Consider the following 144179-nt stretch of genomic DNA (forward strand, 5'->3'; position numbering starts at 1 on the left):
GTTGTATATGTACTCCTGTTCAGTCCAGAACCATACATGACCAACCCCTGGTCCTAGAATAATGGAGGCAAAGACTTAAAATAAAAGACTGAAGGGAATAATGTCAAATTATTTGAAACTTATAAAAAATACAAATAAATGCACTTTAATGTTAAACATATATTTAAAGAAAATATAATTCATAGTGTATTATAAAGTAGGCCCATAACTTTTTAAATGTAAACATAAATGCAGTGTTAATTTTTTAAAATATTAACATTAATTTAAATTAATTTTATACATAACTTTAAATATATTACAGCATTTTAAATAAATATAGATCTTATACTTTAGATGGGATTTTTTTTATTTGAAGCTGAAGAAAAATATGTTTTATTTAATTTGATATATTCCACATAATTAAATATTTAATTAAACATTACATTTAGTATAAATATTTTAAATCAATTTACATTAATATGCAATATTATAATATTTTTACATTTGTTTTAGTTTGATAAACTTTTAAATGTTTTCCTACAGTTTACCATAGTGAGTTCTCCACCCCAGTGGTGAAGACTTCGAACTAAGTGTTAAAAGATAAAAGCAGTAAAGGTACACTTGTAAGCTCCACATACATTCACGGGGTGAGGATATGTAGGTCTACACTTTGGAGTAACTTTACACTCATAAATGGTAAATAGCAAAAGTAGTAAAGTTACTCAACAGCGTAAGAGTTAACTTACACATGCAGATTTACTCACTTATAGCTTTATCTTTGTGAATAGCCCCCAATACATTTCAAATCTAAGGTTGAAGCATAGACTATATTCACTAAAATATTTACGTAAAAGCCATTGCAACAAATGAATTTTCCGTATGCAAGACTGTGATTCAGTATGAAGGCTTACCTCAATTTCCCAAAATTATGGAGCCAGGATTTTTGTGGATTTGTATGTGCCAATGTTTGTGCTAGCCGAGGTTACTTTTATAGGGGTGACACTTCCTAGAAACACATCTTCGTACAGCACTTATCCTTCCTGAGAAGGAGAATGTTTTCCTTTTTTCAAGGTATCAATTTCCGACAAAGGGCTTTCGGAGGCAGAAGTTACCAAAGTAAAATGGTATGCTGTAAGCACTTGTAATGACCCAGATAGAACTGGAAGCACAATTGCATACACTATAAGCTTATTAATTAAATACCAATTAGGAGATAATTACAAATTAAAAATAACACCTCTGTGGGCTCTTATTCGACTCACTACTGAGGGAAACTAATAGAACCCCCACATTGTAAAACGAGAAAGCAAAAACATAAATATTGGAACATGCTTGAACGAGAGCCTGATTACGAGTTTGGTGGTCAGACCACCATGTTGGTGGTCCTAAAAAGAACGCTGCACCAGTGGTCCCTAGCCAGCCATATTTTGATGCAAATAGGCAGAACCGCCACCCACCAAGCAAAAATGCAGACCACCAGCAGCATGGCAGTCTTGAATCTAGACGGTCCAGTTTCCAGCGCCATCAGTGCCACGGCCAACCACTGAGCCTATTACAAACACACAGTTACTGTGGCAGTCTCCTTGCAACGGTTAGCCAATGGCGCTCGACCACCATGTTATGCGTCCAGCAAAGTAACAGACAAATGCACATTCAATTAATTAAAAACAATGCTGCTGACACACATTGGTCCAGTGGACACATCTGCAAATCACACTATAAAACAAACCCCTTCACAGACCACAATACTTTGCATTTCCACTGGATGCCAAAGAATCCCAAACATTGTTTTTTGATTTCTTCAAACAGTAGGCACCCCTTTCTTCACCTTCCCATATAACACTTTTTTGTCCATTCACTCCCTATTGCCCTTTCCCTATTAATTAAGTCACTGTCACCAACTTTAGTTGTCCACCATGTCACATCCCAAAACAACACATCTTTCAGAAGATGAGTTGAGAGTCATGGTGGATGAAATCATAAGAGTAGAGCCACAATTGTGTGGAGCACAAGTCCAGTAAACTCCTCTAAGTTGGAAAATGGATCTGTGGCAAAGGAGTGCGAACAGCGTGGCCGCAAGGCAACAGATGGAGGCCAACAAGATTGGCGATCACCCTGTCAGTGCCCCATTAAGACTCTTTCCCCCTTTCCTAAGGGCTTGACAGGAATACCTGGGGGAGTGGAGTCTGGTAAGTTACGACACAAAAACTGTCACAAAAATGCAATATCCTGCATGCCCACAGCTCAGCTGTTATGAGTGCTTCTGCATCTGGTGGCATGACACAAACAAATATCAGTGATGTGGCACAGACACTTTGACCTACAATGATGAAACTCATCAACAGCTGCATACAGGCCATATAAAAAGAGTGTTTAGCCAATGTGAAAATTAACTAACATGCTTTTGGCATACAACTACATAATTTCTGACCACATGATGGAACACATGATGCATCAGGGCCACCACACGACAAGCAAGAGTCTTCTAAACTTCATCCTGTCACTGTGCAAGCAGTCTTGGCACAGGTCTCCTACACCCAAAGTCTCTGACCTACATTCCTTGAAACAATCCATGTCCACTTCGTATATCAGAACATTATATATCTGCCAATGTCACAACTCTGAAATGTCCACATGAAGATATCATGGTGAAGGTACCTGAACAAAGAATGAAACAAGGAGTATAGGTATGAAACCATACATATGACACAAGTCACAAAGAAAGCATCTGGAAAACAAAGTACATTGCAATAAATCTAACACAAACAAAGCAACATTATCAAGGTGTGAATGTGTCAAAAGCTATCTCATCAAACAGCCTTTGGCTAATTTTGAGTGAGTATCAGCTCCCTAACGATTTCCCAAAATTTAGTACACACATTATCACAAGTACAGTTCATTTTACAGTCAAAGTCATGACATCACAACACACACTTATGAGAAGAATCTGTTTATGAGATCTTGTTGCAAGTCAGCTTCTTCCTCTTCACCGCTGACATCTTAATTCAGCATTTCAGGATTCTCACCCAGTGGCACTGCAGGATCCACCTCCTCTGGGATGTAAGGGATATTCCTCCGCAGGGCAATTTTGTGGAGCACACAGCATGCCACAGTGATCTGACAGACTTTTGAGCGTGAGTAGAGGAGAGCTCCACTGGTCCTGTCCAGACAGACAAATCTGGCCTTCAGGAGCCCAAAAGCCCGTTTCACTGTCTGTTGTGTTCTTCCATGGGCCTCATTGAAGCGGACTTTCCATGGCGTAGTTGGATTCCTCAGTCAACTCCAGCAGATGGTTGCATACCTGGAAGGCATTCATAGTGTCATGTCTGACCTGCAGGGATCTTTTCAGGCTTCGGCCTCCTTACTGACTGCAGCCATCAACCCCCCACAATCCTCCTCTCCACCACCTACCTCTTCCAAATCCATATTTCCTATTCCCCCACCTGTCTCAAGCACACAGACACACCTGCACGCACCCACCTCAACACACACAAGCAGCACACATAAACACAAGCACCACAAGACACACCAGCACTCAACAGTCCCTCACACAGACCACGACAACCACCATTCCCAAAAACACCACCCCCACCGACCCACACACCACATCCACTAACCCACAGACAGGCCCACAACACTCAGTGACACATCCACCACACCCAAAATACCCCCAGACACCACCTCAACACCCACAGACACCATACCCCCAGACAACACCCCAACACACACAAACATAGAAACTACATCCACCATACCCAAGGCACCACCCCAACACCCCAAAACACAGCAACCACTCCCACATTACCCAGCACCTCCACCTCATAGCCCCCCAAGAAACACAAACACCCACACTCACAAACACAACAGATACCACCCAAACCTAAGCATGCTTCAGAGAGGCAGACACCAGCAGCCACAGGCAAGACAACCACTACCTCAACCTCCAAAGCCCCTATCCCTTCTGACGACCCTACCTGTTTTCCCAAGGAAATGTTCTATTTGACCTTGCCCTTTCCCCTGTGACCTCCACCACCTCCCAAACCCAAGAGGACCCCACCCACATCCTAACCCATCCCTTCCACATCCATGCGCTCCCCTGTCACACCTTTCCCCCTGCAAGCTCACATACTCCTCCCACCCGAAGAATAAGCCCATCCCTACTAAGGAGAAGTCCACCCCTCCTAAGAATAAGCCCACCCTTCCCAAACCCACCCATCCCAAATCTGACCCTTCCGCACCCAAAAATGATCCCTGAGGTGCCTGCATGCCCATGTGATGCCCCTTCCTGTGGAGGTTCTCTGGCAGTAATTGGAGACAAGCTGGAGCACAGCACTGTGCATGGACTAATATAGACTGGCTAATGGCCTTTGATCTAAATCATTTGCTTTCAATAAACCAAAGTTGTTGTTTTTTGGGTACAGATTTGTCCTGTCATTACATTGTGTTTTGTTTGATATGGTAAGTATTTCTTCTTGGGTTGGCCAATGTCAGCATGTATTGTGATGGAATTTGTCCCCCTGATGTCGATTGGACATTCGTCTCATGTGTGCAAGCTAAAGGTTTGCTAGTCCACACATGGAGGGTGTTCAATTGGGCTACCATCCTTTACATTTGACTAACCATGTGTCCATTTTTATGTGTTTCCCTTCCAGCTACTACATCTCAATGTGTGACCCATGCTATTACTGTTGTATTTGCTTTCTTGACTTGCACTTACACATCGTGAAGAATTGCATGTCACTTGGCACTAATATTGCTTGTCCCTTAGATACAAGAAGGGCCAGTTCCTGTGCAAAATATGTTTTAGGGGCATGTGCAAAGTGAAATATGTCCCAGGGCAGCATCCTTCCGGGGGCCACTCCCATCCCTATTCTGTAGGTATGTTTATATTGTGAGCTTTAGATATTTGTCTCATAAAATATTGAGTATCCCATTGACCTTCCATTGCATTGCCATGTGGGTGACATGGGTGGGTCCATCACAGGGATGTTTCATGGAGGGTGTGTTTGGGTAAATGACACTTCCATAAATATGTGTTTTCAATGTCACAACAGTCCTTGGCACGTGAGCAATGTGAGGGTGTCAGTTTGATTATGTGTGGTTGATGTGGTGTTGCTGTTATGTGACACGATGTTCTTTACCCTTTTCTGTCCCTGAAACTGGAATGGGCAGACGTGGTTTTGTGGAGTGTGGCGGGGCAGTGTCAGTGCACATCATATTATGTGGCTGTGTATGGGTCATTTGGTGTTATCAAGTCTGACTCGAGACACATGAAAAGTGTACTTGGTCCACGTAGCGAAACCCAAATACCAGTTTAATGGTGGTGCGATGATCTATTGTGGAGTTTATGGTCAGGGGTAGGTGTGTGATCTTACGTTAGTTGCGCCCAAAGTGTAGTGTATTTGGCCTCCATCTATGAGCAGCAACAGCGGCATGATGTGTGTGATTGGCTCCATGGGAGCACAGGATGTGTGACGCTGCCTGCAGGTGAGTTCCTGCCTTTTATTCCTCCGTTTCTATCAGCTGGGACATGGCGGTTGGACCGCCACAGTCACATTGGCGGAAGGCAACATCATAATCTGTCCGGTGGAAACACTGGCTCCGACAGCCTCATTGGCCTATCTCACCACCATGAAAGTCTGCGCTGCCTGGTGGTGCCGGCGGGACCCGGGCGGTCTTTGGACTATGGAACCACATGCATTGTAATACAGTGGTCCAACTGGACCACCGGTCATACCACTGCCATGGCAGTCCATGGACCGCCAAACTCATAAATAGGCCCTTAGCTCTTGAGGAAGTTTGAGGAAGTTTAAAAATCCACAGTATGACACAGCTGGAAAAACGGTCACAGCTCTAAGTCAGAGCTGAGACTGCAATCTATTTCTCTCTCTCAGATGCCTAGTTCAGACAGTCATTTTCTCACTCTCTTCTTTCTCCTGACAGATACACGAGAGTCTGCTGTGAGCAGGATAACCAATACCAATCTTCCATCCCTTAACCAAGCTCACATATTGAATATGTGAGCGTATTGAAACAAAGCAAAACAAGGATTAAAAGCAGACAATGTGTAATGTTGAATCCACACTCAAACACACGTTGAATCATCACACACACGTTGAATTTTCACACTCAGACACACACATACCGGCTTGTGTCTGTTGACAATTTGGTAGAGCCCTGCCGACCATGACCTATTGGAAAACGAAAACCTTGCCAGTGGGGGAGCACATCACATCTGCTTACAAACTGACAAAAAATAAAAATACACTCTTGCACATTAACCATTTCTCACAGTTGTCACCACTAGGTGTTGATGGCACTAATAAATCATGAATTCACTCCAAAAGACTGAAAAAATCTCACGATAATCTTTAATAAATACTGAAAAGCATGATCTGAAAATAACTTGAGGTGCACTACGGACATACCCTTCTCACGTTCCCTTACAAAGGGCTGTTGCAGCTCCAAACGTTGGCTACATTGGTGTAACAAAACCTAACGGGACATCCCTGCAAAGTAACATGCAGCCCCTCCTCCGTCGACCAAGTCAGGAGCTCTTAGGCCAGGGGCTCACCTTCCATGCACAATGTACTGTGCTGAGGAGGCCTCTTGGAGCTCGGGGGTCCACCCGTAATACGGGGTGGGGGGGGGCTACTGTTTCCCCACTGGTTGGCTACTCAGAGTATCCCCTTGAAAAATACGTGTATTTCTCCATCTACCTTTCATAAAATACTTATACACTAATCAAAAGAGATAGCGTTCCCCCACTACAAACTGCATTACACCTTTCATGTGTTTATTTATATATTCAATTGTTTATTTATTAATGGAAATTATTTTTTTCCTATTTTCTAAATGGGAAAATTATTTCCCTAGATTTTATTTTTATCAATTTGGCTGAACCCGTGTTTTTCATGAAACTCCTTCATTCCAGCATGCACCTCAGGCTTTTTGCAGCTTCTAAAATGACTGCCTTTGATCAGAATGTTCCTGTGAATCGCAATTACCAAGATTTTAACCTGTTTTTGGGTGCGTTCAAATGGCAATTTTCTTCCTTGGGGTGCCTCCCAGCAGACTCCCCTGGGGCACATCTCATGGTACCCGCACGTGGCTGTGGACATGTTTTTCCATGACACAAAATATGCAAGTCATTGCTACCTCTTGCGGTTAAATATGGCTGAAAAAAAGAAGAACATTTTGGGGGTCATTCTGACCCTGGCGGTCCATGACCGCCATGGCGGAGGTCGGCGGAAGCACCGCCAACAGGCTGGCGGTGCTTCCTGGGCTATTCTGACCGCGGCGGTAAAGCCGCGGTCAGAAAAGGGGAACCGGCGGTTTCCCGCCGGTTTTCCCCTGGCCCAGGGAATCTGCCATGGCGGCGCAGCTTGCAGCACCGCCATGGGGATTCCGACCCCCTTCCCGCCAGCCTGTTTCTGGCGGTGGATGGCGGGAACGGGTGCCGTGGGGCCGCTGGGGGCCCCTGCACTGCCCATGCCACTGGCATGGGCAGTGCAGGGGCCCCCTAACAGGGCCCCATAAAGATTTTCAGTGTCTGCTCTGCAGACACTGAAAATCGCGATGGGTGCCACTGCACCCGTCGCACCCTTTCAACTCCGCCGGCTCATCATTTTTGAAGGGGCTTTCCCGCTGGGCCGGCCGGCGGTCTTCTGGCGGTCGCCCGCCGGCCCAGCGGGAAAGCCGGAATGGCCGCCGCGGTCTTTCGCCGGGAACCGCTTGGCGGGCGGCGACCGCCGACCGCCGCGGTCAGAATGACCGCCTTTGTGTCCCTATCCAGCTAGAAAGTTCTTTGAAATGTTAGATATAAAAAAAACACGTCAACTGATTTACACTAAGGGCCTGATTACAACTTTGGAGGAGGTGTTAATCCGTCCCAAAAGTGACGGTAAAGTGACGGATATACCACCAGCCGTATTACGAGTCCATTATATCCTATGGAACTCGTAATACGGCTAGTGGTATATCCGTCACTTTACCGTCACTTTTGGGACGGATTAACACCTCCTCCAAAGTTGTAATCAGGCCCTAAAACACTTAAGGCACTCTTACTGAGTAAAGTTTTACTTTCATATCAAATTTGTTGTATATCCTTTCACCAGTTTGAACTGTGTGCATGACCAAAATTTCTTATGAAAGCCAAAATGGGAAAGCCCTTCTTTGTTCATCTCTCTTTACTTTTTTTCTCCATGGACGGATGTTCATAAAACTTGGCGTGTCCGACGTCATTTGGCTGAGTTAGTAGACTGAAAAATTTCATACAATTTGATCTTCTGGGAAAAAAGTTATGCAAAAATCTATGCTTTTTCGCCGGAAGCTGTGCAACTGGCGGTTGCCATCGTGTAGTTATAATTAGAACAGAGTGTGAATGGGAAAAGTATGTTTTGTTTTGTTAATAACTTTGTCGTTATTTTACAAATCTGCACAAAACTTTTCCAGACAAATGTCCACCCACCTCTGCTCCACTTTTTTGTTTTGGGGTGAGGGGGAGCGGGGGGGGGGGGGTCACAAAACTTTGATTTTCCAGGTCCATTTCCATAGGAAACTTTACACTCTGATACAAACAAATTGGCTCAACCAAATTTGATGAAGAGTTCGAACTTTACTCAAAAAAGGGTGTTTTTTGTGATTCAACCATTTTTTAGAAATTCTTCTCTAAAGAGGTGCTGCTGGGGATCATTAAGGCATTAAAATGTTAGGTATAGCTGGACTGTTGGTCCAGCTAGTCCTGCAGCAGTCACACACTACCAAACATTCAGAAAATAGGGACCTCTGATTGGCCAAGGGAGCTTTTTTCTCCCATCGGTACTTTCAGTATGGTCCCAAGCAATCTGAGTGGCTTGTTGCATCCCAGAGAAAAATGTCGCACCCACCATTACTTGGTCCCCATGTCCCGAACTTGTAAAAAACACAAAAGAGGGTATGGTAGGGATAACCTGATCCTCAGGGAGTTGTGGGAGTGACCCCGCCCAGGGGTAAAAAATGTACAAAAATTAATATGTCTGCGGGACCCAGCACAGCCCTCCGTTTTGGTATTGCGAACTCCCATGGAAGTCGCTGCACAAGCTTTACCCTAATGGAACTATGGCACTGTGCAGGCATCACCAGGGTCACTATTTGACTGACCTAACTATAACATGCACCTTGCCATGTACTGTTTATGACCTCACATGATGGATGGTGAGTGGACCAATACACCTGGTGTGTAAGGGATAGGACTGAAACACATGGTGTACGAGACAGAGAGGTTGGAAGCAGAGGATGGATGATACACTACATCAAGGCAGAGGATAATAAAAGGGGGAGTAAGGCACCTGCCAATTGAGAGAAAGAACCATGGTACACAATGAATGAGTGATGGAAATGATAGATAAGATTGGTGAAAGAGTGGAGCAAGGCATGCAAACGATGTACTAGCCAAAATAGTGATTTATGGGTTTTAATTGCTATAAGGTAAGAGGAAATACTGCTAAAGAGTGCACGAGTTGACCTGTTTGAATACTGTTAGGTTTAGAATGAGACTTGCCATTGATCACATGTTGGTGAGTATTATATAATGACTTCCTACCACAAATTCCTCAGAACAAAGCTGAGCTTAGAAGAGACCAGAAGAATCGGAAGAGAACTGTTGGTCATGTCTGGTTTGGGTAGATTGACATGTGGGCCTACTTTTAGTTTGACTCCTGCCTTGGAAGTGCTCTCAATGGTCAGACCAGCTGGATTCCTGTTATCCTCAGAACTAAAAGCTAAAGAATTTCCTTCCTTCACCATGTGGAAAGATCATCTGACCTGCTGGAAGAGGACATGACTGGACCTTGCTTGAACCCCAGTTGGAATTAATCTGTCTCCACTACTGAACTGCTGTCTAGATTATAGAAGTGTCCTTCAGTTGACCGGAAGCTTTAGGAAGAAACCAGGATGTTCTCCAGATTCTGAAGAAATTGAGACTCTTGGAATTAGCTGGAAGCAGGAGCAGACAAGTTCATCTCCTCATTGGAGGAGCTGTGGCTGGTGTCTCTAACATGAACAGAAGGAAGATTGGAAACATTTGAATGTACTAGCCTGAAATGTTATTGACCCTTTTCCTATATCTCATGTCTCCATGCGATTGAACTGTTCAATTGTAATTTTTTTGTTCTTGTGGTTGTGCTGCAAGACTGACCGCAGTGACTGCTTTCATTAATACATGGACTAACATTGACTTATACAACCCCACTTTTTCCATATAGATGTTTTCTGGCATTTGTCTCTAAACATTCATATCGCTGATCCCATTAATCTTTATGATAAGTATTTCTGTGTGATGTTTATGAAGTGCTATATGTTTTTTAATTAATTGGTTTGAGAATTTTATTGGTTTGTTTCTTGCCCTTAAAATTGTTTTGGTCCTGCAAGGCATTTCTGTGTCGCTGATGTCTGCCAAGTTATGCCTTAGCTACCAAGGGTTAAGCCATGTTTCCTCATTAAAACATTGTTTTAATGTCAAAAGACTCCTGCTTACTATTTGGAATCCTTCCCCTACATCAATAATCCAGAATCTCACAGCCTTGTTTTGAAAGGAATCTTGCCTAGGAGTAAGAAGCAGAAATGTCTTTAGATTATCATGGGCGCACAGGGTTTGAAAATGTAGGGTTATGTTATATTGCGCAACATGCCCGAGTTATATTTGTACCGAGGACAATAAAAAAGTGATGGATGGATTGCTTGAGTTCATCTCAGCCATTGGTAGCTTCTCTGGGACTCAATAAAGTCCATCACATTTTTCCCACCATGCTACCTCAGACAGAAAAAAAGCTTTGAAGGAGTGGAAGAAGCATCTCTTTAAAGAATGGTATATCACATTGCATTAACCGTCCACAACACAGTTTCCTCTCCTATTACGCATTGACTTTATACTTGTATTTAACCATGTACAGCGATCCACCACCTTTTGGCTAGGTTCACACTATGGAAATACCATATACATTCTTACATACATACATAAGAGTCAAATGTAAATCAGCCATCGCCCTGCTCCAATACGAACAGTTGTCCATCTGTAAGTGTCAGGCCAGGTCTTCTCTGGACAGGAACACATGCAACTCCCAAACAGCCTCGGCCTATGTGGGCCTCATCAATAGGGTGCAGTTTGATACCTGTGGTACAATGAGCAAGGGACCCACATATGGGTAGGTCCATCACACCTAGAGCATTCCACTGAGGACAACAAAAAGTGATGGGTAGATGGTGAAAATTAATTTGAACCACTGGTAATTAATTACTATGGGCTACCATGTATTATATTGGTTTGCTGCTCATCGTGCACCTCAGACAGAAATCAGCAATCTGCAAATAAGCCTTGGTTCTGCTCCAATATGAACAGTCCTGCCAGAATTGCCTTACATGCTAACTGGTGATTGAGTTGTATTTGCAGTCCCTGTTTGAGACTAACTTACAATGACTTTCCGATGAAAATTAACTAAGAAATTCTCAACAAAACTAGGCCTGCTGTTGTTGAAGTGTACTAGCCTGGCACCTCTACACACAAGGATCTTGTGGAAATAAAGGGGCCAGATGCAGGAAACGTTCAGCGAGTCGCAAACGGCAAAAATTGCCGTTTGCGACTCGCTAAACGCATTTCCCAATGCAGAAATGCATATTGCGAGTCAGTACCGACTCGCAATATGCATTTCAGAATCGCAAATAGGAAGGGGTGTTCCCTTCCTATTTGCGAGTCTGAGTGGTATGCAATACCATTTGCGACCGCATATGCGGATGGTAACCCACTCGCAAATGGGGACCCCTTCCACTTTGTGAATGGACCCACAAATATTTTTTCAGGGTAGGTAGTGGTCCAAGGGACCACTACCTGCCCTGAAAAAAACCCGAAACTAAAGGTTTCGGATTTTTTTTTAAGTGCAGCTCGTTTTCCTTTAAGGAAAACGGGCTACCCTTAAAAAAAAAAAACTGCTTTATTTAAAGCAGTCACGAACATGGAGGTCTGCTGACTACAGCAGGCCTCCATGTTTGCGAGTGCCTAGACTCGCTATGGGGCCGCAATTTGCGACCCACCTCATGAGTATTGATGAGGTGGGTCATTGCGACCCCATAGCGAGTCGCAGACGGTGTCTGAGACACCGTACTGCATACCAATTTGCGACTTGCAAATTGCGAGTCGCAGGGATTCGCAATTTGCAAGTCGCAAATTGGTTATTTGCTACATCTGGCCCTCAATATCTTCCTGAATCTCCTCTAGTAACATATTTCTGTGTGAGACAGTTAGAGCTATATAGTCAATAAACATAATTTAATTCCTTATCTGTGCCCAGAGATGTGTAAGGATTAATAGTAACAGATTTTGGATAGCAGTCCATATTGCAGTTCTTCTGTCAGTAAATGCAACATTTGTTAAATAAATCCCTACTCTAATAGTACTCAATTGCCTCACCTAAGAAAGCTGTAGGAAAGAATTAATCGGCCAGCAAATCATAGAACTATGAATAAGCATTTAAATTAATGATCCATTCTTTCAAATTTATAGTGTTGTTATTCCCGGATGTGTCTTCTTTCTGAAACATATCTCCATCAGAATACGTTTTAATGGGGGCAGGTTCAAGAAGGCTAGTTATTAAGACACTCTCAGAATTCAAGGCACAGGGTTCAAATGCACGGAAGGGGACATGGATCTATATCTAACCAGTCTGAGGTTACTTTTTGTCCCTTCCGGAAAGAGACTCCCCTAGCAGTTTGGGATGGATTGTTTCCATAAGGAGCAGGGTCGGTACAGATTTGCATGATACATGCCTTTCTCTAGAGTGGCCTGGTGGCCGTAAAAGGATGGACTGGAGAGGGGCCTCAAGCGACTGCCAGGGGCTGAGATCAATTTAAGCATTCCATCCATCACATTCTTGTTGTTCCAATAGATCTATATTTTGGCATCAGTTCCTTGTGCATGGATATTTCTTAAGTTTTTGAATACCTAGATGGGATGCACTAACTTCAAAACGATTAAATGAGCATTACATGAATAAGGCCAATGCATAGAATGCAACAATTAAGATGTTAAGGCTTATTCCATGCATTCACAGGATAGAAAAAATAGGTATGTGGTCAGTTGTCACTTGTATCACAACTGTTACCATTTCACAGCTGGCACTGGCTTCAAACTTTTTAGAGACATAGCTGGTCATTATGACACTGGCGGTCAGGTTCCCGCCACGCCGGTGAGAGCGGTAGTACCGCCGCTAGGTCGGCGGGAATGACCGCCAAATTATGACCATGGTGGCGATCCCCCCCATAGACAGCCAATGTACCACCCCAACCGCCAGTGGGTTACGACCACTGAACACAGCGGTAGCAATCTCCAGGAAGGCAGAAGACAAGGATCCACTCACCATATTATGACATAGGCACCGCCAGGATTTCCGGGGCGATAGCAACGCCACCAAAAGCCTGGCGGAAACACATCAAATAAAAGGAGACACTCACCTCCGGGGACACAGAGGAGTACGCGGCTGCCATGGAACCAGAACTGGAAGTCTTCCCGATGCTGTACCACGGCATGGCCGTCCAGGAGCACCAAAGCCGACGAAGACGACGAAGACGACGAAGGATGAGTACAGCCGCCTACCACACAAGGAAGGGAGGGGAGAGTGACACACACACACACAACATACACCATACACACACACCACACACCCAGAAGTATCTGCAGAGTATATCGACAGCAACAGAACTCAGGAGCAAAGAAAGCTAGGACACATACCTCTGGTCCAACCACTGTAATCATGTTGGATGAAGAGCTCATATCAAAATAAATAAAATATACATTTTTACAGGCAGGGCCATTGGCCATTCCAAAGTTTGCAAATGGCCACAGGGCAATGTCCAAGGCCCAACTTGGCTCCTGACAACATCAGGACTCCACTGGGCAGGGGCATCATGTCGTAAATAGGCAGGCAACTCAGGGGTGACGGCTGTGGAGGGGGCTTCTTTTTGGGAGGGGGGTCCTTGGGCTTGGGTTTGGGAGGGGAGACGTCTTCACCTCCTTGGGGGTGGAGATGTGGGCTTGGGGCAGGTGGCAGGGGGCTGGAGTGCCACCCTTGTGCCCTTTAGTGGCAGCTGAAGTTTTAGGCAGAGGGACATGGCTCTATTTGGTGCTGGAGGTACTGGGCTGGGGGGATGGCACTTTTCTCTTATGGGCAGGACGTGGGGTTGGGGAGATAGGTCAAGGCAGGAAAGTAAAAGCTTCTTAGGACCAATGGGGCAGAGTGTGGGAGGAGGTATGGGAGTGGAGGTAGGCGGAGTGGTTATAGGAGGTGTGCTGGACTTGGATACAGGTGCATGGACAGTGTGCGTGTGTGAGGTGGATGGCCTTTGGGGGTCTGAGTGGGAGCTTTTGTGTGTCTTTGGAGGGTGGGGCAGACAGGGTGGAGGAGGTCAAACAGAACGTGTGGATGGATGTTGTGTGTGTTGGTGGTGTCTGCAAGTGAGGTGGGTGTGCAGGAGGTGGTGATGGTGATGACTGCGTATGTGGTATGTGCTGTGAATGTTTTCGGTTGTGGTGACTGTGGGCAAAGCTGTGCAGGTGGAATGATCTGGGACTGTTGATGCTGTGCATGCAGGTGTGAGTGCTGATGTGACTGTCAGGGAGGAGGAGGGGGGACAGTGGAGGCAGTGGCTCATGTTGTGTGTCATCTGTGTGTTGGCTGTGTGTGTGCTTGTGGACTGAAGTGTGCTGCCTCTGTTGGTCTGTGCAGGTCTTGTCAGTTGTCTTGTCTGCATGCTTGTCAGAATGTGTGCATGGGATGGGTTGGGGAGAGGAGACTGGGACTGGGAAGAGGTAGACGGAGGGGGGAGGGAAGAAACAGGGACACTGGCTGCCGTCAGAGAGGAGGCCAGAGTATGAAACGATCTCTGTAGGGCCACCAAGCCACCATGAATGCCCTCCAGGAAGGCATTGCATTGTTGCATTTGGGATGCCAGACCCTGGATGACATTTACAATGGTTGACTGCCCTACAGAGATGGATCTCAGGAGGACAATAGCCTCCTCACTGAGGGAAGCAGGGCTGACTGAGGCAGGGCCTGGGAGGTGCCAGGGGCGAAGGAGACGCCCACCCTCTTGGGTGAGCAGGAATGGGAAACAGGGTGGGGTGCTACTGGGAGGATGGTGCTGGTACGGGGTGGCAGAAGATCCTGTAGCTTGGGTGGTCCCAGAGGGGTCTGCCACCACCAGGGAGCTCACATCGGAGGAGGAATCAGAGTCAGTTGTATCAGCTCCTGTCCCCCCGTGGTGCTCCCCTCGCCCTGCATTCCACTAGTCCCCTCGGCGTCGATGTACTCTACCTTCTGGGTCTCAGGGGATGCAGCTCCCCCACTCGCCAGTGCCCCTGCTCCTTCGCCAGATGATGCTAATGCACACATAGACAGGATGACAAAAGGAGGGGGGAGAAAGAAAGGGAGCACAGGGTCAATCACGGCACCAACAGCACAGATGGCATACACATTACTATCACTCACTGGGACTAAGAATGGGCAGTATGGACCACACTGGCATGCCATTGGCTAGGTACTACAGCAGGTAGGCGCCAAACACTGCCATCTGCACACCTACTGGGACCAACTAAGCTCTGTCTGCCATGGAAAGCCATCTACCTAGCAATTCAAAATATGCATACCACCCTACATACCTAAGGTGGACCACGCAGTAATGTCTAAACTGGCATATTCGGCATCCACTGATTTGAACCCTGCACTCAAATCCCATGCCAGGCAACAAATGATGAATGTCACACACACTGCACTCACCCCCTTGAGGCTGCTGTGCTGCCCTCATGCGCTCATCCAACTCTGGGTAGGCCACCGCCGGTATGCGGGCCATTAGGGGAGTCAAGCTCAGACAGGCGCCCCTACCTCGTTGGTACGCCATCCCCAGCTGGGCCTACACGGTCTTTCGGGCCCAGCATCTCAGGTCCTCCCACCGATTCCTGCAGTGGATGCTCTGCCAGCTATGGACCTACCAGGTCTGCACATCCTTGGTGATGGCACACCACAACCCCTTCCTCTGATGGGCGCTGACCTGCAGAGGAAACACAGACAAAAGGACATCATGAACCATACAATCCAGGCTGTCACACATGAACCATACCTCTTCATTCACATTGCCTGCAGCCATACCCCCACCCAAATGACCCACACACATACATCTACAAGCAACCATATTGCATGCAACATACCCATGATGTACTCACCTGTTGGTCTGGAGGCCCATACAACTGCCCATACAGGGGTAGGACCCCATCCACGAGCCTCCCTAACTTCTCCAACGTGAAGGCTGGGGCCCTTTCCCCTGTAGCATTGGTCATGGCAGGTACCAGACACAGGTCACAGCAGCACAAGCGGTGGAGGTTTACTCCAGTGGAAAGTCAGGAATCAATTGAAGAAGTAGGAAGAAAATGGTGGTCACGTCCGATGCTGTGAACACCGTCACCGCTGGTGTTGATCATTATTGGTTCCTGTTCTCCATAGAGCCCCATGTTAGCGAATGAGGAATTGCACGGCGGTGCAGACAGCCTTCTACCATGACGCCTAATGCCGATGGAGTGAGGTCACTTCCACCTGTCCCTGCATACAGGATAGGCGGTTGCAATTTCTTACTGCTAGTACACATGTATTGATTTAAAAGTGTGTCATTGGTGTTGACTGTACACACCTAGACAATTCTACTGTCCAACATACATACATGCTCTGTGTACTCTGATGTTGTGTGTCCATAGTTTCTGTTGTCACTCCCTTTTTACTTTTGGGTCACTTAGGTACCAACCACTGTGGAGGAATAGGAGGAGGAGGCAAGCACCCGTGTACAGACCCCTTGTGCACTTGGCTACATTGGAGGACAGGCATATCATACTCACCTATTGTCTGAACAGAGCCACAATCACAGAGCTGTGTGCACAATTGGAGTCTGATCTGCTACCTGCTATCCGTTGCACAACAGTAATACCCCCTCTTGTGCGGGTACTATCAGTACTCCATTTCCTGATAACAGCCTCTTTTCAGGTGACAGTGGGCTTGGCTGCAGGAATGTCACAGCCAATGTTCTTGATTGTGCTTGCAAGGGTTTTGGCTGCCTTGCTCAAACATATGTGCAGCTACATCGCATTCCCCCAGGTTGATGATTTGTCCACTATAAATGCTGGATTCTATGCAATGCCACACATATCACATGTGTTTGGGGCCATTGACGGCACCCATATTGCCTTAGTTTCCCCCAGGGCCAATGAACAGGTGTACAGAAATAGGAAGAGTTTCCACTCACTCAGAGTTCAGATGGTGTGCCTTGCTGACGAGTACATCTCCACGTCCCTGCCAAGTATCCTGGGTCTGTGCATGATGCCTTTGTCCTGAGGAATAGCAGCATCCCACAGCTGATGGCATGACTACAAGGCATAGAGTGTGGCTTATAGGTGAGTCTGAGTCCCCAACCAATGTATGTCAGTGTATGCCTACAGGAGTCATACCCCATGCCGTTGTGCAAGGCTAATGTGTGTCCCTCACTTCTTACAGGTGACTCTGGCTACCCAAACCTGTCCTGGCTGTTGTCTCCTGTTAGGAATCCGAGAACAGGGGCTGAGAGTGGGTATAATGATGCTCATGGGCGTACCAGGAGGATTGTTGAACAGACCTTCGGTCTCCTGAAGACCAGGTTCTGGTGCCTCTATCTGGCAGGTGGATCCCTATGCTACTCTCCTGAGAAGGTATGCAAGATGTTGTTGTGTGCTGCATGCTGCACAATTTGACCCTCAGACGCCATGTGCCCTATCTGCAGGAGGAGGGGGGATGACAATGCACCTGTGGCAGCAGTGGACAGTGAGGAAGAGGATGAGGAGGAGGATGTGGACAACAGGACACATATCATACAGTAGTACATCCAATGACACTGAGGTAAGACTGTTGAATTATACATTTCTCCATTTACGTGTTGTGCTGTGTGGCTATAGTATAATGCCAGTCACTACCTTTGCATCCCAAATGACCGTCACCTATGCCTTCCCTTATTGCAGATGTTGGTGTGGTCACAACAGTGTAATGTTGTGATGTGTACAGTCTGCTGAGACAGGACATTTGCACAGGATCATGCACTTCAATACATTTCAATACATTATACATTTCCTTCAGATAAGCACTATTACTCAAGTTGTTTCCAAGGGTGTTTGTTACTAAATTAGGTATACAATGCAAAGTGCAATAGGGTGGGGTGACAGTTGGGAAAAGTCCAGTGTAGTGGGCCAGTCTGTTTGTAGGACAGGTCCAGTGTCCAAGGAGCCATAGGAAGAGGAGCAATGGCAGTTCAAAATGGACATGGTGACACAGGGTAACACCAGAGTGACATTTTGGAGGGGCTCAAGTCCTGGTGGTGGTCTCGGTCTTTGCAACTGTCTCTGGTGTCTGTCTGGGTCGCAAGGAACATTTACGGGGTGGTTCACTTACTGCAGGGGGAGGGGTGCTGATGGTCTGTGGGTCCTGTGGTAGGGCCTCCTGTCCACTAGATGCAGCAGAAGTGGATGGCTGGTCAGTACACTGGCTAGTGATAGGGGCCCACTGGTGTGTTGTGTACTCCCTCATGATGTTGGCCATGTCACCCAGCACCCCTGCAATGGAGGCCATGGTGGTACTGAAGGCCTGCGATTGTTTAATGACCTCCTGGTGGTGTTCCCCCTGCAGGTTTTGGCTCTCCTGCATGATGTTGAGCACCTGACCCATCTTGTCCTGGGATTGTGGATATGCCACCAGGACATTTGTGAGTGCCTCCTGGGCAGTCGGTTCCGTGGCACTTCCTCACCGCTGACATTGGCTGGGGCACCTGTGGGGATGTAAGTGATGTGTTAGAGTACTTGTCTGTGACACTTTCCACATTTCTAGCTTTCGCAATGATAATGATGTTGTCCTCCCACCTTTGGTAGTGTGTGGTGATGGATCGTGGGATTGGTAAGTCTACATGCTGTGCATGCATTGGTGGTGGGTGTGCATGCAGGGCTGGAAGGGATGTGCTTGTAGTGGGTATGGCATGCAGGGGTTGCCATTTAGGTGAGGTAATTGGGGTGGTGCACTGTGTGAGATGGAGTGGGGTGAAGGACGTCAGGGTGAGGGGTTGAGATGGCATGCAGGTATTGGGGGGGGTGATAGGTTGTAAATGGTGACTCACTAGTGTCCAGTCCTCCGGCTACTCCAGTGAGACCCCCAGGATGCACTATTGCCAAGACTTGCTCCTCCCATGCTGTCAGCTCTGGGGAAGGAGGTGGGGGTCCACATCAGTCCTCCTGATGTCGAGCTGGTGCCTTGCTGCAACGTAACGCATCTTCCCCCGAAGGTCGTTCCACCTCTTCCTAATGTCATCCCTTGCGCATGGATGTTGCCCCATGGCATTGACCCTGTCCACGATTCTCCACCATAGCTTCATCTTCCTGGCAATGGAGATCTGCTGTACCTGTGCCCCAATCAGCTGTGGCTCTACCCTGACTATATCTTCCACCATGACCCGCAACTCCTCAGCAGTGAAAAGGGAGTGCCTTTGTGGGGACATGGGTGTTGTGTGGTGTGTATGTTGTGCAGAGGGTGATGTGTGAAGTGGTGGGGGTGTGGTGTGGTGTGTGGTGCGTGACAGATGAATGGGTAGTTGTGGTATGTGTGCAGTTCTCTTTGGGATTGGCGTGGCAAGGTGTAGCAGTCTTCTTGTGTTTTCAATGGTTTGTGGGTGTTGTGGGGGTGTTTTATATTGCTGTTGGTGGGTGTGTGGGGTGTGTGTATTTGTGTCAGGTGTGGGTTTTTGATTCTGGCTAATGTTGGCATGCTTTGTTTTTGGGTAGCCATACCCCCCTTGGTGGTGTGCACTGCCAATCGTTGACTGTCCACTGTGGTGATTCATGGGTCATTATTTGGAGGGTGTTGTATTGGTGGCGCAACAGTATGGGTGGTAGATCCGACAGTTTATCGCATTCAGTGGGTCTGGCGGATTTGTGGTTGTGGCTGGTTTCTGTTGGTTTTGTATGTATGCGTCATAATCTGGCAGACGGATGTTCGCCTCCGTGGCGGTATGTTGGCGGCAGTCACCGGAGCAGTTTTCTGTCTTTTCTGCCAATGTCATAATGAGGGCCATAATCTCCAAATCTTTTTCAGAGTGAGTAAACCGGATAAGAAGGAACCGGATAACTATGATGTGGCTGAGGGGTAATCAAGCAAACATATTATGCGATCTTCTGGTCTTCCCTCTCAACACTACATGGAATGATTACAAACATCCAAGAACTCTGATGTGGGCTGCCGGGAGCATTTGTTACCTTGACGTTTGCAGTTTGCCACAATTTTCATCCCATCTTGAGATTTATTTTCTAACTGAACTAATTTGGAAAGGAAAAGTTGCACAAAGGGGCAAGACGTTCTACTCAATTCCCTCATTAGTAGTGGCCTCTTAGTTTTGAGGGGCTCGTAACAAAAGTTACAGGTTCCACTGGAATTATGAGATCAGCAGGAACACCACGTCTCTTAACTTTTATCCAGAGTTTTTGGCTTCTAAAACCAGACTCAGTGAAAGCCCGGCCCAAAATGAGAAACTACCTGGGAATTCAGACCCAGAATTACAGATGCTCCTGGTAATTCCTCATTTCCCTCAGAGTTACTGGTACCAGCGGTATCAGTAAACCCATGTGTTTGGAACATCCGACCCATGTACTCATAATGAGGATCACAGTAGCTCCTCTACTGAGCCTGGAGTGGTGGAAGCTCCTAATTATTAGGATTAGGTATTTGGCAGCCTAATGTTGGTGATGAGCCTGGAGCGCTACTGAGATTTAGATGAATAGTCATACCACCGATGCTAGTTGTGCACTGCTGTTGGTGCACTTGGCACAGGTGAATGAGAGGCAGCTGATGTGAGGAATGGGGCTGAGAGCTGTGGAAGGCAGAGGTTAGACTCTACCCTCACATTAAGACAGAACAGTAAAACTATCTGCAGTCCTTTCAGCAGGTGTATGAAGAGGAAACCAGTGAAGGTCAGAAGTAGCCCTGTAAAAGGTGAGAGAGCTTCCACTTGTGGTAACACTCGGGAAACAAAGGTAAATGGCACAGACTAAAGGATGGTCAGCTTCCTTCATAACCTAGACTTGAAGGAGTCCAGCAAGATCTGCAGAACACAGAGATGAATCATCAGGTGACATCAGTGCAGAAGCATAGCAGCTTCCAGTATTCCGTCCGAGGCTTTGTTACAGAATGTTGAACAAAGTCAGCTATCGTTTTGCCCTTTGCAAATACATGTATGACATGTCATCCTCGTACTCAAGAGACCTGTAGGAGTCAAAACATAGGACCACTTTCTCCACTGACATGTTTGTCTTTGGGGAAGCTAAAAAGGAAATGACACTTGAAAAAAATGTTTCACAAATGCCCCTGTTCTGAAAGCTCTATGGATCTGCACATCAAGCCATAAAAGATGTTTCCTCTACCAAAAAATGCCTTCTTTTGCCTAGAACTAGTAATGAAATAGTCTTTGGAATGCCTTTGGTTTTGCGGTAGGTATGTACCATTCAACAAACACTGCATCAGTATTGTAGTCCACCTTAGGCCCAAATAGATGCTGCCCATCAAAAGAAAGAACAAACAATTTCTGCTGAACCTCGGGGTTAAACCTGATATGCTTAGCCATGCATGGTGTCTGAGAAGGGGTCTTGAGTTGATGATCCAAGCAGCAGTGTCAGCTGCGTCAAGGGTGCTTCTCATGGTGGTGTTGGAAATTAATTTTTCTTAGACCCTAACTCATGCCCTCTTTTTCTGTGTTCCTCAGGGAGTTACTAGAGTTCCTCCATTTCATCCCGTGGAGCTCTGACATATCTACTCAGGAGACCTATGGAATTAGCAATATGCCAGAGGTTAGTGGAATGCGCAGCTACTGTCGTCCCGGCAGCGTCTAATCTCTTACTCTCCTTGTCAGGTGGAGGGGCTTCTCCAGTTGTTTGAGAGGTAGCCCTCTTGATAGCTGTATGGACAACAAGAGTTTTGAGGGGAAGCTGACCTCAAATGCAAGGAGGATCAGAAGGGGAAGCCTTATATTTTTTATCTATGTGTGGCGTTATCACTCAAGCATGCACAAGGTCCTGGGAATTATCTCTGTGTGATACAACATACCTTTAAGATAGGAAGATATTGTGTAGTGCATGGTGTGGATGACAAGGTCTATAATAAGAAATCCCCCTCTATAGGGTCAGAATGGATTGGAGCTTTATGGTAAGCTGCCGCTCAGGCAAGGAACACTTGATATGTTGCGGAATCTTCTGGGAGGATGGAAGAGCTGGGTAAAGATCAGGGTTGGTGTCTGCTGGGGACTCTGCATTATAAGTGTCCCAGGGGTCTGGTGGTGGTGAAATAAGGGCTGGGGCTCCACTCTCTAAGTCCCCATGGTATGGATGTGGTGACTCCTGTGGCGTGTAGGAATGAGGGTCCTCATGTGAGGAATGCGGGGAGGGTGGGTCCTGCATAGCTTGTGTTGAGGATGGTGGCCTTGTCCGCTTTCTTCCTAGATTTAGGAACTGGAACTTCATCCAGTGCTTCCTGGAAAAAAAAACTGCCCTTTTGGTGGATGTGAGGCAGCTCCAGGTGGTCGGGCAATGATTTTGCCCGTTTGAGGGTGAATTGCCAAATGTCTTTGTCGAGCATCGATCTCTTCTTGGAGCCGATGGACAAGTGGCTTGATTGCTTCTTTACTGACTGTGGTGACAGTCGATTTTGGCACCGATGCTGGTTTCGGTCCCGAAGTTTTGGTGCCAACAGTTTTGGCACTGATAATTTGCTTGATGTTGAGCCAGTTGTGGTTGGTGCTGAGCCAGCCGACTTGCTGTGCTTTTTGGCACTGAGCCAGACCTACCATGGCCCGAAGGCAGTTGTAACCCAATAGCCCGCTGCTGATGTTCATGGGTTCTCAGAGCTGTCGCTGTCCTCTGGTGAGGACACCTTTTCGTGAGCAGCGAAAGCCTCGGCGACTTCAGTGCCGAAGAGGTCTGCCGTTTTTTCACCTCTCTTCTGGACATCTCTAAGCGTCTGGCCTGACGGTCACAGAGGGTCTTCTTTGATCTGAAAGAGTGGCAAACATCGCTAGCCCGAGGTCCGATTTTAAAATCACCCTGCGGAGATGGAGTCTAAAACCAGATACGGAATGAAGAAAGAGATTTGCATTCAAATAACAATACCGATGGTTAGGGGTTACCGTGGGAACCAAAAAAATATAGACAGTGGTCCTAAACTGGAGCATGGGATCACATGTCTGAACCCGACAGAGGAAAAACACAATCTAACAATGGAGTCAATACCTATGCGCATTACCAACAAGAGGAGGAGTAATCGAACCTTGTGACTCGGAAGACTTTGAAGAAAAACAATTTGCACACATCCGGATTATGCACAGCATGTGTATATCGAGCCACACATGCCTCAAACACATTGTGCCTGCCACACAAGCAGACACACACATATTTCACACATGCACGTACACACTGATGCATGCCAGTGAGGCTCAGACGCGAAACTCAGTTCTGGGTCCAGCTCTGATTCTCTTCAGCTTCTGGTTGACCATGCCCTACATACACTTTTTCTCTGGCTCCTCCCAGCCCACAACAAAAAAATCAACTGTGGCTACAGAGTTGTCAACTGCTGGCACTTATTTTTCCTGGCTCATTGGTAACACACATAGTGATTGATAAAATGGAGCCAATAAAACGTTTACTCTCCTGTGTATACATGTGGTCATGTTGTTGGCACAGTAGGCCAAACAGTTGGTGTTTGTGTCTTAGCATGAGGCCCTTCCATTGGTTTGGATGGCTGCCACTTCAAGGGTTTTGAGATGAGCAGTGTTGTCTTCTTTCATGTGCATAAAACCTCAGAATGTTAAACTTATCTGAGCACCACTTTTGTGAGCTACTTCAAATGTGTTGGCAAGATACCAGTAACTCCAGAGCTAGTGTTGGAGACTCATGGACTAGTTTAATCGAATCAGCAATGTGGGGACTTGTTATGAAATATGCTTGGGGTTTACCTAATGTTCATTTTGTTTTAAATTATGACTTCTGAGACTAACATAATGCTTACCATCATAATGACACACAAGATGTACTGTACAACAAAAGTAACTCCATGTTGTAAAATAAAAATAAATGTCAAGTACACTGTTTCTAGGCCAGTGGGGAGGCTCCATATCTCTATACAATACCCCTTCCCTCGCAGATGAATCTTACTCTGACACTCATTTTATGCCATCGTAGCAATCAGTGATAGACACTTGCCAGCAGGAGTGGCTACCCTTCGTATTATTCTGCTTGTGACTTAGGAGATCTGCCCGGGTGTGCCCACACCCAAAGATGTGGGGTTCACACCAACTTGTTTCACAAAATGTGCTTTATGCATGTTTACATTATCTTTTATTTATTGTTCAAAGACTGGCATCCACCATCTTGGAACAGTAAATAAAAAATGAGCAAAATGATTACTACATCACACCAAATGCAAGTGCAGGCATTGTGACACCTGACCAAGCATATGTCATCATGTTGCGCTGCCATTGCGATGCATAAGTATGCTTGCGTTTGAGTACATCATTGTGGTTTTTTTTGCCTTTGCCACACGGCATTGGCAAAAAGTTTTAGAAAAGTCAATAGGTCTGAATTTGTAGGCAAAAAGCCAGACTTATTGGCGTTGCCAATGCTTGTTTGTTTCCTGGCAACTAGAGTTATTTAGGCATGATAAAATATCGCCTGTGCTTTGTGACCATCCAGTGTTTCAAGACCTGTCATCATGATGTATGACATGACATGACTTTTTGAAAATACGCCATACTGTAACATATTACAATTATAAGTACACCAGTATCTGTACATCCAGAAATACCTTTGCCGATTTCACTAAATTCAGCACAGAACCGGGTTTTTAGAGAGTCGACTGAACATACAAGGAGGAAGGGTTTTATGTTTTCTAGTGCAGGATTAGTTTACCAGCCTTTTCAGACATCAATCTATTTAACACAGATAATCTGTGGAATGGTTGTTTTTAATATATTACCCTTATTGCCTCGTTGCCTGGGCTTTCTGTGTCGGGGAGTACTTCCTTTTACGTCATTTTTGGCGATGTGAGATTGTAGACCATCTTCTATCTTTGAAAAAGTCACAATTTCTGGTTTCAAAATCTGGTCACCCTAGCCAGAAACCTGGTAGCAATGTCTAACCAGTAAGGCACACTATTACTAAGTCTAAAATCCCACTGAGGGATTCGGTGCAAATGTGAGAATAAATAATGTGGCGAAAATAACACACATTGGGTAACGTTTCGCCAATCCACACTTCGCTGGAAACCATCTGGTGAAATATTAATGCGGGGATTTGGTCTTAGAGGCAGGACATGAAGTTGTCAGTGAGAGACTCAAATGCAGCATTTTTTTCCTCTTAAAACTGTTCTCAATAAGTCAGACACATTAGTCATGTGCAAACAAACCTGCTCATTAGATGGTTGCTGTGCCCAGTGGTGACAATGGGTGCACAGCAGCGGGCATTGCCCGGGAAAATAGCAACGAAATAAATCATCATGATGCATCAGAAATGTGGGTTATGGCAGATGCTTTTGGAGCACACATATTACGCACTGTTACCGCTATGCCAAGAGCTCTAACAAGGTTCCAAAAATCCGTGCCCAATTGAAATTATTCCAATATTGTCAAACAAGCCACTGCTGAAAACTGCCTTTCTGAAAACACTGCCTAGATTAGGTAGTATCCTCCTAAAAAGTATGACAAGAGGGAATCCACATCCTTTAATGTAACAATGCACGTTTTGCTGAGAAAATATCACCAAAGAGAATTAGTGTGTCGAGTATTATGTCCATTATAATTACATAATATGCCACCAGATGCAAGGTGCTCTATCGAATGTACATCATTTCACGTGTCAAAGAATATACCAGCACCTTCAATGTGTCAGAGGATATTCATTCTAGTTGTTTGCGACACAGACAATTGGATGAGAACAGCGTAAGAAAATGCCTTCCTGAACCTGGACTGGTGTGGGTCCCTCTTATCAGTAGGGAATATCGGTATACCTTAATATTGCAGCCACATTATCAGGAACAAAATTATTGATAAGTACGAATGTATAAATGCATTGTCTATGTTTAACGCCACATATATTTACCTTAACTATGTGTGCGCTTATATATATATATATATATATATATATATATATATATATATATATATATATATATTCATGGTACGTAGATGTGGAGTTAAGAATAGTACACCTTTTGGCTATATGCACTTACCTTTTGATATTTTGTTCTTGATACTTTGGCTATGGCATTAAGGTATAATAAAGTTCCCTACTCAATATTCTATTCTACAACCTTTTGATGCCTCCCGTGATTTGCTGTGCTGAAGACAATTCTCATTAAAATCTGTATGCCCTGATGTCTGACCTTGCTAGGACTTTCTGTCACAATACTGCTTCACTTAAATCATCAACCATAGATGAGGTAGGTAAGACTCATGTGGATGTAAACCAGAAGACCACACAGTCTATGTATGCAAAGACCATCTTCATAATCTATGGTGGTGGGTTTTCAAGGAAGAAGATGGCCGCCACTGCAAGAACTGGCGTGTGTTATATGATTCTTTGGAGTTCAAGAATTGCTGGGAGTAAACAGTGAAAAAGTATCGTTTTGAATTATAAGTGAAAGTTTAGAGAAACGGTTTAATATAGCATAAACACTTGAGATGGAATGAGAAAAAGATCAAAGTTGGTTGGGGAAACAAACAGAAGAACCTCATGCAATTCTGCAAAGAATAAAAAGATGAACACAGGAAAAATTACTGTTTTGTCCCCAAAGCGTGTCATAATCATCCCTTGACCAGCTGCTGTAATTCGCTGCTTCACTGCTGAAACTTGAGGGACAAGTATGTTGATGTTCTTGGCCTTCTCAATGTATTGTTCAATTATTTTATGGCCATTGACACTATCGACAGAACCCCTTTCAAAATAAACATGTTATCCTTAATATTCAGGCGTGGCATGGATTGATCGCTCAAGTGCGAGAACAGCTGCAAATCTGGAGGCAGACTCCTACTGCTAATCACAAAGCAAATAGGAAAGCTGTGCACCACCACCGTAGACTAATTTAAAATGGTAAAGATACTTTAGATAACCAATGGCTTAAGAGGACTGATCCACAGGAACCAATCGAAAAATGGTGATAACCCAGAGCAACCAATGGCTGAAGGGAGCTAATCCAAAGGCCGTTTTCTTCATGCTGATGACAAAAGGAGCTAGTTGTCACCAGAACCAACCATATTGATTATATTTAAAAAAGGTAGCAATAATGGGAGGCTTAATTGGCCAACACAGTACATCATCCTAAGACACAACATATGCATTAGTTCTCTCCCGCTGTGATATTTGTCTATTTAAACAATGGTTATGACAATCTACTGACAAACCGTGTCTCTGAGCCAAGCTACATTTTTCACTTCCACTGGGAAACCAATACCAGGAAATTCTGTCGATCCAGTCAGGCTTAATTCTATTGTATTCAACATGGTATTTACAAATCTAAAATTACTGTCAGCTCGTCCAGGAGGCTTATATCTCATTTGCATTCTTTTTCTGGGTGGCTGCTCCTTTAATTGCTGAGTCGCTAACTCTGATGAGACCTTCCACAATGTGTTTCATGATCGTATCCAGGTGTGTCCAGCTTATCCGGTGAGCTCTGTTTCATCATCTGTCAGTTTCCAAACAGGTGAAACAGAGGTCACACCATTTCTTTCTCTGGATTTATTTATAGTTGGCAACAAAGACTAATGTGCAATGGTTGCGTCCTTGCCTGACAGGGAAACTCTTTGTTTTAAACTGTATGTACATGCTACATTATTCTCATTTTAAGAACAAAATGGCCACAAAGCAACACAGATTGTTGGAAGGCTCCATGGAAAGTACAGTGTTAATATTGAAACCAAAATGGAAAATTTTGAGAATACAAAGACAACAACCAAAATGATTTTATAAATGGAGATCTTGAACAAAAGCTTAGGTTTCACACTGAAATGTATTGGCACACTGCTACTTGGACATTGTGAACACTGCTTTAGATTGAAGTCTGAGTTATTTTTCAGTGATACTGTTGGGAAGCTTTTTTTAATAAGATATATCTCCTGATTTCACCTAGTCAAGCAGTAGAATGCAATAGTAACAAAGACAATAGATTTCTCATTTGCCACTGAGGCATACATTTGCTGGATTCCCAATTTATTTTCCCCGGATGGCCACCCAAGTGGGACCTTAGGGAGAGCAAAATTATAAGTAAAGAGAGAGATTTAGAAATGGGAGGGGGCTAAGTGAGGGAGCTAGTGAAAATAGTCCTTCATGAACCGAAATTCAAGATTCTTACATTAACAGTGGATTGACAAAACCTATCCAATCAAACCAAAGTGAGGGGGGATGCACCTGTGATGGGACGAATACAAGAATAGGAAGGAAACCATTTAACGAAGAACATGGTACTAAGATATAAAGGAAAGGCATTAAATCATGAGCAGAGGATGGGCCCAATGTGAGCAAAGTCTACATTGGGCACAATAGGTATGTTGCTAAGAGACAGCTATAGCTTTAGACATAAAATGTATATATCTTCTAAATTACTTTTGTGCCAACTATATTTTTCTGTGAAAAGGCGGTGAAAATTGAAATGTTTATATTTAAAATGCGACTCATTGATAAGTTTTTCGAACTGAATTGAACAGTAATCAGCCCCATCTTCTCGAACCCAGCCAAACAGTGCATGTCAGCAGACAAAAAAAAACTTACAACAAAGCTTTTTTTTAGAACATGAATATTTACTAACATAAATAAAACACTGTTTTATTAACAAAAGGCACACATTAAACGTTAAAACAAAGGAAAATGTATTTACAATATGCACACATTAGAAAAGTGCACCATTGGTCATTGTTAAACTATCATATTGTACAAGCAACAATTTGTTAGATGAAGCGCCGCAGGTATCAAACGCCGAATCCACATTCATGAAGCCGTTTTCAACCAATAATTCAGCAGAATCAACCATTTTTCAAATAGAAACAGTGTTACCAACTTCTTCATACTGAATGACAAAATAAGGAAAAGTCTGGTCGTCATTGAATATGACAAAAATCTGAGGCTCAAAGAAATTGTCCACACACGAGTCATAGAGGTCGCTAGTTGTTATGCCTGGATTAAGCGGGGGAGGCCTCCTCATTGTATGATTCCCAATTGTGTACCTTCCAGTCAGTACTTTAGCCAGAAACATGTAATGGGTGCCCTTGGAGGAGCGCCTGGAAAAGTTGTGGGAGTAACTCGCTTTTTTAGCAAAGTAACTGCCTTGTCCTAACATGGTGGCGTGTTTACCACACACGCGAGGATCAAAGTTGTGCTTGCAGATGCTGTCCACTGCGTCCTGGGATGTCCCATGGAACAAATGCCTTTCGTTCTGAGTCTTAACCAGTCCCGTCATTTTCCTAGACATGTATTCTTTTTTCCTAAGAATGGGAAACGAGAAATTAATTCACTCAGACATACAAGTGTTTTCACTTACTTACGTTAAAAGTAAACAGAAAAAATACAGAATTCTGGAAACAGCTGTTAATTCAAATCCATGAATATTATCGATTTTTTTCATAAAACTTCTGGATATGGAATTTCTAATAGACTCAAATTTTAAAAAGTCGGGAATATTATGGCCTGTTGTCTTTTGATAAGTAGAAGTTATAGACAACAGAATTTGACCAGAATAAGATCCACACAAAATATCGCGAGATAGCGGATTTAAATATGCCTTGTGAGTATGAGTTTAGAAGTAGTCTTAAGATGGTCTTAGTTGGTCAGCACAATGCTAATCACAGTTATTTTTCCCTTGTACTGGAGTAATTCATGTCTTACAGCAAGAGTATTAATTACATTTTTTCCAACAGCAAGATTCATAGTATAGCATTAAAGTTATTTCTACTGGCAAGGCGTTGAATAAATACTACATACCTACATAAATCAAGCTGCTGTGTTTTAGTGCGCCATATGTACAACGGAGATGGAACTTTGTTGAAACATATCTTTAATATTGGTATTGAATTTTTTGCAGTGACATTACTGCACCCTTTCTGTATCCATCATTAGAATGTAATTTAGGAGGAAGTGCCTTATTCAGACGAAGCTTCTGTAATGGTCGTTTTAAGTGACTACTTGACGGTTATAAAAGGGCTTCAATTGTGTGACATTCCAAAGGAATTTTATATTGTCTCTCGAAAAATAATGATTGCAAAATATTGTGCAGAGGTTGCAGACCAATCTTTGCGACGCTGCCTATATTCTACAGATTATTAATAGAGCTTTAATTTGAAAATTACTAGTAACTCCTTAGCGGTGCTTGTTTCAACAGGCTGTTAGACATTGTGTATCCACAAAACCACACTAACCTGTTAGGTAATTTTCCTTAAATTTTTTTTTTTTTTTCTTTTTTTTAAAGAAAAGCACTTCTTACAGTAATTAATAAAAAACCTTCAACGATAGTGGGTATCCCAATGCATAATTAAACTGCCCACTCTTGCCAATTGGTCCTTGTTCACAGTGCAGGCTCGACAACAGGGAACACAGCCGGTCTATCCACCCTCTGGGATAGCACTATTAAGTCAATTCAGAATTCAGTGTTAATGGCTGGAATAATGATCCTGTTGTAGTTGTACAATGTTGGTGTTAAAGGAGATATGGGTCTATGGAATTTAATCTTCCCAGATACCAGAATTTGACTAAGTATGCAGAGGTGAGACATAAGCATGTTACAAAGGTTCACTACAACCTTTACTAATTTCCTAGCAAAAAGAAGTCATGTTTAAGAGGGGCCATCCAGGATAAATGAAACACACCGTTCTCTTTACCCCTTCCAGCATCGTTATCAGTTATGAATCTTTCTTTGATGAAGCCTGCTTGAATTTTTAGGCCAATTTTTCTATCTAAAAAATGGACTGACTATTTCTGATATTCTATTAACGATTACAGGCTGTGCTAAAAAACACTGATGAAGGCCACAACCTTTACTGCTCAATGAGATGAGTTTTCCCTGTAACTGTTTACCTTATAAACAACCACATAAGTTGCACTCACTCACCTCTTATACTTCTCCCAAAGGAACAGGTTTTGCACTCGCAGAATTTTCAGAATGCGAAACTTGGTCTCTGGTATAGTCTTGTGGAACAGATTGTAAACTGTCCTGAAGCTCTTATCTTCCTTGGGAACAGGCACTTGAAGAAAATCCAGATGGGGATCTACCATCGGGATCCAGGTTTCAGGGTAAACATTTGGTGTTGTGATGGCAGTGGGTGCTACGGCTTGCAAAGGGGAGGCTTCCACAGTGGGCGGGGCGAGAGGCGGGAGTGCACCAAGGGTCCTATGTTGGGAAAAAGGAAATAACGAGAGATTTGAGACGTGTCCATAACCATAGGACAGTGCATCACAATGCATTATAACCACATGTCGGCAATGTTCTAAAATAAACCATGAGATTAGCAAATGTGAGTTTAACTTATTTACAATGTACATTTTTAGGTCTTGCTTCCTACATGTGGTTGTATGGCAGAATACTAAACACAAAAATACTGTGCCACAAAACTATCAACATGGAGATAGGACTAATTTACTGTGATCAAGACCAGTAGGTCGAAACGCGTCGGTGGTGAAGGATGGTGATTTAATCTTGACGGCAATAAAAAGAAATAACTTCCTCCTGGAATGCGGTGGTGAAGTTGCTTGCAACTGTTTGTTTTTGGATATATATATATATATATATATATATATATATATATATATATATATATATATATATACACATACACACACACACACACACAAATATAACCTAGTGGCGGTCGCCACTAGGTAGTTATAGTTAAAACCTAGTTTCTATAGAAAAAACATTTATTGTTTTGCTAATAACGTTTGCACCACTTGATGAATATTTAAGAAATTTTCAAAACTTATACTTTGATAAGTTTAGCTATTATCTTGAAAGTTTGGGGATGATCTGTCAAGTGGAGGCCAAGGAAAAGGCGGGGTGTCCCAAAATGGGTTTTCCCCATTCATTTTTGACATAGGACCCTTAGACACGCCTCTAGCCCGAACTGCTGAACAGAATTATACCAAATTTGCCACTAAAATAGATTCTGTTCAGCAGATCACACTTGTCATATTTTGGTATAATCTGTTCAGTAGTTTTTTTTGTAATTTAAGGACAAAAAATATAGATATATAGATAGATATAGATATCCAAGCGCCACAAAAAGAATCTGAATTGCTGGCACAACCTCACAGAAAAGTTGTGGCCGTCATTTTGTTTGTTGCATCGGCTTGGGGGGTGGGAAAAGAAAAGAGAAAAAACACATAAGGGGCTCAGGATACAGGTATCCTAACCCCATAGGACACAAAGAGGAGTCCCTTGCAGGAGGGTTGGCTGTCAGGCCTGGCCATAGGCCAAGCCCTCTGGCCAAACCCCGTCATGCACAGACTTTGACTGTGTGCAAAGCTGCTTATATTCACGTCTGTGCATGCTTAAAAAAACATAGAAATTCACTGAAAAAACAAAGGTTACAGGGAGATTATAGTTAGGTTCTGAATTTACTTGCATAAAACCTTAAAAATTCAGCAGTTATATTTATTTCAAGTAACTATAACTCGCGCATTAAGGTAACTATAATTTGCACCTTCACCATGCGCATCTAATTACTCCACATTTTGTATCACCGATGACACCTTCTATGGCAGCTTTGATATTATCACTGCAATATTTGCAATAAAATTATTGATCTGAAAACCCTGCATGGCGATGGTGCTAGTTATAATTAATTGAATTAACTATAACTGCTGAATATCTAATGTTTTATGCAAGTAAACTCACAACCTAACTATAACATCACTTCAAACTTTGTTTTTTGTTTACTGTATATATATATATATATATATATATATATATCATATCAACATTCCTTGAAGTGGAGTTTGGTGTAGTAACATCGATACTTAACTATAAATATAGTTGCCTTCAAAAAAATTATTTTCCTTATATTATGGGTAAGAAATATTTAAAACTCGATATTATATATACAACACAGTGCTGATATATATTTTCTCTTCAAACAAACATAACAGCAATGATTTTTGCTATTTAGGAAAAAACTGGATGTTAATTCCCACAAAACCCCACTATGTGGTGCAGACACAGGGGACTGTCACTAAAAATAGCATCAAGGAAGTAAAACATTTGGAAGCAGAGATAATTACTCCGCACCTTTTTCCACCTCTCCTTCTATCCTGCCGCCTTGCGGAAATTTTCCACTGCGAGCACATGGTTTCCGGGGATTATCTATAATTGTGCAGCGCGCGGGTGGGGTGATCCGGATGGGCAGAAGGGAGACCCGGCATCCTTTAAATATCCACATTACGCCAAGCCTGCCCTGCCGCAGTTCCTCCAATGCCACATAACATATAATTTGACAATAAAACACACAGAGCATATATCCAGGCTCAGGGGAGGCGGCGGACGGGCAGTCAAACTGCAAGAGCTGAGGCTCTCGAAGTCTTGCGTTTTGTGTGTTTTTTTTAACATGAGCTGAGGCTCTCGAAGTCTTGCGTTTTGTGTGTTTTTTTTAACACTGCGCCATTGTGTTTTCAGTCACGCGCAGCCCTTTCCGCGCCCGCGCGCTCCTGGAGCATTTCAAGTGTGCTGGGTCAGGCTAACACGTCCACAGCCTGTGGGCGCGTTGCTACGTCCCTGAAAATGGAAGAAGAAATAACTGACGCTGTGTGCAGGAGATTGTTTGGCTGAAGTGTACCCGGCAAATTATCGAAGGTCATTTGAAAATTGGACTCGGCGATTGAGCTTCATAAATATAAATTTAAAAAGCTTAAGAAAGAAAATCAGGCGCTCGACAAGTGCCGGCAGGGCCTTGGTGACGACTGTGCCAAAAAAAGCATGGGGTCTCTTAAGCGCCTTGAGACCCTCACAGGTGAGTAGTGCGCTTTACAAATTCCTGATTGATTGAATTATTGATTCAGGGGCATGGCCAAAGAAGAGTATAGGAATGCTTCACAAAAGGAATGACCTATGAAATTATGAGTGAGGCATAAAGCATGTGAATTAGAGTCAGAGTGCCACATTAACAGCACTTGGGTGCCTACTTTTGTGTTTTCTGTTAGTCCATCCAAATACGTTACACAACCACAAGCACATACACCAGGCCTATTCACTTCACCAATTCTTATAAGCTTTGATTTGTATTCAGTATCAGATGAATGTATAACAACTACTATTTTTCCCTTCACATCATTTTCCATTGCAATCTCGCAATCTCTGCTTTAACCCGCTGCACTCTTTTTCTACACACTTCTTACCTCTCTGAAATCCCTCCATCACCATCTCACAACTTCTTCTCCTTCCACTCAACTGCTGACTTTTCACTGCAAGTATTTCCTTTCATCTCTTCCACCTCAGTATCGACACACACATCCGCACTCACTCCATTCTCCTGTACTTTGGCCCCGCCAGTAGCTCGACATCTGCATACCTTCTTCACCTGCCTATAGACTCGTACTTATAATGGGCACATATGTGCCCATGGCTCTGTGTGCTGAGCAGAGAGGCCAATGATTGAATGGGCATGTAGTCTGGACATCTTTATGACACAGTGAAGGACTGGGTGAAAATCCGTTCACGCTGTGAACTCACCCAGACACCTAGAGGTGGCTCAGTCTGCAGTATGTGCTACGTAATATAAACAAGCACTAAGTCACTGACTTCATTACCTTAAGCGTTCTCACACACATTGCTGATACAGTTCTCATTGATGTAAGCTTTTATAGTTCCAACCTTAGTCATAGGCAGGTTAGTCAGCAAAGCACAACACAAAACCACTCAGGACTGTGCTAAGAACCGTACCACAATCTTAGGGCCAAGGCGGCAATCTCCACCTGCCTTGCAATAGTGTTTCCCCAATGGGTAGAACAAAATAAGCTGCCACTCACCCCAAGGCAAGATCACTTGTCGGTTAATTCCTGACAAGGTAACTGCATCCACGCAGTGCTACTACACTTGTGCAAGAGTACTGCTTTGGATACAGCTGCAGTGTGACTACACTCGTGCAAGAGTACTGCTTTGGATACAGCTGCAGTGTGACTGCAGTGTGACTACACTCGTGCAAGTGTGCTGCTTTGGATACAGCTGCAGTGCGACTGCACTCGTGCAAGTGTGCTGCTTTGGATACAGCTGCAGTGCGGCTGCACTTGTGCAAGTGTGCTGCTTTGGATACAGCTGCAGTGCGGCTGCACTCGTGCAAGTGTGCTGCTTTGGATACAGCTGTGTGCTGCTATGGATATAGCTGGAGTGCAACTACACTTGTGCTAGTCCAACTCACAGAAGTGTGGTGCTTTGGATACAGCTGCATTGCTGCTGCACTCATGCAAGGGTGCTGCTTTGGCTACAGCTGAAGTGCGGCTACACTTGTGTAAGTGTGCTGTTTTGGATGCACCTGCAGTGCTGCTGCACTCATGCAAGTGTGCTGCTTTGAATACAGCAACAGTGCTGCAACACTCGTGCAAGTGTAGTGCACTGGATACAGCTGCAGTGTGCAAGTGTGCTGCTTAAGAACCGGATAAGCATAAAAGGCTACCACTTTGAAGCATTTTAGGCCATTATATAATAATTTAATCCAGTATCAATTATTTACTCACTAGTGTGCTTAGTTCAGACTGATGACAGTCTCAGGACATAATTAAACAGCATGCGGCATTAATCAGATTACACATTCCAATTCGCCTGAGTAAGCCACAGCAGGTCTCTTGGGAAGGGCAGTCGCGCTGTTGGGGCGCGGCGTGGGGAGGACGGTTCGAAGGTGGGCAGATGGAGGGAGGTTCGCGACGGTCATTGTTTACAGTCGGCATCACTGCAGGTAGGGGCTCGGGGAGGGTGCACAGTCAGTGTTGCTCGAGGGGAGGGGTCTGGCCAGGATGCAGAGTGGGCGTCATTACATTTGTGGGACCTGGTTAGGATTCAAATTGACTGGTCCTGATATGAGTCTACATGGAGGATCATCATGACTTAAAGGTAGGTCAGGGCTGAAAGAAACATTTAAGACACATTATCAGTAAACCCACTGCTAGAGGACTGCTGCGGCAGCAATGGTGCTGCTACGCGAGCAGCTCTGATTCGGGATTATGACAATATGTAACATGGCAGACTGGTGGCAGCCAGATTGTGTCAGCACTTGGCCGGTCACACTTCTCATTTTTCAGTCCAGGGCTACCGCTGTGGCACATATGAAGGGCAGCCATCTCCAAAATCTAGGCAGAGAAATTAAGACTCAAAATAGATGCAAATGCAAAGTCTCATACATTGAATGGTTTGGTCACTGATTGTTAATCTTGTATGTTCAAAATGCCGGACCCACTAGACGCGCTGTGTTCCCTCCATGAAGACCGCGTTCAGAGGCTCATGGACTACGTAATGAGGATGTAGTCAGATGCCTCCATGATCTACATGGTGGCAGTTGAACTATGCGTTGATCTGTAGGCCACAAGCATGAATCCCAAAAAGGCTGACTCAACCTTCCAGGCTACAAGTGTTAACAATTTGTGTATCATTTAACTTGGTAATGATACCCAAAGTTATTTTCACCATTTACAAATCGCAGAAGAGTGGCATGAAGCAATGTATTAAAAACAAGCTATTTTTAGTTCCACAATTCTAAACTGAGTCAGAGGCTGAAACCTGGTAACTCCAACCCATTGGCCAAAATGTAAAAAGAACATATTTAGAAGTACCACTAAAATGTCAAATAATATGACTTCCTGATGTTACCATGGTGAATACAGACAACTAGGCATTTGTCTGTTTTTCTGAGCCCACATAACCATTGCTTACAGCAAGCACAAAAAAACAGTGTGACACGGCCAATGGCAAATCTACCCATGCTTTGTGTACATCGTTCACATTCTTTATAGAAAAAAGGGCCAAATTATTTTTTTCACGCAACACATCATATCTAGTAAGATTGGCCTGCTGCTACGGTCATCCTCTGGATCGGAGCTCCAATAAGGCTCCCATCTTCGAGGCACAGACTCGCCTCACGGTGCAGAGGCCAGTGTGGTCCATCGTCCATGGAACCATACCTTGCCAGCATAAAATCCAATGCCCGTTGTGCACTTCAGCACTGATGCAATGCACAGGGTTTCTTTGTTTTTTTAATAGAAATGTACACAGTTCCCCTTGTTCACACTTGCATTAAAGATGCGTTATATTCCGAAGCAAAGCCTGGTCCGGTCATCTTAGTAGAGCGCATGATTAGTACTTGTAATCGAGCGGGGAAGAAATTCAATGAAAAATGTGTGGAAGGAGTCCCAAGGCAAGCCTAAAAAGACACTAGCTGGTAGGAACCATAATTCCTGTACATATTTATTATCATCCCCATAATATAATTTACAATGTAGCAAACAAAAACACCACTGAAAGTGTATTTCCGCAGTGCTCGCTTTCCCAGGCCCCCTTCCACACTTCGCGGGTACTCCGCGGTCAGGCCCGGGAGCCCCTTGTGAACTCGCTTTTGATTGGCCCAGCATGCCGGCCTGCCAATCACACTAATGACTTCCACCCTTCTTCCTAGGGGGACAATGTGTTCCTAACTACTGGACTCCCACAATAACGCTTCCAGCTGCGCCGTGGGATCACAGAAATGGCATTCTTATTGGTTCTAATCAGAAAGGCCTCAAAAGCTGCACGTCGCTCACGCGGCCTTTGATGAGCCAGCAGGCCGAGGCCTGACCCGGATCACGGCGAAACCTGGAGAGGCTGCTTTCAGATGGTTCACGGTAACGAAGGAAATGTTTTTGAACTTTCCCTTCATGGTTAATTGGAAACTTCTGGCTGGCATGAAACATCAACGAAAACTTCAAGAGCCCACCAGCTCGATGAAAGGGGAATGGAGGGTCTACTTCTGAAACATCCCGTGCTTAATTTGTAAAAGATAAGTGCCGGTGCCCAAGGCTTTGCTTGCACGCGTGCGGCTACATAGTCTTGATTCTACCTAGTGCCTCGTTAATCCACCAACATATACTCCCTGTGCCCTCAGGCAGGCTCTTGCAGGCTCTTTTTCATCCCTTCATTCTCTGTTTTCGTTCTTAGCGTCTCCCTCTTCCTCCTTGCGTGTTTTCACTGTCTTGCTCTGGGTCAAAGTCTGATGGCAAAATGAGTGCGTGGGGGGCCCACCTGCTCAAATGAAGCAGAGGAAATATCATTCTTTCACGCTTTGGCTGCCACCCGGGATCAGGGCATTGGTTACTTTTCACTTACAATCCGGTGTCTCATTGCTGGAGCCCGTTTCCAAATTTAATAATTCAAGCGATGTTACGCTCTGCTGATTCCAGAACATGATCTTCAGTGTCCAACAGATGTGCATGGGGAGGATTGATGGGTCTGAGGGTTTATTCCGTCATGAAGATATTGCTGCCTTCCCGCATTTCGCCTGCGAAGCCTACAGAGCGTGCCAGGCTCTCCAGGCAAATAGGATGTGTCTTCTTGCACTGGCATCCTCTTGCCTCCCACCCTTCACTATCCCCCCCTCGGGGAAATGAGCTGGAGGGTGACAAAAGTTGAAGAACACGCAGTCCTTCTTCTGCCTGGCATCGAGCTTTTAAAACCATCAAATTAGTGAACTATGACCACGGCCACTAGAAATATGTGATTTTGCAGCCGTGGTATTTTCCTTATAATTATGAATTTGCCACATAGTACACAATCATTTTCATGTGGTATGTTCCTCATAATTATGGATTTGCACATAATACACAATCTTTTGCATAATCTTCAAATTTCGCAAAATAAAAGCTTCTACATTAAAACTTACTCAAAACGCAGCATCACATGTTGCCAAGCAGTGCATGGCTCTTCGTAATCGTTCACTGGTCAGCTTTCGATTTGTTATTGCTGTTTTTTCGGTGTTAAACTAGTACTATTGAAATGTGTGCTGTTTTATGCTGCATAATTGGTCTTCAGCTGCCACATAAGTCCCAGACTAAGACTCAATCTTAACTTGCTATCCTTCTGGAAAGAGTTAAAGAATTGCATCTGTTCAGTTTGCACACCCCCCCCCCCACCCACTCCTGAGCACCTTCATCAAGGTGGCTTCTTGTACATTATTTCTGTTTTATGTGGAGTGCTCTGGTGCCCTTGTGGCTAGGCCTGTAGTTTATGAAAGCCGTAAATAAATAAGAAGAGGCTGCAAGAGCAGAAATGCACCTCAAAGGGATTAAGAGGAAGCACATTTTGGAGCAGCACTAATCCCTAAAAGCTCATCAGTTTGTGATTAAGGCAGGGCTGTTCTCCTTGGCATCACGGAGCTGATCAATCCCACAGCTGTGCAAAAGCACTCCGCATTAACTTGCACGCAAACCTCTAGCTGCCAGTGCCCCGCCTTCACACAAATGGACAGACCGCAGGAGGAAAAAATTAAAGGAGGGAAAAGAGATGACCCACCAAGCCAGAACGTTCATCAAGAAACAAATAAACCTCAATCTCACCTTTAACCCTTCCCTGTGCTCACTTAAAACGTTAGTTCGAGTTTTTATGCTCCGAGGTACAAAATGGCTGCTACTTCTTGCCACTGGCCTCCACTGATGCTTTTCTTGGTTAGTCAAAGTGGCATGCTGGTAAGACGCGAGGTCGTGAGATAGAGGTGAACGTTCTACTACTAGGCTGAGACAGCCTTGGATGGCCGAACTTAGGCCACCATCTTTTAAGTTACAGATCTGCTCCACAATGGAGTCCCAAAGAGAAAAAAAAGTTGATGAATGTTTTTATATACTTAAGCTTCAAAATAAAGGATGACCAAATTTTGCTTACTTCTTGACCATGTGGTTACTGCGTTAATGTTTGGTGACTCAAATAATTTCCACCAAGTAATGAACTAGTTCATAGACGTTGCCAAAGCCAACTCTCAGGCAGCCATTAGTTACGTCACGGCACAGGTGCCTACTTACTGTAAATGGGGTGTCAGCGTTACGGAAGAGCGGAAGAGGGGCCTCCTCTTAATCTCTCGTCGGAAGCAGGCGTTCTGCTGGAAGCCGTCCTTGATGTTCAGGAGGTACTGGTTGTGCCACGTCACAAAGCGGACCTCGTTCAACCCCCGGCAATTGGCCTCCTCGATCAGTCTCACAACGGGCTGTTTTGGATACAACGAATGTAGAGATTAAATCATGACGTAATAAGGAAATGTTTCACCAACAAGATAAAGGCCCTGGTAAAAGCACCACTAAAATAAGTAAGTCCTTTGTGCTGTTTATCACATAGAAGGCACTGACTTAGTTTACTAATGCTCTTGCCCTTGTAGTTTGTTAATGATGTTGTTGGATGTGGTGTGATAATGGTGTGGTTGGCTGTGGTTTATTAATGGTGTTGTTAGTTGTGTTTTTTAATGGTGTTTGTTGTGGTTTTCTAATGCTGTTGTTGGTTGCGGTTTATTAATGGTGCCGTTGGTTGAATGTTTGGGGACTAAATTAATTAAGTTCTAATGTCAGTGGGTAGCTTACATCCGTGGTATTCACAGGTAGTCTGCCCAGAAATACAGTATAACACAAAAACACACTGGAAGGAACCGCCTGCTCCTGTCACAGTTTTTTCTCTCTATTTTTTGGGCCACATCAGAACTATCACGGAAAACTTACAATAATTCAAACAATTGGAGTTAGACAAAGTGTAGCAGAGTCTTGAATAAATGTTACAGATTAATATGTGCTCCTTTCACTGTTTTGTCAAATGCATGTTTCGTCAACTTCAGAATATGTTGGTTTTATAAGCATGATTTGTGTTCCCTCTTTGGAGTTACATTTAAGAAAGCATTAAAAAAACTACACGTTCAGTTCTCTGGTTTTGACACATCAATCACACAAAGGCACAGCTAGTACCTAGAATGCATGACTTCGCAGTCAGTGCTCCAGGAAAGAAAACATTGATGCTTTGCTCCTATCTAGCCAAGTACTGGAATTAGTACCACAGTACTCATATACATACTCTTACATTTCTTTGTGCATTGCCTGAAAAGTCCAAATCACTTAGGGCCTGATTCAGATCTCGGTGGAGGAGTTACTCCGTTGCAATGGCAACGGATATCCCGTTGGCCAAAATCTAAATCACAGTATTTTCTATAATATTTCGATTTCGGCAGATGGGATTTCCGTCACCGCTGTGATGGAGTAACTCATCCGCCAAGATCTACATAGGCCCTTAGTAAGTGAAAAAAGGGCACACACCTTTTTATTTCTACTAATTGTTTAGGAATATTCACTCAATATTCCTACTGTATTCCTACTTAAGAAGTTTTGGGAACAATTCAGAAAGGCATGTAAGAGTACATAAAACAGCACTGAGTGAGGACTACTTTATGTACTCCAAAATGATTTGTGAATAGTCCCAAATGTCACCTATAGGTGGGCTCTGGCAGTTCATGTTTTAAAGTATTCCTCTGAATCTAGATCCATCCCAATGTCTCCAGTTCGCATGAGGTGAAAAACTTCGCAAGATTATAACTATTTTCCTTACTTTTTATGGAAGGGAGAGTTTATCTGCAGTGTGAGCTACATGAAGCCCTCACTGAGAATTTTTTTCCAAAACAGAGACAAATTTAAAGCCATAGTCATATAAATAAAAAAGGAATGAAGAGTCCAACTAGTACAATTTTTATCCAATCAAATAGCTTGTAGACTGTGCAGGTGGGCAGGAGACATATGGTGCGAACAATAATAGCCATTGTTAAGTTTCTTATCAACCGTCTCAGGCATATGGCATATGGTAGTTGTGTCACATGGCAATCAACTATCTAGGGCAGAGTTTGCTGAATCCCTACAGCCTCACAGGACCGTAGGGAGAGCTCAGTGGTAGAGGCAGTGTATTGCATATTCAATGTGAAAACTTCCATGTCCTAAGACAAAACAGAAAAAATGGCAATCAGGAGTGGCCTAGTGGCTCTTATCTGCTGCAAAGTTCTAAATATTAGATTCTATTTGTTTGAACGGATTGGGAAAACCTGGGACTCCCAATACCTCCAAGAACATATTTTTGCTGTCTTCCACAGTAAAACAGTCCATGTTTTTGGAAAAGTTGTAAAAGATAAAATCTGTCATGTTGTCTTCTGCAGTTTTTGAAATAATGAAAGTAAAAACATATTCTTTGCTGCCGAAATTGGGACATTCTTTAATAAAAGATTTTGTTTTATGTATATCTGGACATGTATGGATGTGTTACGGAATTTAGAAGCATATTTACAAATTCCGGACTTTTTTTAGAGAAGTGCCTACAATTTGGTCTTGCAGAATTCATATTGACTAATGTGAAGCAAGAATGTAGATTTGTTGGTGGCATACACATCTGTAAGATGTAGAATTCCACAAAAGCACAACTCCTGAGAAAGCATGCACATGTTTTTAGCCATAATCCACAACTGTGGTGTTTTGCCTCCCAGTATGCAGAATACGCATTGAAGTATTAACAATAAATAACGAACTGGCGTACCTCTGAATATTCTCTCCAACCAAAGTGGTCCCTGCAGAAGTACTTCCAAACAGTGTGGTAAGGGGTGCTGGCACTGGAAGGGGTTGCCAGCCGCCGGATTTGGTCGAACTCATCAGAATTGTAGATGGTCATAAAATTCAGGTCTGCCGAAAGGTCATGTCCCCTGAAAGGAAAGACAAAACAAGAAAAATGCTCTGTTAATGTGTTGTTACATTGAAGGCCAAGGTGAAAATGAAACAGTGGCTACCCTTTGCTTACTTGCATCATTTGATAGAAGGGAGACTGAAATTCAAAATACTAAGAGGATGCTGGAAGGTTTCCTACTGCAATGTATTCAAATTATTTGAAGGTGAGGGAAAGTGTGGGCTGGGAATACTGAAGCCAGAATATCGATGGGTCACAAAACTGCGACCAAAATACCGACGGACAGAACAGGTGAGTTTTTATAGATGTTCTATACCTAACTCCCCCTATACGAACTTGGTGATGTATATCTTCAAGGTACACAGATGTGTAGCTAAGAATAGTAGATTCATACCACACTCTGTGCGCTTAACCTCTTTGATGTTTTGTCCCTCGATATTCTGACCGACCGAGACTTTTGCTTCAATATTCCCACACACAGTCGTGAGGGAACGTTGAATTTTAAATAATGAGGGAGTGTGGTCAAACAAAGTTTCAATTTGCTGGTAGTTTGATGGTGCCTGCGATCTTGTGAGGGAGTTTTTGCCTGGCGTTTTATTAAAAGAGATCCAGCGCACCAATAACACATGCAATTTAAGACTTGAAAAGTTAAAAAACAATAACATCGATCCAAAAACACTGCGAGTGTTTTTCTGAGGTACATTTTCACTCAAAATGAGCTTGAATTAACAAGAAATGTTCTAAATTATGACTTCCAAGTTGAGCTGCATTTGGGAGTAAGAGGAGTGGAGGGGAAGAATATTTGCTGAAACAGCTTAATAAGTTGAAATGTCACTGCTGTAACAAAGCAGAGATGGGCAGGTCATGAGTTTGCACCCCACTTGCCTTCTCAGGTTCCCATCGTACTGAAGTTAATAGGTTAATTGAGTTCCATGAAAGAGTAATAGTAATAATCCTTACAGCACTTCGAAATGGCAGAAGTGTGGTCTGAAGCTCTATATAAAAAAATGAATTACTACAGCTTCATTAACATACAAACAAGTAACAAAGGGCACGGCTGACAGAACAAGCAATAGAAAGGGCAAATTGATAAAGCATCTTCCCAAGGCAAGGGAGCAAGAGGTGTCAATGGTGGGTGGTAGGGCCCCTTTGTGATGATACGCAGAAGAATGCAAGTAAGAAGCACTCCTTCGTATATCTCACATATCTATGGGAAAAGGGAATAAAATATGACACTGTTTTTCAAGATCAATATTTTACAGAAATATTTTCATTGAAACCTGACATAAAAACTGTAACCATGTACACATGTAGGAAAATACCAGAATATTCAAACAATGCATGCACTGCAAATAGGAACTATTCAGTTCAGATGGCTCTCTCTGACTCTTTCAACTGTCAGGGCTACACATCACAAGTCACTATTTTAGCCGAAGTCGGTGTTATACAACAAAGTGCAGCGATAAGATGGTACGGAACAGACCATGTATTTTACACACACATTCTTCTTGGAGACATCTTGGCTTTTATTGTTACCCAGCACAATGATACTTATTGCATTGGCCTTGAAAAGATGAAAGGCTTAGCATTCACTCTCCTGTGATTAGAACCTGTGTCCATGAGGTCAAAAACAGATGTCTGGAACAGATGCATTGATTCCCTGGACCTCAAGACTAGTAGGTGGGGGCTTGGGAAGGGATAATTGCTTTGTAGGATCCTTAAAAAACCATGCCCTTGCTCATTCCCAGTCCCAAAACCATCGGGCTCAACTTTTGTGAACCTAAAGGATGCGCTTGTTGCCCTTGGGTGTCCAATGTCTGATCCAGGAGGTCCAGATTCATGCCATATTTTCAGGATTTCAACACAAGATAATTACATCTAAAGAATCAGGCTCATTTAGACAATGATTATCCTGAAAATCTGTCATGGATCCAAGCTGCCTTTCGAACCAACACTGACAATGGTGTGTGTCAAAAGGGGATTTTTTTTTTTTTAAATGGATCCAGAATCAGTGGGCAAGTGGAAAACTTCCAAAATGTGCCCCTTTATGCCATAGGCTTTTCAGTCATTCACTTGAAACTTAGTCCATCAAGTCTTGGCTGAGTGCAGTGGTGTATTCATCTCTCACATAAAACCCTGGCTGCTTGGATGTATCCTTCCACCTCCATTTAAGTGCTTGGTTTGAACTGCATGGGGTGCTACTTTACAAACAAGAGGCTTCTCTGCTCGCTCCATCTTGCTCTGGTTGCTGTCAACTTATGTTGGCACATTAAAGCCAGATCTATAAGCTTTGCCAGTGCTCGTTTGCATTTACTCTGTGATCGACCCACTCAGTAACGCAACTGCAGGTGCGGTAGGTCATTTTATCCCTAGTTCGAGGACATGTTGACTTGCATTACCCACGAGAAGCTCACCAAAGCAGGCAACATGTTCATATCCCTCCGCTCAATATTCCCAATCAAGCTACCCAGCAGATGCAAAAATGAACAATTCCTCCTGATGATCAGAGGATATTTTCGGGGAAGGAGTGTCAAGGATCAAGATGTGGCCTCGTCATTAGTCACCTGCCGCTCCTCTGCTGGAGAGGCGATTTATCACATCACGAATCTGCATTCGCAGAAAGGGGTAAAAAACTGGCAGAATATGAAAGGAAAACTGATTTTACCATTCTGAGCTTTACAGCTCACAATGTTTTATAGTCTTTACCTGAACATTTACCGCTGTCAAATTAGCACCCTCAGGTGCAGCCTTTCACTGAAGCACTTTCAAACAATATGGAGGCCTGACGATTGAAACGGAGGTGGCGTTGGTGAAAAGATGAAATGAACGTGCACAAAGAAGACGAAATAGATAATGCAATCACTGTTCACATTTTTTCAAATACACAAAGTTCCTAGACACCTTTTACAACTGGGTGTCATAACTAAATGTCAAGTTATCAAAGACAGGTGCTTTGTTGGCAGTTTTAAGGCACATGACTCAACTATTTGTCCCTTCTAACCTTGGAGCATCCTTTGAGTCTTTTATTTTTTATTTCAAGTGACAGATTAGGACTGCTTACCACTTAAAAGAGCATTGGCAAAGCCAATAAATCTCGCCATTTGGCTTTGCCAAAGCAGACCAACTGGATTTAGGTAAGCAGGCAAAAATAAAAAAATAAAATGTATTGCTGATGCTCAAATGCATTGGCAAAAAGGCAGGAAAGATGAAGTGTAATGATGTGTACACATTTGTCATCAAGGCAGCATACGTAGGCATCATGAAGCCACAGCTTAGCTTCAATGAAGTATACGCATGCATTCATCACCACGCATGCATGCACAGTCGCCTTGACACAACGGCTGTTTTGTCTGTTTTTTATTTATTTACCATCCCAAGAGGGCTGATGCCAATGTTGGAGCTATAAATAAAATAAAAATGAAATGTACATGAAAGCAAGATTTTAGCAAGCATTTGCAATGTAATGGGTCTTGCATTTGCTCGAGTTAGTGCTATTAGCCTTGTAAATTCCTAACTGGACTTTTCTTGCCACACAAACTGAAAATAAAAAGTAAAACAGTTGACATAAGCAAGCAGAGTCAAAGCAACACAGCCGCTATGAGCGTGAGCGCGAAGGTGAGACACAAAAAGGAAAAAGAAGTTCGCTTGTAGTCAAAGTTATCGGCAAAAGTGCAATTATCCATGTTACAGGGTTCATGGCCAAGGTGGGAGCAAAAGCGCCTCAAGGAGGAACAAGGGTAAAGCATTTACCAATGATAACAAGGATTTTTTTAAAGGCAAGCCCATGAACAAGTGATAGTGATGGGCGTGGTTAAACGCCCAGATACATACCAACACGTCGGAAAAGGAGCGCTTGCGCGCTGCTATGCTCTGCCTAGAAAGGAGTTACTGAGCAGTCAATTCCACCTGTCAGCCCTTTCATAAAAAGAAAACAAATATTCTATGGGAAGGATCAGGGGAACAACATTAGAGCGTGCAGGGGTTTAGGAGTTAGTACATGCTACTGTGTGGTGAAGAAATGGTAAACAGGGTGGGGGCGGGGGCAGTAGATGAGCTGGGCAGGTTACATCAATAAAAAATGTCAGAGAAGCTAAGTGGGGAACGAGGGGGAAACAACTGACGAATTTTCAACATCTATAGCGTAGTGGGGTATTTGTATGGGAAGGGTAGAGAATTCGAAAACATTTGCACTTCCATGGTGTGCTAAGGGTCAAAGACAAAAGGAATTTCCTGAATGTGACTTGTTGCAAGATACAAATAATCAAATCAGAAGGATTGTAAAACGTTGTGCACACTGTACACAATCAGTCACCAAAAACAGAGAACAAGAAGCTGTCTGGAGGCGAGAACTAAAAATATCTCTTTAAGTGAAAGTTACTTAGTCTGCTGTTTCAAACTAGTATTAAAATATCTGACTCAGGCAAAAGTGCGTTTGTGCTCTCATTTCAGCATCCTTTCTCTATTGAGGGCAAAATCAGGGTGATCTGACTGTAGTAAAGGGGGTCGTTTCACCATTATTACCAATATGTTCCATGTTCATTCTGGGCGCTTCTTGGCAGAATCCCACAAATTACACTTTCCCAACTCCCCTACCACCTCCTGATTGAACATATCACCTTAGTGAAAGAATGCTTAAACTGTTTTGAACACTCCTTGTTTTGGCCAATCCATTAGTCAATAGCTGCAAAGCATGCTGCACAAAACACTGCTTGTTTGCCCCCATCTAGGTAGGCCAGGTATAAAAAGCACAAAAGGCATCTTGACTGTGTTCCTCTCTAAGCAGACAGTGGCAGAATAGTGGGGTCCCATGGGTGTGTGTGTCCTTATATCTGCAAGAAGAAACTCCCTTGCAGTGAGGAATTGAGGTTATGTGGCTTGGTATACTGTGAGTCCACTACAACCTGCGACTGGCTGCTAACTGCAAATTGTGGAATATCTACACTCGCACCGTGCTCTGACCCTAAAGGCATAGATATTCACCCAATGTCAACCATGCAATCACACAATGGCAACACAAATGTTCATTACCCTGAACAACGTGACTCTTTTCTGGATTCACCTGCTGTGCATTATTTCACTATCTAGTGGATGGGTCTGGAATACTTTTCTTAATCCTCTTTTTCTCCCTTTTTAGGATCGAGCCTGCGAGTGAATGCGTTTATGCATGCTTCTCATATTCAAGACACTGTAGTGCTCAATAAAGGACTTGGAGCCCGCCTGCTGCTCACCATTTGTTGGTTTGCATAGCACTCTTCTTTACAGCCTCATGATTCGTCAAGGCATGTCTGGCATCATTTCCGTTCCTCTGAGTGGAGCAGGGATCAAGCACTAATTGATTTCTACTTAATTAGTGCCCATCCGCTGCTCTCGAAATGATCGAGTTATTATTTTGTTCTAACTTCCAGTGTCCCACAAACAGAAGGCTTGTGACTGGCAAAAACGTGCCCCATAGGAGAAACAAAATTGCAAAGTTTTTTGTAAAGCTAACTTTATTATATTTTGTTGAGTCGTCTTTTCCCAGTTTCCACTCAGCCTTTTTTTGTTTTTGCTTGTTTCTTTTGCTGTTGGGACCAGTCTATTTCCAATTGGTGGTAAGCCTGCCCCTCTGTGACATCAGATGTGAGTCCTGGAAGTATATGTTTGCATTGCGTGCCTTTCCTGCAAGGGGCACAGTTCGATCAGTAAGATTAGTAGGGGAACGGGTGGTGGGCTTCATATTCCTTCTTAATTACGCTGACATATAATGCTAAAATACATTATACAACAACCATAATGCTTGAGAAGGGCATAAGTGGCAGAGTAAAGGGAAAAGAATGCGGATTTGTAGGGGTAATAATTGATAAAAAGCACATTATTTTGTGGAATAACAAACATGTTTTAAGTCTTTCCAACAGAGAGAAGGGGAGTGTGTGTGGGTGTGTTTTTTCTGTATGTGCAAAAATTCTTGGTGAAAACTGACAGACACCTCACCATACCTGGCTAAAAGCACCTGTGCCCATTTATTTAGCCCAAAATATATTTATTAGGGTGGTGTACCACCCCAATATCCTCCCGCCCGAGAAGCTACACCCCCACTGTTCTAATTTTCTTTGCAACCAGATGTATCTTAGTTACAGTAGTTTGTAAGGTGCCTCGCTGCCCTCGTGGCTAGTCTGAGCCACAGAAATACCAAAAGAGCATCTGAAAATCAGTGCCATATATAACCTAGTGGCGATCTCCACTAGATAGTTATAGTTACAACCATGTTTCAATGGAAAAATTGTTTTTTCACTTGCCTATATATTTGGCACCATTTAATGAATTGTCACAAAATGTTCCACAAAAATGAATCAAGAAACAAAAAGGGGGGACTGGGAGGTTAGTGGTCCAGTGCAGAGTCTCCCAATCAAAGTTCCAAGAAAATAAAGGAACACTGTTCCAATAATTAGGACAACAGGGAGACCTAATTCAACAGGAGCTAGATCGCACTGGATGACTGGCTTCATCATTGGGACAGCTCCTCGTTAGGCCGGTGCTGCAATGCCTAACGGGCTCCCCGAGGGGGGCTCTTAACCGTATTGCTCTAATAGTAGCGGATGGAATCAAATCATGCAGAAGGAATACCAAATTTCTAGTATCCGCGCAATAAGGGAGAGAGAGGAAATATTAAAATTGGTTATCCAATACAAATACAAAAACACCCACCTGACAGTTTATGGGGACGCTGTCGGGCGGGTAGGTAAAAGAGCCTACGAACGACTTAAATAATATTGTCAGTTCCAGTTCCTGACAGTTGAATCCTAGGAGCCTTATCCTGTTACCGGGGATGGGCGACCTTTTTTGACATAGCATAAACATATAAAAGTAAGTGACTGTTTTTGTATTCCTTTCCCTAGTAGGGCTTATAGATAATATATATTTTTTTGGAGAAGTTAAAAATTCTTGTTGGTCCTGATGAAGCGTCATTGGATCCGGCTGGACCATCAGACGCGAAACATGTAGACCTGACTAGAGGCACCATAAAGGGTTTAATCCTCTTGTGTAATTGTTGGGAGTACGTGAGCATTTCAACTCACTTTTTGACTCTCACTCCGTTTTTAATCTTGGTCTCTATCTTACTAATTCTGATTAAAATGTATGATTAATATACCTTGATGGATAACCAATTTTAATATTGCCACTCTCTCCTTTATTGCTCGGATACTGGAAATTTGGTATTCCTTCTGCATGATTTGATTCCATCCGCTACTATTAGAGCAATACGGTTAAGAGCCCCCCTCGGGGAGCCCGTTAGGCATTGCAGCACCGGCCTAACGAGGAGCTGTCCCAATGATGAAGCCAGTCATCCAGTGCGATGCTTGAGGGTTCTAGCTCCTGTTGAATTAGGTCTCCCTGTTGTCCTATTTATTGGAACAATCCACAAAAATGAATGCCTGTGATTCATGGGACCTTTTGGAGTGATCCGTCAAGCGGGGGCGACAAATACTGATGGGGGTCAAATGAGGGGTCAATCCTCATAGGAGTTTTGAACAAGACTACTGCCCAAACTGCTGAATGGAATTACACAAAATTTGGAAGCAAGGAAGTTTTTGGTGAACAGATTACATTTTCAGTTATTTATTGTAAATCATTTCAATAGTTTTTGAGACATTAAAGTGCAAATAAATTTGTATATCTAGGAACGCGGATTCTCCTCAACGACTTTACGAATAATAAGAGCTTGTGCACAGAGCTGCAGAGCTTTGATTGGCTGCTACCACTTCAAACCAGGAAGTGTTGGCAGCCATCTTGGGACTCGGCTTCAGCCGAGTCCCTGAAAAAAAGTGAGAAAAAAGAAAAGGGGCAAAGGTAGGTACACTCTGACCCCTTAGCTCTGGTGCTCTTGTCATGTACTACTAATTACCCCACAAATTACGACACTCATGACATCTTTGAAAACATCATTTATAATATCAATGTAATATTTGCTGTAAAATTTACAGACGAAAAAAATTCTATTACTTTGTACGTTTAAAATGTGAGCCTAACTATAACGTCCCTGTAACCTTTAGTTTTTTTATATATATATATAGTCACAAAAAAAAAAAACACAAAGGTTAAAGTGATGTTATAGTTAGGTGTGATAAAACGGTCTGATTTTGTTTGTAAAAAAAAAACCTTAGCAATTCACTGAAAAAATAATGGTTAACATGATGTTACAGGTGACTATGCCGATGCCAACGTGTTATGAACTCAAAAACACACTGAAATTTATCAGCTATAGGTAGCAGAGCTTGCACCCCCACCATGCACTGCTTATGACCTCACATATTACATCACTCACATGTTCTGTGACATCCTTTATGACATCACTGATGACATCATCCGATGAGTATGTTAGTTTTATGCTTTGCACAGTGGCAGCTAAGTATCATCCTAGTTCACTATCTAATTTTGTATTTAAGTATCATTGTAGGGTACTGTGCAGCGAAAATGTAGCTATACATCACCAATATATTAACTATGTATAGTGCGCCAATCACTCTACACACAATTTTGATTTTTTCATTGCCAGTGCAAGAAAGAAAGCTACATACATTAGCACATGGCCCCAGGGTATAGCGCTGCAGAATGTCTACGTGCCAGCAACAGATGTGTGTATATATATATATATATAATAAACCTATTTCTAGTTAGTGATTTTTCCATTCTTAGCTCCCGGTATAGCCTATTGGTGTGCGCTTCCGGTTAGGACACTAGCAGAATCCTGTATTTCCCGGCAGCTGTGCTCTTAAATCCTGGTAATCCCTAAACGATGGCATCGGAGGAACAGCAGGAAAGATGTTCTCAGAGACCACAACACATTCGGCATTTATTCGGTAAATAATGGCATGACGTAACGCGTCTGAAACGCGCCATCTGCAAAGGGCAGCTCCGTGCAAAATATCAACTGCTGGCAGTTGTCTGGAACAGGAAGGCCTCTCACGCGATGGGCTTTGGATAATGGTGTTTCCAGTACCTGAGGCTCCGTGGGACAAAGCAGGCCTCGCCGACTCTGAAAGGTGGTGGGACGCACCATTATTAGTTGGTGGATGTTCCTGTATGTAAGTCCCCGCTACATCACCCTGACAAAATGTCCGCCTTAAACAGAAATCTCTGATGTGACTGCAGTGGCTTTCAGTGGGCCCTTTAAATCTCGAGCGCGTGAGGCGCGAGAGTTAATGCGACGATTTGCATGCGAGAATCAGGAGGGACACGCGCTCCTTTCATGTGGCGCGCCGTGACCTGAGATTTCACAATCAATAACACCGCCCTTGTTATTATGGCACGACTCCGGCTAACGAATCAATGGCAATGCACGGCAGCGGGGATAATTTGCTAAAACGTACATTTAACTTCGGGGCTGTACTTGGTAGCAAATGGGTTGGACGAAAATGCACGAACTGACAGCCGTGATCTGTAAAATAGAAATAATAGCGTGCTTCGTAAATGACAAATGCTATTACTCATTTTCATGGTTAGGAATACACTTAATTTGGGATGAAAGCTGAGTTGGCATTTCAAGGGTTTGAACTCCTGACCCTCAAGCAGACTGTGAGGAAGTTTTCAGTGCTTTAGAAAAATAAAGGTTTTGCCAACTGGAGTGCTCTCAGTATTCTGAAAAAAACAAAAACACTTTTCTGGCCTTTTTTCAGCAATTTTATAAAACCGCGCCCCAAGGCAGAAAGTCTATGTCTCAAAGTCAAAACAGAAGAGACCACCCAGTGCATAACTCGCTGGGTCTTGCCAGTTTTAAGACTTATTCTTCTGTATGAAAGTAAGGGTAGGTTGACCTGATTTTTAAAACCAAAAACCTGGACATTCCACAAACACAGAAGAAGGACTACAATTTTGCATCTGCGAGTGCCACGGAATGACTTAACTGCCAGCGCAAACCAACATAAAAACAACGACAGTCAGGCACTAAGGAAACTTTTACGCGTATTATCTTGTGTTTTAGAATACTCCTTTCTGATCTACCTGCTATCTAATTCTGCAGTGGAAAATAGAAGGACATGCCTTAGTCTCCCCTTTCAGACATGCGCCTTTAGTTTACTGAAATTTGCCCGAACTGTCGATTTAAAAAAAAAAAAAACACCACATAAAACCAAATTGGACTCCCTCGACAAATCCGGGATGCCTGGTCGCTCTACCAACGTCTTGCAATACGCTGTAAGTGCATACGCATTGTATAAAGCACATACATATGTGTATTGCACACATCGGGGACCGTGCAGGTGGTGGCAGAGCCGCCCCTTCATTGGGGGGCAGGTGAGGTACCACCAACATTCTTCATGTCATTGATACAAATGATACATAACATCCTCATGCATTCACTTTGGAAACTAATAAACCCAAAACAAAGAATTAGTGCATCTAATAATCTAACCGACCCCTTTAGTTGCAACATCGCAATCCCTCCATTGACTTTACAAACTTCAGCAGCTTGTAGGCCTTTCCAAATCTACTGCACCTACCAGTTCCCTGAGAGGTCGATGGCGCGCTCTTCCTTTCCACTCAACATTCATGCCTGATCTCAAATAATGCTACGCACTTTTATGTTACATGTATTTCTACGGCGTGCATTCTGCAAATGAAATGGCCTAGCAGCGGCAATCAGGGTTGGTACCTTCATGCCCTGGTTTTGACGATTCAATCACAGACTGGAGTATAGTGTTGGCTGAGAGTCATAGGGCCGGATTTATACTTTTTAGCGCCGCATTTGCGTAATTTTTTGACGCAAAAGCGGCGCAAACTTACAAAACAAAATTGAATTTTGTAAATTTGCGCCGCTTTTGCGTCAAAAATTGACGCAAATGCGGAGCAAAAAAAGTATAAATCAGGGCCATAGTGAGCTAGCAGATAGGGCAAACATGTTCGCTTTATTTTTGATAGATGTTTGTTTGTTGGTGTTGTCCTCAGGTTTAGTTTAAACGCTTAGGCGCAGGCTTAGTCATGTGACTTGAGCTCTGTTTAGGAGCTTTGTGTGTCTTTCAATTAACAGCAAGCTTCGGGTGGTCTTAATGTTCATGTGGTGGCTTACCTAGGCTTTGCTGGCCGTTTGCTATGAGTTGTGTTTATATGGTTATTGTTGTGTGGTAAGAGCTGACATTGAGGCTGGATGCTGTTGTGGGTCCTACAGGTCCACCGCAAACCTGCCCAGGCAGTGACCAGGCTGGACAACAGGGTAACGTCCCCATTTCCTCTACACTCTCATAAATCAGTGCTCCACCCTTCGAATGACAGCGACTCAGGATGGGCATCTCACAAGGTGCTGGTGAAAGAATATCCTCCTGGCAGCAAATGTGACACAATGACAGTCCATTAGCCGCTTTGCCAATACCTATGTGCGCACCGACAAGAAGGGCCATTGGCCACATTGTCCATGTCTGTCCACTGACTTACACCAAGACCTTAACCAACGGGGTGTGGAGGACGCCGCCTCTCTACCTACATCACCCATGTATTGCAACTCCCCATATAGAGTGATATTGTTCCAGAAATAATGAGGATATTTCGACCACACACTCCTTCAGTCTTTCTACTTCCTAGTGAGACTGCCCACAAGGGTGTCACAATGACATCTTGGGGTACTGCCTTTATTTTCCTACATATTTCTATATAGAATTTTCACCCAAGATATAGATGTGCTTTACAGTTATAGAATAATGTAACTCAAACTCTTATAAGGAATCGATAATTTGCTGGAGCAATGTGTATGACAACGTCTAATATAACAGGTCCTGGGAGTTGGGGAGGGGAGCCAACGGGTGGGGTGGGGGGGGGATTGAGAGAGTGGGAAGGACTGTAAGGGGAGAGGAAAATTTGCAAAGGGAGAACTAGTATAAGGTTGAAGGAAGAGGGCAGGAAGTGATAGTCAAGAATAGTAGAGGAGGAAAGAGGACAATGACAAGTGGCAGTGCAGACTAGGGTGAACTTTGTTGGGTTACTAGTTTATTTTAGTTTTTTAAAAGTTTAGTTTAGTTTGGCCTTTATGTTAGATTGCTAGTTATTTCCAGAGTACAGCATCGGCCTGTTACCTGACAACTTAGCATTTCACATGGCCCAAGTGAGTATTGACTGCTGATGATGTGACTTCAAGGGGATAGAAAATACTAGTGATAGGACTGACTTGGTCCCTTACTCACTCAGTCCACCCCTATTTTGTCCTCAGCTATTACAGTAGGGAAATCACCAGGTTGTGCTCCTTACAATGTGAGTGATCAGTGGACCTTGTGACATTTTCATTTAAGCCGCCTTTTTCTCTTGCAGCAAGCCCCACTGTGCCACCTCATGAGACCTTCTTAAGCATGTATTTAAGGGGCATAAACACACAATGCAATACCTGCTAACCACCACCGTAATAAGTGGTGTCATTGCATTGAATCCATAGGAGTAGCGGAACGCACACTGTCAACTCTGTCGAATGTGGTGATGTGTCTCCCAAACCACCCCATTTCCAAACTTACACCACCCTAAGCAATGTATGATCGCTAATCTATCTCAGAAAGGACCATTTGAATGATATTTTCCAGCCAAAGCATTTTCTGCATAATTATGTATTTACCACACTTGCCACATAATCCACACACTGGCGGAGAATGTGTGCATTTCAAAAACAATATAAGCTTGTTACTCCATGGGGTGCAAAGTTACTTAAAAAAGCACCACTTCTGGGTCTACCCAGTGGCACCCCCTCTACAGATTACAACTGGTCATCGGAAATGCTTTTTGTTCTTTCGGGCATTAAACTGGTATTACTGAGGTAAAACTTTTGTCCAGACAATATTACAGGCCATTGATGAGGGCTAAACTGGTTGTTACCGGAATCCGAGTTATTATAACAAGAGACAGGGCCTTTCACAACCGGTATAGCCCAAGGCAGAAGGACTATAAGGCTATTAGAACATTCCACCCACTAATGTCTGAATGTTCTAAATTAAAAAGGTAGAAACATAAAGGCAAACATTGGAATGTTGTAGCTCTGGGCTTGTACCAGCCATTATAAGCCTGGAGCTATTAGTTTGTCTTAAATTGAGCTCTCAGCATACCACTACTCTAATAATGTGTTACAATGACAAAACATCAAAATAATACTGCTGGAAATGTATTGCATAAAACCGCACAATTTTCCTTTTCTTGCCACATATTTTTTTTACCAGATAATTCCAGAGGCCCTGTTCGTAAACTACTGTACAGCAATAATCTAAAAGCAGTTCTTTTCCTAAGCATGTGGCACAGCATGGTAATAATGCACGGTTTTCACTTGAATACAGAGCTGGACGCTACCATTCTTATAAAAACCACATTAAGGAACATTTCTTGACACTTCTAGGAGTCTAACAAAAAAGCAGCCCGGGATAAAACTTATGTGCTACACACTGTCGGATACGCGTGACCGGAACTCTGCAGCTTTCATGTCTCAGGCCACGTGAGGTACGTTGCTGTCGGCAAGGCTAAGCCTTCTCGATAGGCCTGTGACCTGGTTTCAACTCTCCCCATGGCGTTGAAGCACATGACCTCTCACACGTACACAGTCGTGTTTGGTTGTGGCAAGTAAAGTGTTAAGGAAAAGCCAGCCACAGACGCAAACAAGCTAAAATTAAACTTATCTGCTATTCGGTGAAGGCTAAACACAAACGTCCTGTATTTGATCTCTAGCCTTTTCAATCTACAATCCAAGCAGAAACAGGCATTGCCAAAGGTCTAGCCCTGGCAAGCCAGTGTTTTTTTGTATTTCTTTATTCTGAAAACCTATGTAATACACTTTAAAAGTGTGGAATTAAAAGAAAGTATAACTGCTACCCTGGGGTGGCTTATCTGTTAGGGCAGAGGAGCGACCCCCCACTTCCAGCAGCAGCAAAACCTTTACAAGAAAACAATAATAAACTGTGTTTATTATCGTTTTCTTTTAAAGGTGCGGGGCCAAGGGGGTGACGAGCAGTGAAGGGACGTGCACCGCACACCCCCTCAGAGCGCATGTGTGTTTGGCCGGCCGTCTCAGGCCAGTAAAACACACATGCGCAGTAGGCTCTCTCCAGCCCGGCATGCACAGGCTCCCAGTCTGGCTGGGAGTGCCCTGGTTGGGCGCTCCCAGCCAATTCTGATGCTGCTGTGAGCAGCCTCAGGATTGCATGGCAGGCTGGGACCTTCTGCCTGCAGCTTGCCTGCAGGGAGGAACACAGCGGTGGTGAAGAGGTGGCTGCGGCGCAGGTTAGTTTAAAAAAAAAAAAAAATTGATGTTTATTTCACCTCTCCACACGCCTCCCGCCCCTTCTGCGCTGCACAAACCGCGACTGCTGCTACCATCTAAAGTTGGCATGCGTATGTTCGCCAAAAAAAAAGTACAAATACAAATCTTAAAAATAAATAGTCAGCATGAAATGAGAACAGAAATTAAAGCATAGAAAGTCCTACCAGTTGTGGCCTAGAAGTGGGCTACTTTCTAGGCTTAAGTGCCCCTGTGCTGGGGCAATATGCCATCCCTGGCAGTGAAAAAGAGTGCCAGTAGCTGATGTGGGCTCACCATCGGCCCCATGATGTAATCTTTGGTGGGCTCCTTCGACTCATCCCTAACCTCATCTTACTACTATGATCCACCAAATAACACGTTCTAGCCTCTTCCGTCCTCTATCCCTTCTTTATCCCATTCAATAAAACTAATAGACTCATATGCCCACTGCTGAAATTAACAACTTCTGTTTCCCTATCCTAATCCACCACTAACCCTTTGGGTTCCGGAGTAGCTAGCATGCTACCCACTAAAAAGCACTTCCGCACCTTGTCAAAGTAGAAAGCACTTGCTACATAAAACATTTACAATTACTTCAACACAGCAATGGATGATGAGGTCATATATATATATATATATATATATATATATATATATATATATATATATATATATATATATATATATATATATATATATAAAAACATTCCCTTCTTTGTATAACAATGGAAAAAGAAACCAAAAATACTCTATGCCCTTCAATCAGCTTGTCAAAAAGTGCACTCTATGTTTTTCCATTATTATTTTAAAGATGGTTTGGTAATAATAAAAGTTATAAATAATACGATGGAAAAGTTTAGTTTTCAGTCCCTTCTTGCATTTCATGTAGTTGGCTTCTGACTATTCATTGGCGTAACATCAAATGAGGTCCCAACAAAGAAAATTCAGCAGTGGACCCTTAAAATAGCACCTGGCTGGCATGTTCATTGTTACACTAAGGCACTATATCAAGTTGGAGAGCAGCCTGTCGAGTGGGTGTCCCCTTAGTGGCTCCTCCTCACGCACCTGTAACCAACTCCACAGGAGCTGCAGGACCTCAGTCACACCCCTACATTTACACTAAAGCCATAATCCGGTAACTCCCAAAAACAAAGAAAAAAATAATGGCTTTCAATTATTTTAGCTCCTTAATATTTATTTGAAGCAGAGTTTTATTTGTGACTGGATGATTGCATAATGTGGTTTTTAAATGATAGAGAAAACTTGGCCATCACAGTGTTCTCGACATAAAAAACCCCTAAACACGAACCCTCTTCTTTATTTGTAGCTTAGAAGCTATATCATCCGCCTCACCCACACGCTGGAAACCTAACAACCAATTAAATCTGACATTATATGGCGTGTTTAATCATTGCACAGTGCATAAACTCCCACGCCGATTCCAAGGCATGTTCCACACACCATTATTATCTGTCTGTTCCCGAGAACGCGGAGGACGCGCACGGAATGCAAGAATAGCCCTGCATTCAGGAATAGACTACACAGAAGCTCTAAAAAAAGAAAAGGCAACTTGCTGAAAAACATTTCACCAGAAACCTGCAAATGTGTACTTTAAGCTAATGCGTCACTTCCGCGGTTGTAACTAGGCCAGAGCAAAATTTCTGTTATGGCGGCATTATCTCATATAATTTCAGTAATTTTGTGTTATGCTTGTTAGATGAAATTCCCCAAATTACACTATTAACACCACCTCATGCATTAATCTGCCGCCTGAGCTAAAACTTATTGCTGAGCGTATAGGAACAATGTGAACAACCAGAACACGAGCAGCATTTGTGTTTTTGTGCTATTTTTTAGTGGAAAATGAGTCCTTGTGTCCCAAATGGATAAGAAGACACATTTCCAGTATTTACACCTTATTCTAATATACATTAATTGTTGTAAATTCATCGCATGTTGATGCTCTGATAATCATTCTTGGTTCTGACCTGAACCAACATTGCACACTTCAACTCCACACCTATTGACAGTTACCGACCTAGCTGGAAGGTAAGGTCAGATGTATCAGTTTTCTGTAAGGGGTTTTCACAGTGCCACCAATGCCAACCTTCTTTTCCATACCTTTGTCCCTTTCTTGAACAGCATAGTGAACACAAGACTGGCATCTAGTGCGGAAAAAGCTGCTTTAATGAAAAGGTCTGCCCAGTCCAACAGAACTGCATCACTAATCTCCACTGGTGTTCACGTGAAACCTACCCAAGAGGCCAAAGCACATCAAATCTTACCTTCTATGTGTGAAGGACACACCGTAGCTTACCAGTCTCCTTCACCCACTAGAATACCACGCACCAATCCTCAGCTCCACAGTCGTAGCGCCCCGTGCGCTACCAACCCTATGCTCAATGCCAGCTGCCTCTGCGAGAAACGTGCCTTAATAGCCATATCCTCAGTTCCTGTTGCCTAAGTGAGAAACATCCCCAAGCAGCCCTATTCTTACTTCCTGCTATCTGTACCAGAAACATACCCTAACAGCCCTTCAACTTCTCTTCAGACTCTCACCGCTTTCTTGTACTTTGTAGTCACCCGCTATGCGGGGAGATCTAAAATGGGTGCATCATTTATTGGCCATGGTCCAAGTCCTGTCCCAGGACACCAGTGACAACTGCCATCCAAAGCGGCCTACATCCTCGACCTCAAATGCTTTCCGCATTGATCTCTTTGGTTCCACTTGGTCTCTTAGAGCACCCCCAAGAGATGCCATGTAGGTAGCAACTTAGTAATGGCAAGGACAACGACATGATGGAGTTACTAGGTTATCACGCACAGAGAATCACGGGGTATCAGTCTAAAATGTAGATAGGACTATAGAGCCAGGAGATCTTCTAAGCAACTAAGCTAAAAAAAAAATGCCATGGTCAAATATTCTAAGTTACGTGAGGTCTCCTCCGAAAGGAGATCCACTCAGAGTAAGGAATCAGAGAAAGGGAATAACAGTGACTAACCAGCTTGTCCAAGTGGGTAGGGTCCTCCCATGAGTGAAGGCAGCAAAATGCTAGGGTTATCCACTGACCCATGGGGCGGGTGCTCCCTTACTTGTCATGAGAGCACAGTTTCGCTCATACAAAAGGTTCAACGTGCGCTCAGGAAGATTCTCTGAAAGACAGGCACGCGGAGAAGCAGTACCAGGAAGAGGAGAGGACTACTGCAACCCTGCATCACTTTGCTCACGGGGCCAGTGAGCGCGTGCTGAGTCACCCTTCTCAGGAGGAAAATGGAAGCTGAAAATATCGAACCAGAGGACCTAGAGGAATGACTGCACGTGGTAGTGACTCAAAGTAAAATGTGTACTCCCTTGTCCTATTATACGGAACACCAGCAATCCCTGTCTTATTACCTGTGTGTGCGAATAAAGCCAGTTTCGAAGCGCTACCGCACATCATCTTGATTGACGATCGTGCTAAATTCTTATAATGACTAAACTTACCATCCGATATACCAAAACATTTTCACACATCTCAAACAGTTCGTTGTTCACTCCGCGAGCTAGCGCAAATCCACTGTGTTTGTGTGCTGGGAGGGTGGGAGTGGTTGTCTCTACACAACTTAAGTTTGCCCTGTGCCAGATGGCAAAGGGCCAACATTGAAATCTGTCTAAAGCAGCAAAACTTCTCCAGAACTGGCCTGACCGATGCCCCACTCCATAACCTGCTCCTCACCCAGCTGGAAAGGGGCGGCCCACCACACCTCCCTCCACCCATCCCACTGTCGCCCGAATCTTAACTTATCCATGACAACATGGCTACCATCGCTGACCCCTTCAGCCCTGGGACACAGGAAGGGAGGTGCATTCCTTGCCCACGCCCCCCGTGTCATGAGCTAATGCAGTCTGCACACACAGCCCAATGCACTTTGGAAACCTTGTCTGCTGATTGTCAGAATACAACTAGGCAGGCGAAGGGTGAAAGTTGAGATACGATTGGGACAAAGGCAAGTGTCAACGATGGAGTAATGATGAACTGGAAAAATTACAAAACTGGATTTGCACCATATCATTGCTTCTTTTTGTGTCCGCAAGTTCAGCTCGCGTCGGCAAAGCCACGTAGTTTTGCCTTGGCATGCCTCCTTTTTTTCGCTACCATATGCAAAGGGCAGGGCATTAACATTTTACATGCACTTGTTTGGAGGTGCTTTGAGAACGTCTCCAAGAAAGATAGATAACTCAGTCAGTACAAAAACACCTCAACGTAAAAATACATTTACAACACATCAAGTCAGAAATGAAAGCAGAAATTAGACCGCAAGCCTTGGAAATGACGTGATCTACTTATTAGGCATATGTAAAATGCTGTCAATCGCGGTGAGGGAAGGCAAGGTCTTCAGTTGTCCCGTGTCGAAAGGCGTGGGGAGGAAGCAGAACGTGAATGAAGCTTTAACGTACCAATGGATGAAGAGGGCTGACAGGAAGTCCGTATACACAAGGTAACCATGCTCTATTACCTTCATAAAGATGAAGTGCAGAGTAGGTCACGCCGGAATTAAAAAAAAAATATGACCTAAAGGTAACCCACACTGATATAATCAGTAATTCCTGCTCAGCTGTGCCAACTTAAAAAAAACCTCCCTGCAACATTTCAAAATTTCCCTTCCGTCTTTAGCCACGCCATCCAACTAACAGGCACACACAGCTACTACTTCCATAAACAACTTACCACCTCCCTTTTCAAATACATCCCCATTACTCTATCCCGAATCTAAACTCTACTATACACACAAGTAATCTAGCGCACAAACCTAACGCAACTAGTGCACAAAGGAAAGAAAAAACTGTTTTGCTAATTCGCCAACCATTGACCTCTAATCTTGGGTTCCAGAGTCGTGTGCTACTCACTGCAAATCACTTCAGAGCATTGTCAGGGGTAGCAAGAGCTATATAAATACACTTTACAATTATAACTTTATGTAGTAGCATGCAGTTTCCAGAAGCTAACTGTCGTGCATTTTACTGTGAAGAGGGGTTGCTACTGATCACACGGATAAGGTTAAAAAAACAAAAATGTAAAGTGCACCCGCTGCCCCTGTGTTGCTGTTCTGCTGAGAGTGACCCGCTCCTGTTTTTACTGAGTAATACCTTGGCGCCCTCATGCTGACAGCGGAAAGCTGGCAGCGGTCCAAGCCGCAGGAAGGCTGCTGCTGTCAGCACAACCCTGCGCTGAGCGAGCGCCTTCAGCCAGGATCAGTGATGCACAGTCAAGTCGTTGCCTGCCTGAGCTTCGGTGCTGCATTATGTGAGCGTCCCACCATCTGCAAGGCCGAAAGAGCTGGGACCCTACTGACAATTCAAGGAGTAAGCCAGGGGTACTACTGACTTACTTGTGGAATCCAGGAGTAAGCAAGGAGTACTACAAGAGTACTGATCACAGTATAATCTTTGTGACGTGGCCACTGGGAGTTCCTCTGAACATCTTTCATGTATGACTGAGCTTTTCTGGTTACAACACAGTCATAATCAGGGCCCCTTGAATTATGTGATTCTGCAGCCGCAGCATTTTCCACATAGTTATGGGTTTGTTGCATTTGCCACTTAATCCATCATCTACTGCATTATCTGCAGATGTAAATCAAAAACAAAACTGTTTCATGGTCAATTGGATCAAAAGCTAATAAAAATAAGGCAACGCATGTTCCAGCACAGTGAAAAGCCTTTTGAAAATGTCTGGTCATCTTTCAGTTGTTTATTGCTGTATTTAGTTGTGAAATTGATATTAATGAAGTGAAATCTTTGCCCAAACAGTGTTATCATATGTAAAAATTACAAAATAATGAAGCAATACTATTGCAAACTGTGCAGCATTATGCCTCATGGTTCGCTTTTTTGCTTGCCACATAATTTATTCATCCATGCTGCATAACTTGCCCCTCCCCTGCTGTATAATTCCTGTGGCCTAGCAATACTGTGCTGCTAACCAAAGAGAAGATGTAACAAACTCACTGCCTAACCCAGTCCAGTTCTGTCCTTGGGACTCTCTGAGAGGCACATCTGAATTTGGGAATCTATGACCATGTATAAATAGAGCAGCCGTACAAACTGGACGGGCCCTAGGTGAAAAATGTTTATGTGCTAGCATCTAACACAATTATACTTATACTCTAGACAACAGAAGAAGAAAGACTGTCATGTGAATGGAACACACGACTGGCATGATCTCAGGTGGGGTCAGCGGTCAGTCTCTTTCATTGACTCTCAGCTCACCCTAGCATTTTGCACTGGCTGCCGGTGTACATGTGTACTTTCTTTAAAAATCATTACAAACGCACTCCTTGTAACCCTGGTAGGACTTTGAGGTCTTCTAATGAGAGGCTTAGATTAGCACCAAAACGTACCAGAAAGGCCAAGGGCTCTAGCAAGCAAGGCCTGGAATACATACCCATCAACTCAACTCCATTTTAATGATATTCACTCTCCTAAAATGGATCATGCATCCGTAGACTTCCATAGTGTTACCCTATTTACAAATCTGCATCACTGTCCAAATATAATGTTCTCTATTCGCTTTAAACAGAGACGGTCTTAAACATCTGGCTTCGTTCTCAATGGAGAGCCAGAAGGTTGGCAGCTAAAATTTAGAATGTTCACAAACCTTTGCCATTCAGGCAGTCTTTAAAGACGCTACTGTATTAAAGCCCTAGTGATAGCGCTTTACTGCTACTTCCGTTTGCTGCTTAGCGCTATGCGACACGATGACGCTGACCAGTTCTTAATTTAACGTAATCCCATTCACATTATCTCACGCTCAAGTGAATATGGTAGTAACCATTTGTGACTGGTCATCTGGAATGTTTGACAGAGCGCTGTGTATTATGGACTAACCTCTCAGCACAGAATGAAGGTACATGTCAATACGACCTCTCGATCGCCCGTCACATACTGACCCTCTAAAGCGCTACCATGGCACTCACAAAAGAGACGCCCTGCTTTCCGCTCGTCTTGAAGTGAGGCCCAAAACGGTGCCAGCATCTGTGAGTCTTTGAGCAACCGACAGAGCTGAGGAACAGATGCTTTTCAAAGGGATCACCTTTTGCCCAGCTCGTGCTCGCTTTGCAGGTCACGTGCCGGTGCGGTTGCCGAGCAATGTGCAATATCTGCTTCGCGTTTGTGAGACGATAAGACGAAAGCCAGCTATAAAGTGCAGATGTGGCTTTGATGTAATCAGCCACAGGTGGCGCGCAGGTGTTCTTTTCATATGAACCGCATAACAAAGAACACCCAACTCACTTCCTCCACCCACTGCTACTTTTCTGTCAAGCCTGTCACATACTGTCCCGTGGGCTGTCAACCCACACCAGCTCCCCACCAATGTCTCGGGGCATTTTGTTAAGAAACCGAGAGGAAGGGGTTGTGGGTGAGCATAGGAGTAGAGAGTAAGCATCCCGGGCAGGGGCTTGGACCCATCATGCTTTGCCTGCTCTCTGACAGTCCTGGCCTCACCCGCAATGCTGAGGTGCACTCACTTCTGAGCTGCAGCATGCTTGTAATATCTGCGTTTCCATGCCTTGGGCTCCACTTGTCCACGATGCCCTAACCAACCTTTTCAGCTGCTGCATGTGCGTCACCTTTGCCCTGGTGCCAAAAACCAACAGTCTATCTGCTTCTGCAACCAGGGCCAGAATGGAAACAGTGATCAGCTCTGGCACCCTGGTTGGGACCAGCCCCACACTGCAGGAGGCCTAGACTAGAATGGACTTGGGTGCATGGGTGGGTGATGGCAGCCGATCTTTCTCTCAAAGCAGCCCCTTTAACCTGCATCCCTCTGGAAACATTCCTGATTGGCAGAATGGCCAACAGTGCTCTGGCCAGAGCAGGGATTCTCAGACGTCACCCTGCTGAGGTCACACTGGACAGTATTATGAAACCCACTCCTCCCTAATTGGGTTAACCCATTGTAGCAGGTCTGTCCAACCTAAATCCAATACATCTAGACCCATGTCTGCGGCTAACCAGTTAGGATACATTTACAAGCAAAGGGTCCAAATGTAGTAAAATGGATCCTAATTCAATAAAACAGTCCCCAGTGCAATTAAACTGATTCTAATGGACCCAAGGGCAGATCTTTTGCGACCTGCCTTCTGAAACCATTTGCATACAACATCCGGGCTTTGTATGCCAAGAATGCAGTAGGACCTAATTCCTTTGGGTCAGCCTGGAGTGTAGGTGTTCCCTTGCGTGCGTGCAAACGTTGTGGCCAGTGCGCATTCATAGCGCACAAGACAACAGGCCAACCACAGAGAAGCACAAGCACACAACTGTGTTATCCACCTGGAAAAACTCTGCTACCGCATTCCAATGTAGGCATGAGTTGCAAGTAATTTATGAACAGAGAGGCAATATTGTAATTAGTCTAGGTAGACCCTTTATATACATGGTGACATGGATGTTTGTTTATTTTGTGTATGTAGCTGTTGTGTAATGCATTTTTACCCTTTCACCTGCACCGATCTATGCAACTTAAGATAAACACAATTTAGTATGATGACTATTTTAGTTTTAGGGAATCTGATGAGTATTTAGATATTTACATAGATATTTTAGCAATAGATGTGCTGGTATTTTCCCCACCAAAACCAAGGGGAATAATGAATGCCTGAAACAGAAGCTTATTACACAATTCTTCTAATGCAACGTGAAAAACAAGAGGAGTGCACCTGCAGACTTATGGGTTCGTGCCTGCTCTGATGACAGTACAATGTTGTACCAGCACACATGGGCCCAGACTGAAGCAACCAAAGAGGGGGGCAGTAGCACATACCAGGACTATGTGATTGTTTACGTAATATAAGACAGGGGAATCTGTAATGAAAGTATTACCAAAAGCCTCCAACCTTGTTCCAGACCTTGTTTATCAGACCCCCAGTGCATACCGAAGACTCAATGCTGGTTCACTTTATTCATCCAACTGGACTAATGCCCCAGGCTGCACTGGTCTGTAAAGGCAAAGCAAAGATCTGTAAAAGGACAGCACAGGTTCAGGAATCGCGTGTCTGATATTTGGAGTTCTCTGCTCATCCAAAACCTCAAAGGCGATGTATCGTGATCACGAATGTTGTGACCTGAGACTCGCTTATCATGCCATGAATGGTGACAGTTCTCAACGATTCTTGTCCCAAAACAGGACCAACCAATGAAAAACTAGATCTCACGAGGCTATGTCATGAAAATGACAATTAGGCATCTATAGCTCTCAATTCATGACCGTGATTTCCCAATGGGCATGTATGCAAAGCGTCCCCGTTCTGGAACACCAGACAACTGCCAAAGCCAATTATTACCGTGCACAGCAATGAAACTGCCTGCAGTTACCGGAAGCACAACTAAACTACTCCGGGTCAAAAACCTGAGTGTAGGCCGCTCTTGGTTCTCCAGGACGAAAAGTTGGATAACAAACTGCAGGCCCCGTGTTCTCATGGACAGTCCCGTTACTATGACGACAACATGACCCACCCGTGTTTTCTATGTACTCTATATTCGCTGATCTCTAGCACCATTTTAATTTCTAATTCGACTCAATATGCATCTGGTTTGCCTAGTGTATAATTTACCCTTAATCATTTAAAAATAAAATTCCACTTTATTATTCTTTTATTTACCAAAAAATACACATCTCAGTAAACTAAAAACATTGTAATTTTTTTAAAACTTGTTTCAACTTTAAACATCCACTGGAACACAATGCCCTGATTACATACTGTTCTCCAATGAAACACCTAGGCATTCACGTCAGAGCAACAAACAGGTACCACCTGCCCCTGGCATGCTGCTTCTTAAATCGCTGGAGACCTTTGCACCTGCCTCGCCCATGGACAAATGCACCTGCTTATCTGCTGTCTTGGCACAGAGCGCACCTCAGGACACCGACCTTCACTGGCACGGAGCCCTTCCTCCAATCGTAAACTCCGGATTGTGTGAGTATCATGAGTGTCTGAGTATTTATGACAGAGGGTGTTTACGAGCCCCTGCGACGGCTTAAGGTTCAGGAGCAATACATCATGGTGTCAGTGTTTTGGGGTGCAACAGTGGTGCAAAGGACTGGGAAGGACACGTGCCCTGTCCTTGGAAACCCTCAAAAGGGAGAAGCTGCGAAGAACTGGCAGATGGCTGCCAAGCAGCCTCATATCCCGTATGACACAAGCAGTCCATGCTTTTTACCCAATCACACTTTGCATTCTGGGAAATCTAGTTCGGTTTACCCCATTGTAGAGACACAGGATGAAGCTGAGAACTAGCTTAAACCAGGGCAAGTTCCACTTGAGGGCGGAACCGCAGATAGGCACAGCGGATGAACCCAGAAAAGATTCACGCTGCAAAAATAAATAATTCAAAAGAATGAATAAACATATATAAATAAACGAAATAACCTATTTGTAGCAATATTTTGCAGCTGGAAGAATTTCTGAATTTACATGCTCCGCCCTGGTATTGTGGTGACATGGTGGCCTAGAACCCTCAATGCTCAAGGGAGTGGCCAGGCACCTTAAAATGGGTCTGCAGAGCGGGAGTGTGTGTGGGGGGCTGGAGTGCGAGATGGAGTAACGGGGAGCAAATATATTACGCCGATCTGAAATGGGGGCTACTGGTTGGCAGGCACGCACTAGGAAACCCAGTAACTTTAAATTAACGCGCTAGCAGATTAGTCTGTCGGGAGAGCTAGTGCCTAATTATCATTTCTGAATAAATGGGATATATTCATTTCATATGATGGAAACTTTTAGTGTTGAATGAAAAGTCAAAAACCTAATCTTATTTTTTCCAAGATGGCCACTGGATCAACCGAACATTACTTTTCTTTGGAAAGTAATTCTCTTTGCTAGCTGTAGGACTGCAATTCAACATCCGCGGATTCTATCAGTGAGCAGAGGACGTATATTAAACAGCACTTCTACCAAATTAAATTATCAACGGTTGATGGAGGAGATAAAACGATTACGCGGGAGCAAAGAGGACAGGAAGTTAACCTTCTGCCAGAGAAGATACAAATCGTTTCGGTAACGTCTGTCCTAGCACTTCTACAGAAACGCATGTCCAAACTACAAACCCTGTGCGTTGCTTATCTGTCGACCGCCATATGGCCCGGGATTAATTACCATATGCGGAATCCACCGAAAGGAGGGCGAGGCTGGTGGATGGAGCCAGAAACCTGTAGGGTACAGTGACCCCTGCCAGAGCGCGCGAGGAGTGGCGCTGCCTGAGGGAGATGTGAATGCTAGGATGGTACAAGGGGTCACTGACACAGGTAGGTCCCTAGTGGGAGTGTGCTACGTGTTGTTCTTGAGAGTGAAGCACAATTCTTGTTTTTTGCGAGGGTTAGTGACACAGTGAAACACCGGTAGGAATGTTGTGCGGGAGATCACCTACACAAGGAGACCTGTGGGAGTGCAGTGGGCAAGAGGTCGTTACAGGTGGTCACTGAGACAGAGAGACTTGAGGGAGTGCACTATAGGTGTGCATTACAAAGAGAGAGACCTATTGGAATGCAGTGTAGGTGGTCACTGAGAGGCAGAGGGAGAGATGTGTGGAGAGTGGTATTGGCGGTAATTGTTTGAGAGGGACAATAAGAGGCTTGTGGCACTGTGGTGTTGTGGCACTGTGGTACAGGTGGTCATTCAGAGACAGACAGACAGTGAGACCGGTGGGAGAGAGGTGGTCATTGACAGAGAGTGCGAGACCTAGGGCAGAGTGGCACAGGTTGTGATTCACAACAGGAGACCAGTGGGACTGTGCAATACGCAGGGCCACTGGAATTTTGCAATTGTGCGGCCGCGCAATCTTCGCATAATTATAGATTTGCCGCATTTGCCGCATAATGAATTATCTATAGCATAATCTGCAGAATTTAACCAAAAAACGTTTGTTTCTAGCTCAAACGATTCAAAAGTTACTAAAAATGCGATGACACCTGTTGTGGCCCAGTGGAAGGCCCTTTGCAAAGCTGGAGTGGTCACCTTTCTGCTACTTATTGCTTTATTTTGATGCTAAATTGACACTATGTAGTTGCAATTAATGCTCAGAGAGTGTTACCACGTTTAAAAATGATGATATAATGAAGTAATACTGTTACAAAATGTGCTGCATTGTGTCCACTAATTTGCCTTTTCTTTCTGCATGATTTACAGAACCCTGCCGCATAATTTGGCCCTTTCCTGACGCAGAATTCCAGTGGCCCCGGACAGATGTGGTTACTGACTGCACGGCAGGGTGCTCATAAACAGAGGGACCAGTGGTAGTCTTGAAAAGGAGGTCAGTGACCGAACTGAACCAGTCGGAGTGAGGTGCCCGTGGTAGGTGCGGCATCCAAGGATAAGACAATGCATTTTATACCTGACAACATACTGATACGGTAAACAGAGAGGTGGCCTATAATCTCATAAAGTAAGGTTCACTTTGGGCTAGTAACAATTAAAGCACGAAATATGCCTTACAGAGCCTGGGGATGCGGTGGGGTGCAGGGTTCAAGGATATTATTTTGTGATATGAGTGGTATAGAGCAAAGCCAGTAGGTACCTTAGGGAAACGAGCGAGTTTCATTGACTTGGAAACGTGGAATTTCCACAACTTCCACAGCAAAGAGTACTTTGCTTCTTTGTCAGCATCACAGGCTTTTTAAATGTGCATGTCTGTCTCCATGATCCCCTTGGACACTTCCCATGTGAAAAGTCACCTTGCATGGCGCTGTTTCGCTAGAATGCCAGGAGTAGCCAAGAGACAGCAGGCATCCTTTGGTCAAATACCTCACAAGATTGATGCTTTGTATCTTCCTTGGCCCCTGACTGCCCCCTAGCTCCTGAGGCGAGACTGGTGATAGGGCAAGGAGGAGGATCTGCGGAAGTACGGCAGTGGAAACATATAACCTGTTGTCCGTCCACATCTGACTTCTCAGTGGGGCCCGGAGTGACGATATTGCCTTGCACTGTTATGTTACATCGTTTTTTGTGCAACTTATTGTGTACCTTTGGCAGGTTCTCTTGGCACTGTCTCGAGTCAAAGACTAATATACAGGATACAATTCTGCCATCTGTACATTGCAAGGATATTGGGGGTAACCAGAAGCTGAGGCTCCAAGCATCAGTGCAGTCACAGAACTTTTATTTTGGATTGCAATTGGTGAGCTATCCTATGGACTTAAAGGGTTCTGCGCTTTCCGTGAAGGCCCACCTAACATGTTGTTTTGTTTTGTGAGCTAGCTGAAGCAGGCAGCAACCTCCCATGATGGGGCAGCAAACATGTTCTGCCCTGTGTAGAGCATGAGACTCGTGCAATGACCGTCTCCATCAGCCAGCTCGCCGTCTCTCCAGGGGGAGTCACATCCAGGCGGCAGCAGAGGGTGGTACGGGCGAAGCCTGTTGCCAGGGCTTTGAAGATGTGTCGCGGCACCCTCGTTCCATGGGTGAGGTAAACAAGCGGAAGTAGTGGCAAGGAAGTACAAGAGGAGGACTGGCGTCACTGCTCGCTTGTAATACCTTATTACCAGTGAACTGTGACATATTTTTCCCGCAGCTAGTGCATTCTGACCCGTTGTTATTCAGCAAGTGCTAAACTGATAATATAGTGCTTTGAAAGGGAATATAGAGGTGCAAGTGCTCACTATTTGAGTACCGGTTTCCTCCGGAAAGTGCCGGTACTCTCCTTTTAACTGTGTTGCGTCGGTGCTGAGAAGTGCAGGTACTCTCATTTCAAATTAAAGGGGTGCAAGTACTCAGTACCGGAGAGTACACCTATCCATTCAAAGCAGAAACAAGTAAAACGTGCTACTTCTGAGGTGAGGAGCTGCACCACTCATCCCCGCCTGCGCTGTGCTTGCCCATCCAACCTTCACGCACGAGCCGGCCTGCCTGGCTCAGCAGAGAAGGCGCGTGCAAGGTCCCGTGGCGCGAGGTGAGTGTACACAGCAGTGCACAGGCAGTGACTCAGGTGTGAGGCATAGGATGTGAAACCGGACGCCTCTTTGCATGTGTCGACAGAAAAAGGAGTTTCACAAACGCTATGTCCTGGGAGTCCAGTACTTACACAGTGAAAAACTAATTATTTCGATAATTCAGCATATACCGGCAAAACAGTCACCCCCTTGAGAGCTGGCAACGCGAAAACAGTTTAATGTATGCTGTGCCCTGACGGGAAACGGGTTGGTGGTCGACACTCAAGGGACAGGCCCTGTGGGCCCCTTCCCCACTGTTAGTGCAGCCGGACTGCCAGGCGACAGCGCCCACAACACAGGAAGCGCCTCTGTCTGTCCTGCACACATGATAACAGAGCACGGGCTGATATAATGAGAGAACTCGCCCTATGTGGCTGCAAATAGCACACACTGGGCTACCCAGAGGGCACATCACTCCAAACAGTACGGTTGCTATGCCGACGACCACCTGCAGATCTTATCATATCCTCAAAAAATACACAGGCGAAGAATCCAGATTTTTATATTCAGACAGCCGCTCCAATTTATTTTTGGGGTGACTGCTCTAGTGTATATATGTGCTACTGAGAATTGTCACCAGCTTCATAATCGCATTGTATTTGGATTTCTCATCTGTTAACTGATACGAGGTACATATGCAATAATATACCAAAAGTCATTTATTTATGTATGTATACATTCGGTTTGTAAAATGACGTGACACATTTCGCAGGATTTCATATCAGAGTGTAAATTATCCAAGACACATCAATAACCTAACGGAGGAATGAAAACAGAACGAATTCCCCGGTCTGACATCAAATCAGAGTAACAGTTCATTAAAGATGTCCTTTTTTCTCATTAAAGCTTAATAGCTATCAGAAAAACCAGTATGGTATACGATCTGGTGATGAAATTGAAGACAGTAAAAGACTGACTATTATCATACCTCGTGTAGTGCTTCACATCACACGTTTGTGATTTCTAAGCACTGTAAATCTCAAGTGCTAATATGACACATTCAATGCTAAGGATAATCCACATCATAGTCCACCAAGGGAGTGAGGCTATGGGGAGAGAATACTGATTAAAAACACTTTCCGTGCCATGGCTGGTGTTCAGTATGGTCCCCACAGGGAGTGAGTGGGGCTGTGGGGAGGAGAATACGGAATAAATAACACATCCAGTGCTATGACTCGCCTCACTATGTCCCCCATCCTCCCGAGATAGACTACTGGGGGCAGACACATTGGTTTCTACAGGGAGTGCAGAATTACTAGGCAAGTTGTATTTTTGAGGATTAATTTTATTATTGAACAACAACCATGTTCTCAATGAACCCAAAAAACTCATTAATATCAAAGCTGAATATTTTTGGAAGTAGTTTTTAGTTTGTTTTTAGTTTTAGCTATGTTAGGGGGATATCTGTGTGTGCAGGTGACTATTACTGTGCATAATTATTAGGCAACTTAACAAAAAACAAATATATACCCATTTCAATTATTTATTATTACCAGTGAAACCAATATAACATCTCAACATTCACAAATATACATGTCTGACATTCAAAAACAAAACAAAAACAAATCAGTGACCAATATAGCCACCTTTCTTTGCAAGGACACTCAAAAGCCTGCCATCCATGGATTCTGTCAGTGTTTTGATCTGTTCACCATCAACATTGCGTGCAGCAGCAACCACAGCCTCCCAGACACTGTTCAGAGAGGTGTACTGTTTTCCCTCCTTGTAAATCTCACATTTGATGATGGACCACAGGTTCTCAATGGGGTTCAGATCAGGTGAACAAGGAGGCCATGTCATTAGATTTCCTTCTTTTATACCCTTTCTTGCCAGCCACGCTGTGGAGTACTTGGACGCGTGTGATGGAGCATTGTCCTGCATGAAAATCATGTTTTTCTTGAAGGATGCAGACTTCTTCCTGTACCACTGCTTGAAGAAGGTGTCTACCAGGAACTGGCAGTAGGACTGGGAGTTGAGCTAGACTCCATCCTCAACCCGAAAAGGCCCCACAAGCTCATCTTTGATGATACCAGCCCAAACCAGTACTCCACCTCCACCTTGCTGGCGTCTGAGTCGGACTGGAGCTCTCTGCCCTTTACCAATCCAGCCACGGGCCCATCCATCTGGCCCATCAAGACTCACTCTCATTTCATCAGTCCATAAAACCTTAGAAAATCAGTCTTGAGATATTTCTTGGCCCAGTCTTGACGTTTCAGCTTGTGTGTCTTGTTCAGTGGTAATCGTCTTTCAGCCTTTCTTACCTTGGCCATGTCTCTGAGTATTGCACACCTTGTGCTTTTGGGCACTCCAGTGATGTTGCAGCTCTGAAATATGGCCAAACTGGTGGCAAGTGGCATCGTGGCAGCTGCACGCTTGACTTTTCTCAGTTCATGGGCAGTTATTTTGCGCCTTGGTTTTTCCACACGCTTCTTGCGACCCTGTTGACTATTTTGAATGAAACGCTTGATTGTTCGATGATCACGCTTCAGAAGCTTTGCAATTTTAAGAGGGCAGACACATTGGTTTCTATGTCTGATCCCTACCACGGTCCCCCAGTGAGTAAAACAATCTGAGAAGAAGGTCGATGAGTTGGGGGGGGGGGGGGGGGGGGGGGAGAGACAAATTATTTTCTATGTCTGACCCCTACCACGGTCCCCCAGGGAGTGAAACTATCTGAGCTGAAGGTCGATGAACACACACACTTGGCCACTGTAAGAGGAGCCCGGGTGAGCGGGACTCTTCACGACACCACCTGCCCGCCGGGCCCCGAGGGTGTGTTATATGTTACTTGGATGTTTCTAATGCGGATTAAAGAACAGAGGCCATTGTCCCTAGTTCTGAAGCCTCACCGGAAGCCTCCCTCAGAGAGAGAGGCGAATGGCATCGCCCGCACTGGAAAGGTGACATCCCCTAGCAACCCGGCTCTGGAACTTCACCCGGAGGCAGGCGCCTGAATGGCTGAGGTTATGGAGCACGCTATCCGAGTCCTCGGATGACACCCTTCCAAGCATCAGGCCTACTCCCTGGCAACCGTAGCCATACACAGCAGCAAAATAAGCAGTGCTTCCCTTGAAGAGGGCCTTTACAGGGATCCTGAGCAGTGCAGCCCAGGCACCTCCATTCGACAACAATTATCAGCCCTTATGGAATGTGCCAGTTCTCCGTGTGTATTTAGCACACATCAAAGTGCGAGGATGTAATCTTCGTACACCTTGGGCAAACATCCCGCAGAGTCGCCGTCTGCCTTTGATATACTCGGCAGTGAATGGGTTCTGCAGGATGGGTTGAAGTAAACAGCTTCGAGGAAGACCTAGGGAGTGGGGGGCGCGTTTCACTTCGCCCCGTGTGAACCGGTACTGTGCAATGTGTTACACCCCAGGCACTACGTCACGCGGCAAAAATACCGCATCCCCTACGTCGGCTACCACTGCATCATCAGGGAAGGAGAAGTGGAGTTAAGAAATGTAAATATATCGTCACCATGATGATGCAGCGGTAGGCGATGTAGCGGACGTAATATGTTTTTAGGCCGCAAAATCCCAAGTTAGCAGCCGTTAACCCCCGAAAGGACCTTTGCCTTTGTTAAGCCTGGTCTCAGGGGTCAGCCCGAAACAGGAGAGGGGGAGATGCTAATGGTGGGGCAGGGGTCTGGGATGTAACCCCCACTTCCCCCGCCATTTTGTTCCATTGACATCTATGAATGCTTCGGGGGGCTGGAGAAGGTGTCAGGAGCAGGCAGGAAGAGGCACAATGTTCAGCGTTCCTGAAAGACCACGGGGACAGGGTGTTGAACACAGGCCAAGTGTCCTTTTGTTTCTGAAAAAAACCCACTGAGAATGTCAAGTGTGATGGAACGAGGAATGTTTTCCCCGGCAGGCCGTGACTGGGCTATCAGGCCATATTTATCGTATTACCAGCTAATAACTTAAAAAGGAAGCCCCAGAATCTGTAACTCAGGAGAGCAGGTGCCAAACAAATTGTTCTGCAATGGGTGAAAAAGAAAACACTATGCATACTGTGGCATTGTGGGATAAGATGACGTATTTCAAAATGGCTGTATCAAAAGGGAGGACATATTAATTATTAACACTGCTTTAACATCAGATCTCGAGTCTAGAACATAAATAATATTTTCATGTAATTAAAGAGTTTTCGTGTTCTGTGGTGGAACTAAGGCTACACTGTATCGGAGTGAAGGGGATGACGCGAAAAAATCCCCCTGAACTGGATGCTTAAGTCTTTCGTTTACTGCCTGTCACCCTGTTCTTTCCTAGTCAGGCACCCGGGCCAACGGAAGCCCCAGGGGGACAATCTGCTCGGAGAGCCAGGCACGGCCACAGCGTTACACGTCCTACACAGAGCATCACAAAGGCGCCCTAAAAGATTATACTAAGATGTGTGGAGACATTTTCCAAAAATCTCCTGATCCATCGAGAGTCAAAATTACAATCGTTGTCCCCTAGTGGCCATGTGACAAGGCCAAGGTCCCGCAATCTTAATTTTTTTCTCCTTCTTTTATTGAAAACCGTTTTGTAAAATATTATGATGCTAAACATACTCATACGGAATTATAATAAAAATACATAGGAGCAGTTAAACTGAGCAGTCACCATCAGAGTAATAAAGTTCCTTATCTTTAAGAAGGTAGAGCAGTGGTTCCCAACCTGTGGTCCGGGGACCCCTGGGGGTCCGCGAAGCCTTCTCAGGGGGTCCGCGAAAGCTTAGAAAATTAAAAAATATGAACAAATATTGACAAATTAGGTCCCCAGCTTCCAGTAATGACTCAGGTGGGGGTCCACGGATTCCAGTGATGATTCAGTGGGGGTCCCTGGGTTCCATTAATGTTAAAATGGGGGTCCACGTGAATCAAAAGGTTGGGAACCACTGAGGTAGAGCACTGATAACGCCCGAATCCAGCAAAGCTCAGTCCAGGGTGAAAACATTATGCTGTGTACCCAAGTGAGCGTTCCTCTTGGGTCTAATTGTTTTAAGTGTGCAATGTTTGCAACTGTGAGTGTTGCCGAATATGCTGCAATAGGGCATTAGAGGGGAGCTCAGCAGCGGCAAAATGAAGCTAGCTGGATATTGATGGACATTTCCTTCTTGCATGACTCCTAACAGATTAACTTTATAGTTTCAAGAATTACAGGATAAAGGACAGCACTAGAGTGGACATTCTTGCAGTCTGGCCCTGTCACGTGGACCAGCCTCAATGGGAAAGTGTGTGGTCTGCATTTTGGGTTCCATCGCCACAGAAAAACAAATTGGCCCACACACTGTCATTTAAAGTTGACCCATCTGGCAGAAACACACTTACAGACTACTGAAAAGGCCAGTCTAACAAGGACTGTGTACCTTGAAATTCCAATATCTACACTAAAAACTCACTGTCAAGCGTAGAGGTTTGTACTATAAGATGCAGCGGTACAAGGGGCCTTTTGGATGCATAATAATGCATCACAATAATATCAAACTCAGAACAGAACATCAATCTAACCACCCCATTGGAGGGTAAGTCTGGGGATGAAGATAAGGAGATAAGATTAGTGAATGGGTGCATTCTCAACTACTTTAACTGTGGAGATATTTTTCACATTATAACAGCATGCTGTCCTGCAAGAGTCCTCCAGCCTGACATGTAGGGAAGGGGATTCTGTATGAAAATCGAGATACACCCTGCCGGGAGTGCAAACGCATGTTGAAGCTATACGAATATTAGTCAAAACAAAGAAAACAATACAGTGCTCGTTGGGTATTCATGTTGCGCACCTAGAGCCGAATTCTACATTTTTTGCTCACAAAGTTTACTGGACAGGTCAAACTAATTTTAAAAACAATTGGCAAGTCCAAACTGCAACAAAGGCTCACTGACACACTCCTGGGCCTGGAAAGTATTTTATAAAATCTCAAAAACAAATAAAAGAATTAAATGTTAACTGCTGAGTAGGGCAATGGTACTTCTCGCATTTTGATGTTGAAATATGTGCTAATACAGTGAGTGTTCACAAGACTGCAGAAACTGAAAAATCAGCATTTACAGCAAAGAAGGCGCCTGTTCTAATAACCATAATTTTGTTTATACTTGGCATGGACAGAACCAAAAAGCAACAATATATCACTCAAAAATAATGACTACATCATGTGCACTTCACAAATACTCACAGCTGGATTTTTAGTATGACTAACTCCACATGCACTAGGTCCAACAAGCTATGATGTGAAATGGAAGTGGCAGTAAAACACTGTCTTTGCTAACTTAGGGAGTTTACCAATTTTAGGTCGCTGACTGTTGCAATTTGTGGATTTTACAAGAACATACAGCGGCGTGGAGCCCGTCCACTACTTTCCAATGGTTGGCTTCTCTGTCACGCTCATTTGACTGCTTCATATGCACATGTCACAGCCTGTCAGTTTTGCATTTGTCCCTCCCTTACAACACAGCCTGTTTACCATCTCTTTTGACTGCCTGGCCTCTATGCTTTCACTCCCTGCTTTTCAAGCACTACTTTTTAGGTTGAGCGAACAAGTGCTCTGATGTGTTGCAATCTATCTGTGGGCTTTTAGCCATGCCCACCGCACAACCATTACTTTCACTCGCTCATGGGCTTGCCTTTCAAAAATCCTTTCTCATTGGTAAACACTTTACGTTGTCCCTACATAGGCGGTTTGGATGTCGACCCTGTTAAATGGAGAATTGCACATTTGCTGATATGTGTGACTGCGAGCGAATTAGTTTTTCCTTTTGTGTCTCTCCTTTACGCTCCTGCTCATGGCAGCCATGGCGCTTAAAATCTGCTCGCATATGTCACCTGTTTTATTTTTCATTTTCAAATTAAATGGCAAGAAAAGTCCAGTTAGGAATTTACAACGTTAACAGCTCTAACTCGAGCAAACACGAGACCCATTGCATTGCAGATGCTTGTTTGAAATAGCACTGCATGGGAGTGCATGTTTTCCAGCTGTCTCTCTCTGTTACTTTTCTCCCCTGCACTGTGTTGCTCTCTATTGCCTTTTTTACCCCCACCACCTCAAAGTTCTGCTGTACTTCCCACACTACTTTATCATCCTTGATCTTCCCCCCACACACTTCACCGCTCCTCTCCCTTTGCGTCTTCTCCCTTTCACTCCTTTAGTGTTACTTTTTGCGCTACATAATTATTGATCCCACCCCTCTATACTTACCCTGGTACTGCCTCACCACAACTCCTTCAACCCGAGCTCATACTCACGATTGTGCCCCGGGGGTACCGGGTCAATCCACCACTTCAACCTGAGCTCAGCCTCACAATGATGCCCCGGGGGTACCGGGTCCGCACAACACTTCAACCTGAGATTATTTCCACCCCACTTGGCCTAAACCCGGAGCCTGGTGGCAGCTGCTTCTAAATGCCTATTCACGGGCCCCTACAAAAGGAATAAAGACACCAGAGACTGCTGAAACCATCAGCCTCCCAAAGACCCATCCACTTCTTGGGATGTGGAGAGCAAAAACCAATTAGTGCTATTTGATATGTAAATAGCAACGCGAGAATGTACAAACAGGAACGGGTTTTTGTTCATTATGGCGAAGCTCTATGACACAATTCTAAAAGTCACTTCAAACATTTGTACGGCTCCCACATGTCCCTCAGTGAACCATGAGGTTTGTTTTAGACGCTCAAATCCAGCTGTGTATATTCAAGGCACGCCAACGGTTACCGAGTGCCTTCTCTCGTCTAGCGCCGTTGGAGCTATCGCAGGCCTTCTGTCATCGCGGCCCAGTGCAGAGTTTGTTTAATTTCAGCGTTCAAACAAACTAAACAAAAAGCTGTCCGCGCGGCACGCAGAGCCCGGGACCACGCGTATGCATCCCAGGAGAAAGCGCCAATCAGAGTCATGGATTAAGTAGCCCAAACTAGGCCGGGTGACGCAAAGCGGTTCATTGAGCAAGAGTTTTGTGCCAATAAAAACTGACTGACGCGTTTTGCCAAAATCCATCCTATGATTGGTGCCCCTGGCTTACCCTGAATTCTAGGAGTAAGCCATGAGTATTCTAGTCTTGCTCCTGGAATTCACTGTTCAGCCAGGCACTGGCTTAGCCAGTGAATCATGGGCCTTAGTGAGAGGAAGGAAATGGACCCCTGGCCACTGTCTGAAATGTGAAATACATAAGTAATCAAGGTTCAGTGGGATCCTGAGGCCTTTGGGCCCTGGTGACAAGGAGAGCACTGCACCAACTGGAACTTGCAGTGACAACCTTATGAGCTGGGCTACTGGAATTATGATATTTTGCAGCTGCAGCGATTTTTGCATAACTATACATTTGCCACATGATCCACCATCTACATATATTAACAAAAAAATGTTTGTAGCCCAAACGGTTCAAAAGTTACTTAAAATGCAGCGACGTGTTGACGTGCAATGGGGGCCCGTTGCAAAGCTCTACTGGTCCCCTTTCTATGGCTTACTGCTATATCTGGATGTTAAACTGGTACTAATGAGGTGCAACCAATGCCCAGTGTTCCGACGTTAATAAATGACGAAATATTGAAGTAATACTATAACAAAATGTGCAGCATCATACTGCATAATTTCCCTTTTATTGCCGCATAATTTATTCAACCTTTCCACATAACTCCGGTGGCACTGATTATGAGCTACCCACACCTAGAACGAACAAATCAACACAGGGTGTGTGAAGTAAAGAAAACTTCATGAAGATTTTAACAAAACTTGTCAAGTTTGGCAAAGTTCAAGCACTTTGACAAGATTACACAAAAGAATGTTTTGAGAAGAACTCCACAATATTAGGTGTTGGCGAGGGAGAGAACATATAAAAAAAAAACACACGTTAGGGAGAATTCATTAACTGAAGGTTTTTTTGTTAGTTGAAAATTGTTCGGCAAAAAAACTTTTTGATTTGCGTGAATTTTCATCCATTGACAAAGTTTTCCAAAAATTAACACATTTTCAAACATCACAGACGTGCTTAGTTTGACAACATTGCAAAACTGTTGATGCTATAAGTAAAAGTTCAACAATCCTATTTTTTTTAACAGGCCCTAGGAATTTGACACCCTCGTTAATCTTGTTAATATATATTTATTTATTTTGTAGATATCTCGGAAACATCTGTGCTTCTGTATCCAGCTGTTTTTGATTAAACGACTGCAGTTAAGAACTACGTAAACTTTGTATTTTATTTTAATCCACGAGTGGCACAAAACCAGGAAACAGCCTCCGGTGGAAGCTCTGCAGCTGGGGGTTACCATGCCGCCTGCCAAATCCTCAAAGATGCCTCCCTGTTCCGACAGACTCTTAACAAGCGACCCTGTCATCGCCTCTTCCGGGATTCCTTCCTGCCGGGTGGAAAACAAACCGCTTGTGTGCATTTTGACACGTACAATCTTCCAGCAGCAAGCGCCTGGAGGAAAGCAGCCCACAGGGCTTGTAAAACCCGACCCTGTGCGTGAAATCCCCGGATCTCCAATTAGGCCCGTGGCCTGACAGTAAGGCCCCTCTCCCGACTGCTGCTCGACTCGCTTCCGCACAATGGCTATATTATGGCCACACAGTGCAATAATGAGTCACCCCCATATGTAAATTGTGTTCACAACAAGAGGCATAAACAGCTCCCACCTGCTGGCGTGACTGGGCCTCTCCACATCACGCAGTGCTGAACAGACGTTCGCTTGTTGTGTGCAATTTTCCTAGATAGACCCGTAAAGCTAGTCCGACTAGAGGAGATTAACATCTTCGGCCAAATAATGCGGTAACCATGCGAACCACGGGCCGCCGCGGCCTGTTTGTGCGCCTCTCAGCAAGGCTCAACATGCCGCTTTCTGTGCCCTGTTGCCTGGAAACACAACATCGCGGTGGAACACAAGGGAGGCCAAGGTGAAGTGACCACGAGTAAACCACGTAAAAACGCCCTGCCATTCAGCAAAAAACGAAGAAAAATATAACTTAGTGTATGAAAGGCAGTATGCAGATATCTTCGCAGCAAGGTCAATCGCTCTGGCCACCGCAGGTCTCTCGTTGCCTGTCAATAGTTCAACAAAAGAGGCCCGCCCGCCAGCAGGGCACAGCACGCTTCTATGAATGAACGTTTCAAGGCAGTATGAAACTGCCCATCAAGGAGCTATGGTCGGTACTCAGATAGATAGCTCAGTGAGTTGAGGTTAATGGATCACTTTAGATGTGAGCTGTAGTTCATGAGGTGGAATCCCAACAGGGCCATGCCAGCCTATCATCCTTCGGTAAATTTAGAACTACTAACTTAAGCAATAGTAACGGCTGGTACCTGTAGCGCTTATAAAAGGCAGCATGAAGCGCTACTATAAAATGTGTTATGATTATGGGACTTTCAGTTTATTTTGGAGGAGAGGCTGGGCTGAAAACATTCAGTATTTTTCAAGTGAATACAATACTAAAGTGTTTTGCTGCAAGCAAGCAGTAAAACTTAAATTTGAGAATAATTTCTCCAATATGGTGCTTTAGAGTTACCCTTTTAACAAACCCCGCGTGACACACATATTTTCCTGCCATGTTGTTTGGATTTTCCACATCCGGAAATCTGACAAAGTGAGGGGTGCATGCGAATTAAGAATGTGCTTCTCAGAGGCACTCACCCCAACAATGTTAACTAGCATCTCCAAATAAGGACATTATTCATACATAACATTTCTGTTCACAACTGTTACCATAAACCTCCCAATCTATATGTAAAGAAGGCCCACAGTAAAATTACAGCAATAAGAAAGCATTCCAGCCAGGTGCAAAGGCTGTAACTCAGAGATTACAGGACCCCCTCCAGTCCACCGTCTTCCAAGGAGATCCCACCACTCTAATGTTGTCACCAGATGTTCTCTGAGAAACCAAGGAAGTTGTTGGAGGAACTTCATATAGTGACTTGGACACACATCCTTGAGATGCAGCCAAAGCCTGGCAATTGGCCTCTGTGACAGGGTCCAACGTGCTACGACTGCCATCTGAATAGATATCTCCTTGAGCAACACAAGGCAGTCGGAATCACAGGAATAAGGAGAAGAGAGAGGCATAGAGTGCTGCCTGCTGAGAACAGATGGACGAGGAAAAGATGGAAGTTTGTTTTTTAGGTTCTGTCTCAGATGGTCTGGCCACGGGACTCAATCACCAAAATGTACCATGCTCCATTTGTGTGTCTTTTTAAAGGAACACAGTGCTAACTAAACGAGCCTCTTGAAGCCACGGTCGGAGGTTAAGACAGCTGAGGCATAGAGAGCGTGAAATGCTCAGACTTCTGTTACAGGCGAAGTTAAGCCCGTCATTGATCATCCCTTCATGGTCTCTTAAATCAATGGAATCAAACGACCTCTGATTCAGGAAACTTCTTAAAACTGAAGTCTTCAAGAAAGCATCTGCCTGAATCCATTCCTCAGGGGGCAGCGCGGCCCCTTCATCCTGCTGGACTTTGCCAACCTACTTTATATTGCTATTCCACACTATCATATGTGTACAAAAAGTTCCATGAAATTATGACAAAAACACAACATGTGTTTTACAAAACCATTAAATACATAAATTAGGATTTTTTTTGGCAGCATTTGGTTCTCCTGTGTCAGCAAGAGTGGAACCCTGGAAGGTCTTCGACTGTAAGCCTCTTAAGAATGAGGACAAATATTACAGGCTTTGTCAAAGTCAATAGGTCTCACCTATGCGAGATCTATTGGTTTTGACAATGTCTTTCAGCCATGTTGTGTAGGAGAACGGCTGCTGTGCAGCAGGGCTAAAAGTTAGGAAAAAATACATCATGATGCAGCAAACTATAGCCACATCAAAACACTTCATTTTTCTTATGGCAGGTGAGGACGACTCAGACAACGGGAGGGAAGATATGAAGGAACAAGCAACACAGACAACAGGAGAGCGGGAGGGAATAAGCAACAAGGACAATTAGAGGGCAGGAGGGCTACATGGAAAACAGGAGGGAGAAAGTAACACAGACACCTGGAGTGTGGGAGGGAAATAGCAACATGGACAACAGGTGGGGAACAAGCTACATGGGCTTGGGACAGAGTAACAAACAGAGGAAGAAGAAAAAAAAATAGTACCTCAATCAGAACAGGAGTAGTGGAAAAACACTAATCAAAATGAAGCCATCCGTACTTGGTCCATACACCATGGAAGGGGGAAATGAATGCAGAGAAAGTGAACCGGGCGTGCACTGTGCCATGCAAGCAAATATGAGTGACAAGGAATAAAATGAGTAGTGAGCAATGGGCAGACTCCAAGTCACTTTTAGTAAATAATAATAAAATGTTTTGCAAACAGCACCGCATGCACTGTTTCAGGTGAGACCTAAAAAAGGCAACTTAAATTATATTTGTCAAATTAAATAGAGAACTATAAAATAACTGATACAAACTGACTAGTGCCAGTTCAAAATCAAAGTGCACAACATACACAGCTGGTGAAGTAACCATATAAACGATGGCAAGTCACATTTCACTGGAAGCTTAAGTGCCCCTTGACCTTTGGTCCCCTGAAAAATACAATGTTTCAAACAAGAAGTCCGTTTTTTAACATTAATTTGTTTTTTTTTGTGTTAAAGGACTGTATCAATTATGCGATACTTTGTGGTGCCATAGTCTGCTGAGTTTTAGAGGGCAAAGCCATTTGCATTTAAAAGCACAACATTTACTTCTGGAGATTAAACCGTCCCTAGTCGTAGACTTCATTGGTGAGAACACAATCTGGCACTGACATTCCCAGGCTGCATCAACTACGCTGGTGCTTGTGCATTAACATATGTGTTCTCAAAAGGGCAACCTAGGCACCGACTGGCCAGTGCAACATCGACACATTTGTATCAGTGCGTCAGTCCAAATGTCTCGCTAGCATTAATGAACTTCATCAGTTGCTCGACTGCAACATCTGTAATCCAGAGATCAGAGCAAAACTACAGACATACAGATGCAATCTATGCAATTTGTCCCAACCAATACAAATTGTAGGTAATGAGCAAAGGGAAGTTCTCCTCTAAATGGGGCGGGACATAGTCCTCAACATAAGATTTCCATGAAGAGTCTTGGTTAAAAAATATATACCTGAAATTGTTTCAAATAATGAGACCAAGGTAAAGGAAGGTGGGAACGCTCAGTGGTGGACAAAAACAAAGCAAGAGGGCTAAGATCAACCAGCAGCGACAGGGGAATACTAGCCCAGACCCTCCTGCAAATAAGGAGCACAGTCGTGCAAGATGCCAAAGTAGGCGGAGACAGGGTACAGTGAGGGACCACACCCTCCTTCAGGGTCAAGGAGTAGTTGGGTCTCACCCAATAACAGAGACACAGTACTGTTGGATCACGCCAGATAGCCAGAAGGGTCATATCATAGCAGTGCTAAAACTCAAGGCATAGTGAAGACAAACTCAAGAACTGAGAAGAAACTGTCCAAAGCAGGGCTGACTGAACAGCAAAAACTGCAGAAAACGTTTGAGGAAACATCAATATGGCGGGAGAGGTCTTGCAACACACCGTTAAGAGAAAAATGGAACACATATGTGACACGGAGGTTCTACATTTTTGCCTTTTTGTTCATCCCCTAATTAAATACTGCTATAAAAGGATTCATTTTCCAAATATCAGGGTCCACGAAAGCTTACTACTCCAAACAGAACCAGAACAGCGAGTGCAGCTCATCAGATCATGTCCAGACAGGACCAAATAGGGTGACCACCTTCCTACAGGTCACGCTTTTGCCACTCCGCGTCTTTTCTATGACATCCTGGTGCATTCTTATTTCTGTTGTCTTATTTTGTTTCCATTGAATGAAATAGACAAACACACCTGAAATCAATGATTATCAGATGAGTATGACAGTGTCCAGAATGACTCGGAAGCAGATGTTCACTCAAGGACCACGGTAACAAGATACACAAGCACCTGTCTAAGAGCAGCATAGACGTGTGATGAACACGCACCAAGCACCAAGGTTAGTCATAAACTTAAACAAGCAGGGTCACAACAGCTCTACACCAAAAGCACTTCACTGGCTCCCAGTAGTAGTTAGCAGTAAAATAAAAATTCTAATCACCATACACGTCTTAATCGACCGTTCTGACCCAGGATATGTGCAGAATAAGAGAGTACAATATATCCCAAGAAGGAACCGCAAATCAAATTTCATGCTAACTTCTCGCAAACCAGCATTCAAAAGGGTAAAACTTGGTGAAGGGAGCAAGGCAGGGACAGATTCTTTGTAGTACAATGTTCTAAGCTATGGTACACCTTACCTTTCGCAATAAGGGCAAATCCAAGAATGCACTCTTCAGAAAACTACTGATAACAATTGTTAGACAACCTCAAGTCTGAAATGTAAAAGCCTCCAAACACACAACAAGGAACTCCAGAGGCCTACTGCCTCCTTTCGAAACAAGCTTGGTCAATTTAATATTTTAGTCCATCTCATATTTCCACTACTAACTATTAGCAACAATATTTGTATCTGATAACCTGCTGTGTGTCATGACCAAACAAGTCCTGGACTATACCATCCTCCTGAGAACATCGGGCCTGTTTTATAGTTTGTGGACAGGGTACTCATCACCAACGAGAAGGAATACCCTGTCACTGACCCCACCATCAATCCGTTCATAGTCAAGTAGTCATCTTTCCTATGGTGGAGCCCGTGCTAGCTCCTCGGTCAGGAAGGCTCCTGACAGGTCAATAGGGTAGGGGCCAATGGAGTAAGGACATCAGACCGCCCTCCTTGTTTTGATCTAGTACATGTGGCAGAGCCGGTCAGAATAAAAACACGGACCCCAACTCCCTGGGGAAACTTCCAGAGTGTGGATACCATCATTTTTTGTTTTACAAAAACAAACTCCTGTTTGGGAGTTGGTTGTGAAAAATAAAAAAGTTTGGTGACCGGCCACCTGAAAGACTGCAGCCACACCGACTTGCAGAGCTGACAGTGACCTCTTAGTATGACATCAGTAGTCTGTCAGGGTTGTGGACGTAATGTCCTCTGCACCCCTGATGGTAGGCAGGCCATCTACCAAACTCCAAGTCAAGTCATTAGAGTTCCAAATCTATGAATTACCATTTCTTGTTTGTAATCCATCCCAGGCACACGGATAAGACAGAAAGATGAAATGGTGCTCAATGTCCGACCCTGAAATAACTAAATACATAAATAAATAATCTATGGGAAGGCTTTGGCTTCTCCAGACCATGAGCCCATTAAAAAGGAGCATATACCGATTAACTGCTCAGCAGGGTTTTTCATGCGGTTTAACACTGGCTATAAGCCATGCCTGTCTGAATCATTCACAGTGATGCCAAATATAATGTAATGAAAAATAAGAGGATTGTTTTGTGTGGATCAAGCACGCGGTGTTCTATTTGAAACAATACATTTGCAAAATACATAAACTAATTTGTAGGAGCAACGGGAAAGTCTGTGAATTTGTGGCGAGAGCCGATTAGGGCTGCTGCACTGTCTGGAAGGAATACTTCTGCCTCATCACTGGTCATCATGTAGGCAGGAAGGGGTGGGTACTTACTGATATTTCAGCTTGATTCTGTCGCTGTCTGGGTTGCAGTAGAGCCGCTCCAGGTGCTCCTGGGAGTCGTCGTTCACGCTCTGCCAGACGCCGGTGGATCTACTTCTGACCTGCCAGTGGTAGGGGAGCACAGTGTGGTGCCTTGGGCAGTCTCTCCCATGGAAACAAGTCCCCTCAAGGAAAGCCACACAGATTTCTACGCCGTCTTCCTGATGGATGTGATACTGCAGTTGATTCAGGAGCTCAAAAAGAAGCAGAAGGGACGCCTCCTCTGTTTGGCCTTGGAATAGTCCAGTGTTTGCGTTAGTACTGTGGCTTATGCTACGTTGTCCCAGGCAGCTGCCATCTTGGAACAGTCCCGCTGTGCAACTGTCTGTAGTCTTGTCTGGGCAGAATGAACTGGCAGCATTCGTCGGGCTCATTGGCAAGTGGGCATCTTGAAAAGGAGTACTGGCAGCACTAGTAGCGGTTGCGTCAGGCGTTTCGGCCTGAAACACTTGGTCAGCGGACTCGATGAGGCCACACTGGTTACTGGAGGAGTCCTGCTCCTGCAACACAGAGGAAGGAGGGTCTACCAGGGACCCGAGGCCCGGAGGCCCAGAGATCACTGCACTAGTTGGTGGGCAAGGGGATCCCTTTTTCACAACTGGTTCACATAAATTGTTAGGGTTTGTGCCCTGGCTCCTGGGCACAAACACCCCATCAAGCGCACCGGCTCCTAACAAGCTTGTAAAGAAAGGTCCGAAAGCCCTGAGGGTTTCCTTGTCCAGCCGTGCTTGGGCTTGCTTCTTTTTAAAGCAGGGTTTCACTGGGGGGATCTTCTCGGCCAACCTCCCTTCGGCCATCTGGGTGCACTTCATTACTGCGCAGGGAGTCGTGGGGATGCAGGTGCCTGCTGGCTCCGATGCCATCAGGTGCAAGCTTTCCGCCATGTCACCTCAAAAGCCACAGCTGCTCACAAAGAACCTGTAGGGGAGGAAAATCAAATCATTAACCTTTCGAATATATGCAGCCGAATGCAAACAAGATCCTCCCTCCAATATAAAGTGATTCACTTCTAGTAGACCCCAAAAGGCATACATGTAGTTAAAGATAGCAAATTTAGGCTGCTGAATTTATCAGAGTGCACATTCTTGCCCATCGCCTCGCGTGCACAGCTGGTGGGCTGTGGCTCCCCATGCCCTTATAGAAGATCTCACAAGCATAGCAGTATATCAGACAACAACGAGGCCTCTTCTACTAGGTGCATGATTTTCATTCATGGCAACAAACTTTAAATGTTCACCTTAGTGACATTTCCCCATCTCCCAGGTGTGCTGAGCAGTAGGCTGAAGAAGGAGGGATGCAGAAGCCAGGTATGTCCTCAATGCATGTATCTCCATGAAGCAGGCTTGCATTATTTAATACGTCAGCCAACAGGACACACTCAACACATGTAAGCCCCCTCTTTCTTCATTGTTTCTGCAGTAATATTTTTGCATAAGTGTATGGCATGCACAGAAAGACCCTATACACAGCCCTTGTAAAGACTACAAGGCCTGTTTATTTTGTTTTCTTTATTTTATTTGTTTTGGTCTAGTTTCTAGGGGATTTCTAGAGGTTGTTTCAGTGAGCTGGGCAAGGGGAGAGACCATGACAGGGGACCATGGAGTGGGACTGTCTACCGAAAGGTGGATAACAGTAGTGGTTAGCAGTCAACAGAGCAAGACTTGTCGGCTGTGCTGCAGCCCAAGAGTATGTCTGAAATTGTACATGAAATGAGTAACATGGGGAGAAGCCTTGAACATGAAGTGTTTAGCCCCCAAAATATTTGTATATAACTAAGTGGATGGAGATTTGTATGGGCAGTGGACCTTAAACTCGTCTCATATGGCAGCAAAAATGTGGGAAGGGTGGTGGGTGTCACTCCATGACGGTCTGCGTGCACAAGGCAAAGTCTTGATTCTGAAACAAGCAAGTGGAGAGACATCAATGCGAGGACTACGTGGTCATACTCCTCAAACCAAGCATGAGGAAGGCTGCATGGTTTTGCACTATCTGGTTCTTGCCAATAGTGTTCCCAAGAAGCCCCTACACCTTATCGTGCAATGATCCACCCAGGAGAGGGCCGTAGCTTGCAAAGGGATTATCCTTTAGGGCAGAAGCACTGGGGTAGGGTTTATCTAAGGGGACACGGACGATACAACGCCTAGTACTCCTTTGCCCTTTGTAACTAATTGCAGATTGGCATCAAAAGGAATAAAATGGAACATATTACAGTAAATGCCCCGGGGCTGCAGCTGGCATTTGCACTTGTTTCTTGGCCCTTGGGGCACTTTATATTATAGAAGGGGCTGCAGACACTTTTGTGACCCGGCAAAGACCGGGCGCCATCATGATCACAATGGGCTGTTCCCTCGTGTGCGTAGGGTTGAGACCCAATGAAAATGATGGGACACGTTGCCTTTGAGCCCACACATGTCCATAGACGCAGGTGCAGAGGCAAAGATCCTGCTAGCTGTGCAATGAATGAGCCACATACAGATGGAATTCAGCCCATGCACCTCCCTGAGGGGGGATCGAGATAGGGGACGGGATCCCCATGATCCCCACAGGCATCTCTCTGTAGGCGTGGAATAACGCACTACACCCATCTATAGGGGTACGCCTTCCCCGATTTTCAATGGGAGTCCAGACAGCCTCCAGTGAAAGGCAGAGCTTGGTTTCGAACCGTGACCTTGTCTTTCACTAATGCTCTCTTCTCAGTGCAGCACAAACTGTCAGATTTCGTGCCTGTGCTCAGGACAACAATTTTTTATTTGTGATCGGAAGCCCTGTCCCACTCTACTCTGGGCCCACCTAATTACAGTTGCACTGCAACACAAAGAGGGACATTGCACCCAGTGTGAAATCAGGCCTTTGGTTACGGACATCTTCTAAGAGTTGGGCGGCTTGAGTTAGTAGTTTTGGTGAAAAGAGACAGTGCTTCATGGACCTGAGACAGAAGTGGGAATACAAGTAGGCAACTGTGCTTGAAACCAGGACTGGACTTAAAATTGAAAGACACAAGGGACGTATTTAGGGCCTACCCTCTCACAAATGTAGTAAAAGCTTCAACACACAATGTGCTGAGATTCCAACTGATAGAATTAGACTAATGTGGAAACCACCAAACTGGGCCCCAAGGAAATACATCCGATACATCACAATCTGCCCCTCCCTCCGCTTTCGGAAGGGATGCGTGATCCTGTACCCAGCATGCCGGCCTAGCCTTCCTCTGTGATAATGACAGGTAAAGGACATCAAGAAAGGAAAGGGTTAAACAAATGATTAAAGCTTCCGTTTTCCCTTTTTACTGATTCTTGCAGATAAATACAGACAGAAAACACTATGGCGGTCATTGTGACCGCGGCGGGCGGCAGTCGCCGCCCGCCATGCGGTCACCGCCAAATGGTCGCTCCACAGTCAGAAGACCGCGGATGCCATTCTGGCTTTCCCGCTGGGCCGGCGGGCGCCCGCCAAGGGAGCGCCCGCCGGCCCAGCGGGAAAGACCCTGCAACCCAGAAGCTGGCTCCGAATGGAGCCGGCGGTGTTGCAGGGGTGCGACGGATGCAGTTGCACCCGTCGCGATTTTCACTGTCTGCTAAGCAGACAGTGAAAATCTTTCTGGAGCCCTGTTAGGGGGCCCCTGCACTGCCCATGCCAGTGGCATGGGCAGTGCAGGGGCCCCCAGGGGCCCCACGACACCTGTTCCCGCCATCCTGTTCCTGGCGGTAAAAACCGCCAGGAACAGGATGGCGGGAAGGGGGTCGGAATCTCCATGGCGGCGCTGCTTGCAGCGCCGCCATGGAGGTTCTGCCCAAGCAGGGGAAATCCGTCGGGAAACCGCCGGATTCCCTTTTCTGACTGGGCATTGAAGCACCGCCAGGCTGTTGGCGGTGCTTCCGTGGCCCCCGGCCCTGGCGGTCTTGGACCGCCAGGGTCGGAATGACCCCCTATATGTCATGTTTGTATTTATTTTTAAAAGGGGAAAAATACAGAAAAGTGTGATCCTTGTGAATGACTTTCCTTGTTTTCGTTCATGAATTCCAGACCACCTGCTAAGGTGGTAGTCACCATGGGGATTTATAAACAGGGTGAAATTCCACTAACTACAGGCCTGAGTTAACATATTTATGTATTTGATGCTAATATTTACACGTTGGAGTAGTGTTTTGTTACATGTAGCTGCTTAATTTGCTAACACGGGACAGACATCAAAGTATCAGTGCATGTTTATCATTTAAATAAAGGTGGAAATATATAATTTGATGACACGTTTACTCTCAAAACATAAAATAAGTATGGCTAAATACCAATAAAAATGGCTAAAGAATTTATTTGGATAAATATAGACGGAAATGTTAAAAAATAAATACCATCAAACCAGGAGCCCTACAAATAATGCACAAAGAGTGACAGCTGCAGACCTCATTTATCTCTGGAGGGTCTTCATAATCCTCAGATTAGTAAACCATTTAACATTTAACTCTGGCCCACAAAGCATGTTTTATATTTTTTTGAAAATCAAAGATTATACTGCAGACAAGCGAATCTGATAGAACTCAATTGGCTTTAGGTTGGCAGGGGCACTAAAAACAAAGTAGTGCCCTTCACATCCCAAAATATCAATCGCTGATAGGATACCTCAAAGAGGCTGTACTGTGACGTCATCGGGAGAACCAAATGGGAGGTGCCCAAAAGAGACTGGATACTGTGCAAAGTTAGGGCGCAGCACAGTGACGTAGCGAAAAATGATGCAGAATATGAAGAGGGGGCCTTGAGTCTCCTAAATCTAACAGCTATGCATTGGCCTTGGGCTGAATATTGGCCTCCTCGAGGGGTGAGGGACGGGGCAATTAAGGGCGGGGGGCCCCCGTGCGCCAACAACGGAACCTGGTAAAATATACAGAAACCCGGTCCCATTAATATGAACTGGGAGGTATTCAGTTTTCAAATGCCTTCTGGTGGCTGGATGAGGACAGGCCACCGAGAGAGAGGGGACGCCAATGCATTGACAATCCCAGGATGCCGTTTTTGTTTCCATTTTTTATTGCAGCTCAGTCCTTTAAAGGGCACGGAGCCTCCCACCGAATGCTAGCACGATGCCTGAGCCCACGGAACCCCCGGCGTCATATTATAGCAAACACGTGGTCTCTCTTTTTTATTAAAATATTTAAATGGAGCATGTGCCAGGGGACGTGTAAAGGATAAAAGGGAGGGAGTTGGGTGCATGGTGTCTGCAACGGTTCAAAAACTTCTTTCGTCGGCCTGTTTGAGTTGAACAAAAGCTTCAGATCGTGAAATGAAATGCTCCACTCGCAGCGCGTCACCTGCCTCCACTAATGCATAAATGCCAACATTTTCGAAGTCGGAAGTGGGAGATTAAAAAAAAATAATCAGGAGATGTATTTCGCCCGTTGGTTTCTATTGAAGGAGAGGGAATTCGGCAGACAGCCAAAATAAAGCCATTTTACATTAACAAATCGGGAGTCTCCCGAGCGAATCGGGCCTATTGGCATGTATGCTAATGGATACAGAGCTTTGAAGTCACATATTCATGGCTTGGTGACTGCTGAAAGGATTTGGGTGAGGGGGTGGTGTCAGCGTGCAGAAAGCACAGGGCAAGTCTCTGAAAACGCTAAGCTTCTCGCACTGCATGTATGGCCTTCGAGGCGCTCAAACGAACTAGATAAGATACAGAAAGAAGCGCGTAGGGCTTTGAAGTGCAATTACACCTAGAAGGAATGCCCCGGAAGAGATCAAAGGACGGGGTGAAGTTCAGAGTACATTGAAGTTCGTGTTGTTCAAGGGATTTTTGGGGTGCTGGGCGCTCAGTGGGGGCTGGCGATGGACATACAAAGTACTGCCAGAAAGCCAGGGTAATGTGTGCCCTTTTCACACTCGCAGGAGGAGGCCTACCAAGTGCAGGGCTTTGATGTGCTGCTCTCAGCGAATCCCTTTCACACACGGACTCCGCGGAGAAGAGGGGGTCACACAGAGTGCAGGAAGCCAGGCAGCACTTTGAAGCCACATATTTCCTGCACCGAAGAGGTGGAGCCGCGTGGGCGTGACCCAGAGAGGAATGCAGTAGGCTTTCCTCTCATAATTAACGCACCACGCTTTACGCCTTTCACGCTCTGAGGGGGCAAAAATGCGCAGTAAAAAAATGCACGGGGCGCTAGGGGTCACATACCTCTTGCAGCAAGGGAGGCGGAGGCATTTTATAGCGCTGTTCAGAGTGGCAGACAATGCACAGAAAATATGTGAGGGAGGGCTCTTAATGCCTCTGGGCTTAAACTTGTGTGTGTTTGTTAAAATAGGCTGTGTGATGGCTTGGGCTTGACTAGAGAAGTCCTCTTCCACATAAAAGGAGAAGACAAAATACAAAATAACCCATAAGGCCTCCAACACATGAATTCGATCACTGGTGGTGGTAATGGGGGTCGGGGGGAGGGGAGGTGGTGGTGAACGAGGGCCAAGTGCACAATGACATGTAAAAGCCTGGATTTAGTCACAAACGCTAATCTCTCCCTTTGACTGTTTCACTAAGAACGTCGGTTGCAGCTCGAGGCACTTTCACAGAAATTATGCGGTCCATCAACTGCTACTTGGCTATATGCCGGACCACGGGAACTATGCGTCAGGAGAGGGTCAAATAATGCGACAGGTTTGAGTACATTACGCAGCAAGAAAAGGCAAGTTACGCAGCATAATGCAGCACATTTTGTAAAAATATTACTTCACTATTTCGTCATTTATACACTGGGAAACACTCTCTGGGCCCGGGGTGCACCTTAATAGTATCAGTTTAACTCCAATACGCAACAGAAAAGGGACCAATCCAGCCTTGCACGGCGATGTTGTTGCATGTTTATTAACTTTTTAACCGCTTGAGCTAGAAACAACTTTTTTGTTAAAATCTGCAGACTATGCTGAAGACGATGAATTATGTGGCAAATCAATAATCATACGGAAATCGCCGTGCCCGCGCAATCGCATAACTTCAGAGGCCCTGGCTATATGTTTAACAATGAACACAAGATGGTGCAGCGTGCTAACAGGCCTGTGACGTCACAAGCATCTTGCCTAGTTGTCTTTCACTGGAGATGACTCAGGCAGGAATCGAGAACACAATTGAGCAAGAAGATACTTCATTCTGCAAATGTGTAACCAGATTAGAGGCTGGAGTGCCAGGAGTGGTATCCTAAAATGACTAAGGGCCAGATGTACCAAAGGATTTTACCCATTCTGTGTCTATGGGAAAAAGCTTTCGTACATATGGCCCTAAGTCTCCTTCAACAATTGTGGATGTTGTCATAATGGCTATCCACTGGGATAGGATGTTGCGTTTAACTCTAACATAGTTGATTTAATCTCTCGGTCATTCTTTTCTCTAGTTAAGGGATGGTAGGAGAACCGAACTTGTGGATAGAGGAGCCCTCCTCAACATTTAAGGAAATGCTACTACTTAGGAATTTCCGGGCTTCCAGCGGTTGAAGTGCATAACCTGCTGGACAACAGCTGGCCTGGTGTTTGCTCATAGGCCCTAATTGCTACACAAGGACTTCATAAAATAAACTTGACAGTATCCTCTGAAATCCCCATTCTCAGTTCTACTTTTTTAGAGTTGAGCACGCAAAGCGCTCTGTCCCTGTTGTTATCTCTCTACGGGCTTGAAACCATGGCCATGTCAAGCCCACCAGTTTGGTTGGTTTGTGGGCTGGCCTTTTAAAATTCGCTTGACTTGATTAGTGAAAGGCCTGCACACGTCAGGCTTTTTCCGGTGTTTAGCCCTCCTCAAGCGCACGGGCCAACTACTGAAAACATACTAAGCTCGATGTTTTCCATTTGATTTCTGGACTACTTTTTCCATTTATTCTGTAGGCAGCATGGTCTCGCTGGGCAGTAGTCAAGCGCTTTGCAAAACATCAACCCCGTTACATAGATAATTGCACTTTTTCCGGTTACATACATAATTGCACTTTTGCCGATACGTTTCACTGCGAGTGAACTTCTGTTTCCTTTTCTGGGTCTTCTTCACGCTAATGGCGACCGGCGGTTCGCTTATGTGAAACTGTTTTATATTTAATTTTCAGTTTATGTGGCAAGAAAGGACAGGTTATGAGTTTACAGCTCTAATAGCTGTAACTCAAGCAAACTCAAGACCCATTGCATTGCAAATGCTTCTTTCTTCTTTTTCTCAGTAGCCAGGTAAACCAACAAAAGCTTGCGTGAGAGATTTGTGCCATTAACTGGGATCTCTTATTCCCTAACTTGCAACTCGATTCTAATCTCTTATGCTATCTCCGGATATAGGACTGAGGGGAACTCAACTCTGCCACACCGCTAAAGTTAAAAATGTAGGGGCATATTTGCAATCTTTTGACGCAGGGCAGCACCACAAGCCGTCTTGCTGCACTGCCCTGTGGCAAAAGGGTAGGAATGTGCTGAATCCACTAGATACGGTGTATTCCTGTCCTTTTTCCCTACGCTGGTACACAATGGGCTGCCATGCGCCAACACAGGGACCCAAGGGTGTCTGCATTGTGGGAATTACTATTTTTGTGCAGGAAGGGCCACCTTCCTTCACAAAAACAATCACAAGAGGTGTTTTCCTCTTTCTATGCATTCTGCAGCACATGTAGAAAAAGGACAAAACGAGGAGAAATTAAGGTATTTCCCTCGTTGAGCCCCCCAAACGCCTCCCCTGGGAGGAGTAGACCTTTGACGCATTCCCAGGTTTACAAATCCTTGTAAATCTGAGAATGCATCAAAGTTCATGGAGGATGCACGAGAACACCCACTGCAACACCCAAGGAATGCCTCTTTGACGCAGAGTAAGGCAATGCAGCGACTTGTGCTGCGTTGCCTTACTCCATATTTACAAGGCCATGTAAAGCCACACAAAGTGGCTTTGCGTGGCCTTGTAGATACGGGCCTGCACCGTCGGTGCATCAAAAAAAGTGACATACCTGCGGCGCTAGTAATTTGTAAGTATGGCCCTTAAAGTACAAGAATTTAGTTGGCATAGTGGGTGTTCCAGCCTGGCTAAAGTGAAATCAGTAATATAAATTGATGAAAAATGATTGTGGGCGACAATAATCTGGCCACCCTAAACACCTATGTATGTTTGCGCACTGCACACATACAGGCCTTGATTAACGCAAACAATGAATAAAACTCGACCAAAGTTGTGCCTTTGATTCTGTTGAGTATCCCGCCCTTCTAAAGGAGCCTGGAAGAGTCAAGATAGAGACCCTCAGGTCTGTCTTTGATACAGTTTTATTTGTCAGGTTATACTCTTTCAGCCACAATCGGGCCATTTTTGTCCTTTTCCAGCTAATGAGGCACACCACAAGGTCACTCTTTCACCCATCTTCTTCCATCGAGGATGTCCTGGTCACCAAATTGCACTTTTGTGTTGCGCTGATGACATGTGGGTAATGAACTGATTGACACCATCACTTCAAGGAGGATTTGTGTGCCTTTTTGGGGGAGCCTGTGACTCGATGGGCAGTCGCTGGCCGACTCTCAGCTCTGATAAATCAAAGGTGATGCAGTTAGGGCAGCAATTACCCAAGATCATATCAATAACGGATGGAGAAATCGAGAGTTTACTCCGTGTTCTCGGATGCAGCCCAGAGCATTGAGACTCAGATAAAATCAGTCTCTACAGGATGTTTTCACCAGCTGCTTATCCTTGAGACTATCACTTCTAACTCAACTAAAAAGGTAAAACGTCAGCAGTTACAGCGCTGACAGACAAGTATATTGATTATGCAGGGGCAAGCCAGAGAATCTCCAGAACAAACTTTTAATTTGTTCAGAATTCCTCAAATGGACTAGTTATGGATGTAAGGAATTTCAAGCTTATTTACATCACCTTATGGGCTGCACAGGCTCCTGTAGCTCTTGTACAGTATTAGCTACTGCCCAAAAGATTGACATTGGATATGCACCAGTATTTCTAAAAGCAACATCGCAGTTTTGTAACCATACTGGTGAGATTGTTTTTGGCTCATCAGAAGCTGCTTGTAATCTCAAGGTCAGGAACTAAATGAAAGGCACCACCGAATTTTCAGTTATGACCCTCTCATAAGGGAACTTCCTCCCACAGAATATTGTGAAGGAGCAACAGCACCTATCTTTTAGGTAGGCAATAAAAGCCTATCTCTGCCCTAAACAGTTATCTGCGCTCTAGAGTTGTCAGTTACTACAGAGCAAAGAAAACTCTGGGCTTCCTAGGGAGACTTGTGTGTCTGCCACAAACCACAGAGCTTTTGTCACCCTTGACGGACACCTCATCACAAAAGTGAAGATATTACAACTTTTAAAGTCAAGCACCACAGAATATTAAAGTGCACAGGGCATGTGGTGGTTCCTGGTCAGTCAGCACCAACTGTTAAGCTTAGAACCCTAAAGATGGAATCCAAAGCACACACAAAAGGCGCTGACACCATAATGCAGAGGTGCGTGACCGAGAGACATGTCAGCGACTTCCACAGAAATATCATCATGTGCTTAATCATAACAATACATGAAGGCACAGAAAGACGGGGACTGATGGCAGCTCACCTGGGTGGCAATGTATGTGGCTTCGCTCCGCACCTCCAGCGCAGAACAATGTCAGTGCCGAGCAGTGGGGTAAGGATACTTCAGGGCCCCCCCTGCAAAGTACATGGAAGGCCCCCTCTGAACTCACCTTGGAGCTCCTTGGCCACATGTGTGGAGCCACATAATGCACCCTACCAGTGTGCAGAAGTACTGCTTTTGAGTTTTCCAGATACAGTCTGATGTCTAGGAAATTATTCAATAGGTGGGGAATCTGAAGTTAGAGAGAGAGTATCCACCAGAAAGAGCGCTACCAAAGGTAAGTAACTTGTTCCTTACGCCACAGGGTGTTAGTAAACAACAGCAATGATCAAACTTGATCTGCCATTGTTCAGTGAGTGAACAGGTTTTTGCAGGCAGAAAGGTGACTTTTTGGTCCAGATGCATTTCTAACATGCCTACAAAAAAGTGGACATTGCTTTTCTGAATCCAAATGCTTAGGTTTTCTCCAAGAGCAATGAATAAATAATGTGATCCATGCCATGTACTGGACCTGGCTCTGGCCGGAATATCCTTTACAAGAAGCAGCAACACATATCTATGAAAAGAATAAGGGGGCCCACAAATCAGCACTTTTAATCCACAACTCTGAGATTTGGTCATGGGTGGCTTTGCGGACTTTAATACCCGCTCACAGGTGCAAAGCTCTCCTCGGCATGATTTGAATGTATTCTCAGTTCTTTTGCACGATAGAGGGTACACAAAGCAGTTATTTAAAATCGGTTTCCCTTTTGTTTGTATAAGTCACAACCTCAGGCAAACAAAGCAGCTCGTCAACATTATACCTGTGTTTACAGGGTCGCACCAATGCAAATGTCTACCTTTTCAGTTATACGTAACATGAACTAATACTGTCTCACTCAAAATACATTACCTTTGTTAGAGTTTCACAAATTATCTCCCTCTTACAAACGTTCTCACGCACCCTGCTACAAACACCACTGCCCTCTCCTACACGCACCCTGCCTCACACGAAATCCTCCTTCTCGCTGTGTTACACAACCTGCCTGAAACCTAATCGTCTCTCACGGCAGGTCATGAGAATCCTCCTGTCTCTCAGTGCCAGCCACGGTCCCTTATCTAAGCCCGAGAACATCCCGGCTTATTATGTCCAAACAGGTCGGGTCTGTTCCACGGGGCTTGTGCTGACGTCTTAGGTGACATCAGTGACCTTCCTGCAGGTATTTGCCCTGCCCCAGGTTAGTACACACAGCACATTAGCCACGCCAGCCACATTTTTTCCATCTCACACACACGCTATCGCATCAGTGCATCTAACAGTGAAAAGGCTTTATGAAAGCAGTACGGCTTTAGGGGCCCGCGTGAAAACATTTCCATGTGGCAGACGAAGGGAAGAGGCTGGCAGCAAGTTTACAATGTCCTCTGCATTGTGCATTAGGAATGGACCAATGTTTTTACTTTCAAAAACGCGCTGAACCTACTTTTTGAGGGATAATGTTGTGAATCTCCATAAAAGATTCACAACTCTTTGAACTATCAATAGAAGCAGCTGCAGGTGAGGAAGGGGGCTCTACTGTACCCATTACTACCTCAAGTACAGTTTGCACGTCTCCGAACAGTCTCACAATCACACAATTATCTACAATAAAAATACATAACTAGTTAGAGAGACTCAATCACATTACACCTATAACTGCATAAGGCAACTGGGGTAGGCCCAAGTCATTGTCTATCTGGAGACTGCTTCTGCACAGACAAAGAACACATCTAATGAGAAGTGTAAATTACAGATCAGGTTAATGACCAGGACCACAAATGCACCATGCCTTAGAGCACACAGTCATGCATGCATTACAGGCACATATGTACACAGTGCCCGTCAGACACCTAAGCAGTATAACTTACACTGTAGATATGCTGTGCCTTGCATACACTTACCTAGCCAGCTTTGCAGGCAGACGTCCACCCTATGTCTAGCTGAAACATAGCAAGGCTGTTTCTTTCCAATCCCATAATCACAACTTACTTTACTGATGCAAAATCACACCATGGCTTACAGACACACAACCATTTTACGAGTTAAAAACACACCCATGCAATGCGTTAGAGACACACACTTATGATATGTGTTACAAGCACAAAATCCTACCAAGTTTTATCATCACACAATGACAAAAATCTTTACAGGCACACCAGTGATATGCCTTTTACACACACACAATTAGACTGTGGCTTACAGATGCACTATGTGGTTTACAGGCACAACATCACACCATAACTTACAAAGGCAGATTCTATGACAGTCCTTTACACAGCGGTTGTCTCAGTATTACACAGGCAGGCTGAGAGCGGCTCATTTACAATTATTACCCCCCTCATAACATGCACCCTTACCCCTCAATCACACCAAAAGACCTATTTTACAGAGTCATGCCGCTCACAATTACAGAAAGCAATGTAATTACCAACACATACAGCCTTATAGACGTGACACCTATAGACGCCACCTCCCCGCCCTGGGTCACCTACCTCCAGCCTCACTCATCAGGCGTACATCTCACGCCACGGACCACGACAGCATCACAACCGGCCAGCTCAGTCCTCACTTCCTCTACTGTACTCCCAGGCGGGCAGTAGATAGGCTTCACTTCTAGGATGAACTTGTGGCCCGCACCCGTCCAATCTCCCGAGATCCCCGGTGTGGTCACGCTCTAGTACGCTCGCTCTGAGTGCACTCACCAGCTGTCGTGAGAAGGTCACGTGCCAAGCTTTTGTTTCCAAGCACGCAGGCCGCCTCCAGAGCACGCAGAAGCCTGAGGTCAGGCACCCTCGGCACCCAGCCCTGCGCAGTATCTCTCTGTCTCCCCAACACACCCATCCTCCCATGCTCACACGCACCGCTTCTTTCTCAACACACGCATGCACGCGAGAAAGAAGCCACAAGGCCACCTCCCCGCCCTGGGACACAACACACGCACGCACGCACGCGAGAAAGGAGCCACAAGGACACCTCCCCGCCCTGGGTCACAACACACGCACGCACGCACGCGAGAAAGAAGCCACAAGGCCACCTCCCCGCCCTGGGACACAACACACGCACGCACGCGAGAAAGGAGCCACAAGGCCACCTCCCCGCCCTGGGTCACAACACACGCACGCACGCACGCGAGAAAGGAGCCACAAGGACACCTCCCCGCCCTGGGTCACAACACACGCACGCACGCACGCGAGAAAGGAGCCACAAGGACACCTCCCCGCCCTGGGTCACAACACACGCACGCACGCACGCGAGAAAGGAGCCACAAGGACACCTCCCCGCCCTGGGTCACAACACACGCACGCACGCACGCGAGAAAGAAGCCACAAGGCCACCTCCCCGCCCTGGGACACAACACACGCACGCACGCACGCGAGAAAGAAGCCACAAGGCCACCTCCCCGCCCTGGGACACAACACACGCACGCACGCACGCGAGAAAGAAGCCACAAGGACACCTCCCCGCCCTGGGTCACAACACACGCACGCACGCACGCGAGAAAGGAGCCACAAGGCCACCTCCCCGCCCTGGGTCACAACACACGCACGCACGCACGCGAGAAAGGAGCCACAAGGACACCTCCCCGCCCTGGGACACAACACACGCACGCACGCACGCGAGAAAGGAGCCACAAGGACACCTCCCCGCCCTGGGTCACAACACACGCACGCACGCACGCGAGAAAGGAGCCACAAGGCCTCCTCCCCGCCTTGGGTCACACGTAAACTCACTCTCCACCGCAGCAGCTTGTTTCAGACCTGCGTCACGCAAACTTGACAGGGACGCACCCGGGCCTTCAGTTGCATTGTGGGACATGAAGTTTTGCTTCTGCAGTTGGACGTGCTAAACTTTTAAAAAAAGGGTTTGGTTGGCATCGGTGCCAGAGTCTCAGAGGGAGCCAGGGTTTGTGTTACATTTGGTACATCTCGCCCTAGCGCTTCAACGCCTCGTTAGGGGTAGTCGGCGCTGTATAAGTGCAATTACTTAGACTATCTTGTTGTTTGGAACTTGTCAGTACGTGATATAATGAGTACATAATTTAAGAAAACACTTCTACTGCAATGTATGGTTTAAACTAAAAACTTCACCGTGACATTCTTACACATCATGGCTCCTCACAAGGGGTTTCAGGCACGGGCATGCGCCGTGCCGTCCTCCCAACACCTGCAAAGCTTTGGCTGAGCTCAGACCCGGTTTGGAAGTGAGGGGGGGGGGGGGGGGGGGGGGTTCAAGAGTGAGGCCTGGCTCCACGGAGTCTGGGAAGCCCTGGTATCTCTTACCACCCAGCTCTCTCGCCTCAGTGAAAACCGACTCTCAACAAACACGGCCATCCATCTCGGGTGTGCGAGGGGGCCGTCACCACGCAGGGAAGTCCGACACCATCCAGGGGCAGCACTGATAATGCGACTGAATCATTAATGGGGACATTTGTGGCAGCCACTAAAGGGGTGTTACTTGGCTGCAAGTTTAATCTAGCAAATATATACGTAGGAAATAATTGATACTAATAAGTAAAATAAATTAAATAACAAGCGCACATAAATTATTCTGCATGTCTAGATATCAAGCCATATACATATTTCATGTACTTATATTCCAGATTTCAAGACAAAGTGAAATAAAGTCAATTAGGCAAAGCGAGTCCATAAATGCAAACACAGAGAAAAAAAAAAAAATCCTGGGGTGCGCCCTATAGTTATTGGGCTCCGTCGCGCATTATTAGCACGCTTGTCTATGAGGTGATAATAGAAAAAAGCACCAGAAATTACATTGTCTCCTTTATCTGACACTTGGGCCCTATAAATACATTAGAGGTCGACTTCATCCAAGTGAAGGCGGCATTGCCAGGTTTCTTAATTATGCAGGTTAGAAGGTGGAGACGTGGTTAGACCTGGCACCCCACCATGTGTGATCCCGAGCAAAGCTCTGGCGTAATTATCGACAGAGGTTTTCTTTTTCTTCAAGAGTGGAGCGTGTGCTGTGGAAACTCGGAACTTACACTCCAGTCAGGTGAAGAAGGACCCCCACTCCCGGAAAAATGCAGTGCCTTGCGTAGTTAACCCCAGTGCATCACCTTTTTCAACAGATGTACATATGGATAACACGACTCGACACTATTGGAGCTCTATGCGCTAGTTGAATTACACAAGGGCACGGCCCTTTTCTAGGCAGAGGGGATTAAGTGATTTGCCCAGAATCACAGGCTGTTAAGCGGACGCCGAGACTCGATCCTGGTTCCCCAGTTCCAAATGTGCCAACATTAGAGGCCACCTAAAAGCTATTTAGTTTAAACGTGCGCTACAAACAATAGATTATGGAATGTGCTATACAAAAGCTGAGAACATAGCTTCTGATACAAGCGGCACATTCCCATTAGAGCGGACCACACTTTCAGGAGAAAAAAACACGCTTAGCCGACCTCTCCGTACAATCGGAGCATTGAAAATACCACTCATCTCCCTAAATTTAAGACATTTCCAGTTGAATGTCTCTTGCAGCCCTACTGCAGACCTCCTGGTAAAGACATTAACTAGTAAGGACGCCGAGCATCAGTATGCCGGCGGGGATCAAAGCGTAGGCAACCAATAATTACAATAATCCTATTCTGTACAGCTCTTCATAGCGGGCTTCTGAATTTTCTATAAATAACTGATATTACAATTACACTATTTTTGAGCTACTGAACTTTAACGATTCTCGTGCACCTCAGAACGAGCTGGTGATGCAAAGGGTTAAAATGAACACGAGGTGGCAAGTAGAAACCGACAGGTTGTAAAAACTTCCAAACCCGAGTAATGGTTCTTTCATTTGGACTTGAATGGATTGTACAGAAAACATGTGGATTCTCTCACGCTTAAAATACAGATGTGCCGAATCTACTTCGGCGGTGAGCCCCCCCTTAGGATCTGACTGTAATATAAAAAAAAAAAAAGTTCAATTTCCTAAAATACCTTGGTCTACGGTGAACCTAAGGGAGAAATGCGATGACAACTCCAGGGCCAAGAACAACAAGGGAGTGCACTGGGAAAAAATACTAAGTTATGAGATGCCAGAAGTTGATGCTATTTTTTAACGTAAAAAGTGAAAAGAGAACAAACACACAATGGTAACTAGAGTTCCGAAACACTGGAGCAAGGGCGGCGTCGTTCGTTACCTGACTACGGGCTGGCAGGGGAAGGCATGCCCCGCGCGCACGGTAGCGCCGGTCCGGTGTGTATGTCTAGCGAAGCGCTTCTTCCGCGAGAGGGAGCTGTGAGGGATGCCGCAGGCCAAATCTCCCCTGGAATGCGGTCTGCAGGGGAGGGGCTCGCCCTGGCCAGCCGCCCTCTGCTCCGGGATAGCAGCGGAGGGGCTCGCCCCGGCCAGCCGCCCTCCTCCCCGGGTGTGCACTGGAGGTGCTTGGCCCCGGCCAGCCGATCTCTTTCCCCGGTTAACAGTGGAGGGGCTCCCCCCGACTAGCCGCCCTCCTCCCCGCGTGTGCACTGGAGGTGCCTCGCCCAGCCAAGTGTTTCCTTCCCGGTGTGGGTGCGGGACGCACCGGCTCTCGGCGGTGGAACTCGTATTTCCTTGGGTTAGAGCTGGAGGGGTGGCATGTGGACACACGCTTACAAGCTGGTTGGGTGGGAGGACTCTGGGACCACACTTCTCCTATGCGGTGGGCAGCAGATTGGACGGCTTTGGTGGCAAGTTCGCCGTGCACTACCTGTGTGCGGCGGCAGGCACTGAAGGCTCTTTGTGCGCCCGCTTCCTGTGCTCCACCTGGTTGGGACGGCTCCTTGTGCACCAGCTTCCTGTGCACGGGGACTGTGCACCAACAGGTTGGGACGGCTCTTCGTGCACCAGCAGGGCTCTCTGTGGCAAGCCCCTCGTGCACTAGGCTGTGTGCAGCGGCGGGCAGGAGAGACTCGGGACTCCGTGCCCAGTGCAGTGTGACGTGCCGCGGCAGCCGGACGGGCTACTTCTTGCCAGCCGCCTCCCTCTGTGAGCTGTGCGCGTCTGCAGGGATGCACCGAGGAAGGTGTCTCGTCTCTCCACGACCTGCTGGTGTGTTCGTGACAAACCACCCATCCTGGTCGCCCTCCCCCACCTCCTCCTCCGCAGCTCACAGCGCCGAGAGAGGGGGCGGGGGCTCTGCTCTCACGTTACACGGGGTGTTTTAAATATTGCTTCCAGTAACCACTCTGAGTGCAGCTGCACGACTCGGGGCGGAGCTGGGAACCCCTCACGGTACCAGGAAGTGATGCTCCGGCCGGCGGGATGTGGATTGGGAGAGAAGGGCAGCCTGCCAGATGTGCTTTCCGTCTGTTGTGGATGCGATAATCCTTCGCCCTGCCGGTGGACCATTGCGCAGAGCCTTTGCTGCCTCCTAGTGGACGAAGACTATTAGCAGGACATGTTCTGACTGGGCTCACAGATATACACATTACTGTGATTTTAAATAGGGCTGTAGAATGGACAGCTGCGACCCCTGGCTTGCCCTTTCTGACCACTGACACTGCCTTTGCGACCCCTGGCCTCCGAGGTGGCAAAATTAGTGCCAAGAACACAGGGGTAGGCCACATTACCAGCCTCAGCTCCAGTCTCCTTTTTCTGCTCATTTTGATTACATTATTAATGATTAATGCGTGTGTGTGAAGGTGGGTGAGTATTGTATTCTATTCCTATTTATATAGTGCTTACTACCCCTGACGAGGCGTCGAAGCGCTTTTCGGTGAGTAGCACGCTACTCTGGAACCCAACAAGAATTAGTGATGGATTAGTATCTGGAAATAATGAGTACAGTTTTAGTATTATTATGAGTTAATTTGAGCCGCAGATATGAGAGTTTGTTAGTTAGATTGACTGGAGTAATGGAGGGGTGGAGGAAGAAAGAAATCCAGAAGTGTTAATAGGAAGTATATCCTTAATTTACTCAACCCAAAGGCTTGGGATGAGTAAAGGGGGGTGGAGGAGGGAAGAGTATGTGGAAGGTTTAGGGAGAGAATAGTAGCAGGGTGAGATATAGGCGGGAGAATTTAGTAGGGTTTTGTGGGAGGTCAAGGTAGTAGATCGAGGTTTGGTGAGTTAGATGTGGAAGCGGAGGGAGGAGCTTAGGCAGAGATATTTAGGAGATGAAAGTAGTAGAAAGGATTTGGGATGAGTCAGAGTGAGAATGGAGGATAGTTTGATAGAGACATGACATATGATGATGGGTAGATAAGTGTGATAAGATGAGAGCAGGAAATCATAGATATCTAGTATAACAACCCACCCAGGAGCCATGCAATGACCCACGAACATGCCAAGCACAGAAACAACATATACACATACATACATACATATATATATACATACACACATATGAATACACACACATATGCACATACAATACATAATTAGAACCATGGGCAAAATATACTTAGTCAAACAGGTTTAAAGAGTGTGTGTGTATTTTATGGCTATGACATAGTAGCGTACATACTTTCTAAAGAAACTATACATAACTAGAGATATACACATAATCTGAAAAAAATATTTATCAACATAGGCATATGAAGTTCATAGTTGTTTGAATATGGTGGTTATGAAGGAAAGAGCCAAAAGTGAGAATGTATAAGTGACTCAGAGTGAGGGTGAGCAAGAGTGTGAGTGTGAGTTAGGGTAAAAGTGAGTGCAGTTATTGTGATGTCATGAGGGTTAAGGCCTTGTGACATCACTTCCTGGGGTGTATGATGTCAGGAGAGGCTCCTGGGGCACAGAAGGAGTGGGGCGGCGTGCAGGGGGGGTAAATTAATTTTTTTAAAAAAATTACACTTACTTCCATCGCCGCACCGCTCCATTTGCTTCTTCTCTGCTGGCTACAGGCACAGGCTCCCAGCCTGCCTTGCGCCCAATCCTGACGTTGCTCGGAGCAGCATCAGGATTGTCTGGGAGCGCCCGGCCAGGGTGCTCCCATGCAGACTGGGAGCCTGTTCAGGCTCTGCCCAAACATATATGCACAGTGAGGGGGAGTGCTGTACACTCCCCCCTCACTGCTCATCACCCCAGTGGCCCTACCCCTTTAAAAGAAAACGGTAATAAACAAAGCTTATCGTTTTCTTTTAAAGGTTTTGCTGCTGCTTGCAGGGGTGGTGGGGGGGAAGGGAGGGGAGGCTCCTTCGCCCTAATGGAGGAAGCGCACCTGTATGATGTCCCTTCAACTACCCCTGACAGTTTGGTGCATCTACACCCATGGCTCGTAGCTATCAGTAATACAGCACATGCAGATGTACTGGTGTCCAGGAGTCTGAGAGGTCTTCTTCACCTCAAGTAGTGTTATTTTTTCACTACCAAACTTTGACAGGCCCATTTTCCTTCCTTGCATAAGGACCCCCTGCCACATTTTTTGTAGTTTTATATAGTGCCAACTTGAACCGAAGGTGTTGGAGTGCTATACATGAGCACCAGTTACGTTGCACACGTTTCTTTGGGCACCAGAAGATTAAGTAATTTGTGCAGAATCACTGGATGTTGAGCTGAAACCAAAACTGAACCTGGTTCCAAAATCAGCCATTCTGGAGTTACACCACATTATCTATGCTCTATTATAAATTCATTTTGTATTCAAGATGTGACTGGATTGACTCCTGTAATTTTACACTACAGTGTTTTTTCATTACATGTGCATAGTTTTGCTCCATGGAGCGTATTTTGGGCAGTTCATTGCAGGACTATTGAATACCCGACCTAGTGCACCAACCCTCTCAAACATGCAAGTTTACATGCATTTAGATGATTATCCTTGTCAAGGCCACAAGTAAATGCACAAGCAGAGGAGGGCAGTGGTGCTGGAACGATTTTCCGAGTTTGGGTGCTGCCATCAATTTTACATCACCAAAGTTATAGAGATTGTGAAAAATCCACGTCACAAAAAGAGCAAATGTAGCAAATGAACCACGCCGATTAGCAAGAGAGTGGTAAAGGTTTACTATGTAGTTGGGGTACAATTTGGAACACACTGTTGTAAATTTATTATTAAAGCATAGATTGGAAGCACATGCTCATTTAGACATGCCATTGTGCCTTATAATGGCTACTACGTTTGCAAAGGTATACAGTTTTATGGATAAAACTATATAGTGCACAAACATTAATGTGTGGAAATCAGGTTACAGTGAATATATGTCCTTTGCACATCACCAAATCAAGTGTCTTGATATGTTTTGATCCAATTGAAATCTGTGTTTCCATCGCACTTCAAAATTACAATAAAAGCGCTTCATTTGGCTGCAGATATATTTTGAAATATTTGTACAGTTCATTTATAGGTATTTAAAAGTTGTTTTGTGTTAGAGAAAAAACATATTGCTGCCTTTCTTTTTGCACCCGCAAGACTGTCACATAGTTCATTTTACAAAACCCTCTCACTTCACAGTCAGAGAAAGCAAAGTAAACACCATTTTCCCTGTTAAAAGAATTAGTAGCAATCTGTTAGAAGACATAGCCTGACATTTTACCTATGTCTCTGAACCCACAGCAAATGTGACAATACAAAAACAGAATTTACAAGCGTCTTTATTACTCATTTACCTTGGAATTCAGCATGGCTATTTTGGGGGTGCTATAGTATTCGTGCACCCCTAGTCCAGTGCCTATGGAGCAAAGGTTTGGGAGGGGACATTTACAAAACTGGAATGGATGTAGGCAAATACGTTTCTCCACAAATGTAAAAGTTAACAAGTACATTTGCAGATGGATGGCTCATCCCCAAATGCATATTATATTTCACAAACAAAAATACTTTTACTCTAGAGAAATTTGCCAGCCACAAAATAATACAAAGACACCTCCTCAGAAACTTTGGTAGTTGCAATTTTCCAAGCATCCCTTTGGAATTCTCTTTGGATTCCAAGCACAGTGGACATTAACTTTAAATATGGGTGGCAGGCCACAGTCTAACATGTCGGATTTTGTTTTGTGACTCAGGGTTGTATGAAGTAATTTACATAGCTATTGATTCACCAAATTCAACCAGCAATGGCAAAATAAAAATACAGATTCACAGCATTGGGCCGGGTGGAATTTTAGCCATGCAAATTTTGGGGTTAGTGATGGTTTTCCTGAAGTTGTCTGAGAAGTCCACAAAAGACAGAAGTTTGCCCTGAACTCAGAAGTAATTATACAAGAGTACATATTTAACTGTATATCTCTACAGTGTGTGCTACAGGCTTGGGAAGATTGAAAGATGAGCATGCTACTGATATTTATGTAAAAAACACCTGCCACTAGGCACAGATTATTTTGAGAGATGTTAGACCTGATATCCTTGGCGTGGTTTCCCATGACTTTTTTTCTTCTGACCTCTTGTTTGCTGACTTTTTTTTTGCTGGCTTTAGGACTGTGGGTACTTTTCCACTGCTGACCAGTACTAATCTGCATGTGCTCTCTACCTAAAACAGCTTACCGATGGCTTATCCACAATTGGCATATTTAATTTACTTCTAAGTCCCTAGTAAAGTGCACCACATGTGCCCAGGGGCTCTAACTTAAATGCTACTAGTGGGCCTGCAGCATTGATTGTGCTACCCACTTAAGTAGCACTTTAAACATGACTCTGACCTTCCATTGTAGAGTCTGTATGTGCAGTTTTAAACTGCCGTTGTGACCTGATAAGTTAACCCTCTTGCCAGTCCCAAACCTTCCTTTTCAATACATGTAAGTCACTCCTAAAATAGGCCCTGTACTGCCCAAGGGCTTGCTGGCTTGCTTTCTGCCTGAAGTCTCACAAACCTCAAAGACTTCGCTCAACTCTGCTACAGCTTTTGGACTGTGCCAACTTTGAGTGCTGTCCTTGCATATGGACCCAATCCAGTCCCACGCCCTTGGAAGCGGGTTCTTCAGTTGTTTTCTGCTCAAATCCATGAACCAACGCATCTTCCCTTGAAGCATCATTGCCTCCGCTGAGGATAAAGACATCGCATCACTGGCAGCGCTGTTCAACAACGACATATTGCCATCATCGCAAAGGGTTCAATGTCACACAGCTGCTCGAGGACATTACATTGAAAACAACGCTTCCTTGACAGCGCAGATCTGAGCCAATGCATTGCTTCACATCGTCCCCTCTGCTCCTCGCATTAGAAATTTGACGGAAACACAACCATGGGCAGGGATTTTGCCATTTTTATCTTGCTTTACTCATAAAAAATATAATCTATTTTTCTAGCTTGATGTGAAGTCTTTTTGTTGTGTTTTCACCATGTTATTCCTTTAAATGTTGCACAAATAGTTTACACATTTCCTCCTAAGTTAAACCTGCCTTTGTGCCAAACTACCAGAGATTGAGGACAGGCTAATTTATGGTGTGTAACTGACTTACCCTTACTAGGACCGTGGTCCCTACTTGGACAGGGTGCATACTTCTGCCAACTAGAGACCTCATTTCTAACAAGAGGAAAAATTAACAAGCATTGACAAAGCCAATAGGTCTCGCCTAAGTTATTGGTTTGTCAAAATGTTTTTTAGCCATGTTGTACAGCAGCATGTCTGCTGTGCAGCAGGGCTGAAGGTTAAAAAAAGTGCCATGATGTTGCCAGTGTTGGCTGTGTCATTGCGCCTGTTTTTTAATGCTATGTGGCGGGGGGGGCGAGAGGCAGCAAGGAAGGAGGGAGAGGGAGGCAACATGGAATAAAGGAGTGATATGTGAATGAGAATGTAGAGAATCTGAACATTTGAAGTGTGGGCACTTCGTAAATCTTTATGCTTATCATCTTGTGTTGAGCTTAACATGATCTAATATTAACTTGGAATGTTTGCACTTAATATTTTAAACAAGAGATTGCACGTGTTCATTTCTTAACATCTGTAAGTTTTGAGGGGAATGCTACATGGAGGGAGGGAGAGCAAGTTGGGGGAAACATGGACCACAGAGGGTAGGATGGGGGACTGGGAGCAAGCACATTCACAGAGAAGGTGGGAGGGATGCAAGGGGCAAGCAGGCGGTGCAGGCTCACTGGGCAGGTTATCACAGAGGAGGCATGTAAACGAGGTAGACAGTTAAAAGAGACTCCCTTGTAGAGTGCATGAATACACAGAAAAAAGTAGCACCTGAAAAAGTGAGCAGTGGAAGGATACAGGTAATGCATCCATGTTCCAGGGCAGGGTCAAGCACACAATGAGGAAGGAAGCCAACTGCAACTGAACAATACAAAACAAGGAAATGAAAGTGACAATGAAGCCAACCAATGGTAAACGATTGGCGGTCTAGAAGAGACAGGGAGTCCGCTGTCTAGGTGAGACCTTAAAATACACGGTTTAAGTTTTACATCCAAAACAAATATACTACTTTTACATTCACAGAGTTAGGAGTGGCAAGCATATTATACATGTGGGTGGAAACCAAAAATCGAGTTGGAACAGAACAAACATAGAGAGCTGTGACAGAACTGAGCAAGAGAACCAACACAGAGCTGCAAGATTGATTCAATATTAAATACAAGAGGTAAAACTAAGATAAAACTTCAATAGACTCCCTAGAACAGAATCAGTGCAGTTTATACACTCTTGTACGAGTAACATAGATCTGTAACAGACACGTCAATCAGCAGCATAATCACACTTGAAACAGACAGAAAAGAAGAACGACTGGAGGAATCAAAACTCAACTTTTTTCTCTCTTGCTTTTTAAGAAATAATATTACTTGACATCCTTCACTTCAATGTAAGTCAACCTGTTCCTGTACATCTACAGTTCTTTTATTTGAATTCCTCCCTAGAGTCTTCGCGAATGTAGTCATGCATTCAGCACAAATCTAGATCCAATACTAAGTTGGAACAGAACCAGCAGGGATCTGGCACATAAACAACACGAGCTGCAACAAACAAATTGAAAGCTGTAACCAATCCAACAAAGACATGAATGTGGGCAAATGATTGAAATGTAGATGCCACATGGCTGTTGCCACCCCTGCACAGAGACAAACAAAGCCAGCACACAACTGCAAAAGACCCAGACTGCGATGGAACAGAACAACATATACCTGAAACAAAACTACCCAGAACTGTAAGAGAACCAACATGATCGGGAAGCGATCAATATAGGTGGCAAATACACATAAAATTACCAAAGCAGAACCTTCTTCTTAGAGCTGAAACAGGAGCAGAACGGAAATAGGATTAACATCAGCTAAAGCATACTCAAAATCAGATCGGAACAGAACAAACACACATCTGGAAAACAATTTAGAACTGCAACACAACCACCAAAAGTCAGAGTTCGAAGTGCACAGAAAAGCGTTGAGTCATTTTATTTACATTTGGATTTGCAGCATTATATAGAGTAAACCAGACCAATCAGGCATCAGAGTACATTCCGAACACACGATACAACATTGCAAGCAATACCGGACTGAAAGCCAAATAAGGTTTCAGATGCTGGCAATTTAAAGCCCAAAACAACATATAGGAGTATAGTTTCCAGAGACACTGCAATACAGCAGATTATAAGCTTTTATTCTTTAGCAGTGGTTTTGTATTTTAAAATTAATTCTTGTAGTAGTGAATTTTCAGGCACGGGATATATCCGGTAGTACAAAAACAGTTGGACAGTCACTCTTAATTTACAGCAAACCAATGTACAGAGTATACTTACACATCGTAAAAAAGTACTAAATGTTTGAAGAACATGCTGGATATAGAGCAGCACAGCACATTCACATAGATATGCAGATAATATTATACAAATCAATTCACAATGGTAAGAAGCTTAGATTGATAGCTGGTTGTTTTTATGAATAGTTCCACATTATTTATTTTTCTTGCAGATCTAGGCAAAGGACTCTCATTTCTACCATGTCTTTGAACTCAGCTTTATTTCAAGGCCCAGTCATCTGTTTTGTATGCTCAAAGAAATTTTTTAGATGACTTGTTGAAGAGTTAATCTGCATTCTGTTATAGGAGGATTTAACTATGACAATCTGCCTTTTGTATGTTTTGATCGCCCACCTGAAGTTTCTTTCTTTGTTAGTTTGGAAGAACTTTATTGAATACAAGTAGAAACAAACAGAATAATGCATTAAACGCTTAATACCGAAAATCTAGTAAGGGGGAGGGGGGAGGAAAGGGACGGTACTACATGTTCAAAGTCTTACATATAAATAGACCAATTTAAATAAAATAATAAACAATATCAAAATACATGCTCAAGATGAAATATGAAAGTATTGTAAAGTTATAAGAAATCATACATCAGTTTAGAAAACAGCATAAGAAAATCAAGGGAGTTTGGAAACCTCATCCCTAATGGAATGACAATAGGATGAGGACGGAGCATGATAATCTATAAAATTCATGATGGGGCTCTATAAAATAGCACACTTAATGGCAAGTGAAATAGGATGACTGTATGCTGTATTAAGCCTGTGGTTGTGACAGACCCCATGCTACCACGCCTGAAAAGAAAATTTAGAAAAGTCCTTCCAATTTCTGGTAAATTGCTGAAATGTAACTGCTAAAAGGATGTCAATGATTTTTATGTGAAGTTATATATGTTCCCAATCAATAGATAAACTTCCTAAAAATGTTAACGTGTGGGAGGAGTATGTTAGTTTCAAAAATAGTGTTGATCTGATTCCAAGCCTGTGACCAGAAATAGTGAACAAGTGTGCATTCAAAGGGCCTGTGTTTGAGGTCAGCTTGTTGTGAGTGTCAAGTCCAACAAGTGAATAATCCGGGTAAGTACGATGTAAAGAGAAGGAGGAAAGAAGAAGAAGACTTTTATAAATAAATAAAAATGTTTGACTGGTATTGGCAGCTTGGGAAGGAGAACTTATTTTTGTCCAAATTTGTCTCCAAAAAGAAATGATCCAACCCGTTCCCAGATCATATTTCCAATTCAGCTGAGTATCAGATTTAAGTTTATCAGTGTGAGGGTGGCATAAATCACAGTATATAACAGAAGCTTTTGGGTTAGTACGTGAAAGAGTATCTAATATAGATGTAGATGAGGAGGGTGTTGTAGAACTGGAGGAAAACTGGGAAAGAGCTTCTAATATGTTATTCTGTAAATTGAGATAGTTGTGCTGAAAAGATAAAGGGAAATTAAAAAGAGGTTGGGCCTGAGAAAATGTACGAAAGCAATCATTATTCAATACTTGTTTGACCCAAATTAAGTCATGTTTCCTCCATGATTTCCAATAAATGGAACAGCATGCAGGAGTAGTATGTGTATCCGCGCAGATTTGGTTTAGAAGTCTCCATGCATTCGTCAATGCGCGCTGTTTAATAGCGTGAAGAAACAATTTCTGTCACTTGCTAGCCATGTATATGGAGGACGTGTTTTATCAATAAAAGGGTCAACAATCTGATTACAGTCTCCTGCAAAAATAAATGATAACGTGACTAGTAGGGCCATAAACAATCAAAACAGAAACTGGAACACCATTAAGTAAGAGACACGTGAGCAGCCATCTTCCTTCAGACTCAAATTCCTGTGAAATTAATTGAACATTGAGTGGTTTACGACATAAAGTAGCAACACCATTTTTTTTCTCCGTTATCAGGTGAAAAGAAGACATTGCCCACCCACCCTCTCTTTAATTTTAAAGACCCAGCGTCAGTGAGGTGTGTTTCTTGAATAAGGGCAACGCCAGCATTTAAGTGAGCTAGATGAGACAAGACTCTTTGGTGCTTATCTGGTGAACCCAGTCCTTTGACATTCCAAGAAACAAATTTAATTGTCATGGAATAGACACTTGAAAACGTTTATTTGAGCATGCTCTTAAAACCCATATGATGCATAAAATTGGAAATAACAAAGAACAACATAGGAAAAGAGAGAGATAAGAGAGAAGAAAAAATCCACCTGAAGTTTCAAGATAAGAATTAGACTGCCACATTCACCATATCAATTACTTCTGTCTAAGAGCTTTTCTCCCTTCTTTGTGTTCTCTGCAGTACCACCACGTTCATTATTTAGAATTAGTTTTTGAAAGGTGTGAGTCTGCGGAGTCTTAAAACCATACCATGCTCCTTAATCCACTACCAGACACTTTCTGCCCCTTTATCTCCCTCTTGCAGGTTCTTGCCTTCTCCCTTCATGACATTTTTTCCGTCTTTCTCTGTTTTTCTGATTTGTGTGTTGCTCTTTCGCTTTTCTGTAAATAATACCCCATGCAGAAGAATAAGTGCTTGTCCCCAAAAATAAGTGTCAGAGGCCCCTACCGGAAAACCACCCGCTCTCGACTAAGCACTGGCGTGAGGTCTAACCTGTTTCAGACATGGATTCATTGCAGTGGGCAGACAGATAGCTCAGAGAAGTTGAAAGAACAATGAAGGTCAAAGGAAATTTGACACAACATTGTCATCAGCTTTTCTTCATTTTCAGTTTCATTATCCCTTTTCAATATCTATAATGAGATTAGACTAGACTCATAATTAATACAAATAAAACACAAATCATGGAGATTACGGACAAAAAAGGTATTTGATTGAATCTTGAATATTGTACGGCTTGAGACTGTGGTCTTCTATCTATATCTGAGAATGATAGTAATAAACTACATTTTTGAGAGCATGTACAGCACACCTTGGCTCATAGCACATCATCGTTTATGGGCTTGCTCCGATTTAAAAATTACTGCGGTGGCTGGATGGTTGAACCATTTTTAAAAATGTACTCTTCAAAACGTCAATAAATGTTGTATTATGGCATGCCCGAGTTACCAATAGGAGAATCATATGTTTTTAGAAAATCTGAAGTGTGAGCACTTCTAAAGTTTTATGCTTACCATCTTGTGTTGAACCCAGCACGATCCATCTTGAATTTAAGTGTGTGCAACATGCATAAAACGTTTTAAAATGTGGTAATCATTTAACCGCAAATAAAAAAAAGTTCTTATGCATCTAATTAAGGAAAAATCTTTTCCTGCTGATAGGAAATCTATAGGTTTAAAAACTAAAGAGGCTCATTTTATAGCATTAAGCCGCATCTTAAAATTGCTGGTTATGTGTTCACCATTTAAACTCGATAGAACATTGTAATTTGCTATTATTACGACCCCTATGTGCAATAATATTTATTGTAAGTTTAAAGATGACATTAATTCCTACCTTTGTTATCACCGCCTGCTCCACTATTTTACCCATATAAATATACGATACCCCTTCTACTAGCTGAGGGGAATAGAATATTTAATTGGTAAGCTGGTTTGCTGATAGTTCTGTGTTTGTATATTTGATTATTTTACAACAGGATCAAGTTCTGTTAGCAGTTGCTTTATTTTTAACAGATTTTAAAAATTGTTTCGATTTCAATTATCGACTTGCTTTTTTATTGATAGAAAGATAACGTGTTTTTATCTTGTGTGATTGTAGTGTATGTTTATAGGGACAAACACAGTCTATTACGTTATTAGAACTGGGGATAGGACTGATGTGAAATAAGCATACTACAACAAGAAACTGACCAGCACAGATTGTGACAATAAGCACCCCAAAGTTGGAAAAGAGCCAACAAAGACTTGAAAACAGAAGTAGCACTTAGAAGAGAACCAGTAACGAATATTTGAAATAAACCATACTCATCTAGAACAGAACCGGTAGAAATTGGAAAACACCTGAGATGAAACAGAACAAAACAATATTCGAACAAAATCAACAAAAAGCTGCAAAAGAATTAGAACTGAATTAACACCTGAAATAGAACGAGCTAAGAGCTGAAACAAAAAGAGCTAAGAGCTGGACTGGACTAGCCCAGAGCTGTGGAAGAGCTGTAAAAGTACTAGAAAGACACGCAAAACTGGAACAGCACAGGAACAGAACTGGAAGAGAACCCTAAATCAAAGTAAAAAAACCCACCCATGAACCGGGAGAGAACCAGCTCAGAATTAGAAAGAGGCAGTCATGAATCTGGAATTGAATCCGATTCGAGCAAAGCTAGTACAAATATGAAATACAGCCAAGTTATAGCTGGAATCGAAATAGAAAAGTATGGCAATAAACTGACACAGAACTGAAGGCAACATAATAGTGCAAAAAATAAACTAAGACAGAGCTGGAAAACAACTACAAAGGATCCAGCACAAAGCCTGCTTGAACATTGCCAACACACAGAGATGGAAAAGAGCCAGCACAAGGCTAGAAGAGAGACAGAATATATGGAACAGAAACAGACGAGGGCAAAACCCAGTAACAAAATGGACAGAATCCACACAGAGCTGGAACAGAATTAACAAAAATTGGAAAAGACCAAAACAGAACTGGAACAGAATCAATATACAGGTGAAAAAAGTGGAACAGAACCACCACAAAACTGGAATAAAACTAGCATTATACAATCACATAGTCATTACAGAGCTGCAGAACAATCATAATAGCAGTGAGATGGAACCAACACAAAGCTATAGAGACCCAGACATTGCCTTGAAAAAGACCCAACACATAACTAGAAAAGTGTCTGCAGAAAGCTGGGACAGACTCTGCACCTGGCAAAAAAAACAAATTAACACATAGTTGGAACAAGGTCAGGGCTTAGAACAGACTCAACACAGAGCGTGAACACCGCCAACACAGAACTAGAATGAAATCTGCAAAGGATTGGGTGAGCTGTAGTTTAAACCCAGAACATAGCCAATAAAAAGCTGGAAAAGAACAATAAATTAGCTATAAAGAATCAGCATAGAACCCAGACAAAGCTCGATTATAACTAGTCTAGAGCCCGGTTTCTCTCACTTTGCCAGATAAAAACTTAACACCTGGAAGCATCTCACAGAAAAAGTGCTTCTATTCTCGTTTCTTTGCCATTTCTCTAAACCTGTATGAGGTGGTTATCAGTGGCGATGCTGCTCTGAGTTTCTCAACCATGTGAAGATGGTTGAATTGAATTCATTAAGCAACAGGACTTTGCGTAAGAGTGTATGGACCTTTACTATGAATATATGAATAGTGCCTCAACGTCTGCTTACAACCATGCCTTAAGGCCCTATGAGGAGGCTTCTAATGGGGATGTTTTATTCGCATTCTGTGTCTGTTTATATCCACTTAGGGACTTATTTAGAGGTTGCCTTATCCTGATAGGCAGATAGGGAACTCTGCCATTAATGTGCCAAACTCCCAGTTCATTTAATTAGAGTTTAGCAAACTGTCATGGTGAGACTCCACTGACTCTTCCAGTGGAAAACTTAGACCGACAGACACAAAGATATTGGGCTGTCAGTCTAGGCTCCATAGAAAGGTATGCCACATTGAGGCACATGTTCTGACATACTTTTTCCTGTTAGGAACTCTTGGGGAAAGCCAAGCTATACTGAAGAGGGTAGGGGCATACAGAATATAAAACTGTAGATTAAATATCTTTCTATAAAGTGGTTTCTAATTCTAGGTTCCACATGACATAAAAAAACAACTCAAACAACAATCCCTTCCTGAAAAACAACCCAATTGACATCCACCAATGTATAGTTTTATATATACCAGGCATGAACCAATACCAGAATTCACTTCCAACAATTAAATTAGATTACCTATAATCAGGGACACTGACATTATGCGGCAGGGGAGGACTAAACTATGTAACAGGGTTGAGTATATTATGCAGAAAAAGGGCTAAATTATGTGGCATAATGCAGCACATTTTGTAATGGTATTCATTATTTTATCATTTTTTTTAATTCAGAACACTGAATAGGCATTGGTTGCATCTCAATAGTACCAGTTTAAAACCAAACTATAGCAATAAGCAACAGAAAGATAACCAGTCCAGATTTGCAAAGGGCCTTCCTCTGCTCAGCAACACGTCTTGCTGCATTTTCAGTAACTTTTGAACCGTTTGACCTATAAACGAATTTGTTTTATGAAAAAATCTGTAGATTATGTGGCAGATGACGGATTGTGTCTCAAATGCGGCAAATCCATAATTATGCGAAAATCCTGTGGCCGCAAAAACCACATAATTCCAGTCGCACTGCTTATAATAAGTAATACAGGCATTTAGGGCCAGATTTAAGAAAAGAGCCGCCACATTACATGTAGAGCCACTTTTTTGAGGCCCCTTTCGCCCCCGTCATCATGCGTGCACCGTATTTCATATACAGCGCACCATGGCACAGTGTAGGGGCAATAACACTAATATTTTTGATCTTATGGTTGTATTTTGCAGGATTAGCACCAAATATTTTGTCGCTAATCCTGGGAAGTACATAGAGGCCCAATATAAATAATGGTGTGTCTCCTTTTAACGCCAGCTCTGTGCTGGCGTTAAAAAAGCTGCAAAAAATGATGCAGTGGAAGCTCATAGATTTCACTGTGCCATTTTTGCGGGCCTCTTAACGGAGGAACGCCCCCCTTGCATACATTATGCCTGGCGCAGGCATAATGTTGCGCAAGGGGTTACAAAGTGGCGCAACTCATTGTTAGACTTTTCATCCTTGGCGTGGTCTCCCTTAACTTTTTGCCTCTGTTCCCCAGGTTGTTGATGTGTGCTGGACTCTGATTTTACTGTTTTTGTTACTCTGGGCACTTTACCACTGCTAGCCAGTGCTAAAGTGCAAGTGCTCCTGTTTAAAATGTGTACGTAATTGGTTCTCCATGATTGGCATATTTGTTTTACTGTTAAGTCCCTAGTAAAGTGCACTAGAGGTGCCCAGGGCCTGTAAATCAAATGTTACTAGTGGGCCTGCAGCACTGGTTGTGCCACCCACACAAGTAACCCTGTAATCATGTCTCACGCCTGCCACTGCAGTGTCTGTGTGTGTATTTTTACTCTGTAAATTCGACTTGGCAAGTGTACCCACTTGCCAGGCCTAAACCTTCCCTTTTCTTACACGTAAGGCACCCCTAAGGTAGGCCCTAGGTAGCCCCAAGGGCAGGGTGCAGTGTATGGTTAAGGTAGGACATATAGTAATGTGGTTTATATGTCCTGACAGTGAAATATTGTTAAATTCGTTTTTCACTGTTGCAAGGACTGTCTCTCTCACAGGATAATATGGGGGCTACCTTTAAATATGATTAAAGCGTAGATTCCCCTAGAGAGTAGATGGACATGTGGAGTTTGGGGTCCCTGAACTCACAATTTAAAAATACATCTTTTAGTAAAGTTGATTTTGAGATTGTGCGTTTGAAAATGCCACTTTTAGAAAGTGAGCATTTTCTTGCTTAAACCATTTTGTGACTCTGCCGTGTTTGTGGATTCCCTGTCTGGGTCAGTTTGACAGTTGGGTTGTTTTTCACCTCACACCAGACAGTGACACAAAGGGGGCTGGGGTGTAACCTGCATTTCCTGATTAGCCATCTCTGCTAGGAGGGAGGGGTGGAGTGGTCACTCTCATCTGAAAGGACTGTGCCTGCCTCTGACAATGCCGGCTCCAACCCCCTGCTGTATGTCTGATGACTTGCCTGGGCAAGGCAGGATTTCACAAGTAGGTGTGAGTCCCCTTTGAAGAAAGGTGACTTCCAAGACTAAAATGGGTATAAGAAGGGCACCCAAATCTACAGACTTGAGAAACACTTCTGGAACCAAGAGGAACCTCTGCCTGGAGGAGAGCTGATAGCCGAGGAAGAAGTGCTGCCCTGCCTGTGACTGTGCTTTGTGGAGCTTTCCTGCAGTGCTGCTTCTGCCAGAGTAAGAGGGCAAAGACTGGACTTTGTGTGCCTTCCATCTTGTGAAGAAATCTCCAAGGGCTTGATTAGAGCTTGCCTCCTGTTGTTTGAAGTCTCAGGGACAGCAAAGACTTCTCTCTGCCAGCACCTGGAGTCTCTGGAGAGACTCCTGCTCTGACAAGTGTTGCCCTATCCAGTCCCTGGGCCCTTGAAAGGAAAGCTGGTGGAAATCGACTTCAGACGACTCCGGACCGATGCCGCTGTTGAATCCGGTAACGCCGCCTGCACCTGACGCCGTGACCTTCGCTGGAACGCGATGCTCTTCACAGGCCCGACGCCGCAGCAGCCCCGCTGAACTCCGCGACTCCGTGGAAGTCGCCGCACCTCGTCATGACCGACGCCGCTTGAAGTGCACGGATTCAACGTTTCGCACAGACGCCGCGATTCCCGACTTTGCGCATCAGCTTGTTTTCACTCTTCACCAAAGGTACTGTACTTGGGGGTCTACACGACTCCGTGTCCGGCGCCGCTGGTGTCGGCTTGTTGGGAACGACTCCGTCACGACGCCGTGTTAACATCTCATTGAAGCATTTTTTGTTTCTACGTGTTATTTTTTAGTTTAATCTTTAAAAATTCATAACTTGACTTGTGTATGTCGGATTTTTGTTGTTTTGGTCTTGTTTTGTTTAGATAAATATTTCCTATTTTTCTAAACCTGTGTTGTGTCATTTTGTAGTGTTTTCATTAAGTTACTGTGTGTGTTGGTACAAATACTTTACACCTAGCACTCTGAGGTTAAGCCTACTGCTCTGCCAAGCTACCAAGGGGGTAAGCAGGGGTTAGCTGAGGGTGATTCTCTTTTACCATGACTAGAGTGAGGTTCCTTGCTTGAACAGGGGGTAACCTGACTGTCAACCAAAGACCCCATTTCTAACATTGGTGATCAGCGGTTGGGATTTGGACTTGTATTTGTACTTGACATACAGTGATTAAGTGTACACTACTGTTTTGAGTTCAGACCACTACGTGACCACATACTACTAGTCTCGTGATTTTTGTTTTTCTCTATTTGGACTGTTTTTGCTCTACATTCAGTTTCCTTTTTCGCTGATCCGGTGATTGACTTTTCTGGAACTTCATTTGAGAACTTGCTTTTCTGCATTTGGAACTTTGCACTCTTTTAACCTTTTATCATGTCTCTACTTGGAGATGCACCAGTTGAAGCTATTTTTGACCTGAAGCAATTGGATAGTTATAACAAGGCTCAGCTAAAGCAGTCTTGTAAAAATTTTGGTTGTCCCATTAAGAGCTCTTCCAAGAAGGATGAGCTGAAAAAGGCGCTGAGGGCCTGGGTGACAACCAGAAGCACTGGAGGGCACACTGAGGATGAGGAGGAGGATGAGGATGAGGAGGGAGAGCAATCAGTACATAATGGTATAGTGGGGGGGCCTGTTATTCCCAGGGAAAGAGTCTCTAGGGCAAGTAGCAGTGTATCCTCCAAGGGTCTGACACCTGAAGAGTTACAAGACAGACAGGCAGAAAGGGAGTACCAATTGGAGCAGAGGAGGCTAGCCCTTGAGGAGAGGAAGTTAGCAATGGCTCATGAGCTTAGCTTGAAAGAGATGGATCATAGAAGCCAGTCCAGTAGAGATGGTGGCAGCAACCCTACAGTGCAGCCTGAGAGAAGGGTACACATCCCAAAAGACCTTGTGAGGGATTATAAGAGGGAGGATGATATCTACTTGTGGTTCAAGGGTTATGAGTCAGCTCTCCACATGAACCTGGTCCCTGAAGCTCATTGGTGGGCAGCCCTGTGGAAGCATTTTGAGGCAGAGGGGAGGGACACACTGACGGCCTTAGGGGATGCTCAGAGTCTCACCTACCCTGTCATGAAGGAGGCCTTACTCACCAGGTATGGTCTCGCCCCTGAGCAGTACAAGGAGAAGTTTAGATCCTACAAGAGAAAGGAATCCCAAACATGGTTGGAATGTGTTGATTCTTTTTGCAGGTCACTGGATGGTTGGGTGAAGGGCAGTAAGGTAAACACGTATGAGGGGCTTTACAATTTAATTGCTTGGGAGCACTTGTACAGTTTATGTTTTCCAGAGCTGCGCCAGCACCTCATTGACAGCAAGCTGACTGACCCCAGGAAGCTTGCGCAGGAAGCGGACCGCTGGGAGAGCACCAGGGTCCAAAAGAGGTATGGGGGAGACCACGTCAAGGGTGGGCAGGGTCCCTCTCAGAAGAAAGGGGGGGGTAAGGGCAAACAGGGGGAGTTCTCTAAAGAGCCCCAAACTGATTCCCAGGGTAAGGATTCCCAACCCCCCAGTGAAAAGAAGCCATGGTTGTCCAAAGGGAAGCCAGTGGCAGGTGGTCCCCCACGTAAGTGCTATGCATGTGACCAGGTGGGTCATGTGAGGTGGGACCCCAAATGCCCCAAAAGTACACCGGCACCCACTGGTGCACCGTCCCAGGGTTTGGCCAGTGTTGCGCTTGGGGAGGAGTTGGTTTCAGGTGGGTGGGAACCAGCAGAAATGACCCTTGTCTCACTAGGGGACAGTGAGATGGTCCAGAGAAACCTAGTGCCTGATAACACTAAGAAGTACAGGCAATGGGTGACCATCAATGGACAGAGGGTGGAGGTTCTGAGAGACACAGGAGCCGGTGTGACTACAGTGAGGAGTCACCTGGTGTCTGAAGAGCAGATTGATCCCCGGGTACTTCACCAAGTAGTTGCGGTAGACAACTCTGAGCGCCTCTGCAGAGTGGCGCAGGTTCCCTTTGAATGGGGGGGGGGTCTCAGGTTCCTGGAAAGTAGCTGTGAGTCCAACCATGCCTGTTGATTGTTTGCTAGGTAACGACCTGGAGGATTCCCCTTGGAAGGAGTTGGAACACAGGTCTCACTTGGAGATGTTGGGTCTGCCTGGGTGGGTATGTGTATCCACCCGGTCTATGGCAGCCAATCAGGGTAGTCAAGAGCCCCTGGAGCCTGAAACAGTGGCCCAGGGGACCGCCAAGAAGAGGAAGGGCAGGGGGCGCGGGAAACCGGCCCCTGAGGTTCCCACGGTCCGGGAGGGGGCGGAGCCTGAGGGTGACGCCCCGGAACCTACAGGGGAGCAGGTGGCTGAACTGGGGGAGGTCCCTGAGCTGTCGCAGTGGCAGCAGGAAGGGGGACCCACCAGGGAAGCATTCTGCACAGCGCAGAAGGAGTGCCCTACTCTTGAGGGGCTGCGGCAGCAGGCTGCAGCCCAGGCGGCTGGCGAGGCGCCAGGTACTCACCTGATTTATTGGGAGGATGGCCTCCTGTACAGTGAGCCTAAGGTTCCTGAGCCTGGGTCAGCTCGTATGCTGGTGGTACCCCAGTGCTTCAGGGCCTTCCTACTGGGTTTGGCTCATGATGTGCCTTTGGCAGGACATCTAGGGCAGGACAAGACCTATAAGAGGCTTGTCTCCCACTTTTACTGGCCCTTGATGCACAAGCAGTCAGCTGCTTATTGTAGGTCTTGTCAGACTTGTCAGGCAAGTGGCAAGAGTGGGGGGAAATGCAAAGCTCCCCTCCAACCTTTACCTGTAGTCAGTACTCCCTTTGAAAGGGTAGGAATTGACATTGTGGGGCCTCTGGATCCCAAGACAGCCATGGGCAACAGGTTCATCCTGGTCTTGGTGGACCATGCCACGCGGTACCCAGAAGCCATTCCTCTAAGGACGGTCACTGCCCCCGTGGTAGGACGTGCCTTGATGGGGGTTTTTACCCGCATGGGGTTCCCCAAGGAGGTGGTATCTGATAGAGGTACAAACTTCATATCCACTTATATGAAGTCTCTGTGGAAGGTGTGTGGGGTAACCTACAAGTTCACCACCCCTTAACACCCCCAAAGTAATGGTCTGGTTGAGAGATTCAACCGCACCTTGAAAGGCATGATTCAGGGCCTGTCAGAGCCCTTGAGGCGTAAGTGGGACGTCCTCTTGCCATGCCTTCTGTTCGCCTACAGGGAGGTGCCTCAAAAGGGACTTGGCTTTAGCCCCTTTGAGCTCATCTATGGCCACCCTGTGAGGGGACTGCTCAGTCTGGTGAAGGAGGCTTTGGAGAAAGCTCCTAGTAAACCACCCCAGGATGTATTTAGCTACATGCTGGCACTAAGAAACCAGACTGCCCGCTTCAGGAGTTTTGCTCAGGAGAACCTGGAAGCAAGCCAGGAGGATATGAAACGGTGGTACGACCAGAATGCCACTCTGGTTGAGTTTCAGCCTGGACAAAAAGTGTGGGTCATGGCACCAGTGGAGCCTAGGGCTCTCCAAGATAAGTGGACTGGGCCTTTTGAGGTGGTGGAAAGAAAGAGCGAGGTCACTTATCTGGTAGACTTGCAATCCCCCAGGAACCCTTTGAGGGTCCTACATGTCAACCGCCTCAAACCACACTTTGAGCGAACTGAGCTATCCATGCTCCTAGCGACAGATGACGGGGTGGAGGAAGAGAGTGATCCTCTCCCCCTCCCTGACTGAGGAACAGCAGAGGGACTGTTGCCATGTGCTGGGACAGTTCGCCTCGCTGTTTTCCCTGATCCCAGGAGTCACACACCTGTGCACACATGATGTGGACACTGGTGACAGTACACCTGTTAAACATAAGGTTTACAGGGTGACTGACAGGGTCAGGGCTTGCATTAAGGAGGAAGTCTCCAAAATGTTAACCCTAGGGGTTATTGAGCACTCCAGCAGTCCTTGGGCCAGCCCAGTGGTCTTGGTCCCAAAGGCTGCTGCTCCTGGTGCCACTCCAGAACTTAGGTTCTGTGTGGACTACTGGGGTCTCAATGCGGTCAGCAAGACTGACGCACACCCCATCCCCGAGCTGATGAGCTCATTGATCGGTTAGGAGCTGCCAAGTACCTCAGTACGTTTGATTTAACATCTGGGTACTGGCAGATTGCCTTAACTGAGGGGGCAAAGGAGAGGTCAGCATTCTCTACCCCAGATGGGCACTTCCACTTCAATGTGATGCCCTTTGGGATGAAGAATGCCCCTGCCACCTTTCAGAGGTTGGTCAACCAGGTGTTGGCAGGACTGGATGAGTTCAGTGCCGCCTACCTGGATGACATTGCTGTGTTTAGTTCCACATGGGAGGAACACCTGCAACACCTCTGGAGAGTGTTAGAGGCCCTGCAGAAGGCAGGCCTCACTATTAAGGCGAGCAAGTGCCAAATAGGGCAGGGTTCTGTGGTGTACTTAGGACACCAGGTGGGGAGTGGCCAGGTGGCACCCCTACAGCCTAAGATTGACACGATTCTGGCTTGGGAGCCTCCCAAGACCCAGACTGAAGTGAGAGCCTTTTTAGGTCTCACAGGATATTACAGGAGGTTTGTTAAGGGATATGGTACCATTGTTACCCCCTTAACGGAGTTGACTTCTAAGAAGCAACCCAAGAAAGTGATCTGGACAGAGGCTTGCCAGAACGCTTTTGATGCCCTGAAGGCTGCCATGTGCACAGCACCTGTGCTGCAGGCACCTGACTACCCCAAGGAGTTTGTTGTGCAAACAGACGCCTCAGAGCATGGTATTGGAGCAGTACTCTCACAGCTTAATGAAGAGGGCCTAGATCAACCCGTAGCCTTCATTAGCAGGAGGTTACTACCCAGGGAACGTAGGTGGAGTGCCATAGAACGCGAAGCGTTTGCTGTGGTCTGGGCACTGAAGAAGCTAAGACCCTACTTGTTTGGGGCTCACTTCCGAGTTCAGACCGACCACAGGCCCCTCAGATGGTTAATGCAGATGAGGGGTGAGAATCCAAAACTGTTGAGGTGGTCCATTTCCCTACAGGGGATGGACTTTACGGTGGAACATCGTCCTGGTACAGAGCACGCCAATGCTGATGGTCTGTCTAGGTTCTTCCGCCTTAGTGATGAGAACTCCCATGAGGTTAGGTAGTTGCTCCCCACTTTTAGCTGGGGGGGACACGTGTTAGACTTTTCATCCTTGGCGTGGTCTCCCTTAACTTTTTGCCTCTGTTCCCCAGGTTGTTGATGTGTGCTGGACTCTGATTTTACTGTTTTTGTTACTCTGGGCACTTTACCACTGCTAGCCAGTGCTAAAGTGCAAGTGCTCCTGTTTAAAATGTGTACGTAATTGGTTCTCCATGATTGGCATATTTGTTTTACTGTTAAGTCCCTAGTAAAGTGCACTAGAGGTGCCCAGGGCCTGTAAATCAAATGTTACTAGTGGGCCTGCAGCACTGGTTGTGCCACCCACACAAGTAACCCTGTAATCATGTCTCACGCCTGCCACTGCAGTGTCTGTGTGTGTATTTTTACTCTGTAAATTCGACTTGGCAAGTGTACCCACTTGCCAGGCCTAAACCTTCCCTTTTCTTACATGTAAGGCACCCCTAAGGTAGGCCCTAGGTAGCCCCAAGGGCAGGGTGCAGTGTATGGTTAAGGTAGGACATATAGTAATGTGGTTTATATGTCCTGACAGTGAAATATTGTTAAATTTGTTTTTCACTGTTGCAAGGACTGTCTCTCTCATAGGATAATATGGGGGCTACCTTTAAATATGATTAAAGCGTAGATTCCCCTGTAGAGTAGATGGACATGTGGAGTTTGGGGTCCCTGAACTCACAATTTAAAAATACATCTTTTAGTAAAGTTGATTTTGAGATTGTGCGTTTGAAAATGCCACTTTTAGAAAGTGAGCATTTTCTTGCTTAAACCATTTTGTGACTCTGCCGTGTTTGTGGATTCCCTGTCTGGGTCAGTTTGACAGTTGGGTTGTTTTTCACCTCACACCAGACAGTGACACAAAGGGGGCTGGGGTGTAACCTGCATTTCCTGATTAGCCATCTCTGCTAGGAGGGAGGGGTGGAGTGGTCACTCTCATCTGAAAGGACTGTGCCTGCCTCTGACAATGCCGGCTCAACCCCCTGCTGTGTGGCTGATGACTTGCCTGGGCAAGGCAGGATTTCACAAGTAGGTGTGAGTCCCCTTTGAAGAAAGGTGACTTCAAAGACTAAAATGGGTATAAGAAGGGCACCCAAATCTACAGACTTGAGAAACACTTCTGGAACCAAGAGGAACCTCTGCCTGGAGGAGAGCTGATAGCCGAGGAAGAAGTGCTGCCCTGCCTGTGACTGTGCTTTGTGGAGCTTTCCTGCAGTGCTGCTTCTGCCAGAGTAAGAGGGCAAAGACTGGACTTTGTGTGCCTTCCATCTTGTGAAGAAATCTCCAAGGGCTTGATTAGAGCTTGCCTCCTGTTGTTTGAAGTCTCAGGGACAGCAAAGACTTCTCTCTGCCAGCACCTGGAGTCTCTGGAGAGACTCCTGCTCTGACAAGTGGTGCCCTATCCAGTCCCTGGGCCCTTGAAAGGAAAGCTGGTGGAAATCAACTTCAGACGACTCCGGACCGACGCCGCTGCTGAATCCGGTAACGCCGCCTGCACCTGACGCCGTGACCTTCGCTGGAACGCGACGCTCTTCGCAGGCCCGACGCCGCAGCAGCCCTGCTGAAGTCCGCGACTCCGTGGAAGTTGCTGCACCTCGTCGTGACCGACGCCGCTTGAAGTGCACGGATTCAACGTTTCGCACAGACGCCGCGATTCCCGACTTTGCGCATCGGCTTGTTTTCACTCTTCACCAAAGGTACTGTACTTGGGGGTCTACACGACTCCGTGTCCGGCGCCGCTGGTGTCGGCTTGTTGGGAACGACTCCGTCACGACGCCGTGTTAACATCTCATTGAAGCATTTTTTGTTTCTACGTGCTATTTTTGAGTTTAATCTTTAAAAATTCATAACTTGACTTGTGTATGTCGGATTTTTGTTGTTTTGGTCTTGTTTTGTTTAGATAAATATTTCCTATTTTTCTAAACCGGTGTTGTGTCATTTTGTAGTGTTTTCATTAAGTTACTGTGTGTGTTGGTACAAATACTTTACACCTAGCACTCTGAGGTTAAGCCTACTGCTCTGCCAAGCTACCAAGGGGGTAAGCAGGGGTTAGCTGAGGGTGATTCTCTTTTACCCTGACTAGAGTGAGGGTCCTTGCTTGAACAGGGGGTAACCTGACTGTCAACCAAAGACCCCATTTCTAACACTCATGAATTGCGTCTCTTCGTAAATCTGGTGCAGCGAATTTGGTCTCATTGAGCCATATTAGCGTCAGAAGAACGACCCTAATGTGGCACAAGAAGGTGCTAGGCCCTCTTAAATCTGGGCCTTAGTTCCCTCCAGACGCCTCAGCAACCCAAACCGGAAGCACGAGGAGCGTGCCGCCTGTTCTCGGGCACGTGGGTCGGGAGGCGAGAAGTGGTGCCGCGTGCACGCTGCTCTGAAACAGCCATCCACAGAGTGCCTGTCATGTTCCCTTCTCCACTCTTCAGAGAGAAAGCAAGCAGAGTACAGCAGCCTTCCAGGAACTGCTAAAGCTCAATGGAGGCAGAAAGATAATTCATTCTAAAAATACATTTCGTTCCGTTTTGTGTGTGTAGGAAGAGCATAGCAAAATGGATTGTTTTTGAGGACTGCTGCACTTACAGCAACAAGCAAATTGTAAAAATAGAGAGTCAACTATTTTGGGAGACGCTGGAAATAACACAAGGGATTCACTGGGACTGTGTGAGAAACACAGCGACTCCCGCAGTATGTGTTCCAGAGAGACTCAAGGAGACGTGGGAAGTGGCAAACATTCTCACATGAGAAAGACACTCGTGAAACATGGGAATATACAGGAAGAAAGATGCCGTCACAGTCATGGGCGTGAGAATGACACATACACTGGAAGGCACTGGGTAGACACGGACGCAGGTCACTCACTCAACGATTCACACCCCACCCACTCAGTGACTAGGACCTCTCTCTTACACACCAGCTCAAGTCACACACTCATTCATCTAACTACCTCCTCACCCACCCAGTGACTCATCAAGTTGCTCATTTACGTACGTCACCACTACTCACTAAACTCATTAATTCAAGCACCAATGCAATCACTCAATCATTTTCTACTCACTCTTCCCCTCTCCCCACTCAGCCACCCACTCACTATTCCACCTCAACACATTCATCTACCCCCTCACTTTCTCATCCGCCCCATGTGTTTTGTTTGTTTTTATTGATCTCACAGTGCATCATGGTCACAGGCACAAGCGAAACAGCAACAAATAACAACTACTTAATATAAAACAGTGCATAAAATTCGAATTACCAAAAGTTGCACCAAATAAAACAATTAAAAAACAGTCTACTAGTGTGCACCCAGAAAGATATCCAACAACAGACTCTCATTCAGTCACCCAACCACACGCACAGCCACCCGGCTACTCACCCAAGTATCCATTCTCTCATTGACTCATTTATTCAACACCGCAACGGAACATATGACATTGTGTTTTGTGCATAACTAGATTGCACCATTGGGGAGGAACAATAAAAACAAATAACAAAATACACACACTGCCATCCCCCTCACACACACAACTGGAAAGTGCTAAATATGGAATTTAAATTGGTACATTTCAACTTCACACCACTGTGTTTGCAAACAGTTCCCCAAAACAGTCTCACATACACACACATGAACACAAATTACAAACAATACACAGCCCCTCATCAATACAAATCCCCTCAGACGTGTAACGTGGCACTGCCACCTGTGCAATTTAAATTGGCACATATAAAGTTTGCATCATTCGTCATGTTCCTGAACACTTAGCACAAAAGACACATGAATATATACTCACATGCACAAGTACACATAAAATGCATAATACAATACATCTCACCATCAATTTAAATGCACGCACACATACAAGTCTACCGTGTAACATATGCAATTTTAATTTGCACCTTTTTTTTGTTTTCAGGAGCACACACACAAGCTACATATAACTCATACCCAAGTAAGTGTCTTGTTTTAGCAAACAATTGGCACATAAAATACACACACACACCTGCACCCATGCTCACAGAGCAACACAGAAAATTGGCGAGCCCTAAGGCCACGGGTTGGCAGAACATGAATACTCACAAAAGTGTTTGCAATTTCTATTTTCAACAACAGATGCACCCGACTACGAATGGAAATCCTCTGTTGCAGCACATTCCTTTGCCAGGGCTATGTTTTAAACGGATCAATGAGTCTTTTGACCCTGTACAAGGGTGTTGGAGAAAGAGGAATCAAACTACACAGTAAATAATTTTCCAATATAGCAGTATGTCTGGTGCGGCCACACATGGAAAAGTCCAGTCTGAAATAAAGTTGAGAGGTTAATTACAAGCTCAAACTCAAACAATACAAAACATCAGAAGAATCACCTAATGTACAAAAAGAAAACACTGTTCAGTTCTTATAAGCATTAAAGCAATTTAAAGTCATCTAAGTTTGGCTAGCTAAGGCAAGAGAACCCCTACAGATTATCTACTCAATGGTTAGCATGTGCTAGGCTAAACACGTGGGCAAAAAGGCAAAAAGCACAAGAAGGACAAAAAGAATTTGGAAAAAGGAAATCTGGGGTAACAGATTACTAACTAAAGTGGGCAAAAAGTAAGTAAAAACAGAAAGCATCAGCATTTCAGAAGCTCTGTCAAGAGTCTTATCTGGGCTCAGGGGAAAATCTTTAAGTCTCAGCAATGTATCTCAAAAGGGGAAGGTTAAGAGGACAGTAGACCTCAGAGAATCCCACTGGGTTCAGCAAGAAAGCAAAGAGTGGGGGAAATCTCTTCATGTGTAAAGGACAAGAAGACTGCTGCTAATCCAGCTGAAGAACTGTATATCAAAGCTCATAGTGTAAGATGATTCGGCAATCCATCATTCCCCATGACGCAGGAAATGTAAATGTCTAATGGCAGGCAGTCATACAATAAAGACAACAACAAAAGTGTAAAGTTTCCAGGTTGTTCATGTGAAACAGCTTGCATTTTAGCTCATCCATGCGAATTGAGACAAATGTATAGATTGTCAGCTCCACAGTTCCTGAATGTACTGTGCTCAAGGTTAGGTTCACAAACTCTCTATGTGTAAAACATTAGAACATCTATTACCAAGCTAGCTTTTTTCTTGACAATTAAGTCTGAAAGAAAGATTCACATTAGCAAGAACAACTAAATATTTCTGCATAGACAGGAAACAGGGCCTTGGTGGTCTAACTTAGGCTAAGTGAAGTGAATTAAAACAGTACATTCATTTATGCAATTGAACTCTAATGGCTATACCACATGCCTTTCGAATACCAACCGATAGTGAATGTATGTTAATATGGCTTTCAGTGCACCATCAAAACTAATAGTACTTTGGTTAACATAATGCATAGACTGTCACATATGGATGATCACTGTGACGTAAGGGAGAATTCTACAATTTCTGCTACATCACCTCTCACATCTATAACACCACATCTGTTTACATATTCACAAGCATATAACTAACTGTACACACAAAAGACAAATAAAATATAATCCTCAATAGAAGCTACAGACTTCAGACACAGTGAAATGTAAGTTTTCTGCACAGCTGTAAGGGCACAAACAAAGACTCTCCTCCCAGGAACACCATCTGGGTAAACACACTCATTGGGGCTGCACCAGAATCATGTAATCTAGCACCAACCTCATTCTACACAGTATTTTGTGGGAGATAAAAAAACAACAATCTACTTTCAAGAGTTTGTACTTTTTGAAACCGAGAGCTAGATGTATGAACAGAAGTAATAGTGATTACCAAATATCAATTTTATGCAAGTCGCTATTTGGTAATTGCTATTGCTAATGTACAAAGTTGTTATCTATGCCTTACTACCTAAATAGAGATTTGTAGTAGGTCGCAGATAGACCTACCGCATGAATATTAATGAGGTAGGACGCAATTTGTGACCGACTAGGCTTTGATGCAATCACAGGGTCAGCAGACTACCATGGATGTGATTGCTTTTTAATAAAGCAATCTTTTTTACCAAGTGCAGCTTATTTTCCCTATAGAAAAACATGATGCATTTAAAAATAAAAAAATGAAACATCTAATTTTTCATTTTTAAGAATGAGCAGTGGTCCATGGGACCATTGCCTGAGCTTGAAATCATTTTTCCACAAATCCTCAAATGGGAAGGGGTCCCGAAGTGACCCCTTACCATTTCCAAATGGGTTACCACCACCCTTAAGTTGGTGGTAAAGTATGAATGTTTTGCAATCATATTTGGTTGTAAGACATTGGAACATACCATTTTGATTCCCTATTTGGAAGAGATGTCCTGAACACCCCCAGTTTCAAATAGTGATTTTGTTTTCATTCACAAACCCAAACTGCGATTTGGTAACAAGTTACTGAATTTAAATTTTGAATTTGTACATTATAAAAAGCAATTTTGCAGTCACAAACGGCCCAGTTCTGCAAATCGGACCGTTTGCTTCAGCAAAAATCCTTTGTACTTCGAGCCCCAAACACACAAATGCTGATGCAAACTGCGTGTAATACCTCTCAATGCTGTGATTGTTTGTGTTTCTGCATAGTTGTTAAACCTAACGGTATTAAGACAAATCGGCATACATTAAAATATCATCACATGTGATGCAACCAAAATATTTCACTAATGCTAGTTATTAGTGGTAATTGCAACCCTATCCAAGAGTCATGGGGCCCTCTTCTTCCAACAGTGGAGACACTAGGTCCAACACCTCTGTCTACAGCTACAATAAAATTGGGTCTATTTTTGTACACACACCCAGTTCTAAGAGCCACTTGTCCTGTGGGCTTTGTCATAGTGCAAGGCACAAATAAACCAGTAAAAAGTGTACTTATGCCTGCTCATTGTTATTACAAGTGAGCAATGATTTCTACAAGGAAAGTTCAAAAATTTTATTACTGTATCCTATCCTGACATTAAAGTGAGAACATTTTAAATTGTTCACTTATATAGCAAAATACAAAAAAATTACATTTAAAAAAGATTCAACAACTTAAGGTTAAAGAACACTTTCACTTTACTGAAGGCAATGGTGAAACGGAATACAATAAAATGTGTTCAAATCATTTTTGGCAGAAATTGAAAACATACTGAGCAAAATATTGAGGTGTATCTTTCATGAACAATTAGGTAAAAATTACTTTATTTTCAGTAGAAGAAAACTTTACTTCTTTTACATGCAGTTTTGCAAAATATTTTTCACTCCACCTTCTGACCGACATTACACGTCCTAAGTCCCATAGCACAACTGCAAGAATATGTCAGTCAACAATCCTGTTTTACCTTAGTGCTTGTCATTACCTGTGGCTTGGGTTCACCTTCCTACACACTGTGAGAGAAATTAATTCCAATCTTCAAAGCTCATTCTCAATTAGTTCATTCTGGGGAAAGAAAGGGTAACAGTGCTCCCAGAGTACTGGTACTGCTTGACAAAGGGCTTTCCATCTTTGAAGGGTACACTTCCCATAGGCCCCAAACTCAAACTAAATTCCCCACACGTATGCTAAACTCTCAGATTATTTGGAAATGTCAAAGACCATTTTGCAGATTCAAGATTAAGGACATCATTATGAGTTTAGCGGGAGGCGGAGGCCGAACCCCGCCGGCCCTATTTTGAGTTCCCCAGTGGGCCTTAACTTTGGAGCCGGCTCCATCTGTCGTGCATTCCACTGCCCATAATTCGGGCAGTGGAATGCGCAACGGGGCTGTGCATGGGGGCCCCAGCACTGTCTATGACGAGTGCATGGGCAGTGCCGAGGGGTCACTTGTCCCCTATGCTGGCCACTGGGATAGTGGGCATGACTCCTGTCTTTCCTGAGACAGGAGTCATGTTTTTGGTGGTTGTGCGCCAGGAAATGGTGCTAGTCTGGTAAAAGGCATTTTTTTTTGCCTCTAACCAGCCTAGCATCATTTTACGACACACAACCCCCTCCTTCCGTACCGCCACCCCCACCCGCCTATTGTCTTTTTTGAAGACGCTAGCCTGAGTTTAGTGTTGGCTTTCGCCATTCCATTAATATGGCGGCCAGCTGGCGCTGTGGAATGGCGCAAGCCGGCACTATACTTTTTGCCGCAAAACTGCATTTGTCCAGTTTTGCTGCAAAAAGTATCAATCTGGGCCTATATTCCTTCAACGAAAACTTACAATCAGTTCTTCAATCTATTAGTCTTATTTCCAAAACACAACTTATACCCTTACAAATTCTTATCTGCATTCAGCTTCAGTTTCAAAACACATTTTGAAAAGGGAACAAAGCAATCTCAAAGTTTTCAGAAGTTTTACTAGCAGGGTCCTTGCTGCAGCAACAATGTATTTTGATTGCTTAGCAAGGCGTCTCTGAACCAGAAGGAAACTTAGGGCCTCATTATGACTCTGGCGGTCACCAGACCACCAGGGTCACGGTCGCAGTTGGACCGCCGCCAAAGTAGCAGTCCGACTGCGAAATTATGACCGTGGCAGAGCCGCCACGGTCCAACCGCTAACACCGTCAGGCTGCCACCAGCCTGCAACCTGGTGGTCCCAGCAGTTGTAATCCGCAAGGGTGGCGCTGCAAGCAGCGCTGCCCTGGGGATTACGAGTCCCCATCTGCCAGCTTGTCTCCGGTGTCTCTCTGGTGGGGGTGTTCCTGGGGCTTCGGGAGGACACCTATGGACCCATTCCATTGTGTTTAATCATGGAAATAGGTCCACTGGTCCCCTAACGCCTGGTCTGACGCAGGCGTTAAATAATCGTGCAAAACAAGTTTTGCACCATTAATTAGCCCCTCCTCCCACACGTGCGTCATTTTAGCATGGCGGGATAAATATGGAGGGATAAATATGGGGCGATGGAGATAGCACCATCTTTTAAATGGGAACGCCTACCTTGCATCTCATTGACGCAAGGTAGGTGCACGCATCCAAAAAATGGTGCAAACTCCTATATTTTGACATTAGACGTGTCTAACGTCAAAATATAAATATGAAGTTAGGTTTGCGCCAAATTTGCGTAAAAAAAAGATGCAGAGTTTTTGCAAACAGAGTATAAATATTCCCCCTAGAACCATGTTTTGGTGCATATTTTTGGATCCTATATTACAACATGAGATGGAAAGGATATACTTCACCTTTAAAGTCTGTTGAAATATGCACAATACATATGTTCTATTTAAATGTAGTGGGGGTGTAAAGGAAATTAATAATTGGAATCAGTGAAAAGTATGTAGTTCTGTTTCCGTCTTTCCTTCTGATTCAGAAAACCCTTGATAGGCAATCAAGATGCATTGTTACTGCAGCTAGGACCTTGCTACCAGAACTTATGAAAACAATAGAGATTGCTCTGTTCTCTTTTCAAAATGTCCTTGGAAACTAAAGCTGAATACAGATAAGTATTCATATGGATATAAGATGGGTTTTTAGAAACAAACTTTATTGATTGAAGTACTGATTCTGAGTTAAAGTTGAAGGAATACAAAGCATATTTTCGATGCACATTGTTGGATGCTGTACTACACGCTGAGATGGAAGGATACGCTTCACCTTTAGAGACTATTGAAATATTCACCGTGCATTTGTTGTATTTAAGGTAGTGGTGGTATTAAGAGAAGTGCTTAATTGGAATCAGTTAGAACTATATTGTCTAATGCCTATTTTATATTTACAGTTTTACAAAAGGACAACATTGAATTTATATTAGAAATTAGAATCGTTGAAAACTATATAGTTCTGATGACTATTTTATGAAGGAAAATGTAGTCAGGTTAGTTAGGATTCACTATGCAATACTCTCACAATACTACAAACTAGGTCCTTTGGATTCACACTAGTGAATCCCTAGCTCAGTGCTGGTAGTGTGGCACAGAGCAGTCAGGCTTTACTAGAGGGTTAGGCATGTCAGAGCACCAACATAGGCAAGACTCAAAATAAATCTGACACCAACTTATAAAGATAGAGCACCAAAAGACAATAAAAGAAACACAACTGGATCAGTATAACTGGAGTTATGGATTTTAGAAGGAAAAATAAATCAGTGCCATTCACTACTGTAAAGCTTTAAATTGTGGTCAATGGAGAAAACAACTAGTGACAATCGGTCAGTTGCAGGTCAAGTCCATGGGAAACCACTGGGTGTTGTGGGTCCCAGGACAAAGCCACAAAAGTCTGTTGAATTTTACCTGGCTCGTAGGACACAGGTGCAGAGTTGTCCTGGCTGTCCTTGGTGCTGAAGTGCTTGACTTGGTGCTGAAGTGTGAGCCACAAGGGTGCTGGTTTTGACATTTAGACGGTGCTGGTTGGAAATGGATGCAAAAACTTGACAACAGGGCCACTGATACAATTTTTCTTCCTACTTTTGTTCTTCCTTGCCCTGTTCTATATGAGGTGCCTGATACTCCCACCAGTTGGGGGTGCAGCCATGCCTGTGGGGCAGGGGAATGGCTTTGTCCTTCTCTGGGGGACTGTTTGCCTGCATATTGGAGGTAGTGTGGCCTTTGAAGCTCACCGTCATGATGTGCCACTGCGCTAGCCATCTTGTCAGGGAGTAAGGTGACTCCTCCCACTCCAAGAAGGCCTTTGTTTCTGACTCCTGGAAGTGTTCACACTTCCTGGCACGTGGTCAGGGCACAGGAGAAGCTGGTGCAACCAGGTGGGCAACCTCTAAGGTAGCCACCTCATTGCATGCCACATTAAATCTGACTTTGGAATAAAGTCAAATTCAATGAGACAAGTAATTTGATATTAAAAATGACACTCTTCAGTGGGAAAATAATGGAGCTGTCAACCTCGGCTTGCCCAGGTGCCAGCCCACTTTAGTCTATGGCCCCCTGACCACTTATAGTAGCACTTAATGGAAAGTGGCTACTATGGGGGCATATAAACTTACACTTATATGTTCACACCTTTAATATACTCCCCCCTGCCTCCTGGGCTCAGGAGATCTAACTTAGTGGTGACTGGCATATATTAAAAATAGTGCTTTGACCTTGCCACACATAGGGGGTCATTCTGACCCTGGCGGCCGGTGGCCAGGGCCCCCGACCACGGGAGCACCGCCAACAGGCTGGCGGTGCTCCCACAAGCATTCTGACCGCGGCGGTTCAGCCGTGGTCAGAAGCGGCAAGTCGGCGGGCTCCCGCCGACTTACCGCTGCTCGGGGGAATCCTTCATGGCGGCAGAGCGCGCTCCGCCGCCATGAGGATTCTGACCCCCCCTACCGCCATCCTGTTCATGGCGGGAAAGCCGCCATGAACAGGATGGCGGTAGGGGGGGTCGCGGGGCCCCTGGGGGCCCCTGCCGTGCCCATGCCAATGGCATGGGCACGGCAGGGGCCCCCGTAAGAGGGCCCCGCAAAGTATTTCAGTGTCTGCCTTGCAGACACTGAAATACGCGACGGGTGCCACTGCACCCGTCGCACCTTCCCACTCCGCCGGCTCGATTACGAGCCGGCATCCTCGTGGGAAGGGAGTTTTTCCCTGGGCTGGCGGGCGGTCTTTTGGAGACCGCCCGCCAGCCCAGGGAAAAACTCATAAAACCCTCCGCGGTCTTCTGACCGCGGAGCGGTATAATGGGGGCGGAATTCTGGCGGGCGGCCTCCGCCGCCCGCCAGAATCAGAATCACCCCCATAGTGAGGGCAACGGCGAGTATGAGCAGTTTGCACAGATCTTGCAGTCTGCAATGGTAAGACTTCTGTCATCTGTTTACTTGGGTCACTCAGGGTGGCACAATCATTGCTTCAGGTTCTGGCGACCCCTTCCACTCATGCCCTGGGTACCACTGGTACCCTTTAGCAGGGACTTATAAGGGTGCTAAAGTCCTTGCCGATTGGGGTTACCAACACATACGTCCTATTTAAGGAGAGAGCACTGGCAGTGTGGCCTGGTTAGCAGCCTCCAGTGCACTTTCATAGTCCTACTTATCAGCATTGGAGCAAAACGTGTGGGGATGACCTTATAAAAAGGACACTTTCCTAAATTTTATGTTTATATTATATGAAAGGACAACCTTGAATTTATATCAGAAGCCCAGAGAGAGTACTTACAAAAACAGAAGCCAGTTATCTTAGTCAGCGAAGAGAGTGAGATTATGTTAAAGACTACCCCATTGTTAATTGCAAATATACTGTTTATATTCCTCTTTCAGGAATGTGAATGCTCCACTAAAACATGTATGAGTATGAGACATAGAGGCAACTTGAAGATATATAAAATTTCTATATCAAGTCATAGATGACTCACTATATCAATATTGTACTAAAGATTCATCTTGTTTTCTGATATCTAGTATGAGCTGTAGACATCAGCGCCTAGCTTAGAGATGAGTCAGTGTCAATATGTTTGCTGTCTTATCTCATTCCAATTTCCCGAGTCTTCTGCTAGCCAACATATTGTTGTTTTGTATGGATAGCTGTGGATACAAGGAAAAACAGAACGGTCCATCACTCCCTTTTGTTCTGGAATTCAAGGTCAATGTATTTTAACCACATTTTCCAATACAACAACTTATATTTCCTAACCTTTTTTCTCTCATTACTGATCACAGGATATCAGTCATAACTTCCCATGAACATTGGAAAGCCGGCTTTCATTGAAATTTTAGTCCGACATTGCTTGATGGCTAATGGTGGTGAAGATGTACAGCACATGCAAGACAAAGAGGTTTACGTTGGAAATTTTGCACCTTTGGTATCAGGTTTGCAGAACAACAAAGTACCTATGCAATTGTGACAGCTGGTTGTTCTGGTCCAACACATTGTTGGATGTGGCAGTTATTTGGACCTTTGAATGGCGCTGTTCATGATCGTGTAAAAGGATTATTCTGTCAACAATGTGGTGATGTCCTTAAAAATGCTAAACATCATCATTGTCACAGTACGTCCGACAAAAAAAATCATTAGTACCAATCCTCAGAGAGGGAAACAGCTTTCACAATGCAACAATTACCATACAAAGGGCCTCATTACAAATCTGGTGGTTTCAAGACTGCCAGACTTGCGGTGGCGGTCAGACCACCGCACTCCTGTAGGTCGGACTGCCAGATTACAACCCTGGCAGTCAGATCGACAGGGGACTGCTGCCACCACCCGGAACATGGTTCTCAAAGGGGTGGTGGTAATCGGAGTAGTGGCCAGGTGCAGCAGTGCTGAGTTCAAAGTTACCATGCTGATCACAAGTCCTCTTTCCGCCAGCCTTTTCATGGTGGGGTTCCTGCCATGAAAGGCTGGTGGAAAGCCAGTGCTGGGGGCCACGGGGAGCCTGCACTTCCCATGCTCATAGCATGGGCAGTGCTGGGGCCCCCTGCTAGCACCCTTGGAATGTGCACTGTCTGGTCTGCAGACAGTGCGCATTCTGAGGGTGCTTGTGTGCCACAGCATTGGCCTCGACTCCATTAAGGGAGCCGAGGCCAATGCTGTGGTACTGTTTCTGCCGGTCTGCCTGGTAGAAATGTCATGACATGATGTTTCCGCCAGTCAACCTGGTGGAAACCTGGTAATACAACTGGGGGGGATGCTACCAGTATGACGTCAGCCTCCTGCCCGTGGTTTTGGCGAATTCCGACCACCAAAATCATAATGAAGCCCAAAGCCTTTACCATGCATCCTTCACCACACAATGCCTTTACCACTGGTACCCTTTAGCAGGGACTTATAAGGGTGCTAAAGTCCTTGCCGATTGGGGTTACCAACACATACGTCCTATTTAAGGAGAGAGCACTGGCAGTGTGGCCTGGTTAGCAGCCTCCAGTGCACTTTCATAGTCCTACTTATCAGCATTGGAGCAAAACGTGTGGGGATGACCTTATAAAAAGGACACTTTCCTAAATTTTATGTTTATATTATATGAAAGGACAACCTTGAATTTATATCAGAAGCCCAGAGAGAGTACTTACAAAAACAGAAGCCAGTTATCTTAGTCAGCGAAGAGAGTGAGATTATGTTAAAGACTACCCCATTGTTAATTGCAAATATACTGTTTATATTCCTCTTTCAGGAATGTGAATGCTCCACTAAAACATGTATGAGTATGAGACATAGAGGCAACTTGAAGATATATCAAATTTCTATATCAAGTCATAGATGACTCACTATATCAATATTGTACTAAAGATTCATCTTGTTTTCTGATATCTAGTATGAGCTGTAGACATCAGCGCCTAGCTTAGAGATGAGTCAGTGTCAATATGTTTGCTGTCTTATCTCATTCCAATTTCCCGAGTCTTCTGCTAGCCAACATATTGTTGTTTTGTATGGATAGCTGTGGATACAAGGAAAAACAGAACGGTCCATCACTCCCTTTTGTTCTGGAATTCAAGGTCAATGTATTTTAACCACATTTTCCAATACAACAACTTATATTTCCTAACCTTTTTTCTCTCATTACTGATCACAGGATATCAGTCATAACTTCCTGTGAACATTGGAAAGCCGGCTTTCATTGAAATTTTAGTCCGACATTGCTTGATGGCTAATGGTGGTGAAGATGTACAGCACATGCAAGACAAAGAGGTTTACGTTGGAAATTTTGCACCTTTGGTATCAGGTTTGCAGAACAACAAAGTACCTATGCAATTGTGACAGCTGGTTGTTCTGGTCCAGCACATTGTTGGATGTGGCAGTTATTTGGACCTTTGAATGGCGCTGTTCATGATCGTGTAAAAGGATTATTCTGTCAACAATGTGGTGATGTCCTTAGAAATGCTAAACATCATCATTGTCACAGTACGTCCGACAAAAAAAATCATTAGTACCAATCCTCAGAGAGGGAAACAGCTTTCACAATGCAACAATTACCATACAAAGGGCCTCATTACAAATCTGGTGGTTTCAAGACTGCCAGACTTGCGGTGGCGGTCAGACCACCGCACTCCTGTAGGTCGGACTGCCAGATTACAACCCTGGCAGTCAGATCGACAGGGGACTGCTGCCACCACCCGGAACATGGTTCTCAAAGGGGTGGTGGTAATCGGAGTAGTGGCCAGGCGCAGCAGTGCTGAGTTCAAAGTTACCATGCTGATCACAGTCCTCTTTCCGCCAGCCTTTTCATGGTGGGGTTCCTGCCATGAAAGGCTGGTGGAAAGCCAGTGCTCATAGCATGGGCAGTGCTGGGGCCCCCTGCTAGCACCCTTGGAATGTGCACTGTCTGATCTGCAGACAGTGCGCATTCTGAGGGTGCTTGTGTGCCACAGCATTGGCCTCAACTCCATTAAGGGAGCCGAGGCCAATGCTGTGGTACTGTTTCTGCCGGTCTGCCTGGTAGAAATGTCATGACATGATGTTTCCGCCAGTCAACCTGGTGGAAACCAGGTAATACAACTGGGGGGGATGCTACCAGTATGACGTCAGCCTCCTGCCCGTGGTTTTTGCGAATTCCGACCACCAAAATCATAATGAAGCCCAAAGCCTTTACCATGCATCCTTCATCACACAATGCCTTTACCACGCAGGTGTTTACCACGCATATGCCTTTCCAACAAAATGGGAAATATATATCCGGGAAGTATATATATATATATATATACAATTTACCTGAGATATACTTACCTGATATATACTTACCATTTTGTTGAAAAGACATATATAGCAAGTGTATATCGAAGTAAATTACATAAATCTATATATATATTCACTAAAAAACCCAAAGGTTACAGGGACGTTATAGTTAGACTCACATTTTCAATGTATGAAATCATAGAAATTCACCAGCTATAGCTAGAGTTACCTCAAGTAACTATAACCAGAGATGTCACGAGTGCCGTACTTTGTGGGGTAATTAGCTGTGCCTGGCGAGGGCATGCATGAGTTATAGTTACCTTAGGGCACATATGTGTATATATATATATATATATATATATATATATATATATATATATATATATATACTATACATAATATACTTACTTGATCCCTGATAAATGCTTACAGTTTTGTTGGAAAGCGATATGCGTGATAAAGGTGATAAAGCCCTACGTATTGTGAACACCTGCATGGTAAAGGCATTGTGTGGTAAAGGATGCATGGTAAACGCTTTGTGAAGTAAATGCCACATTGTGAAGGCTATATACACCCCTCTGAGGAGATATATAAATAAACCAACTGGCGGTCGTCATTAGGTAGTTATATTTAGGACCTGGATTCCATAGAAAAATGTTTTTTTTTACTTGCCTGTATCTTTGGTACCATTTGACAAAACTTAATTACGTTTTCCCAAAAAGTGTTCCAGAGAATCTTGTTGTACATGGGAAGTTTCGGGGTGAACTGTTTAAGTCCAATAGGGATTTTGAACACGACTACAGCCGAAACTGCTGGACGGAATTACCCCAAATTTGGCAGAAATGTAGGTTTTGGTCCAGAAAGAAGCCTGTTTGTTATTTGGTGTAAATCGGTTCAGTAGTTTTTAAAATATCAAAAGAAAATCTAATTTTAATGTCTAGAGGTGAGAAGGCTTCACAAATACTCTGAATCTCATGCAGAGATCTGATTGGCTGCCAACACTTCAACCAGAAAGTGTTGGCAGCTATTTTGAGACTCCGCTTCAGCCTGGTTGCAGGGTTGTGTGGTTATAGGGGTTTGGCACCCCTGCAGCGAATCTTCGGGGGTGGTTAGATTAACGTATTGTAAGTAAAATAACTTTTAGTTAATAAAATAGAGAAATTCACCTGAAAAATCAAAGGTTAAAGGGACTTTATAGGTAGGTTCGGAATTTACTCACACAAAACCATAGAAATTCAGCAGTTATATAGTTAGACTTATCTCAAGTAACTATAACTCATGCCCTAAGAATACTATAGCTTGTGCCCTTGCCATGCACTGTCAATTACCTCACAAATTACAGCACTTGTGACATCTTTGATAACATTATTGCTAATATCAATGCAACTTTTGCAGTAAATGTTTTGAGGAAAAAACTGTGCATGGCGGGGGCATGAGTTATAGTTACCTTAGGGCACAAGTTATAGTTATATCCCTTGGGGCACAGATCCATATTGAAGGTGGAAGGGGGCACCATCCCCCTTTCGTGGCCAATTTTGGCACCAGGGACACCATCCCCTGGGGTTCAGCACCATTTTGAAGGTGGAGGGTGCCACATGGCTGTTGTTGGGTTGTTTGTTTGGTGGTAATCTGTGTGTATGAAAATTGATTAAAGCACAGTGCTAAACGCTGCTGAGTTCGTATGATTCTTCAGGAACCATATATATATATATATATATATATATATATATATATATATATATAGTCACTGAAAAGAACAAAGGTTACAAGGACATTATAGTAAAGAAATAGCATTAAAAACCTGTAGAAATACACTGAAAAAAACAAAGATTACAAGGATGTTATAGATGTGGCCCTTCGCTGCCAGGCCTTTTCCTCCTCAGGTGCCAAGTCTTTTTTTGGCTATTTGGGACAGTTCGCGGTTAGGCTCTCATAACTTTTTGTCCAAATAAGCTACCCATGCCAAATTTGTGTCCTTTTTTCCCAACATCCTAGGAATTCTAGAGCTACCCAGAGTTTGTGGGTTCCCCTGGAGGAGACTAAGAAATTAGCCAAAATACATTTTTTAACACAATTTAGGCATTTTACTGGGACATACCCCATTTTTACTATTTTTTGTGTGCTTTTAGCCTCCTTCCAGTTAGTGACAGAAATGAGTGTGAAACCAATGCTGGATCCCAGACTGCTAAACATTTCGAAAAGGTAGACAAAATTCTGAATTCAGTAAGGGGTAATTTGTGTAGATCCTACAAGTTTTTTCTACTGAAAATAACAGCTCAAACAAAAAAATATTAAAATTGAGGTAAAACAAACAGCCCTTTTTCTCCAAATTTTACTCTTTCCTGCAATGTCAGATTTTCAAAAGAAATATACCGTTACCGCTGCTGGACTCTTCTGGTTGCGGGGATATATAGGGCTTGTAGGTTTATCAAGAACCCTAGGTACCCAGAGCCGATAAATGAGATACACCTTGCAATGGGTGTTCTTTGTATACCGTGTATACAGCAATTCCTTAGGTGAAATATAAAGAGTGAAAAATAGGTATCAAGGAAACCTTTATATTTCCAAAATTGGCACAAGATTAGGTGTTAAGAAGCAGTGGTTATTTGTACATCTCTGAATTCCAGCGGTCCCCATACTAGCACGTGAATTATCGGGAATTTCACAAACGGACGTCTTTTACACACACTGTCTTACATTTGGAGGGGAAAATGTAGAGAAAGACAAGTGGCAATAACACTTGGTATTCTATTCTGTGTTCCCCCAAGTCTCTGAACACAAATGGTACCTCACTCGCATGGGTAGGCCTACTGCCCGCAGCAGGAAACACAACATGGACACATCACAGGTTCTATTACCCAGAATCCTTTGCAAACCTCACAATTTGGCAAAAATAAATTATTTCTCCTCACATTTCGGTGATGGAAAGTTCTGGAATCTGAGGGGAGTCTTCTGATAAAAATGGTACCTCACTTGTGTGGGTAGGCCTAGTGCCCGCAATAGGAAATGCCACAAAACACAACATGGACACATCACATTTTCCCCAGGAAAACTGACCTTTTTTTTTGCAAAGTGCCTAGCTGTGGATTTTGGCCTCTAGCTCAGCTGGCACCAA

The 144179-nt window shown here is 44.6% G+C and overlaps 1 protein-coding gene across 2 annotated transcripts; it reads right to left on the bottom strand.

Annotated features, from left to right (window-relative positions):
* Positions 1 to 28929: 28929 nt before the first annotated feature.
* On the bottom strand, positions 28930 to 104423 carry TIPARP (TCDD inducible poly(ADP-ribose) polymerase). 2 transcript variants are annotated; one of them, XM_069213292.1, is made up of 6 exons: positions 103269 to 104423; positions 86485 to 87450; positions 42621 to 42783; positions 40094 to 40275; positions 31185 to 31463; positions 28930 to 29565 (listed from the first exon to the last, which is right to left on the bottom strand). In XM_069213292.1, the coding sequence occupies exons 2-6, from the start codon at positions 87414 to 87416 to the stop codon at positions 29118 to 29120; spliced, it is 2004 nt and encodes a 667-aa protein (XP_069069393.1). In that variant the 5' UTR covers positions 87417 to 87450; positions 103269 to 104423; the 3' UTR covers positions 28930 to 29117. The 2 variants fall into 2 exon arrangements, with proteins under 2 accessions (XP_069069393.1, XP_069069394.1); XM_069213293.1 differs by lacking the exon at positions 103269 to 104423 and adding an exon at positions 99607 to 100889.
* Positions 104424 to 144179: the final 39756 nt, after the last annotated feature.

Source organism: Pleurodeles waltl, chromosome 11 (assembly GCF_031143425.1).
Source record: "Pleurodeles waltl isolate 20211129_DDA chromosome 11, aPleWal1.hap1.20221129, whole genome shotgun sequence".
Lineage (NCBI taxonomy): Eukaryota > Metazoa > Chordata > Amphibia > Caudata > Salamandridae > Pleurodeles > Pleurodeles waltl.

What these genes read in the sequence shown, in the direction of transcription:
- TIPARP (XM_069213292.1), bottom strand. Translation starts at nt 87,416, where the DNA reads ATGGCGGAAAGCTTGCACCTGATGGCATCGGAGCCAGCAGGCACCTGC. An exon ending in GTTGGAGAGAATATTCAGAG is followed by an intron (nt 40,276 to 42,620) that starts GTACGCCAGTTC and finishes TATCCAAAACAG; the next exon opens with CCCGTTGTGAGACTGATCGA. An exon ending in ACGCTGACACCCCATTTACA is followed by an intron (nt 31,464 to 40,093) that starts GTAAGTAGGCAC and finishes TTCCCAACATAG; the next exon opens with GACCCTTGGTGCACTCCCGC.